The following is a 103,505-nucleotide window of genomic DNA, read 5'->3' on the forward strand; positions in this document are numbered from 1 at the left end:
TGAGAAATGAGAGTGTGTGGTTAAATGAAGCATGCCTGTCAACAGAAGACAGCAGCATATGGTCAGCTTGGGTCAGCAATGTTGTAGAAACCACCCAGCCCAACATCTCATCTCTCCCCATAGCAGAAACCATGGGGCAGCCCATACTGATGTAGAGGGGGTAGGGGAGAAGGGAGAGGAGAGGAGATGAAGGAAGAGTGCTACTCTGTGCTTTTTCTGTTCTGCTGAAGGCCTGCAAGTATGTCCAGTGCCTTCTATAGTCTGCGCCCTTGGTAAATCCCTAATCACCCAAATTCATTCAATTAAGGGTCTCTCATAAAAAAATTTTGTCAGGGCTGACCACCCCACCTTGACACCCAGCCCTTTGCCTGCACACAGCTAAGCCATGTCTAAGAAGTAAAGGACAGAAACTTCTTACGTGGAGGTGCCAGGTGGACAACACAACCATAACCCACATAAACAGCCCAATGAGAGTAGCCTCTTCGGAATATTTCAATCAGGTCTCCAGGCTTGGGCTCTTGCTGTAAAACCAAAAACAGCGCCAGGTTAAACAAGCAGCTTTGGGGAAGAAGGAAGTATAGACGTGACAAGCTAGTCCACACCCAAAGGAAAGTGGCTAAGCTGATGAGGGGACTGGATTCTAGACCATAAAGAGAGTGGTGAATAGCACTAGGAAAGAGACGTGTAGTTGAGACTCATCACTGACTTCTAGTATCTGAAGGGCTGCCATGAGAAAGAGGGGGTAGCCTTGTTCCGCTTGGCCACAGGACTGGATAGAAGACAGAGGCAGACTGAAGCTGGATGTAAAGAGAGACTTCCTAACAATGAAAACTCTCCCAAAGTGAAAGAGGCTGTCATGGAAAATAGTGAGGTCTCTGGGAGGACTTGAGTCTCAGCTAGAGTGAATTAGCTTTTAGAAAGAGTATTTACTGAGATGGTATATTAAGAGCAATTGGTGCATACAGCATTTTCCCCCAGAGCCTGGGGTATGCTCTCCCATAAGTACACATAGAGGTCCAAAGAGAATGTACTTAAACTTGGAATATGACAGTGATGAGGTGCACATGCAATATCAGCAGTGGCTGACAGAGGACCACAGGACCAAAGACTTAGAGCAGATAAGTGACCTTAGACGTTACATGCTCCAACCTCCTCATTTGCAAATGAGGAGACTCTACCAGCATATTTGCCTTTCATTCCAAAAAGAAGATGCCTACAGTGGATTCCATCTTAAACAGGACATCCAATGGGAAGTTGGTGATGTGGGTCCCATCCTGGGTCAGGCCCAGTGGTCCCTCCAGCCCTCAAGTGTCTGACAATGGCACAAAGGTATCATTTTGTGAGAAAGAATCACTATCTTCCCTGACAGTAAACTCCAAAATGGCTGGATGTAACCAGTCAGTTTCATGAGTGACCAAAGGGTCAACTCACAGCTTTGGGTTACTGGAGGTCCTTTCTTGAGTCCATCACCAGCTTTCTTTTCTGGTTCAGGGAATCATGCACCTTGCTATTTTTCTGCACTGGTCTGTCTATTTTGTCTATATTTGTTACTGTATGTCTCTGCTCCAGATTGTTCCCTTCTCTCTAGTGGCATGAACAGTGGAAGTAAGGGGAGAGAGAGAAACTCTCTTCCCCTCAAGAGCAGTTCCTTCTCAGGGGCTTGGCTCCAACTGGAATCCTCAGGGACAGAACTGAAATTTTCCACTGCTATGCTGGACCCCTCTGGTCTGAATTCACTCATAGACTGACTGCTGTACATAGGCTCAATGAGTATGGCTGATCCTCTTGGCCAGTCATACTGCTTTCTTTCCTAACCTAGTCAAAGAAACCCACAGATCACTATGTGTACTGTAAACCATCACCTTTACACACTTAAAACTTAGTCTCTTTATCAATTCGTTGAGATGGGGTTGGCCGTACTTTGAATACTTAAACATTTAAGTCCTAAGTATGTCTCAACAGGTTAACTCTTAGATATTTTGTGCATTTTAGTAGAAAAATTGAATAGAATTTATCTTTCTATCATTTCCTCCTAGTTTTTGTTAATACTATAGAAAAAAAATGATGATTTTGTAGAGTTTGTTTCCTGCTACTCTACTGAAGTAATCATCTCAGTTTCTTAACTGTTTCACAGATATTTTGTAAATAAAATATATTGCTTACAAATAAGGATAGTTTTGTGTCCTCTCTGCTAATACTCACACCTATATTTTCTCTAATCTTATTGCTACAGTAATGATGTATTATCATTGGTATTTCAGTTACTATGTCAAATAATAGTATGGAGAGGGAGGGTCATTGCTTTACTCCTTACTTACTAGAGGAAGATTTCTGGTCTTTCTCCATTGCAAATAATGCTAGCTCTTGGTTCAAGGCATAGAGTTTTATCATATTTTTAAGAAGATCTCTCCATTCCTATGTTGCTTATTAGGATTTTTAACAGAAATGGAGGTTGACCCTTTGACCCAGTAATACCATGATTAGGTCTGTTTCCCAAGGTGACTAGGGAAAAGGCGGGGGGAGGAAACTATATGCTCTAAAATATTTATGGCAGCTCTTTGTGGTAGCAAAGAATTGCTAGCAAAGGTGTGTCATTGTGATGGAATACTGCTGTGCCGTAAGAAATGATGAACAGGTTGGTTTTCGAAAAACTTCTAAAGACTTGCATGAAATAATGTGGAGTAAAATGAGTAGAACCAAGAAAACACTGTATACAGTAACAGCAACACTATTAGAAGAGAACTGTGAATGACTAAAAAAAAAAGAAAGAAAAGCTGCTCTGAGTGATATAATCATTCAAATCAATGGTGAAGGATTTATGAGGGAAAATGCTATCCACCTCCAGAGGAAGAACTGGTATGTAGAAGTATTGTATGTGGTGGCCAAGAACTAGAAATTGAGGGGATGCCCATCCATTGGGGAATGGCTGAACAAGTTGTGGTATATGAATGTAATGGAATACTACTGTACTGTAAGAAATGAGGAGCAGGCAGATTTCAGAAAAAACTGGTAAGACTTATATGAACTGATGCTGAGTGAAGTAAGCAGAACCAGGAAAACATTGTACACAGTAACAGCCATAGTGTGCAATGACTGACTTCGATAGATTTAGCTCTTCTCAGCAATGCAAGTACCCAAAACAATTGCAAAGGACTCATGATGGAAAATGCCATTCACATCCAGAAAAAGAAATATGGAGTCTGAATGCAGATCGAAGCAGACTATTTTCTTTTTTTGTTTTTGTTTTGTTTTATGTTTTTCTTTCTCATGGTTACTCCCATTCATTCTAAGTCTTCTGTACAACATGACTAATGTGAAAATATGTTTAATAGGAATGTATATGTAGAGCCTATATTGGATTGCATGCCATCTTGGGGAGGGGAAGGGAAGGAAGGGGGAGAAAATTTAAAACTTATGGAAGTGAATGTTGAGAGCTAAAAATAAAATAAATTTACTTCTTAAAAAAGCAAATGTTAAAAAAAATTTTTAAATGGTTTGGTCTTAAGAAAAAAGAAGTATTGCATGGTTCCACATATATATCTATATCAAAGGTTGGCCTTCTCTAATGTGAGATTAGGAGGGAGAGAAGAAGACAACTTGGCACTCAAAATGTAACAAAAAAATTTAAAAACATAAATGGAAGTTTTTTTCCATTTATTGACTTAATTATGTCAGTATGGTTGTGTTAATCATATTTGCAATATTGAAATATGAGATCACTTTCTTATAAAGCTTCCTAGAATCTGTTTTATTCATTTTGATGTTAGTTTCTCAAAAGCACCAAGTTAATAAGCCAAAGATGCTGCCCAGAATCCTAGGAAGGTCTTTCTAACCTGGGAGCATAGAGGAAGGCTAGTCATTGTGGAAGCCTGATACCTGGAATGTGCTGGAATGAGCTCCTACCAACCAATAGTTAAATTGTCAGTGGGATAATTTGTACCTCAGAAATCAGCAAAGCCTACCAATCAGGACTTGCTTTATGGTGTAGCTGATTGTCTAGACTTCAGAAAGTTATGGAGGATATGGTAATAACGCAGATTAAACTTAAAAATGTGTAGTGGGTTTTCAGAGACGTGGTTATTAAACATTTACCAGCATACAACTGCCCACTGCTTTCCACTGTGTTTGACCCCTCAGCTCTGACAAGTCTGCACTTGGCTCTTGGCTTCCTGAGCCAAAGACCAGAGTCAGAAAACATGGAGACACATATGGGAACAGGGGGCAAAACCCCAGCACACTGAGAGGGGAGGGAATAGAATGAATTATAAGAGCTCAAGCTAACCAAGGTAGGAGCTAGAGATAGGGAAGATGATCCAGGCTGTGGGTATGGCTAATGAGAGAAGGGGAAAAACAGGAGAAACATGAGGAAAATCCAGATCAGAGGTATCCAACTTGGAGCCAGGAGACTTCCTATGGTTCCTACGTAGCTCTTGAAAAGAAGGAGAATTTTGAAATATACATATTTATCTATCAAATTTTGTGAGTAGAAAGAATATGCCAATGAAAGCAATGACCTTTCAGAGTCTCAAAATCATATTATACCTCAGGACACGTGAAGGTGCTCTAACCAAATCCATGGTGATAAACAAATTAGAGATTTACATTTGGGGAGGTCCTATATTGTACCACACTTATGTATATAAATTGTAGGAAGTACAAAACTCATAGATTGAATCAGTCAGGCCACATGTTCATGGGCTTCTTTAACGAGGCACACAGTAGTGGTGATAGAACAGTCTTCACCTTAGGAGCTTGGTGAAAAGCTTGGCCCTAGGAAGTCACTCGAAATTATACTAAATTTGTTTCATTCAGAAAATTTATTAGAGTTTTACAAGCCTCACTTGTTCAACCCAAGAAGAGGTTTCCAAATACAAAAAAAAGTCTAAAGCAGGGCCCTGGATCAGGCTGAGAAAATGGCCAAACCGCATCTATTATGTACCTGCTCCATTCAGTTCAAACCCCTTAGAAACATTCCATAGGTCATGCCATAATCCTCCTTTGTCACTTCCTGAAATTCATTCTTTCAGGTAGCTAGGTGGTGAGGTGGATAGAGCACCAGACTTGGAGTCAGGAAGACCACCTGAGTCTAAACCCACTTCCTCCATGTGTGCAACCCCTTGGGCGAGTCACTCAACCTCTGTCTTCATCTGTTGAACAGGAACAGTAATGGTACCGATTTATGGGATTGTTTTAAGGCTCAAACGAGATAATGAAGCACTTGGTGAACCTCACAGCCCTATGTAAATGCCTGCTTTCAGCATCATTCATTGTTAAGAGCCTACTCTTATGGCCACCCACCTGATTGCCGCCAGGTATCCCGTATCTCAGGTAGGTCAGGAAGTACTCCTGGATCAGTTTGTAAAACACTTCATTGCCCACCTCCTTGAAAGCCCTTTGGACAATCTTATTGGGTGGCAGTGGCTGGTATTTGTCATCGTGTTTGTTATTGACCTGGTATTTGTCATTCCCAGCCACAACAGAGAGCCGCTCCATCTTCACCAGGGCTATATCCTTCCAGGCTGACTTCTTGGTGCCTACACCAACACCAGCATGTTGGTCTTTTAGATTTAAGGAGAAAAAAAGGATAAATGCAATGAATCCATAAGCAGTCCCTTCAGTCAGGCCCATGTTCCTGACAGATTTAGAAAGAGATCAGGGAAGGACAGTCTGGTTGTCCTGACTAACATCTAACTCAGATACATGGAAATATTCCCAAACACCTTCAGTAACCAAGTCAACTATGAAACTCTTGTTGTAGACAAACTCAGGAAATCTTGAGAGAGCCTTAACTATTTTTCTCTAGGGGAGTGCAATCAGTGACATAATAAAGAAATGCCACAAAGGCCCTCAGGCCAACTTTTTAAAGGGGGAGCTGATCAAACCAGAAGATACTTCCACTACACTCCCATAGATTGACACACAATGGTTCCAGTTCCTTCTCCCATCTGTTGCAGGCATCTGGTCAGCCAAGGTCATGGATGATGCTTTAAGCACCAGTTCCATAGCCTTTCTCCCTCAGTAGAAGACCCTTCCCCATTTCCTTTCTTCTCCTCAGCTGGGCCTCCTCCCCTATCAATGCAAAGAGGTAGAGAAGTGCTCAAAAGTTCTGATGGCTGGGTGGATTGTTAAGGGAATATTACCTTCCTTCAATAATGGTGCCATTTCTGGCCCACCAGAACTAATGGCACCAGGGCCTAGAAATGTTGCTGGGCTACAATAATCTTACTACCTTCCCTCTAGCCCCAGCCTCCATTCAGTGCTGTGGTATGGGTCTATATTTCTTGTCTCTCTTTCTGCAGTAGAGAGCAATAGACAGTAAGGGTTGATTTGGTGGGAGGGAGGCCAAATGCTAAGCTATATTTTTTTCCATACAATGCATACAGTTGAAAGTGCATACAATGCCTTCTAAATTCAGTCCCCTGTCACGTCTCCAGTTATCCTGACCCATTCAAAGATCTCTAATCAGGAAATCTTGCTGATATTGGTCATAGCTAATAGGGATCATGCACCACCCCACCTTGACACCCAGCCCCTTGCCTGCACACAGCCAAGCCATGTCTAAGAAGTAAAGGAAAGAAACTTCTTACGTGGAGGTGCCAGGTGGACAACACAACCATAACCCACATAAACAGCCCAGTAAGAATAGTTGGTTCGGAAAATCTCGAGTAAGTCTCCAGGCTTGGGTTCTTGCTGTAAAACCAAAAACAGAACTAGGTTAGTAGAAGAAGTTTAGAGGAAGAAGAGGGATACACTTGACAAGCTAGTCCACATGCAAAGGAAGGTGGCCAAGGTGATGAGGGGACTGGAGATGAGACCATAAAGAGTTGATTGAAATAATGAAAGATGTTTAGCCTAGGGAGAAGAGCTCTTAGGAGAAACATGAGAATTTACTTTTAGCTTCTGAAGAGCTGACATGAGAAAGAGTGATTAACTTTGTTCTGCTCAGCCCCAGAGGACAGAACTGGGAGCAAAGGGTAGAAGCTGTAGAGGCAGATTGAGTCTTGAAAGAAAGAAAACTTCCTAACAATGAGACTTTATCCAAAGTAGAAAGGGCTATCTTGTGGAGTAGTGAAGTTGCTGTCACTGGAAGTCTTCAAGCCAGTACTGGAGAACCATTCACTGTTAATGTTTGCAGAGGTGGTTCCTGCTCAATTACAAACTGATCTTGATTGCCTCTGAGGTCCCTTCTGTTCTGAGAATTTTTAATTCTAAGAGCCTCAGCTCAGACTTCCATCACGCACTTTAAAAATTACCAACATACAGGAAAGTATAGCCACTTATCAATTACTCAGTCCTCATCTTTATGAGAACAGTGTCCTCACTCACTCCTGACCTGGATTAGTGACTTATGTCCTCTTGGTTTCTTTCTCAAAAGCAATATCATTTTTCCCACTCATTCTGATGAATTTTTTCATTCCTTTGTTTTTAATTTATTGTTGTTTTGCAGAGACCAGTGCGTACAATCATTTTATTAAAAACAACTAAATTTCAGTAGCCCTTTTTACAGTTTACAGAGTACTTGACTTAGCATAGCACTGTCAAGACAATAGTACAAAGATGTCTTAGTGCAAAAAGATCCAATGGGGCCTCCAAGATTCAAAAGTAATAAGAAAATTTGGCTCCCAGAGGTCCAATGGATTGGCCCAATTGTTTTCTTACTCTAGTTCTGTTGATTTTTCTCATCCCTTTAAAAAATTATTAAATCATAAAGCTATTTTTTATGATCTCCTCTGTCCTTTTAGTTATAAATTTTCTACCTAGCCATAGATCCAAGAGACTTCCTTCCAAGCTCTAATTTTTTGGTAAGAACTTTTATATTTCACTAGAGTAACAGTTTGGGCATATGGAGTACAGTGTTGTCAACTTTGCACAGCTCTGCCTCACTTAAATCCAATTCACGCACAAGTCGAGATATCACCCTTGTCATTGGTCCTCTTCAACAATGAAGGACGGATATAGAAGCCAAGATGGCAGAGTAAAAGTAGGGACTCACCTGAGCTCTCCCCCAAATCCCTTTAAATATCTTTCTTTTTTTTTTCTTTTAAAAAATGTTGTTATTTGAAGGAACCAAATGGGGAGGAAAGAAAGAGGGAGAAATGAGAAGAACCCCTGAGGCAAGAATGGCTTTTTTCTTTTCTGAGTCTCCCCGGGCCCTCACACGAGCCCCGGGTCACAAGGCTCCAGCCATCTTCTGGGGCGGAAGTCCTTCCTCCATCCAGAGGGAGGCCGCCAAGCTGCTCCACAGCATGCGCCGGTGAATCCTCCGCAGGCGCAGCACATACAGCAGGATGGATAAGAGGATGACCAGGAAGCAGGCGGAGAACAGGTAGTGGTTGTAGACGAAGGAGAAGCCTCGCCAGTGAGTGTGGCTGGCCCGGAAGTTCTCCTGCTGGATGTCTCTCAAAGGTAAGAACCGGGTTCTGTAAAGGATTGCTCCCAGGGTCCACTGCACCTCCTTGTCGTACACCTGCAAGGCTGTCTTTAAATTGCTATAATTAACTGGAAATGAGAAGCCTCTGTGGAACACCTCGTACATCCAGGCCGATTTAAAGCACTGATCCTTTAAATATCTTTCAAAAGTGATTGAACAAATTCTAGAGCAGCAGAACCCACAAAGAGACAGAGTGAGGCAGATTTCCAGCCCAAGACAACCTTGAAGGTTGACAGGAAGAGTCTGTTGCACTGGGCTGAGAAAGGAGGACAGTCTAGCACAGACTGTGCCAGCATAGAACAGGTCCCCAACAAAGCTGGAGCACACCTCAAGGGTACTGAATCTCTGGCAGCAGTGGCAGTTTCCAGACTTCTCAGCCCACAGACGCCAGGGAGGGGTCTGTCAGAACTGGGTGATGGAGAAATGTAGTCCAGTGCAGTGCATGCCAATACAACCTGGGGCCCCAGCAAACCAGGAGTGTGCCTTGGGAGTTACTGAATCAGCAGCAGCAGCACAGGGACTGATCCTGGAGCTATCAACCCACAGACAGAATGTCTATCACCTATTTCCACTTCTGGGAGTCAAGATGGCAGAGGCAGTAAGTCACTCTCACCCTCCCTTATTGATGTTGAAAAACCCAGAGAATATTGCCCCAGGAAAAATCCTGAAAGAGTCAAGCCAGCAGAAGGGTGAAGAGCAGCAGTCTTTTAGCTTGGGAGGCTAAGGGGATTAAGGGAAAGGTCTATCTTGCTGTGGCTGGGAGGCTTCCTGGCAAGCCCCACCTCAACAAAATAGCAGGAGATCCTGAGCCCCAAGGTAGTGCAGCAGGCGAGCACCAACACCAGGCACAAACCAGCCACCACCACTAGCTCCAGCTCAGCTGCCCAGCACATAAAACCAGTAACCAGGTCCCTAGTCCCCAGCAGAAGAAGCCTGGGATAGTGCTCCCAGTGCCCCAGAAGCAGAAATCAACTTTAAAAGCCAGAAAAAAGGAAAACAACATGAGCAAGAAGCAGCAAAGAAAATCAATGACCATAGAGAAGTATCTCGGTGACAGGGAAGATTAAAACACAAATTCAGGAGAGGACAACGTTGTCAATATACTCACATCTGAAACCTCAAAGGGAAATACGAACTGGTCTCAAGCCCAAAAAGCCTTCTTGGAAGAGCTCGAGAAGGATTTTAAAAATGAAATGAAAGAGGTAGAAGAAAAATTGAGCAATTCCTTTAAAAATACAATTGACAAAATGGAAAAAAGTACACTGAAGAAAACAATGCCTTAAAAATTAGAATTGGCTGGGGGGCGGAGCCAAGATGGCAGCTGGAAAGCAGGGACCAGCGTGAGCTCCTGCCAAGTCCCTCCAAAAACCTGTAAAAAATGGCTCTGAACCAATTCTAGAACTGCAGAACCCACAAAACAGCAGAGGGAAGCAGGGCTCCACCCCAGGACAGCCTGGATGGTCTCTGGGTGAGGTCTATCCCACACAGAGCTGGGAGCTGGGAGCTGGGAGCAGAGCGGAGCGGAGCGGAGCGGAGCAGAGCCCACCATGAGCAGCGTGGACCAACCAGACCAGGAGCCAGGTGGAATGTGCCCTACCACCCTGAATCAGTGAGCTGCGACAGTTACCAGACTTCTCAACCCACAAACACCAAAGACAGGGAGAAGGTTAGTGGGAAAAGCTGTAGGAGTGGAAGGAGTTCGAGGTTCGGCTTCCAGCCCTGGGGGCAGCAGAGGTGGGGCAGCTACAGCTGCTGTTGCTTCTGGTGCCAGGCCCACCTGGTGGGAGGAATTAAGTGGCGGATGAGAGCAGGAGTGCACAGCCTGCTGAAGATCTAAGACCAGTCCGGGTTGGGGGTTCTTGGGGAAGGATTAGTGCTGGTGTGACAGAGCTGGCACCTCCCCCCCCCAAATGTGGAACATAGAACTCTTTAGTCTACAAGCAGTCATACCCCACTGAAAAACTCAAGGGTCAAGTTAGTTGGTTGGGAATATGGCCAGGCAGCGAAAACGCACCCAGATTCAGTCTCAGACTTTGTATTCTTTCTTTGGTGACAAAGAAGACCAAAACATACAGCCAGAACAAGTTAACAAAGTCAAAGAGCCTACAACAGAAACCTCCAGGAAAAACATGAACTGATCCCAGGCCATGGAAGAGCTCAAAAAGGATTTGGAAAAGCAAGTTAGAGAAGTAGAGGAAAAATTGGGAAGAGAAATGAGAAGGATGCGAGAAAACCATGAAAAACAAGTCAATGACGTGCTAAAGGAGACCCAAAAAAATACTGAAAAATACACTGAAGAAAACAACACCTTAAAAATAGACTAACTCAAATGGCAAAAGAGCTCCAAAAAGCCAATGAGGAGAAGAATGCCTTGAAAGGCAGAATTAGCCAAATGCAAAAGGAGGTCCAAAAGACCACTGAAGAAAATACTACTTCAAAAATTAGATTGGAGCAAGTGGAAGCTAGTGACTTTATGAGAAATCAAGATATTATAAAACAGAACCAAAGGAATGAAAAAATGGAAGACGATGTCAAATATCTCATTGGAAAAACCACTGACCTGGGATATAGATTCAGGAGAGATAATTTAAAAATTATTGGACTACCTGAAAGCCATGATCAAAAAAAGAGCCTAGATATCATCTTTCAAGAAATTATCAAGGAGAACTGCCCTGATATTCTAGAGCCACAGGGCAAAATAGAAATTGAAAGAATATATAGATCGCCTCCTCAAATAGATCCCAAAAAGAAATCTCCTAGTAATATTGTCGCCAAATTCCAGAGCTCCCAGATCAAGGAGAAAATATTGCAAGCAGCCACAAAGAAACAATTTGAGTATTGTGGAAACACAATCAGAATAATCCAAGATCTGGCAGCTTCTACATTAAGAGATTGAAGGGCTTGGAATACGATATTCCGGAGGTCGATGGAGCTAGGATTAAAACCTAGAATCACCTACCTAGCAAAACTGAGTATCATACTCCAAGGCAAAATATGGATTTTCAATAAAATAGAGGACTTTCAAACTTTCTCAGTGAAAATACCAGAACTGAATAGAAAATTTGACTTTCAAACACAAGAATCAAGAGAAGCATGAAAAGGTAAACAAGAAAGAGAAATCATAAGGGACTTACTAAAGTTGAACTGTTTTGTTTACATTCCTACATGGAAAGATGACATGTATGATTCTTGAGACCTCAGTATTAGGGTAGCTGAAGGGAATATGCTGAAGGGAATATATATGTGTGTGTGTGTGTTTATGTATATATATAAGTGAATGTGTATGTATGTATATATCTATGTGTGTGTGTGTGTGTGTATGTATGTATATGTAAGAGAGTGAGCAGACACAGGGTGAGTTGAAGATGAAGGGAAGATATCTAAAAGAAATAAAATCAAATTAAGGGATGAGAGAGGAATATATTGAGAGAGGGAGATAGGGAGAGATAGAATGGGGTGGATTATCTTGCATAAAGGTGGCAAGAGGAAGCAGTTCTGGGGGAGGAGGGGAGAGGGCAGGTGAGGGGGGAATGAGTGAACCTTGCTCTCATCAGATTTGGCCTGAGGAGGGAATACCATACATACCCAATTGGGTATCTTACCCCACAGGAAAGAAGAGGGAGGAAGATAAAAAGGGGGGGATGATGGAGGGGAGGGCGGATGGGGGTGGAGGTAATCAAAAACAAACACTTTCGAAAGGGGACAGGGTCAAGGGAGGAAATTCAATAAAGTGGGATGGGTTGGGAAGGAGCAAAATATAGTTAGTCTTTCACAACATGAGTATTGTGGAAGGGTTATACAATGATACACATGTGGCCTATGTTGAATTGCTTGACTTCTTAGGGCGGGTGGGTGAGAAGGGAAGAGGGGAGAGAATTTGGAACTCAAAGTTTTAAAAACAGATGTTCAAAAGCAAAAAAAAAAAAAGTTTTGCATGCAACTAGAAAATAAGATACACAGGCAATGGGGTGTAGAAATTTATCTTGCCCTACAAGAAAGGAAGGGAAAAGGGGATGGGAGGGGAGTGGGGTGATAGAGGGGAGGGCTGACTGGGGAACAGGGCAACCAGAATATACGCCATCTTGGAGTGGGTGGGAGGGTAGAAATGGGGAGAAAATTTGTAATTCAAACTCTTGTGAAAATCAATGCTGAAAACTAAATATGTTAAATAAATAAATTTAAATAAAAAAATTAAAATTGGCTGAATGGAAAAGGAGGTACAAAAGCTAACTGAAGAAAACAATTCGTTAAAAATTAGAATTGAGCAAGTGGAAGCTAATGACTCTATGAGACAGCAAGAATCAGTCAAACAAAATCAAAAGAATGAAAAAATAGAAGAAAATATAAAATATCTCATTGGAAAAACAACTGACCTGGAAAACAGATCCAGGAGAAATAATTTAAGAATTAAGTCTACCTAAAAACCATGATCAAAAAAAGAACCTGAACAGCATCTTTCAAGAAATCATCAAGGAAAACTGCCCTGAAGTCCCAGAGGGTAAAATAGTCATTGAAAGAATGCACTGATCACAACCCAAAATGAAAACACCAAGGAGTATTGTAGCCAAATTCTAGAATTATCAGGTCAAGGAGAAAATATTGCAAGCATCCAGAAAGAAACAATTCACATATCGTGGAACCACAATCAGAATTATGTAGGACCTTACAGATTCTACATTAAAAGATCAGAGGATTTGGAATATAATATTCCATAAGGCAAAGGAGCTTGGATTTCAACCAAGGATCAACTACCCAGCAAAACTGAACATAATCTTTCAGGAGAGGAGGTGGATATTCAATGAAATTGGGGACTTCCAGACTTTCCTGATGAAAAGACCAGAGCTCAGTTGAAAATATGATTTTCAAATACAAGACTCAAGAGAGACACAAAAAGGTAAACAGAAAAGGGAAAAAAACCATGCTGTTCAACAAAGGCAAACTGTTTACATCCCTACATGGGAAGATGATACTTATACCTCTTGAGAACTGTATCCTTATTATGACATTTAAAAGGGACATATATGTGTCTCTGTGTGTGTGTGTGTGTGTGTGTGTGTGTGTGTGTGTGTGTAGACAGAAGGGGTGAGTCTAAGGTGACTTTGATGTGATGATAAAAAACCTAATTAAGTGGTGAAAAGGGATTGTAATGGGAGAAGAGGAAGGGAGGAGGCAGAAAAGGGTAAATTGCATCACATGAAGAGTCACAAAGACATATTACAGTAGAGGGGGAAAAAAGGATGGAGAGGAGCATTTTTTGAACATTACTCTTATCAGATTTGGCTCAAGGAAGGAATAACATGCTCAGGTATAGACATCTAACTTGCTCTATAAGCAGTAAGAGGGAAAAGAGGAAAAAAAGGGAGGGGGGATAGAAGGGAGGGAGGATAGAAGGGAGTGCAGATTGAGGGAGGCAGTCCTCAAAAACAAAACTCTAGTGAGGAGGGAAAGGGAGAAGGGAAAAAGAAAAGCTTAAACAGGGTGGGGGGAGTGGAATAGGATGGAGAGAAAGACACAGATAGTGTGTCTTTGTGAGTGGGATGAACTCTCCCATAAAACAGAAGCAGATAGTTGAATGGATTAAAAACCACAATCCTACAATATGTTGTTTACAAGAAACACATTTGAAACAGAGGGATACACATAGGGTAAAGGTAAAAGGCTGGAGCAGAATATATTATGCTTCAGCTGAAGTAAAAAAAAAAAAAGCAGGGGTAGCAGTCCTGATCTCAGACAAAGCAAATGCAAAAATAGATCTAATTAAAAGAGATAAGGAAAGAAACTACATCCTGCTAAAAGGCACCATATACAATGATCAATATCATTACTAAACATATATGCACCAAGTGGTATAGCATCTAAATTCTTAGAGGAGAAGTTAAGGGAGATAAAGGAAGAAAGAGACAGCAAAACTATACTAGTGAGGGACCTCCATCTCCCCCTCTTTGAACTAGATAAATCTAACCACAAAATAAGAAAGAAGGAGGTGAATAGAATTTTAGAAAAGTTACACATGAGTGAGTAGAGCACGAGCACCAGCCCTGGAATCCAGATGACCTGAGTTCAAATCCATCCTCAAACACTTGACACACTTACTAGCTGTGTGACCTTGGGCAAGTCACTTAACCCCAATTGCCTTGCCTTGCCCCCTCAAAAAAAAGTTACATACGGTAGACCTCTGGAGAAAATTTAATAGGGATAGAAAAGAATATACCTTTTTCCCAGCAGTACGTGGCACCTACACAAAAATTGACCATGTACTAGGGCACAAAAACCTCACAGTTCAATGCAGAAAGGCAGAAGTGTTAAAGGCATTCTTTTCAGATCATGATGCAATAAAAACTACATGTAATAAAGGGCCGTGGAAAAATAGACTAAAAGTTAATTGGAAACGAAATAATCTAATCCTAGAGAATGAGCGGGTCAAACAACAAATCACAGAAACAATAACTTCATCCAAGAGAATGACAATAACGAGACAACATGCCAGAACTTACGGGTTGGAGCAAAAGCAGTTCTTAGGGGAAGTTTCATATCTCTAAATGCTTACATGAATAAAAGAGAGAAAGGAGATCAATGAATACATGCAACTAAAAAAGCTAGAGAAAGAACAAATTTTAAATCCCCAACTAAATACCAAACTAGAAATACTGAAAACCAAAGGAAAGATCAGTAAAATTGAAATTAAGAAAACTATTGAACTAATAAATAAAACTAAGCTGGTTTTATGAAAAAAACAATAAAAATAGATAAATCTTTGGTTAATTTGATTTTAAAAAAGAAAGAAAACCAAATTATCAATATCAAAAATGAAAAGGGTGAATGCACCACCAATGAAGAGGAAATTAAAATAATTAGGAACGCTCTTGCCCAACTGTATACCAATAAATTTGACAATCTTAGTGAAATGGATGAATATTTACAAAAATATAAATAGATTAACAGAAGAGGAAATAAAATACTTAAATAACCCCATTTTAGAAAAAGAAATTGAACAAACTGTCAATGAACTCCCTAGGAAAAAATCTCCAGTGCCAGATGGATTTCAAGCAAATTCTATCAAGCATTTAAAGAACAATTAATTCTAATACTATATAGACTATTTGGGAAAATAGGCGAAGAAGGAATCCTACCAAATTCTTTTTTATGACACAAATAGGGTCCTGATACCTAAGCCAGGAAGAGTCAAAACAGAGAAAGAAAATTATAGACCAATTTCGCTAATGAATATAGATGCGAAAATTTAAATAAAATATTAGCAAAAGGATTACAGCAACTTATCATGAGAATAATACACTATGACCAGGTAGGATTTATACCAGGAATGCAGGGCTGGTTCAATATTAGGAAAACTATCAGCATAATTGACCATATCAGCAATAAAACTAACAGAAACCATATAATTATTTCAGTAGATGCAGAAAAAGCTTTTGACAAAATACAACTCCCATTCCTATTAAAAACACTAGAGAGCATAGGAATAAATGGAGTCTTCCTTAAAATGATAGGTAGCATCTACCTAAAACCATCAGCAAGCATTATATGTAATAGGAATAAACTAGACGCATTTCCAATAAGATTAGAGGTTAAACGAGGATGTCCATTATCACCACTGTTATTCCATATGGTACTAGAAATGTTAGCTTTAACAAAAAGAGAAGAAAAAGAAATTGAAGGAATTAGAATGGGCAAAGAAGAAACAAAGCTATCACTCTTTGCAGGTGATATGATGATACACTCAGAGAATCCTAGAGAATCAAGTAAAAAACTACTTGAAATAATAAATAACTTTAACAAAGTTGCATGATATAAAATAAACCTACATAAATCAATGGCATTTCTATATATTACTAACAAAGACCAACAGCAAGAGATAGAAAGAGAAATTCCATTTAAAGTTACTGTAGACATTATAAAATATTTGGGAGGAACTATATGAACACAGTTACAAAGCACTTTTCACACAAAGATCTAAATAATTGGAAAAAAATCAGTTGTTTATAGATAAGCTGAGTGAATATAATAAAAATGACAATCCTACCTAAATTAATTTACTTATTCAGTGCCATACCAATCAAACTACCAAAAAATTATTTTGTAGAGCTAGAAAAAATAATAACAAAATTCATCTGGAAAAACAAAATGTTCAGAATACTAAGGGAATTAATGAAAAGAAATGCATGGGAAGGTAGCCTAGCCACGCCAGATCTTAAATTGTACTATAAAGCAGCAATCATCAAAACTACTTGGTGCTGGCTAAGAAATGGGGTGGATCAGTGGAATAGGTTAGGTACACAAGACACAGTAGTCAATGACTATAGTAATCTACTGCTTGATAAACACAAAGACTCCAGCTTCTGGGATAAGAGCTCACTATTTTAACAAAAACTGCTGGGAAAACTGGAAAATAGTATGGCAGAAACTAGGCATAGATCAACAACTTACACCACATACCAAAATAAAGTCACAATGGGTACACGGTTTTGATATAAAGGCTGATACTGAAAGCAAACTGAGAGAGCAAGGAATAGTTTACCTGTCAGATTTATAAGGAATGGAAGAATTTATGACTAAAGAAGAGATAGAGACTATTATGAAATGCAAAATGAATAATTTTGATTACATTAAGTTAAAAAGGTTTTGCACAAACAAAGTCAATGCAACCAAGACTAGGAGGAAAAGCAAAAAAAAAAAAAAACTGGGAAAGAATTTTTACAACCAGTGTCTCTGATACAGGCCTCATTTCTAAAATATATAGAGAACTGAGTCAAATTTATAAGAATACAAGTCATTCTGAAATCAATAGATAGTCAAAGGATATGAACAGGCAGTTTTCAGATGAGAAAATTAAAGTTATCTGTAGTCATATGAAAAAAAAATGCTCTAAATCACTATTGATTAGAGAAATGCAAATCAAAACAACTCTGAGGTACCACATCACACCTATCAGATTGGCTAACATGACAAAACAGGAAGATGATAAATGCTGAAGAAGATATGGAAAAATTGGAACACTAATGCATTGTTGGTGAAGCTGTGAACTGATCCAGTCATTCTGGAGAGCAATTTGGAATTTTGCCCAAAGGGCTATAAAAATGTACATACCTGGGGCAGCTAGGTGGTGCAGCGAGTAGAGCACCGGCCCTGAAGTCAGGAGGACCTGAGTTCAAATCCGGCCTCAGACATTTGACACACTAGCTGTGTGACCTTGGGCAAGTCACTTAACCCCAATTGCCCTGCCTTCCCCCTGCAAAAAAAACAAACAAACAAAAAACAACAAAAAAAAACGTACATACCCTTTGACCCAGCAATACCACTTCTTGGTCTGAATGCCAAAGAGATCACACAAATGGGAAAAGGACCCACATACAAAAATATTTATAGCAGCTCTTTTTGTGGTGGCCAAGAACTGGAAATTGAGGGGATAGGGGATACCTATCAGCTGGGTAATGGCTGAACAAGTTGTGGTGTATGAATGTAATGGAATGCTCTTGTGCTATAAGAAATGAGGAGCAGGCAGATTTCAGAAAAAACTGGAGAGGTTTGAGTGAACCGATGCTGAGTGAAGTGAGCAGAACCAGGAGAACATTGTACACAGTTAACAACAACATTGTGCTATGCCTGACTTTGATAGACTTAGCTGTTCTTAGCAATGCAAGGATCCAAGACAACTCCAAAAGACTCATGATGGAAAATGCCATCCACTTCCAGAGAAAGAATGTAGATTGAAGCCTACTATTCGCTCACTCTCTCTTTTTTCTTTTTTTGTTTGTTTCTTCTTTCTCATGATTTCTCCCATTGGTTCTAACTCTTCTTTACAACATGACTAATGTGAAAATAGTTTCAATATGAATGCATATGTAGAGCCTACATCAAATTACACACCATCTTAGGGTGAGGGGAGGGGAGAGATGGGGAGAAGATTTGGAACTCAAAATCTTATGGAAGTGAATGTTGAAAACTAAAACTAAATTAACTTTTTTTTAGAAAAGAATGAAGGATAAACAACAACAAACTCATTTCTGCCAAAATGTGCATTAAAGATCCCTCCCACCTCCCCCTCCAGTTCTAGATTTTATCAAACACTGAGTTAATGCATTCCTTTGCTTCTGGGCCTCCCTTATGTAGCTTCCATAAGCCACTTGGGCCAGGGATCTACTGTTCTAATTTTTTAACCGACACACCCAATAATTTTCATAACTTTTATAATACTGTTCCAGTGGAAAAAGCATTGACCCTGGAGTCCTCGAAGCAGGGTTCAGATACTGCCTCTGACTATCTGTGTGGCCAGTTTGTTTAGCCTCTCTGACCTCCAGTCTCTCTAGCTATAAAATGAGTGAGTCATTTTCAAAGGTCACTTCCAACTCCAAAAATAACACTGTTTGAGGTCTGATGATGATAGGCATTCTTAACTCCTTTCTAAAAATAAAAAAACTCTTGCCCTTGAGATGGTTGGTCCTCCTAACGAATTCTGTTTGCTTGGACCATCAATCAGCCACTTAATTATCATTGCTGTCGTTCCTTTGTTTCAGTCATATCTGACTCGTCACGACCCCATTTGGGGTTTGCTTGGCAGAGAGACTGGAGGGGTTTCTCCAGTGCAGTTTACAGACTAGGGAAACTGAGGCAAACAGGGTGAAGTGACTTACTCAGGGTCACACAGTTACTAAATGTCTGAGGCCAGATTTGAATTCTGACTCCAGTCCCAGCACTCTCTCCACGTGCCCCCACCTGCCCCTACTCAATTATTAAATGATCACTGTGTCCCTGTGCCTGCGGCAAAAGACAAAGCAGGGCAGTTCCTGTTTCCCTCTGTAAAGTGACCTGATGAATTAATTCAAATGTAATCACTAAAAAATGTTTTTACTCAGCCTACACAGTGACTACCACAATATAAGCGGAAAAAAACAACAAAATAGTCAAAGCTGAATGTTGTGAGATTGAAACAACCAACCTTGGTCCCAAAGAAGAAATAGGAAGCAATACCTGCCTCCGAATCTTTGTGGAAGTGGAGGGACCATGGCCCTGTGGGGGAGGTGAGACCCACTGTTCTTCAACTAAATGGTTCTTCATACTTTACTTAGAAGGGACCACTCTCTGGAGCTCAGGGCTGGGGGAGGAGTAAATTGGGAAACAAATGATGTAAAAACAAAAGATATATCGATTTATTTTGTAGAAAATATATGGCCCCATCATGAACAACGAAAAACTCTGCAATCATTTAAGAATTTATTTGTGTAAAGAATGTTTTGTAGTTGTATTTAAGTAAGTCTTTATGGTGCCTTGGTAGGTTACTATCAGAGAAACGTGCCAGACCAGCTCCCAGAGAACCAATGGTTACATTTTCAAAGTGAACATTGACACTTCAGAAATCAGCGAAGGCTACAACATCAGGCCTTAATTCGCTGTGTTGTTCATTGTCTAGATGTAAGAAAGTGATGATGAAAATGTCAACAATGCAAGGGAAACTTACAAGTGAGTGTGTTGTGGGTTTCCAGAGAGCTGCTTGTTAACACTTACCAGCACACTCTTATTTATTACCTAATGTTTTATGAATTAAATAGAATTTCTTTTTCTATGATTTCTTGTTTGTTTTTGCTAATACTATATATAAAATGGTGATTATTTTATGAATTTATTTTTGTATCTTGCTACTTTACTGAAGCTATTAATCATTTCAGTTTCTTTCTGATTCTGTGGGGTTTTATTAGTAAACCATCATGTTGCTTGCAAATAGGGATAGTTCTCCTCTGGGTCCACCCTTATGCCTCTACTTTCTCTTTTCTTATTGCTACAGTAGCATTTCTAGTAGTAGTAGCAACATTATTATTAAAGCGTCCTCATCTTTTTTTTTATTTCCTTGTGTCCATTGGTTCTGAGCATCAGGATTCAAGGACATCTCTAGAATGACTCAGGAGATAATGACTTTTGTTGGCACAGGGCTAGGATCCCAGCTCCCAACCTCCTGTTAAGAGTATCTCACTCACTGGGGGCATGATCACAAGCTATTCCTATGTTTCATAACCAAACTCCCAGAGCAGAATGAATATGAACATGGGCCTTTCTTTCAGCCCCATCACAGTAGGAGCCTAATCCTCTTGTGTGTTGCTCACTAAGGGCACCATAGCAACACCTCAAATAGCAATATGGAAATCTGATTACCAATGAGAAACGTGGCTAGGAAAATCTAGATCAGAGTTGTCCAATACACTACAATTTATGTATATAATATATAATATGCTTATATTGTCATAGAATTAATAGAATGGGTGCTCTGATTGAAAACAATGACCTTTCAGAGCCCTAAAACCATATTATGTCTTTGTGACATGAGAGTGCTCTAACCAACCAACATTCTATCCGTGGTACGGACACATTGACATTTAAGGAAGTCCTATTTGTCATACAATATAGGATGAGTTATCCTATGAGTTGTGGATGAGTTATCACAAATGCAAAACTCAAAAATTGGACTGGAGCCAGGCCAGATGTTGTTCATGAGCTCACATGAGATGGCCCTAGTAGTACTGGTGGGAGCTTGGCTTAAGCATTGCTTTTGACCAGTTTCATTCAAAGAATTCCTTGGAACTTTACAAACCTCACTCCATCCTTCAGATGGGAAAACCAAGTCTAAAATTAGGTCTGAGCCCAGGATGGGACTGAGAAAGTGGGTCAGACCTTATCTCCGGGGCACCAGTTCAATCCAGTTTCAACCCTTGTAAGCATCTTTGCCTTTTATACAGGCCCCACAAGCCTGCTCGGTCCTTTCCTAAAATCCACTCCTTTATTCTGGCCACCATTTATGCAGTGACCACCACTCTTGACCCACCTGAATGCCGTCAGGGATCCCATTTCTCAGGTAGTTCAAAAAGTAGTCTTCCATCAGCTTGTACAGAACTTCATTGCCCACCTCCTTCAAGGTCTTTAGGGCCTGCTGAACAGTAACTGGGAGTAGCTGGTACGTGTCATCATTTTTTTTATTGGTCTGTAGCTTGTCTATGCCAATCACCATGGACAGCAATTCCATCTTCACCAGCGCTTTGTCTTTTACAGCTGACATCTTGAGACAGACTCATCAGAACCAGCATATTGACCTTTTAGTCCAAAAAAGATAAAACTTAACAGTGAGTTCTTTCTTAAGTGGTCCTTTCCTGGGTCAGACATAACGGTCCCTAGGGGATGGTGTCACAAATGGGTAAATTGTAGAACCTGGTTGTCCCCTCCAACTCAAATCCGTTGGGAGACTCTGATGCAATTTCAATCACCCAGAATGAATATGTCATCCACAAACTTATCCAAATTCTTCGTGCAGATAAATTCAAGAATTCTGTGTGCCTAGGGGAGCTCAAGCAGCCTTAGGCAAAGCAGCACAAAGGCCTGGGGAGGAGGAGGCATTGCTTAAAGCAGCAAGACCGATCTAACCAAGCAGACGGCATGTGGTATACTGTTCTTTCTCCCATCTCTGGTGTGGACATAGGTGCAGATCATTTGTTTCAATACTAGGAGGGTATCCTGTCAGCACTTACTGGCCCATAATGATGCTTGATAAATGCTTTTTCCCTTCTCTCCCCCATACCTTCTCTCCTTAGTTTCTATCAGACTGATAGCATAGGATCTGTAGGGGTTGCTGTGCCCCAAGGCCTCCAAAACATTGCTACTTCTCCTTCAACCTCCATTTGCTGCTTGTTAAATACCACCTAAAAACCCTGCTCTTATGCCAGGCAATTGGAGGCAACAGTTCTATCTGAGGTCATTTTCTTTTTTCCAGTAGTTTTTCTTTAATTCTCATTGATATTTTTTTCCTCCGTTTATAGTGTGGGGATTTGTCATGCTTTGGTTAATGAAGGATAGTAATATTCTAACACATTATTCTGGCCTTCCATTTGCATCTCCCTGGGTATTCTGTGGATGCCTAAATTTCCCCTGCCCTCTACACTGATAACATTGCTTATGATAATAATTATTGTTTGTATTCTCTTGTTCTCATTTTTTATGGAATCCAACTAGAAACTGTTTTAGGATCTGTGACTGTACAATTATTTCTATATTTAATGAGCTATTAACTATTGCACAAGTCGATAGGAATAAATACATTTGTAACTGAATAAAAGTATTGGGATAGAATTCATCTTCTGTAGGTTCAATGAAAACCTCAAGACAATTTCAGTAGAAGATGGGATGTACAGACATCTATACCTCATCCTCTTCCTATGTGATTTTGATCTCTTCTGCTAAGTCTCTTTATTTTGAAATGCTTTCATATTTTGGAGTCATGGCAACAATATATTAGCTGAATTTTCAAGCAGATTTTTAGGTCTGTATTTGTATCAGGAAAACTTGTTGCATGTTAATTTATGAAATACAAAGGTTTTGATGTATAATTCTAGACACCAGGTGATATCTTGCTAGGCATTCAATAGATGCTACACATTTTCATCTTGCAGTGATGAATATTACTCCATATTTCAAACATTTCCTTGGCTAATCTATATTTAGTAGTAAATCCAAGCTCCTTGAGGATAGCCTTCTGTAATTCAAACCCGAACAAGAATTATCGTTATAAATCTCTCCTATTTCTGTAAATGCATCCATGTTTTGGATGCTTGTCCAACACTGCTTTTTTAACATACCACTGACTGAATTGATGTGGATATTGCCCATGGAGGGCCTTTTGATTCCACTGTTGGTTCCTAAATATTTCATCGGATCCACCCAGAGCTAAACCACTTTTGGTTACATTCAACAAATGTTATGCACCTATTATCAGCACGATAAAGTGTTGATTGCTTTTTCCCCAAAAAAGTATTTCTATAAGTTTTAAACCTACTTGTCATAAGCTCCGAGAATATCTACCAATCCCCTTCTTTTTGGGGGGTATCTTTCTATAGCTGCCATATATGGATGATGATTATTATCTTTTGCAGTACCAGGTCAGATGATAGGAGGAAGAGGCAAGATCCATGCTTAATCCCTTTACTTACATAGAAAGCCTACAGTCTTTCTCCATTATGAATAATGTTAGTTCTAAGTTACACACACACACACACACACACACACACAATTGATCATACCTGAAAAGAACCTGATGACTATGCTTTTGCGTAGGGATTTAAAAATAAATGACTGCTGTAGTCTATTGAAGGTCTTTTCTGCATTTATTGGAATAATCCTGTGGGTTTTGTTATTTCTATGATAATGCTAGTATTAGTGATATTGAAATATGGATCACTTTTCTTATAAAACCCCCTAGAATTCATCTTATTCATTCTCATGTTAGTTTCTTAGAAAGAAAAAAGACAGACCAATACGTACAACAGTCAAATGACCCAGAATCCTAAAAAGGCTTCTCTCTAGCCTGTGTACAGAGAGAGGAAGGCAGGTGAGTATAGAAGTTGGTGACCTTTCATTTTGTCTGAGCACTCAGCTCTGAGAAGACTACTTTGGGTTCTTGGTCCTAGAGAAAATCACCTCCCTAGGGAAAGAAAAAAGTCAACAAATAAGGTGCAAATCTAGGTGCCTGGGGTAAAAACACCATGAAGAGAGGGAATGAGTAAGAAGAACTCAGGTACACCAAATTGGGAATCAAGAGTATGAAATATGATTGATTACGATCTATCCATAGAAAGTTTTCAATTCCTGAGTGAAGAAGGTACAAGGAAGAGGAAGGAGAGGAGAGGCATTGCAAGGAGAACTTCAATCAGAGGTATCCAGCCTTGAGCTGGAGGGCTTCATATAGTTTTGTGCAGCTCTTGAAACAAAGGGGAAATTTGGGAGAAAAAAAATTATGAACAGAATGGATGCCCTGATTCAGGAGGGTGCTATAACTAGGTAGTGTTCTACTCAAAGTGTCTTGGAGGCAGGGAGGAGTGTAAAAATTGGGAGAAGTCACTTATTGCCATCCTTGTGAATTCTGGCAAGTGTCAGACTCATAATTCAGCTACTGGAAACAGGCTCACAACGGTGATCATGGAGTGTTGTCTCCCTCACGTAGGCACTGGTAGGAGCTCTGCTCTGAGGGTCACAGAATTGTGACCTGACCTGTTTGGTTCAAGAAGCCATCCCCAGGTGGGAAAGATCTGTGTCTAATGTAGGAGGGCCATGCCCAGGACTGGGTGGAGAAAAGGCAGTGATCCTAACCTCCCACACCTCCCATTCCTTTCAGTTCTAAGCCTTGGAAGCATCCTGCATGTTATTATGCCAACCATACAACCCAGCATTATGATGTGCCGAAATTCTTTCCTTCTTACATTCATTCAGCCACCACTTATGAAATGCCCATTAGAACTAACCTGCTTAGGTCCAGCAATCCTGTATCTCACATAGGACACCAAGTAGGCCTGGGTCAGCATAGAACACGCCTCATGCCCAACTACTTCGAGGCCCTCAAGGCCTTCTGGATGATCTGGCAGAGTGGGAGCAGCTGGTCTTTCCAGCCCTGTGTTTCTGAAAGTGTCACAAAGGAGTCATTATGGGAGAGTCTGGCTGTCCTCCCTGACATCAGATGTGCCCCAAACAGCCTCAGTAACCCCGTAGGAATCTATCATCCATGGGTTTATCCAGACTTCTCTTGTAGCTAAATGCAGGAACTCTCCTTAGTAGATACCTAATTAGGCAGAGCCTTAACCTATAATACTTGTGTCTAAGGAAATAAAAGCAGCCATGGGTGAGCAGCCCAGAGACCCTTCAATCATCTTTGTAATGGGGGTAGGGAGGTAAGTACTTCCAGCAGAGGCACACACTGGACACACACAGAGGGCTCCTAGTAGTTCTTTCTCCCATCTGTGGAGGGGAAATACGTGTAGACCGTTGGTTTCAGTATAGTAGGACATCTAATCAGGCCCAGACAGTAGCCTCCCTAAGTACTCATTTATGGCACCTTTGTGCTTGAATAGAGAATCCTGGTTGTCTGCTATTCTCTTTGCTGGGAGTAGGTCCTCACCCATCACTGATGCTCAAGAATGTGTGGATTCTAGTGGGTAGAAAGGAGAGGTAAGTGGGTTGGTAAATTTCCTGTTCCTTCCATTTTTTACCTCCCTGGTAGGACTAAGCACACATAGGACCTGGAGATGCTGCTGTTCCCCAAGACTCATGAAATCTTGCTCCTTCCCCAACCTTCTTATTCTGTTTAGCAGCTACCACACACAGACATCTATTAAAAACATGTCTCTTCAATTTTTTGGATCAATTTTATGTCTAGGCTGTTGTGGGCAAATGATTCCAGAGTGGTCTATAATAATACACTAGCTCCAGGGCTGTTTTAAAGAAATTCTGAAGAATATTTGAGGGTCTTGGATTTGTCATCTGTTTATGAGGCTAACACATTTCTGGTGTTGAATTCTGGCCACCTAATTGTGTCTTCCTGGGTATTTCAAAGATGTTCAATTTTCTTAACTTCCCTTCATAAGTTGCTGCTCGTTCTTCCTATCATCTTTTTCAACTTAGTTCCAATAGAAAGAATCCTGGAACAAGTTATCCTACTCTTAACTTTTTTTTATTTAATGTTCTGTATGTTTTGCACAAGGAGATAAAGTGAGTACTTTCTGTGATTGAATAAAATTTTGGGATATAATCTCATCTTTAGACTCCACAAGAACATCCGCCAGACAATTCCAGGAGGAGACAGAATGACAGGGATGTTTGGTACCTCATCTTCACACATAATTTTGATTTCTTCTGCTATTTTCTATATTGTGGATGTTTTCTGTGTGTATCTTTGAGGTTATTTGGTTTGGCAAAAATTTCTTTGTTGAATTCTCAGGAATAGTTCCAGGTCTGTTTTTGCAACATGGATGTATTTGTCATCCATTTGTATATGAAGAATATCGAGTTTCCGATGCATAATTCTAACCCCCAGGTTGTATCTTGGTAGGTATTTAGTGGGTGCTCAATTTTTGCAGCCCACCGTGATGTGCTGTTGCACAGTCTCTGTTTCCTTGCCTAATTTGCATTGATCAATAAGGATGGGTTCCTTAAGGATAAGCCTTTGTCCTTCCTGGGGTAATGCCCCACCATGAATTACCATCATAAACCCCTTCTGTTTCTACAGATCCCCATGTCACAGGCATTTGTTCCACCCTGTGATCCGTGTGTTCTTGGTTGAGTTCCTGCATGTGCAGGCCACCCTTGAAAGACCTCGGATCTGAGCCGTGTCATCGGCTCCTGCTGGAGGGGAACAATTTTCATTCACAGTGGAGAGATTCAAAGCACCAGGTCTTAGCCGGACTGTTGCCTGGTGAAATGCATGCTTTTTCCAGAAGCATTTCTGCATGTTTTTAATCCACTTATGTGCTCTGAGAACAGCTCCCAGTCTTCTTCTGAGGAAGTGTCCATCTCTCAAGTGGTTTTTGAGTGACCTAGAGGACGGCCTCTGTCTTATCTTGCTGGGGCCTCGGCCTTTTGGCTCTTCCACAGATGAAGGAGTCAACAGATATAGGGAAAATTCTGAAATATGGGGCAGACACACCTGAAGAGGGGCCGTGGGTGATGGGAAGACTAAAAAGAACTCAGGAGAAATCAAAGCTAGGAATGGAATGAGAAGGCGAAGCTCACCCAGCAAAAATAATGGTCAAGTACTTTCGCTTAGGTTTCTGTTTCCTGGAATTTCAGGAGTAGGAGGAAAGTCCAGCAAAAATTATCCTCCTCAGTGCCCTCTTAAGTTTCTGTTTCCTGGAATTCCAGGAGCGTGATGAAAGGCCTGGGTGGGGTCCTGGCCTTGGTAACTGTGCAGGAAGAGTCAGCAATATTGGATCCTGCAATAAGCATTTAGTAAGCCCTCGGCCATGCCGGGATTCGTGCCAAGAGAGGAAGAAAGGCAAAAACAGGGTCCCATCCAGGTGCAGACAGGGGAAACTGCAGGTCACCTCATCGGGAGACCTTAAGGGAACTTCCTGAAAGTGGGATAATAATGATACTAGCTGACATTTACAAAGCGTTTACAGAGGGCTAGGCACTGTCTGAAGTGCTTTGTGACTATTACCTCATTTGAGCCTCACCACAACCCTGCAGGAAGAGGCTATTGTGATGGCCCCCACTTTACAGGTGAGGAAACTAAGGCAGAGAGGTGAGTGACTTGCCCAGGGTCACAAAGCTAGGAAGTATCTAAGGTTGGTTTTGATCTGAGGTCTTCTTGACTCCAGGCCCAGAGTTCTGTGCACTGGAGCTGAGCCCTGTAAAGAAACCCAAGGAAGGGGGAGGAGGTGAGAGCCTGCCAGGCATGGGGCACCGCCAAACACAAAGGTGCGAGAGTTGGAGATGGGGTGTCTTACAGAAGTAATAAAGACTTGGATGGGCCAGCTTCCGGAAAAAAGTCCTTGGGGTATATACTCTCCTAGCTGGTCCTTTTATTAAACTAGGGCCCCCAGATGAGCTCTGAGGCCCCCTAACTTCTGGGGCCAGGCCACTGCCTTCTCTAGCAGGGCAGGAGTGAGAACCAAGCTCTGTGGTGGGAGGACCTTGAGCCTCAGTTTCCCAATGTGTACAATACTCACTGTTGACTGTGTGCCCCCCCCCCTTTTCTGAGCCTCAGTTTCCCGATCTGCAAAAGGAGGGCTTTGGACCAATTAAGTATGCTTCTCACCTGGCCACAAGCTTGTGGTCACACTAATGTGTGCGTGGCCCTTTAAGAGCCAGCTCCAGGACCCTGCGCTCCTCCCCGGAGCTTCAAGGGCCTCATTGCGGCTGCGCTGCGGAGCAGCCGCCCTCTCCCGCCTCATTCACCACCTCCCTCCACCTACCACCCCCATCCCTCCCAGAGCAGTGGTTTTCAAGCCTAGAACAGAAGCCTCCTCGGTGAACGTGGCTGGAGAGGAGTCCTGGCATCGCTACCCCACAGCACGGGGCCCGGAATGCTGTGGGTGGAAAAGTACTAAAAGACCTGCGCAGTAGATGCTGGGCGGGGTAGGGGTGTTCTGGCGCCTGCGCAGTTGCCGTCGAAGCTCCCGCGCTCTTCTGCAAGCCCAGAAGGTGGCGCTCGTGGGGCCCCTAGACCTGCCCCGGAATTTAGGCCGGGGCGTGTTAACGCGGCCCTTCGTCTTAACCGCCTTCTTTACGTTTGGCTCCTTTGACCAAATGTATCCTTTGGCTGATGCTAGGCCCCAGCACGAAGCCAACCGCAGACCCCGTCCCCACGCCATCCGCGTGCCCCTTCAGGGGACCCAAGGGTTTAGTGACGGGGCTTGAGGGTGCCCCGGCCCAGCCCTTCATTGAGTGAAAGCTCCCGGAGGGCAGGCCGCGCCTCCCTCAGCGCCGTCCTTCCGTACACCTGGAACCTGAGCTGCACCGAGGGCAAAGACCCCGGAGAGATTGGGGGGGCGGGGGACGGGCCGCACCCAACACCCAAGAGAGCCACGAGGCCTCCATGGCCTCCCTTTGCAGGGAGTGAGCGACCACGTGTTCGTTTGGGAGGCTTGCGGAGGGCGGGCTGGGCCTGCTGGGCCCGCTGCTTTCATTGTGATTAGTTCCATTGTCTTCCTAATGTCGAGCCATCCTTGCATCTCTGGTGTAAATCCCACTTGATCTTAATGAATGATTTCTTACGTCCATCACTGTAATTTGCTTGATAGGCTTTTGTGTCCAATCCCTAATGATGATGGCCAAAGTTTCTCGTGGGACAGGGAGTTTCTCCCAGGTAACTCACTGCTTTCCGCTTTATTGGGCTGTTGATTTCTGTTGTTTCCAATCTCCCGTGTCTCGCCTGCTCTGTTAAACCATCTATTTTTTAACCAATGCTGATGGTTTTGAGGACTGCTGCTTTATCATACAGCTTGAGGTCCAGAAGGGCTGTGCCCCCTCACTGCTTATTTCTTCCCTTCTTTTCCCCTTGTTAGAAATATGCTTGACACTGAAATTCAGGTATCAAGGGCAAGTTATTATTGAGGAATTGAAAGGAATTGGTAAACATTCCTGGCCAGGAGCGGACTTCACCTTTCTTTAGGAAGAGGGTGTGGAGAGTACAGGAGTGAGACCAACTTTATTGTGTTAGACTGATATAGATTGAGGCACCATCAGCTCAGTACCTCCCTTCAGAGAACCGATTGGTCTGCTCCCTTCTAGGTCACAATCTTCCCTATATGTCCCCAACATGCAATTCCTTGGCATGTTCCCCCCTCCTCAACATACATCCCATGTTCAAAAATGTGGAAAACTCCTCCCTGTGGGTGCTGTGAGGTAATATTCAATTAACCAATTAAGCATGCCTGGTAGCCATTTGACCCAGTTTTCTCTTCAACCCTGACCGTTATCTGACCAGTTTAGACCAGTTCTCCTACATCCTGGGTCTGAGGCATCCACCAAAACCACAAAGTTGATTTGGATTGGTTGAGGATTCTCATCCTGTTTAATCTTTCCTCCTTCTTTGTTCAAGCTGACACTTCATTAACTATTCTGTGGAACTCAATTAACTCTTCTGTGGAATCCTAACTTTCCCTAACTCTCACACCCTGGACGTTCTAGAGATTTTGTTTTTATGGTCCACCCCAAAGCTTGGTTAAAAGAGGCAAACAGGCAAGGTGGCATATTCATGCATACTGTTTTACTCCCTTGTTGTGTGTTTGTCCTTCGTTCTCGAAGAGGACCATGACATCAGGAGGATGAGGACGTGACTTGCAGTTGAATCGGATTTGAGTGAGGGAGGGCTGTGCAAAGTCACCAGCCTCCCCTTCACCAGAGCCAGCTGGGTCCAATGGCAGACGCCTCGTTCACTGAATGGGCCTTACCTCATTTTATTCCCCTAAAGCTAGCAGAATACATGCATCCACGGAGCCAGATAAAATCTGACTGCCTGATAAAAAAATGACAAGCCTTTTTATATGTCTTAGGACAATCCCAATTCAGGATGTCTGTGTCTCTTGGATTTTTGGTCTCCATATGTGTTTAACCGTACCATGAGAAAGGAAGTTTCTTAGTTGAATAAGTTGTAAATACAATAAGACAAGAGAGTTGACAACGTGTTGATCAAAAATACAACCCAGGATATCTGTGTTCATGCCATAAGATAAGAAAAGTCTATTATTCCAGATAGGTCTCAGGTTAAGGTCTTCCTCCTAGTGGACATAAACAGAGGAAAATGCTCTTCACTCTATCTGGCCTTGTGAACACGGGAAGAGGCATTCTCTGAGTTTACTCAGAGAATAAAGAAGGGAATATCTGTTAGGCCGCGGTGCTTCTTCTGGTTGATCAGTTCAGGTTTTGGCCCTTATTGAGGTTCAAATGATATTAAATGATCATCATTATAAATGAATGTTCTTAGTTTATCAAGCTCTGTCAAGTATCCTCTTGGTAACTTGTAAACTGATTTTGGAAGCACTGTCATTTTTCTTATATCAGCACAGCCTCACTGTGAACACTGACTGTCCTTCCTGCTGTTTAGGGCATTCTTTAATTCTTTAAGGAGAGCTTTGTAACTGAATCTATACTAGTCTTTTGTGTGCTTTGGGAGATTGAGGCCCAGATATTTTATGTACTTTGTTGTTATTTGGAATGGGATTTCCCTTTCTGTTATTGCAATTTGTGTTTTGTTATTATCATATAGAAATGCTGTTGATTTTTGAGGATTTATTTTGTAGCCTGCAACTTTACTTAAGCCATTAATTGCCTCAGTTAGCATCTTTGCAGATTCCCCAGGGTTTCACAAGTAAATCATCATGTCATAAGCGGATGGATAGTTTTATCTCCTCCTTACCTGTCTTTATTCCTTTAATTCCTTTTTCTAGTCTTCTTGCTAATATTTCCAGTACTATGTGAAATAATGGTGGGGAGAGGGGCATCCTTGCTTCACTTCCCTATTTATCAGAAAAGGTTCTAGTGTATTATCATTGCATATGATACTTACTTTTGGTTTAGATAATAGATGCTTTTTATGATATTAAAAAAGGTCCCTCTACGCCTACATTTCATAGAATGAAGGAGGATTGTGCTTTGTCAGAGACTTTTTCTACATCTGTTGAGATGATTGTGAGTTTGGAATGTTTGGGGTTTCATTATGATGAATTACATTCATTGTTTTCCTGATGTTGAACCATCCTTGCATCCCTGGTATAAATCTCACTTGATCATAATGAATGACTTCTTATGTCCATCACTGTAATTTGTTTGATAGGATTTTGTGTCAAATCAGTAATGATAATGGCCTCCAGTTTTCTTCTTGTGTTTTGTCTTTCCCCGGTTTAGGTATTAGGATTCTATTTGTCTCATAAAAGGATTCTGGTAGGGCTCTTTCTCACTTTTTCAAAAGCTTCAATTCTTAAAACTCAGAAACTTAAAAGAGAAACAGTTTTCTTTTGCTGCTTCTCTCCCCCCGCCCCACTTGCTCTTCTTCTCCCCTCTCTTCATTCCTTATTGTTCTCTATTCTTTCCTGGTCACTGCACCCTCAGATGACTGAGCCTCTAGGGAAAGGGATTTATACATTTGGGGGTCATTGTGTTAAGAAAATGCTTTAAAATTCCTTCCATTTAATATCTTTTACAGTTTACTTGGTTTCTCTATATATGTCCTTCAGTGGGTAACTTCCTTCAGCTTAAAGGGTTTGTGATTTTGCCAGCATGGGAGGAGAGAGTATCTCTCCCTCTTCCCCCACAGCTCCTCAGGTAACCACAGACAGTACCAGTGGCCACCGGAGGATGCCTACAACTTCTGGAAGTGAGCCCTTGTAGCAGGGAGAAGTGTCAGCTGCCGACTGGACAGATGGACCAATCCTCCGAGCTACTACTAAGGGGCAGTTGGGAGTACTCTATGACTGGCGAAAAGGACTCCCAGGAACCAGAAGCTGAGCTTGTCCATGAACTTTACCTGTGTGCTTCGCTCCCATTATACTCTATGTCTCAATCTCCCAACCTTCTACATTTTCTCAGATGTCCCCGGTACCCAGAGTGCTCCTCCCCCTCATCTGTGCTTCCCAGGTTTCAAGTCCCTGCTAAAATCCCACCTTGTCCAGGAAGCCTTCCCTAATTCCCCTTCATGCTAGTACCTTCCCAAAGTTGATTATCTCCAGCTTATCCTGTATATGTCGTGTTTGTCCGTAGTCATTTTCAGGTTGTCTTCCTCATTAGACTGTGAGCTCCTCGAGAGAAGGGACTTTGCCTTTATTTGTATCCCCAGCACCTAGCACAGTGCCTGGCACACAGTAGCTGCTAACTAAATGCTGACTGAACCCACTCTCCCCAGGTACCCTGTGTATGCAGGAAAAGAGCATGGTTTGGGGGTGTGAGAAGAGGGAGCATCCTACCATACCACCTTCAATATCACTTCTAAAGCCAGTTAACTCTGCCTGATAACTAATAGTAAGCACGATGGTGGGAATGCACAAGTGACAATGCTAGAAAACCTCCCTCGCTGATTGAGGGTTAATCCCAGAACCATAAAGGGAGAAATAGTCATTCCTGCCCTCCAGATAGGAGCAAGGATGGGGAGCGGCCCCAGAGAGGGTGCTTCCATTAAGGACAGAAAGGGGAATGGCGTGTACCTATAGCGCATGGCCTCCAAACTAGGGCACGTTTTCCTGAAATAATAATGACCAAAGTAAAGGGGAGACTTAGGAAGCTTTGTGTTCAAGTCCTGCCCCTGACACATGCTGATCGATCACTCAGGCACCACCTCAGTGCCTCAGGCGGCCTCCAAGCTATAGGGGAGCTGCAGACCTGCAGGAGCTCCCTACGTTGGTAGAGTCAGTGATGGTCACTTTTGTGAGGGCAGCCCTTTCCACCTGTGTCTTTGTAAAAGAGCTTACAGAGCCTGACTTGTAGGCACTATGTAAATGTTCTCCCTCCCAAGCATTGCCCGGCCTGTAGTAAGTGTTTAATAAATGCTTGGTGATTGAACGAAGAAAAACAAGGCTCAAATACCAGCTCGCACTTAAAGAGTGATGTTGCGTTCTCGGTGTTGTTCATTTGATCTTCACAATAACACTTTGAGACAGGCACCAGAGATACTGAGAGGTACCAGAGGTATCGTCATTTTGTGGAAGAGGAATCTGGCTGACCTTGTCCAAGGTCATTGGCCCAGTGAGGTGGAATTCAAACCCGGGACTTCCTGACTCCAACCCAATTCCAGAAGCCTGTGATACAGCCTTAGGCCAGGCCCTGTGACTGATAAGTATGATCAATTTGGAGACCATTCCCTTCACCAGCCCCTGACATTGTTCTCTGATTCTGGCTCTGGGGATAGAGTAACGTATGTGATGGTGTGTGCGCTCAACAGTTTATGGGCCTATTGCCACACCAGGACCCTTCCTCTGCTCCCTTTGAGAGCCATCAATGATGATTTGCTCCACCAGTGTGGAGCCCTCTTCCCTCTCCTCTCTGAAAAGAGTCTTGGAGAGTAGCGCCACCTCTCTACACCATTTTAAACGGTAACATTTGTTCCAGAACACCAATTCCTAGCCCTTCCGGAGTGGGTACATCTTGTTGCTTTAGGTAAAGCGGATAGAGTGCTGGGTCTGGACTTAGGAAGACCTGAGTTCAAATCCAGCCTCAGATACTTACTAGCTGTATGACCCTGGGCAAGTCGCTTAACCACTGTCTGCCTCAGTTTCCCAAACTGTAAAATGGTGATAATAATACACCTACTTCCCAGGGTGGTTGTGAGGATCCAGTGGAATATTTGCAAAGTACTTAGCACACAGTAGGCCCTTAAATGCTGACTTTTGACATTCCACAGATAGCAGTAGAGCGCACAGGCCATCATTTGTTGCTCTCCATGACTACTAGCCCATCTCCACTTCTAGTCAAATAGCTTTTTGGTGATATACTTTATGAAGACATCATTATCCTTAGCGATGCTTTCTGCAGTCCTGAAAGGGTCACTTGTGTTCACCTGAATCACCAGTAAATCACCAGGTGGATGAGGCTTAGGTGTGCCCAGGAGAAACCTGGGGACCCAGGCCAGAAGGATGGCCCAGCAACCAATCACCACCCCCTCCTCCTCTGAGTCTCACTGTAGGAAGACCTACAGAGCCCCTCTTCTGTGCAAAAAGCCTCATCTCCATTGCTTTGCTCCAAGAATTGAGTTCTGTCTTCCTCTTGTGTTGCGTTCCTTCTGTCTTTGCCATCCTTTATTCCTCCCCAGATGTTACTCAAACAGTAGCCTGGGAGGGCCTGCTTTTGGAGTTCGTTTGCCCTTACTATCACGATTATTATTATAGAGTCATCACTGATGAAGTCCTGCCCATGCCCAGTCCAGGCTTTGAGAATTATGCAGCTGTGAGCTGGACGATGATCTTACGTCCTCATGTATTAGGGGCTTCAGTGGTCCCCAAGCTATTCTGACCTGAGTCCCTGATATTTGGAGATTCTGGTGGCATTCCGGGACCTCCTGCCCCAAAGTGATCACTTGTTTGGCCCCAGTCCCTTCCATTTGGTCTTCCCACAATTTCCTTGAGGGGAAGATGCTCGGACAAGACATTGAAGCTCTTCATTTCTAAATAACTGGAAACTAGCAAGGTTACTTCTAAAACTCTGGAAGCTCCTCCTTGGACCCAAGCCCTAATGCCTCACCCTTTCCACTGGCTCCCTCCCTTCCTTCCAAGAGCAGTCCTTATGCCCTAATAATGCACAAATTCAACCATTTCCAACCTTCCAAATATCCCAACTTACCCACTAAATTATAGTCTGGACAGCTGAGAAGTCTTGTCCAAAACCTGTGTTTTTGCACAAACCACCTGAGACCAAACTCTTCTCCAGCCCTGCACACCTTCACTCTTTCCAAAGGCCTTGGATACCTGACATCCAAGCTCACTGACTGGTCACTAGGACAAGATCGTGGTGACTGGGCAGGAAATACTTTTTTTAATACACAAGTATCCTGACCTAAATGACTAACACATTTTGAACAACAGGCAAACGTTTTATTAAGAAATACTAAAAATCCCTTATGTTAATATGATATTTTATACTTTTCAAAGTGGTACTGCTTTGACTCTCAAATGAAAGATGAAGAAACTGAGGCACAGAGGGCAATGACTTGCCCAAGGTTACATAGTAAGTGACAAAGCTGGCTCTTCACTCCTGGCCCTGCCATTGTTCATATGCCCCAAAAGCTGCCCTTTGTAAAAGGGAGACTCCCTCTGAGGAGAGTGACTCCTCTCTCAAACCAAATGGAGTCTCACTTCGAGTAGCATCAAAGGGCCGGTTGGTTGCTCTCTTTCTTCCCCTAGGCACATTCTTCCACATGTCTCCACCAGCTACCCTTCACTCTATTCCAACCCAGGCCCATGCTCCAGACCTCTCTTTCTCCCTGCCTGGTAGGCACCACCCAGACTTTCCTCAGATCATTGGTGGTAGACTGGCCAGGCAGAATTTGAGACAAAGATGGTAAGAGCTTACCAAACAAATATCACCTGTAGCTTTACAATTTGAGGGGGGGGATAGAGGAGAATTCCTGCATTTGGTATGTTTTAACTTAAAGCAGTCAATCTCTAATGGTGGATTTCAGCCAGATTGGTCCTTTGATATACTGGAATCCTTCCCTGACACTCCTCGAATCACATGGGAGTCAAAAAAGAGATCTTTCCCATCTTCCCCCAGTCTCTAAGATTGGCTGAGTGTGGTCCTCCTGAAGTCATCCTGTGCCTGAGCCCTAAGAGCATGGGAGAATTAGAGGAAATGGTCAGGTGGAGAGAGAAACTAACCCATCCACCCACAAGTCCTCAGGATGCATTTTCACTCCATCCATTCTTAGTAACCAGCCACAGGAAGGAAGTCAATGGGTAGCTGTTACTCTGGCCATGGCTACCGGATGTGGATAGAGAGAAATTCCAGACCCCTGCCACCTAGAAGGGTCTTGTCTCAAGCTCCCATTTATGGAACTGAAAAATAAAACAGAAAAGGGCACTGGGCTTTGCTACCAGAGGACCCCAAATGAAGCCAGTTCTGAGCCTTTCCTACACTGTCACCTTGGACAAGTCACAACCTCTCTGTCCCCTCCTCTCTCAGATGAGGGATTAGGACCAGAGGATGGATCACTAAGGGCCCTTCCGGCGCCAAGTCCATGATTAAGGAGCTTGAGGCACCATCTCGGGACCAGTTATTAACATTTTTCTTCCAAGTATGGCAAAGCGTAGACTGGACCAACATTGAACCAGGAAAGATTGATGGAAGATAATTCAGTTTTCAGTCTAAACCGAGGGGGAGAGCTTGGAATAGACTCATCCTGGGCCATCTCCCAGTGGACTTTTTTTGGAAATGAAATCATCTTACTTTATTAAAAGCAATAAGGCACTGAATGCCACACTGCACAATATAACTCGTGGTGCAGCTAAGCTGCCATAATTTGAATAGCTGTCTTATTGGTTTTGCCGTCTGTTTCTTGAAACCATCACACCAATGAGGCCGGCAACAGCCAAACTGCCAGCTATCCCAGCTCCCACGAGGAAATCTCTGACCTGTGAAGAGAGACAAAGGCCGTGGTCAAGAGGGAAGCCTGCTCCCCACCATTCCAGCCAAATGCTTAGCTCTGGCAAGCTTAGTTTTGGCTCTTGGCTCCCTTGGCAAAAGTGAAGAATCAACAACTCCCAGGGCATGATGCAGGGACATTTCAGTCATACAGAGAGGGAGGAGTGAAATGTCAGCATGGGGATAAACCAAACAAAACAGGCTGTGAGGGGGCAGAAACCGTTGTCAGTTTTAACCTTGTAGCTACCTACCATAACACTGAAATTCAGCCATTTTTGTCAACCTGCCTTCCCCATCTCACCCAACCGTAACGGCAAGAAGCAGGGGATGGGCATCTGAAATTGATAGGAAATTCTTGAGGAAAAAGATGAGCAAGGGCTTCCTAGAGCAATCGAGATAAGATGACCTTGACAGCCAGGGGGCATCCCATGGGGTCTGTGAACCTATTTTTTAAAATGTTTTCTAAATTTTCATTATTTATTAGCATTCTTTTTTTTAATTTGGAGTTTTAAATTCTCTCCCTCCCTTCATCCTCTCCCCCAGTGGTGGCAAGTAACAGGATATCAATTACACATGTGAAATTAGGCAAAACATTTCTGTATTAGTCATGTTACCAAAAAAAGGCAAGAAAATAAAGTTTAAAATTATACTTTGGTTCTGTGCAGCTAGTTTTTGTGTAGCCATGATGAAGAGTATAGAGGGTCTGATGAAAATCAATGGCCTTTGCAGTTTCTCAAGGGCCTCTACAACACAGGGGACACACAAGGGAGCTCTCACCTACCAGCATTATATTCAGGGTAATAAATCCAACAAATAACATTAGGGAAATCATTCATTGCCCCACTTTGGCCATGAGTCATGTGTCAGTTCTGGTAGGTTAAGAGTCACAGACTAGACGGAAGCCAGGGCAGATGTTGGAAACATGCTCACATAGAGACTGGAACCATCTCTCCTAAAGAAATGGGGGGAACTTAACCCTAGGGATTGCTGCAGTCCTACCTTCTGCCAGATTCCTTTCCCAGCCCCTTCTGCCCAGTTGCTGGCGTCTTCCCCACTCAAAATGCCATTCATCTACTGTGAATATATCTTGTACATACCCATTTATTTACATATCATCCCCTCCATTAAAATGTGAGCTTCTTGAGGGCCAGGGAACCTGTTTTTGCCATCCTTTTAACACAATGCCTAGTATACATCAAGTGCTTAATAAATGCTTGGTGACTGACTTCACTTGTTTCAGTCAAAGAAATTCCCAGAGTTTTAAGATCAGCCTTCCCATTATGAGAGAGCAGGGAGGGTGTCCTCGGATAGGAAAATTAAACTTGAAGCAAGAAGGCCCATTCCCTGGGGGAGGCAGACAAGACTTTATCCCCTGAGTGACCTGGCCCGCATGGGTGCGAGTAGCTCAAGCCGCCCTATCAAGGGGACAATTCCTAACCTGGAAAGCAGAATTTGATTATCACTGTCAAACCATTGAAAAAAGAAACTTGAAAACTAAGGCTAATAGGGATTGGACTTTTGAAAAATTAGCAGGACGGGGTGAATATGCGTTAGAGAAAAAACAAAGAAAGTTACCTACAGGCTTGCTAGAACAGACTGCTCACGCAGCTAATCGCGCTTGGAGAGCCCTTCCTGTTACAGGCTCCCCCTTTACACCCCTTAATAAGATCACTCCACAAATCCTCCCTACGGGAGTCTTCGGCCCTCCGCCCAGAGGTTCCTTTTTCCTCATTATTGGCCGTGCCTCTACCACCCTTCAAGGAATAACAATACACCCAACTATTGTCGATAATGACTATGCAGGAGAGATTAAGATAATTGCTTCTGCTCTGAAAGATACTGTGAGAATCCAGCCCAATCAGCGCATTGCCCAAGCCCTCCCTCTTCCTATGAATACCACCTTTCCTGCTTCTAAAAACAAGAGGGGCAATTCAACACCTGGGTCCTCAGACATTTACTGGGCCCAGGCTCTGTCACAAGAGAGGCCTACACTAATGCTCAAAATACAAGGTAAACCCTTCATGGGCTTGCTCGATTCTGGGGCTGATTCAACCGTCATTTCTGAATCACACTGGCCGTCTGCCTGGCCGTTACAGCCCTCTCTAACCCACCTCCAAGGCATAGGGCAAAGTTCCAACACCATGCAATCCTCACAACTGTTACAGTGGGAAGATCGAGAGGGTAATAGAGGAACAATCCGTCCCTTTGTAGTCCCATGCCTCCCTGTTAATCTGTGGGGAAGAGATATCCTCTCACAAATGGGAGTTATCATGTGCAGCCCTAGCTCAGTTGTTACAGAGCAAATGCTAAGTCAAGGTTTTTTACCCCGCCAAGGACTAGGAAAAAATAAACAAGGCATCACTCAACCTTTACATATACAATCTCACCCTGACCGCTCCGGCCTTGGTTTCCAGACACATTTTTCATAAGGGCCACTGGTCCCCTCAGCCTACAGGCGGATAAGATTACATGGAGATCTGAGACTCCCGTCTGGATTGACCAGTGGCCCCTCCCTAAAGAAAAACTAGAGGCTGCAATAATGTTAGTTCAACAACAATTGACTGCGGGTCACATAGAACCCTCCAACTCTCCTTGGAATACTCCAATTTTTGTTATTAAAAAGAAGTCAGGTGCCTGGAGATTGCTCCATGATTTAAGGGCGGTCAATAAGACCATGATCCCCATGGGATCGCTGCAACCGGGTCTCCCTGCACCCGTAGCAATCCCGGCAGGTTTCCAAAAAATTGTAATAGACCTCAAGGACTGCTTCTTTTCCATTCCTCTCCACCCCGACGACTCCAAAAGATTCGCCTTCACTGTCCCAGTTACCAATTGCGTAGGACCCTCTCCTCGCTTTCAATGGAAAGTTCTCCCCCAAGGCATGACCAACAGCCCTACCCTTTGCCAGAAGTATGTTGCCCAGACAATCGACCCCTTTCGCTTACAATTTCCACAACTTTATATCATTCATTATATGGATGACATTCTTATTGCTGGGCCCTGCGAGCAGGAATTTCTTAGAATTGTTTGTACAAGGTTATATATCCCCTTGCTTGCCTTCTCCCCCTTGCCTCTCTGCACTACCATCCCACCCTGGTAGTGGGAGATGCCCAATTCTCGCGAGACTTGATCAAATAAAGCTTCTGTTTTGTTTCTACCTTGAGAAAACCGAGACACCTCTGTTTTTGTTTATTTTGAGCCTGTGGTTTGTCCCACACAGTTGGGGGCTCGGCCGGGACCCCCTCGATTGGGGGGGGGGGTTCTCCTCACCAGGGAGCAGGATCCAGCGCGCACCACAAAGATTTATTGGGGGTTCCTGGTCCTGGTGTGGAGCTCCACCCAGTTGGGGGAAAATCCCGAAGAGAGGGACTCGGAGGAACAGAAGCTGTGCTAGGTTCCGACATTCCAAAAAGTAAGAGTCTAAGTCTGTGCAGTCGGAGCACAAATGTGAGGTACCTTTAGGCAATCGATTGCAAAATTGGAATGAACAACAAAAGTAGAAAGGAAAATGGCCATAGACAAGAGCTCTTAAAATATTTGACCTAGGTGGGTGGAATGGATTTTTCCTGGCGTTTTGAGAAAAGCTCTCCCAGGGAAAATGAAAAACAAAAAGCTTTTGGATTTCTGTATCTTTGTGTCTGTGTCTGTCTGTATCTGTGCTTCTGTGTGTGTGTAATCTGACACCCTGTAATGTCCACTATCTGGCTTTCTCTCCCTCCCTGACTCCTCCTGGCATGCAGAGGAGCGGGAGGGCGGGGGAGAGAGAAAGAGAGAGAAAAATGTTTTCTTGTTTAAGTTATGTGATGGAAAAGGCAAGTCGGAGAGGGTAAGAGAAGTGTCAGGTCAGCACAAGAAAGAAACTAGGTATGTGCAGTTTTATAAGGGGCTTTCATCAAATTCCACCAGAAAGGAAAGGCAAGAAAGTTTAACCATGTAGGGAAGAGACGTGTGAAGGAAGTTTAAAAAAGGCATAATCTATTTGTACAAATAGTGTGAATAGAGGTTTTGAGAGTGCAAGGTGGAAACTTTTGGGAAGTTGTTTTAAAAAAATTATATATATATATATATGCTCTTTATGTCTCCCTCCATCCCAGATCTGGCCAATTTGGAATGTGGAGAGACATTTTTACACCAGTAATGCGTCTAGTCTCCTTCCTCTCCGTGATCCCGTTCCCGAGCCTCTTGGCCCTTTAGAGCCATTAGGTTCCCCTCGAGCCTAGCTCCCCCGGACCTCTCCAGCTTCGCCAACCCACGATTGTGTGACCTGCGGGCCAGGTCACCTGAGCACTGGGCTCCCAGCTGTAACCTAGTGGAAATGCCCCAAGGGGCCTTCTATATGCCCCACCAGCCTGCCCACGCACCTGGTCACTTCGAGGGACTCCATATCTCAGTTCATTCACAAAGTGCTCACAGTTTTCACTGGTCAGTTTATAGAGGACATCCTTTCCCACCTCCTCCAAAGCCCGCTGAACGATCTTGCTGGGTGGCAGCGGCTGGTACCTGTTGTCGTGTTTGTTATTCACCTGGTACTTGTCACTCCCAACCACCACACGGAGCAGCTCCTTCTTCACCGTGGCTTTATCAGTGAGGGCTGACATGATGCTGGAGGCACCAGCCCCAGCATATTCACCTTTCAGAAAGAAAGAAAAGGAAGGAAGGAAACAGAAAGGAAGAAGGAAAGAAAGAAAGACACCCCCAGGAAGGTCTTTTTAAGCAGTTCCACCCCAAGTTGAACCCAGTGGTCCCTCCAGTCCCATGCCTCTGACAGTGTTACAAAGGGGCCAGTTGTGGGATGATCTATCTCTCCCCAAAATCAAACTTGGGATCCACCCAAGTAGCTTCATCAACCAAATATGAATCTGTCATCTGTAAACAGAGATTCTCCTTGACAGTCATTTAATCAGCTAACCTTTCAGGGTCTGCCCCCTCCCCAACATATACAACCTCACAAAGCAGGGGTGCTTCTTACTTGGAGGTGCCAGGTGGACGACATAACCATCACCCACATAAACAGCCCAATGACGGTAGCATGTTCGGAAAATCTCAATCAGGTCTCCAGGTTTGGGCTCTGGCTACAAAACCACAAACCAAGGCCAGGTTAGAAGCTGTATTTGGAAATGGAGAAAGACAAGAGAGCATGTTCCAAGGGGGTTGGAACAAGCCATAAAAGGATTCATTGAAGGAACTAGAGGTGTTGAATCCATGGAAGAGAAGGCTTAGATGGGATATGATATATTGGGAGCCAAGGTGGCAGAGTGCAGGCCAGGATACAATTGAACTCTCCCAATATTCCTCTCCAAACAAGTTTAAAATAATGCCTCAAATAAAATTTTGGCATAACTAAGCCAACAAAAGGTCAGAGGGTGGGGCAGCTAGGTGGCACAGTGAGTAGAGCACCTGCCCTGGAGTCAGGAGGACCTGAGTTCAAATCTGGCCTCAGACACTTGACACATTCACCAGCTGTGTGACCTTGGGCAAGTCACTTAACCCCAACTGCCTGTCCTTCCCCCCTGCAAAAAAAAAAAACAACAACAAAAAAAAAAGGTCAGAGGGTGCTATTTTGCTAGCCTAAGACAACTTAGGAGGTCTGCAGGGGAGGTCTGTGACACAGGAGCACGAGCAGTGGGCCTTGGAGATGGCTGTGACAGCAACAGCAGTTTCAAGAGCTCTCAGTCCAAAGATGGTAAGGGAGGTCAAACAACTGGTCAGAAAGAGATTATAGGGGACCCATGGCTGGCACTGGTTGAAACTGGCACTGATTGGCAACTCTGTTACCAAGAAGCAGTTCTGGTTTGCAATTCCAAGGCAGAGAACAGTGCTTTTGATTGGTCACAAAGGAGCAGAGGCCCTGGTCACAGTTCCAGGACCAAGAGGAGCACTGGTACTTTTGGCTACACGGGAGCAGGGGTCCTTCCTGGGTAAAGACAAGAACAGACCAGGAGGGCAGTGACTATACCTCTCTCAGGATCACACCTCCTTGGAAGCACCAAAAATTTGCAGACCCCCCAGAACAAGCTCTGAAAACAGTAGCACAAAAAAGCCTAAAACTTGGTACATGCCCCTCACTCCCGGGTAAGCAGAGCCCAACTTTAACATAAAGTTCAGAGTCAAAAAATAGACTGAAAAACATGAGAAAACAACAAAAAAAGAACTTGACCATTAAAAAACTAATATGGTGGCAGGAAAGACCAAGATATAAACTTAGAAGTAGACAATAATGTGAAAACAGTTACAAACAAAACCTGGAAGAAAAATGCTAATTGGACACAGGGCCAGCAAGAATTCCTGGAAGAGTTTAAAAAAAAGATGAGTCATAGAGGAGAAATTGGAGGGGAAAATGAGAGTGATGCAAGAAAATTATGAAAAGAGAACTGGTAAAGCTTGGTAAGAGCTTGGTTTTAAAAAGGCACAAAAATTCACTAAAGAAAAGAACTCCTTAAGAATTTTTTTTCTTAAAAAGTAAAATGGGCCAAATGGAAAAGGAGGTACAGAAATTCACTGAACAAAAGAACTATTTAAAAACTAGAATTCGGCATGTGGAAGCTAAGTGACTCTATGAAACATCAAGAAACAATAAGACAAAGTCAAAAGAATGAAAAAATAAAAGAAAATGTGAAATATTTCATTGGAAAAACAATTGACCTGGAAAATAGACCAAGGAGAGATAATTTAAGAATTACTGGACTACTTGAAAGCCATGATCAAAAAAAAGAGCCTAGACATCATATTTCAGGAAAATTATAAAGGAAAATTGCCCTGATATCTTAAATCCAGAGGGTAAAATACAAATTGAAAGAATCCACCAATCACCTCCTTAAAGAGATCCCAAAATGAAAACTCCCAGGAATATTACAGCCAAATTTCAGAGCTCCCAGTCAAAGGAGAAAATATTGCAAGTAGCCAGAAAGAAACAATTCAGACATTGTGGAGTCACTCAGATTCACACAAGACTTAATGATTTCTACATTAAAGGAATGTAGGGCTTGGAATATGATATTCTAGAAGGCAAAGGAGCTAGGATTACAACCAAGAATAGCCTACCCAGCAAAACTGAGTATAATCCTTCAAGGGGGGGAATAGACATTTAATGAAATAGAGGAGTTCCAAGCATTCCTAATGAGAAGACCAGAATTGAATTGAAAGTCTGATATTCAAACAGAAGACTCAAGAGAAGCATAAAAAGGTAAAAGTGAAAGAGAAATCATAAGGGACTCAATAAAGTTAAGCTGTTTACATTCCTATATGGGAAGATGATACATGTAACTCCCAAGAATTTTATCATTATTAGTGCAGTGAGGAGTCTGCATAGACAGAGGACATGGGTGTGAGTTAGGTTGTAATGATCTCAAAAAAAAATGAAGAAGAAAGAGGGATGTTCTGGGAGAAGGGGGAAGGAGAAGGTAGAATGGGGTAAATTATCTCACTTAGAAAAGTGCAAGAAGCAGCTTTTCTAGTGGAAGGAAAAAAGGGGGGTGGGCAATATTTCAACCTCACTCAATGGAATTGGTTCGAAGAATGTGTATGTACATACGTATACACACGTATACACACACACACACACACAAAATTGGGTATAGAAATCTATCTTACCCAATAGGTAAATAGGAGGAGAAGGGGATAAGAGAAAGGGCAGAGAGAAGATCATAAAAGGGGGGGCAGATTAAGAGAGGCAGTGGCTAGAAACAAAACGGACTTTTGAGGAGGGACAGGATAAAAAGAGAGAAGGATAAACAAGAAAATAGGATGGATGGAAATATACAGTTAGTCATCATAGCTGTGAATGTCAATGGGATGAGCTAACCCATAAAATGGAAGCAGAAAACACACACAGAGTTAAAATAAGGAGCTGGAGAAGAACCTATCATGCTTTAGCTAAAGTGAAAAAGGCAGGGGTAGCAATCATGATCTCAGACAAGGCAAAGGCAAAACGAGACCTAATTAAAAGAGATAATCAGGGAAACTACATTTTGGTAAAAGATATCATAGACAATGAAGTCACATCAAAAATTTTACAGCAAGTTTCTCTGATAAAATCCTCATTTCTCCAAAATGGAGAACTGAGCTAAATTTATTTTTAAAAAAGAGCCATTCCCCAAATGATAAGTGATCAAAGGATATGAATAGGCAGTTTTCAGAAGATGAAATCAAAGCTATCTATAGTCATGAAAAATACTCTAAATCACTATTGATTGGAGAAAGGCAAATTAAAAGAACTCTCAGGTACCACCTCATCTATCAGAAATGAGAAATACTGGAGATGAGGGAAAATAGGTACACATGTACACATGGGTACTGTTGGTGGAGTAGTGAAATGGCCCAACTATTCTGAAAAACAATCTAGAAGTACCCCCAAAGGGCTATAAAACTGTGCATACCCTTTGACCCAGCAATACCATTCTAGGTCTGTACCCCAAAGAGATCAAAGAAAAAGGAAAAGGATCTATATGTACAAAAATATTGATAGAAGCTCTTTTCGTGGTGTCAAAGCATTGGACTTTAAGGGGATGCTCTACAATCGGAGAATAGCTGAACAAGTTTAGCATAGGGTTGTGGAGTATTGTGTTACAAGAAATGATGAGGGAGGTGGTGTCAGAAAATAAATGGTAAGACCTTTATGAACTGATGCTACGTGAAGTGAGAAGAACCAGGAAATCGTTGTGTACACTAACAGCCATCTTGTAATGATGACTTAGCTACTCTGATCAATATAATGATCCAAGACAGTTCCAAAGGACTCATGATGAGACAATGCTATCCACCTTCAGAGACAGGACTGATGAATTCTGAGTGCAAATCAAAGTTGATTTTTCTCACTTTTTTGCTTTTTTCCAATATAGCCAACATGCAAATGTGTTTTGTATGATTTCACATTTTTTCACATGATTTCACTGATAGCATATTGTTTGCCTTCTCAGGGAGTGGGAGAGTGATGGGAAGAAGGGAATCTGAAACTTCAAATTTAAAAAGAAAAGATAAATGATATATTTTTTAAAATAAAATTAAAATGGACAATTTCAGAGGAAATTGGGAAGGCTTGTGAGTACTGATATGGAGCAAAGTGAATAGAAGCAGGAAAAGAATTTGTACAATGATAACACTACAGAGAAAAACAACTTTAAAAGACTAAAATTCTGATCGGTGCAATGCGAAACTATGAGTCCAAAAGAAGGAAGGTAGAACAGGCTCACCAGCTGACAAAGAGGTGCCGAAATTAAAATACAGAGAGGAGGAGGAGGAGGAGGAGGACAAATGTGACAACTGTCCTCAAGAATTTTAAAGACCATGGGTAAATGGAGAGATTTCTAGACTTTAATAGGTCTGGGTTCAAATCCTGCCTCAGCTACTCCCTACCTTTGTGTGACCCTGGACAGATCACCTCCCTGGGCTACAGTTTCCCCATCTGTAAAATTAGGGGGGTTTGGCCTTGTAAAACAATTATTTTATAAAAGAATGTACATCCTTTCATATTAAGGGGGAGTGGTTTACCAAAGGCTGAGGCCTTTGGGGACCCCAGCCCTACCACAGCCCTGGCAAGCAGCCCAGCTTCCAATCCTGCCTCAGATTTTTCCTGGCTGTGTAACCCTGCAAAGTCCCATGGAGGCTCAGTTACGTTGTCTGTCATGGGAAGGGGCTGGCTCAGGAGTTTCAAGGTCCCTTCTGGCTTTTCTCATTCCAGGGGCTTATCGTTGTCCTTCTCAAGGTACAAAACTGAACACAAGGAAAACAGCTTCTCAAACCACAACACTGCTTCTTGTCCTTATTAATCAGCATAGCCTTCCTCTGGCCAACTTTGACAGAGATGGAGCCTCTCTTCTCCACCTTCTGCCAGGGGAAAGGCCCTGGAGCACTGAGGTCACGGGGTCACAGGACATGATCCGGAGGGAGCCTCAGAGGCCACAACCCCTCAACTTACAAGTGAAGAAACAGGCCTAGAGGAGTGATGAGGCCCGGGTGGTCCTGGCTGGTAGTCACCATGCCCTCACTAATAGGTTTCAACAATTAGAGATGAAACCAAGAAAGGGTTTCTGACTAATCAGTTATCCAGAAAATTGCATTAACCGGAATATGCAGGGAATACCTTCCCTCACAATTATCTCCAATTTATCCTGTCTCTGTCTACTCTGTACAAAGTTGTTTGCATACTGTCTCCCCCATTTGACGGTGAGCTCTATGAGGTCAGGGGCCCTGGGTTGGCCTTTCTTTGTTCTTTATCTTTTCCTCATTGGCACAGTGCACATCATAAGTGCTTAATAAATGCTTGTTGCCAGAATGGTGGTGCATTTCTTGAGCATTTCGGTTAAGGTGAATTAAAGTGGAAAATCTTGCTGCTCCAGGCTTCCATAAAATCACTGCCTCATTGACTTTGGAATATAAACCGGGCAATTCTTTGTTCTCACTTCTCTATTCTTACTGTGTCCAACTTTCTGTGTCTGATCATTTCAGAAGTGGGAAGAGAGTATAGACATGGGCAGTTAGAGAAGTCATAGGGTTAGAGGGTTTTTCCCCCTTTAGAGAAACTAGAGTTTAAATCAACCCATTTGGTGAGAGTAAAGCTGATAGAAAGAAGGCCATGTGCCTTGGAGCTGAACACCAGGGCAGCTGTCATCTGTTACCTCCCATTCTTCTATCAGGGCATGTGCCCAGACTTGGCACTAGGGGTGATACTGAAGCAGGCAGACAGCGGCAAGAGCCTTGTTACCCAGAATATGTCTCGCCTTGTGCTGTCCTCTCCCTCCCCTGCCATCTTGTCTCTGGTCCAAACAGAGAGTTTCCAGGGTATCACCCTTCCCCTACTGCCATGGCAGTGCAAGCACAGGCCTGAAAGGCCCTCCTTGGTGACCATGGGGAAAGAAACTAAAGGTCAGACCCGGCCAGTACTGAGCAAAACTGGGAAGCAGGCAAGGTTTCCCTTTGCCCTCACCCCCTCTCTGGGGACATGATGCAGCGCTTGCCTGATTCCTGCCAATTCCCACAAGCAGAAGATGACCTAAGTCCTCCATTGGCATCATTCTCTACTTCCCTCAATCAAAAACAAGCCCTCCACTATCCATAACTCATGCAGGGCATAAACGAATCAACAGCAGAAAGACCAACTAATTCAGCTAATTCCTAGTAAGATATCACAACTGATGGGGGCTTAAATTCTCATCCCTTTCCCTGGAATTTCCTTATCAGGGGCACACAGTCAAGTCAGAGGAATGAATCTCTAACAGTGAAATTCCTCAGGATGGTCCATCCTGAAAGGTTTGGGCGGGGAGCCCTCCTGCTTCCCTCAAATTTCCCCATGTGGGCCAAGTCTACGCCAGAAGACTCTGGCAGAACCCTTCCCAGCACCACTTATCCCTGTCCTACAGCATGCGCTGCACTTTGCCTGTGGTGGCAGTGATCAGTTTGCACTTTGTCTCCTCAATCAGACAGTAAGTTCTTGCACATGGTATCTGAGGGGGCTTACAGGACCTCGAACTCACAAATCAGGAGAATGGGAAGAGGGGATGAGAAAACACCCTCCTCTCTTTATAGCAGCGGAGGCCTGTGGACATGACAGAAATTCTGATATGCCATGCTCCGAGACCCCCCTACCTCTGACATCCCATACTCTAAGACCCTCCCAACTCTGACATCCTGTGCTCTAAGAGCCCCGCCCCCAGCTCTGACATCCTTGTTCTGATGTCCCATGCTCTAAGACATCCGCCCCCCAGCTCTAACATCTCTGTTCTGACATCCCATGCTCTAAGACCCCCCACACACATCCCACGCTCTAAGACACCCCCCCAGCTCTGACATCCCTGTTCTGACATCCCATGCTCTAAGACTCCCCCAGCCCTGACATCCCACGCTCTAAGAGCCCCCCCAGTTCTGACATCCCTATTCTGACATCCCGTGCTCTAAGACCGCCCCCTCTAACATCCCATGCTCTAAGACGTCCCGCCAATTCTGACATCCCATGCTCTAAGACAACGCTGTCCCCAGCTCTGACATTCTGTTCTCAGTTTAAGCCACACCGCCCAGCTCTCATATCCTGTGTTGTATTTATGAAAATGAAAGCCTTTTTTTTTAAGCTTAAGTTTCAAACTAAAGCAAAACTGAGACCTGAAAGGCTCTGAAGTTCTGGTCCCCAAGTGAGTTCCCAGGCCTGTCCAGAGTAGACGCTGGGCCATTTGGTCTGAGCTTGTCTGCCTCCCTGACCAGTTCCATAGAGCCCGCCCTTGTTCCGCCTGCCGCACACCCATTCTGTGTTCTTGCTAAAGGAAGGTTCTATTTCCCCGCTAGCACTGTCCTTATCCAGTTCCATTCTATGCCTCCATTGTCCTCGGAACCAGCCCGCAAATGAATTCCCGACACTTCCTTTGAATAATAGGCAGATTCTGTGTCTCGTTGGGAAGCCACCAGTGAGTGCCTGCCTGGTAAACAAAATGAAGAGAGGTTGGTCTCAAGCCGCAAATGAGGCCAAAGGACCCTAAAGAGCGTTTTGGCCTTAGGGTTCACTAAGACCCTCTCCCCTCAAGACCCCGCCTACAAGTGCCAAGCACAAATCCTTACTGTGGTTACTAATAAAAGCATTAAAAGTACCTACCTGCATCTCTCCTCCCTCCGGTTCCGGATGTCACTTCCTTGGCCGTTGGGGGATTCCTAACAAGAAATGGCAGGAATCTCGAGTGTCCATAACAGGAAGCAAGCATAAGAGGGGATGGTGGTAAAAGGTGATCGTGGGTCCCTGGGCCGGGGGAGCTCACGGCTGGACCTTGCTGCTCGGCTTTCCAGAGCACCCTATTTAGGCCACCTGTACTCCATCTCTCCCCCACCCCCACCCCAGTCCCATTTGGCAGTGAGCGGAGGGATCCTTAAGCCTTGATTGGCCCTGGCTGGACCACTGAGAAGAGAGGAGCTTGGATACCTGAAAGGCAGAGGGTCCCACCCGGCACTCTCGGGGCTCACTGCTACCAGCTGCCTGTGCCAGTGTGAGGCTGCTGACTTCGACACATTCCTCCAGAAAGCGGTCCCAGGGCAAGGACGCCTCCCCCAACGGGTGGGGAGGCGGGGGAGCTGGGCAGTGCCGGGGTGGAGGGAGGTTGGGGGGGGAACCTTCTTGTTTGAGGCAGCGATACCTCAGGTGATCTGTCCCGCCCCGCCCCTACCTGTTCCAAAGCAAAGATCAGTAACCTAAGCCGCCCCTGGAGTGTCCAGAGGACACATACAAATACACAGAGAGCGCGGGGCATCCCGTCTTGGCCATCCCACCTGTGCTTCCTGGGCCTTGACTGATGGTCCAGGACCTGCGAGAATCACTCCAGCAGGCAGGAAGTCGGGAAGAGGCTCCTGCAGCCCGAGGAGGCGCCAGCGCACAGCTGTGGCTGAGGTCAGCCTGACTCCGCCCAAACCAAAGAGCGCAGCTTAGGCAGCTAAATCGAAACTCAGTGACCGCTGGGAGCACAGGCCGCCCTTCGCGGGTAGCCTCCTGGTGCCCTGGGAGGGGGAGAAGGGAGTGCTGGGGAGCAAGGGAGACCCCAGATCTGGCCCAGGACGGGCCTCTTCGGCTTGGGAAGTTAGCTAGTGTGGAAATGTCCCAGTTGACCACAAGGCTGTGGCTCCCATCCTCCGGAGCCGGCCGTGGGCGGGGCTGGCTCTGGGCTCCTACAGCCCGATTGATGTCAGGACCACGTTGTATGCTGACCCAAGCCTCATCCTTGCAGCCCCGCGGTTCCAAAGTTGCTCTGCTCTAGACTTACCTGGGTGCCTGGGTGAATCTCAGAGCTGTACTCTAAGAGTGCGCCCCCTCCCCTTTAATCTCAGAGTTTGGGAAACCTCCTGGGTAACAGCCCTGACAAGTGGTCATCTGGCCTTAGCTTGAAGACCTCTGGGGATGGGGAGCTCACCACCTACTGAGGCAGCCCTCTCTACTCCTGGGCAGCTCTAATCGAGAGGAAGTCTTTTCCTTCTGACATGGAGCCGACATTGGGCTCCCCAAATTGTTCCCAATTCTGCCCTCTGGGGCCGAATCAAGCAAGTCTAATATTGGTCCCCTACGTTTTCTCTTTTCCAGGCTGGCAGTTCCCAGGTCCTTCAACCGCCAGTAATGGACTCACAGGCCTAGAACTGGAAAGGCCCTTCCAACCTCCACATTTTACAGATGAGGAGGTCGAGGCCCAGGCAGGGGAAGGGACTTGTCCTGACTGATGTTAAATAACAAGATTTCCAGATGGGATTTTATCAGATTACCACAACCTTGTGATGTAAGAGCTATAGGCATTATCATCTCCACTTTATAGAGGAGGAAACTGAGGCTCGGAGTGGTTGAGTAACCTGCCCAAGGTCACACAGCTTGTGTCTGAGGGAGGATTTGAACTCACATCTTCCTAACTACAAGTACAAACATCTAGCCCCTAGGTCGTGCTGTATCCCAACCTTTCTTCCTGTGCACATGTCCCAGGTCTGTCACCACCCTCACTGCCCTCTTCTGGACATTCTGCAGCTCAGTGGTCTTCCTAGAAGACAGTACTCCACATGTGCCCTGACCAGAACAGATAACACAGTGGGACTAGAACAGCCCCCTTCCTCCCAACTCCCAGACTACGCCTCACTTAAAGCAGCCTAACACAGCTTTCTTGGCTGCTCTAACTTACCTATCAAACTATGGACTCAAAATGAACTTGCAGACCACTACAACCCCTGATCTTTTTCAAGAAAACTGATGGCTAACCAGAACTCCCCCTTTTTATACTTAGGAAGTTGATTTTTTGAACCCAAGTGGAAAAATTTACATTTGCCCCGATCAATGTCATCTAACAAGATTTGGCCATTTTCCAGTCTTCTTGGGATCTTTTCAGAGTGAAGCTACTGTATTTGGAATCAGGGATCAATCCCAGCTCAGCTACTTGCTAGCTATGTGACCTTAGATGTCACACCTTCCCTGGGCCTTGGGCTTCCTCATTTGTAAAATGGAAGGGTTGGACTTCGTGACCTCAAAGGTGCAGCCTTCAGTCTCCAATCCTAAAAAATGGGGATCTAGGGATCATGAGCTTGGAGAAGAGAAGGCTGAGGGGGGGGCCACCTCAGACGTCTTCAGGTATGCATCATTCTAGCATAGAAGGCAGAGTAAGGCTGGCTGTTAGGGAAAACTTGCCAACAGTTTAAACTCCCCAATAGTGAGATGAGATGCCCCAGGAGGTGGTGGGGACCCTTCAGTTAAGGTCTTTGAGCAGAGGCTGGGAGGCAGATGGTCTGGGCTGCATGCCCAGGGACGTCCTCTGCCGCTCTGGAACTGGAATTCCTCATCTAGGCTGCTAGCTAGCTCGCCTGGCCACCTCTGCCTCCTCAGAGTATGGAGAAGATGCTAGTCTCTGAGGCCATAGGGGGTGTTGCCAGAAAGCTAGACAGACTTAGAATACTGTCTCTCAAAGACCAGCTCAGCGACATTTGGCAATGCTCACTCTAGATTAGCCTTGGGTCAATTTTCCAGGCAAAGGCTCACTCTAAGACCATCTACAAAGTGGTAAAGAGGTTAGGGGTCTGTCATAAGAAGACCCATACCAATACAATGAACATTCTTTGATGTCTACCAAATTGGGTAACCTCCTCCCGGTAGAGTTCCTCATCCTCCCCCACCAACAACCATCCTCACCTTCCTGCTAGGCTAGCTCTCAGCAAAGGTTGTCCTGGGCACTGTGCCCACCCCTGCCCCACCCCCTCCCGAGAGCTGCTCTAATCTACTACAAAGACAATAACTACCCACTCCACCACCTGACACTGAAGTCCAGTCATCGGTCAGATAGCCACGTAGTCCCGTGGATAGAGGACTGGGCTTGGAGAGAGGCCCGATCCAGCCCCCACAAAAGCATGAGGGTAGGGTAGGAAATGTCATGTACTGGGCATGGCCAATAGGCCAGTTTGGCACAAATGTAATGTCTGAGATGGGTCAGAATCAAGGCATAAAGGCTTTTAAATGCAAGGCCAGAGTTTGTATTTTGTTAGAAGCAGCAGAGAGCCAGAGAAGCTTCTTGAGCACTGAGAAAAGAGATCGGCTCTGTCCTTTAAGAAGATCACCAATCCCAACACATCAGAGCTGGAAGCAACCCAGAAATGTGGGCTTGAGAAGAGCCCGTCCTTTCACACAAGAGGAAACAGGCCAGAGAAAGGGGTGTGCTCACACCAATTGAAAGCGGGGGTCCCTGACCCTCCAGTTCCCTTTGTGGTTCACCTCACCACATTCCTCCTTCTTCCCAAGTCTCTCTAGAGCAGGTGCCTTAAAAAGAACCAATATGTGGTGGGCAGACATACCCTTGGGGCTGTTGTGTCTTTCTCAGAACGTCAGCTCTCTGTGGGCCTCTCACTACAGGCAGGCTAAGTGTTGGACGATGCAGCCGCATGCTTTCTGCCAGCCAGGGAGAAAAGATGAATGGATATCCAGCACTTTGCCCCTTTCACCGGGCACAGAAAAAGCTCTGGAGACCTCTCCCCAGCACCTTCGTCATCCACGTCTATTAGCATCCAGGGCGCTAGTCAGAGAGGTAGGGGGCCATTTTTTAGGGGACTATCCCACTCACTTCTCCCCAGCTTTGGGGATTTGGGGTGGTTTCCGTGGGTATTGCTCACCCCCCTGGAAGTACTAAGGACCCTGGGATCCTGAACCTAGCCTTAAAGTTTAGGGACCAAAAATGGAGATTTCTTGGCCCTCCAACTTTTGGGTCAAGCCCCTGAAAGTTTTGTCCAACCACCACTAAACCCACCCCCCCACCAAAGCCAACTGTAAGTTTAACCAAGAGGACAAAGTGTGGGCTTTGGTCTTCAGTACCCAGCTAGGTCTGAAGAGAGCACAACTAACCCTTTTCTAGAGGATCCTAAGGAACTTTCAAGGAAACCTCTGGTTTCCTCTTTCATAAACACCCAACAGTGGTTAGCTCCATAATGCGTCAGGTGAGGAAGGCCAGGTAGGGAGGAGGAGGGTAAGAAATCCAAGTTTCCTAGACTGAAGAGCTAGAAAGGAAATCCCCCACTCCAAGCCCTTGATTTTACAGATGAGGGCCCGCTGAGGGACCGTCACACCCGAGGGCATGCTGGTCCTCAAGCTCCAGCACCTCCTTCAGGGAGTCTCCAAGAGTGAAGAAAAGGCAGAATGCAGATGCAAACAGGTTGTGGTCTTTATTCCATTACACAATCTTACAACTCTCAGTGTATGTGATACAGAGACATGCACGCTTCTGGTTAGAGTCCAGCGTACGGATGGATGGATACACACTCATCTGATTGCACTTTTCCAGGCTAACAAACTAAAAAACAGACAAACTGCTGGGTGGGAGTCTGTGCTTGGCCAAAGGCACCTGCAGGACACATGAGAGGCTCCCCAGTACAAACACAACAGAGGGCTGAGTGGAAGCCCCTAGGTGCTGATGGGTGACCCACAGCCTGACCAGGGCCTAAATCAGGAATCTCTGGGAATTACAGGAAGCACATTCTTTGCTTTGGCACATGGAATTCCCACATGGGCAATAAAACAGTAATCTTGGTCCACAGAGGAAAGTGTTTTCCAAGTCTCGCTAGCCTCATAGCTACTTGGTCAGCAGATCCAGCTCCCAGGAGCCAAGCTTACCAAGCCAGGACACCAGGTCCCAGACCTTTCCTATCCCTGATTCTGAAAATTTCATAATTTCTATTTGGGGCCTAGAGGGACATTTTCAATATTTGAACAATTGGAATAAGAGGATCCAGCTTGTTTTCTAATTAAAAAAACAAACAGTGGCCCAAGTTGTTTTAACCAACTTCCCAGTTCTATTCCTGTCAGTCAGTAACCGGACGCAGGACGAAAGGCACCACGACCTCCTCCCAGCCCAGCCTAGGACACCTTGGGTGGGTGGGGGTCCATATCTCCTAGGCCGCCACCACCCACCAGTAGGGACAAACTAACCCTGGTCATCACCCACTTAGATTTGGCCCTAGGACACCTATTCTGATTCAATTTCTCTGCTCCTCGGACCCCACAAGAAGTCATTGGAGTATTTTACCCTACTCTCAGCTCCCAACTGCACCCATCATCTTATGTACTAGATTACTTTGAAGGTCAAACAAAAAGTTCCTATTTCAAAATATCAAACTAGGAGGTTCAGCGAATGACTTTGTGGAATGTGGGGGTGCGGTTGGGGTGAGGCAGTTATGGAGTCAGGACCTCAGGGCAGCAGCCACCACTTCATCTGGATATCACCTCAAGAACCAACCCTTGCCTCGATGCTCCTTCTGGTTGTTACTTTTCCGCCAGCAGGTAACTGAATGTCAGAGTACTACATATGCTACCAACTACGTTAATTCAAAAAGATTCTTCAAAAAACTTTTAAAATCCAAGCTTGCTTCTGCCTGAATCATCACCTTTTCGGACATGGGTGAATGTGTGTGTCCAAGAGAAAAAAACAAACCGAGCCGTGCCAGCCTCTTTTCAGGGGACCGTGCTCCTAAGTGAGCAAAAGAGCCAAGTCCTAAACACAGTCTGCCAAAGAAACACGAGGCTGCCGATACAGGGCAGCTTTTATTCTCTGCTGGTTTTTTTGTTCGCTGAAAGCATTTTATTTTCTGTGAATAGAGAGAAAGAAAAAAAGGAGACAAGAAGCAAACACATGCAGGCAATCTTACAATGTGCAAACTAGATTGTAATATCACAAGCCCCATGGCACAGACTGAAGGCCATCAACTCTTCAACCAAAAACAGGTCCCAGTTCTTAAGACACAATTGTGAGTCCCCTTTTCCCTAAACAGGAAAAGGGGTGGCCCAGGGTCCAGCACAACTTACTGTGCTCCCTCTTTTTATGCTAGAAGTGACGTCAGTATTACAGAAAACTGTCTAGGAGAGATGGACTTTTACTAAAATCCCTCCATCACCTCTCTGGGGTAATCGAGGCTCTGACACCCAGGGTTTGCCATTTGGGCTTGATCAAAGGAATGTGCTGAAGGAGGCAAATGGGCCTGAACACTGAGCATCGAGGCTTTCTGCTTTGGACCTGGCCAGGAGACCTGCAACGGCCAACCTCATTGGAAACCACTGTAGCGCTCTCCACATCCAGCGGGGAGATGCAAAAAAGATCAAATGTAGAATAATGAATCCACCTCATCCCAGGGGAGAAGAGATCATGCACTCTGCCCAAGCCGGCTGAGTTAAGACACAAAGACTCCAGCACCAAGGTGAAGCCAGAGACCCGATCGGCCTTGACTGCCTAATAAATGATGACTTCTCAGGGCTCTGCAGCGTCACACGCTGCACCAAACACCAAGGGAACTGAAGACCTCACATTTGCTTCAGGATCTTAGGACTGGGCCTAGGGATCAGGACCTCACCAATCTGATTCTGGACGACATGGAGGGGGAAAGCTTCTTTCGGATTCTAATAGACTGTAGAGGGGCAATTTACCCAAATGAAGGGCTCCTGGGAAATGCACGCACATCTCAGGAGCCACCTACTTGAAATCCCTTTATTTAAAGCGGAGGTTTGAGATCCCTGATGAGTCTGGTAGACAAATTCTGAAAACAAACCGGCAGCCTGTTTTCATGCCAACTGAATCCAAATGCACGAACCAACCTGCAAGATGGCAAGCCAGTGAGCAAGACAACAGTAGCAGCTACCATTTACAAAGCACTATACATATGTCACTACCTTTGATTTTGCAAGAAAGAAAATATTACTTGTAAGAAAATATACTTGGAATTAATCCTGGACTAAGAGGATACAAAACCCTGAGAGGCAGGACCAAGAAATCCAGATAGGAGGACTATGTGACCAGAGACTCCAGCTGCCTGAACTTTACATTTAGAAGTCACATGTGTAAAACAGTATCTTCTCTTTCCAAGGGTCCCAAAATGTAACGCTCTAATTTATGTGTAGGCACCTCAAAGAAAACAAAGTTTTAAAATCTGGCATAATGAAGTAAAGCAACGGCCAACTGATGTGATCCAAACTATTTCGCCTCATACGCATGAGACAGAACCTGCTGAGCCATGTCAGCTGTGGCCTCAGAATCTCTCTGACAGGTGACTTCCTAACCTCCAAGGGAGATGTGCCAAACAAGCCAAGTCACTGTGGTCTCACTTAATTACATTCATCCATAGGCCCAGGAGGGAAATGGGGGGATGGTGGCAGCTGCTTTTTTGGTCCCACGGACACAATGGAATGAATCCCTGCTGAGCCTCTAACCACCAAGGCACCATCGGAAGGAAGGCAGCTCTACTGGCTAAGATTTTCCCCTGGTCCTTCAGAAAGGTCTGCTCTGATGCAGCTTCTGTGAGAACGAGGTTATTTTAAAATAAAATTTAAAACTTAAAACAAAAGCTCATATTTAGAATACATGAGACACAGTGAATTTGACCAAGGCACAAGACCAAGTGACTTGTCAGGGGTCACTCAGTTTATTTCTGGATTATGAGCTTTGCTGGTCCACATTCCCTCCAACATTCTAGGCTAAAAAGAAGCCACTGGTGAAAACCAGGAAGGCAGAGAGTCATGGGCACCCAGAGCCAAGGTCCCTGTCTGCCCTGCCCCCCGGGGAGGGGCCCTACATTCTGGAGTCTGGTTGTGACCCACAGGACAGATGCACACAGGAGTCTCCAGCGTTACAAGGAGCCTACTTTCAAACTCTCTTGGAGAGAAGTCTTCGGGACCAGAGCTTCTGCAGGCTCAGGACACCTTTTACAAGCGGGGTGTGAGCTCCCAGAGGTGACATGTGGCAACACAAACTGCCCATTCCTTCCCCTGGTCCTCCATCCTCCCCACCGTGTCCATGGCTAGCATGAGTCCAGATCGAAAAGGCACTCTGTGGTACAAAAAGGACTTTCCAGGCTGCTTTGTCCTTTGACCCTCCAGCCTCCCCCCACCCCCATAAAGTGCAAAAAAGGAAAGCGAAATAACACAAGAACAACACAAGGGCTTGGACCTCTACCGGGAAGGAAAGAAAGGCTCCCAACAGTCCTGGAGGTGGGTTTAAGCCACAGGCAAACGTCTGCTCCGTTTATTACAGCATTGTATCTCGAGTCTTCCGGGGTGACGTCCCACTCCCAGGCGCACTTGGGCTGCTGCAGAAGGCCCATGCGACTGCTGTGGTGCAGCGCACTCGGGCCAGGTCCCCACTTTATTGGTACTTTTTATCCACAAAAGGTCTCCTGGACCCCGATTCCCCGACAGCCTCCTGAGTGGAATTATTTATGCAAGAGGTAGCCTGCAAAAGTCCATTGGCACAGCATGAGTTCACAAGACTGGGACCACACAGTCAGGAGAGTACAAGGCTTCTGGACCCAGCTGGTGCCACCCTCAAATTCAAGTGACATCCCAAACCACAGCCCACCCAAGGCCATCTCTGGGCTGGGAAGAATCTGTCACGCCCCCAAGTCCGGAAGAGAGCCCACCATTCCCCAAATCACCAAGGCCACAGGCACATGTGAAGACTCCCCCAGCCCCAAATGGGCTCAGGCACCAACTCTCATCGATAGCCAGATGCCCCAATGGCTACAGATGGGGGGGATGTCCCCAAGGAGTGGCAAGGGCTCCAAAGACAGCAGAGAAGAAAGCTGCCCATGGAGACAGTGCTCCATTTGTGCTTGGCTTCCCCTTCACCTGGAAGTTGGGGGGCTGGAAGCACATACGCATTCACACATACACACACCCCGCCACCCCTAGTATAAAACCTAGCCAGTGAGTGCCTAGCAGAGCCCCAGGTCAGCTGACCACCCTGTTAAGGTTCCTAGAGCTAGTGAAGCTCCAAACACTGACACAGCACCCCAGCCTCTTTTCAAAGGCCTCCTGAACCCAGGAGGAGGAGGGGGCTAGGGACCAAGGGATCCCCACTAACCCCGAAGACACTTCTTGTGGAGACAAAAATGGCCCGGTCACTGTTACTCCCTGTGTCATTAGGGAGAGGAGGGACTTCATGGGCATGGCCCAGGTGTTAGGACTCCTGTGGGGAGGGGGTCTTGGTGCAGGAGACTCCCCCTGAGGACAGGTCGAGGCCATTAGCCCTGTCCTAAAGCTGAACCCAGTGGTGACTCAAAACTAAGGGAAGCTTCTTCAATGAACATCTGATGTGGCATCCGGCCTTCCTAAAGCAATGTTCAAAGGACAAAAATGACCTACAGAAATGGTGTGCCTTTACAAAGAGCAGGTTTCCAGCCTGGGGCCACATCTGTGGGCAGCTTTTAGGGTCTCTGAATGTGGATGGGAAAACAATTACATCATGATTTGGATATCACTGGCTTCTCTGTAAGCCCCTGTATCTGACTCGACCTGCTGAAAGGTCTCATTCTGACAAAGGAGAGGGAAGGGGGCGCACTCACCTGCTCCAGGACGAAGGCCGTGCCAGAGTCGATGGCGCCACCCAGCTCCCGGTACTGGCCAGAGTAGCGGACGTAGCCCCAGGTCAGCAGGGAGATGAGCAGCAGGCCCAGCAAGCAGTTGCACAGCTGCATGACCGTCTCCAGGCCCAGGAAGCCCGCGAAGCCCGAGCTCAGGTAGAGTGCAACAATGAAGCTGAAGAGCACGGCCGGCGTGCGGAAGGAGCTGAACACATTCTTACTGCTGTTGTGCTTGACGAAGTGGCCGTACAGCTCCTGGATGTCCCGGTCCAGCTCGCTCTGGTACCGCAGGCTGAAGTCCTCACCCCCCATCTTTTTGCTCTTCTTAAACTGGTCGATGGCCTGCTTCCGGAACTCGTCATGCTTCTCCTGCAGCGTGTCGGATGCCAGGTAGGGCTTCTCCCCTCCGCAGACCTGCGAGGAAGAGGCGAGGCCCCCCACGGGATCAGCACGGGCCGGGGGGATCTTGCGCTGGGCTGCTTGGGCTGATCTGAGAGGGGTCCTAGAGAGGCAGCTTCCACCTCCACCACGAGTCAATGTCATCAGGAGAGACACCAGCGAATCGCATAAACATGGCACCAGCCTGATGAGGCCGGTAATCAATCAGCATCATATAGAGGGGATGGCTATCATGAACACTACCACACCAAATCCAGCTTATTTCTGCAAGAGCTGTAAGGATCACAACACATTTCCCCACCATGGCCCCAAGCATGATTCTCCCTGCTTTACTGATGAGGGAAACTGAGGCGCCTCTGGAGAGAGGCCACACAGCCTGTCTTAGAGCTGGGAACAGCCCCAGCAGGGCTCCTTCTCCCAAACCCCACTTACCTTTTCCATGTTGCTGTAATACATGTCCTTGGCAGATGCCACAGCAGCTAAATTGTTGGCTTCCGCAGTGGCCTTTTAAAAATGGAAAGAGAAAATGTCTAGCCTCCTTTACTCAACACCATTCCACAAATAACTGCAGGTAGTTGTCTTTTTTAATTACTTTTTTTTCAATTAGCAAGTCTTTATTTCTTCTCTCCCTCCCACATTCCCTTCCCTCCTGGAAAAAAAAAAGCAAGAAAAACAAAACCCACATCACAAATACACATAAGTCAAGTCAAACAAATCCCTACAAGGGCCTTGTTCCGAGATGGGCCGAGGTCCTCCCCAGCATCCCCTCTCACTGGTCCTCCACAATCACAGGGGAGCTTCTTCCAGAGCTGGGGTCTGACCATGGCTTCCAGGTTCAGCTCCCTTTGCAGCCCATCCTCTTTGGTCTGCATCAATGGCCAATTGGTGTCCCTACTAGCACCTCAGGCTTCTACCAAGATTTGCAGTTTGCTGAGCCACCAGGCCAATGAGCTGGTGCAAAGAGCAGCTCTTTCTATAATTAGGGCTAGAAAGGGACCTCGACTGCCACAGTAATGGAGGAGGAAACCCAAGCCCAGAGAGGGGAGGGAGTGGCAGGCCTGCGCCTCCTGGGAGCCCAAGGGCAGGGCTTTTCCCATTACATACAATCCCATATCCCATTTGATTGGAAACTGAGGCTGAGCTCTTTAAGCTTCTATATAATATACTGTTCTGATGAACAACCAACCAACCCACCTCCTTTGACTAGGAATTTTTGCAAAGAGGGCCCAGGGCCCCTCCCCAAATCAAGGGCACACTCTCTTTGGCCTCCGTTCTAGCCACCTGGCAAGGATTAGCTCAGCAGCCATGGGGAAAAATGTACATTTAACACCACTGAGGCAGTGTTGGGCTCCAGGTCCCTTGCGAAACCTTCCGTCATTGAGGAGCCCTGAATCTGATTGGCTTTCTGCTCAGTCTCTGAGCATTATCTATTTGAACAAAATCAGCTTTGCAGCTTAAATAAAAGCCTGCTTCATAAATGAAGCTAACTTTAACACATAGAGAGCTAAAGCAGATGATATTAAAGTGATCTGATAAAGCATATCAAAAACAGGAATAGCTTTCCTTTGTACAAGTGAACAGTGTTCACAAATTACAAGCAGGGGAGGGGAAGAAACATATTTTGTAGACTAGAAAAAATCAGAACAAAGATGATTAATAAGCAACTGAAATCAAAGTACAGTACGGGCCAACAGAGGCCCGAGAAGGGAGAGTCAACCCAGAAGAGGCTGAGGAGCTCCATGATGGCTCCAAGCAGAATTTGAGGCCACGTCATTCACAGGGGAGGGTCACCACGGCGATGAACTGCTCTTGTAACCCTCTGGACTGGGATATCCGAGGACACCGTCCATGTGACCTCGACTTGAATCATGATGGAGTGACAGAAAGAGCTAGAAACCCAACGCTGATGGTCTGATGTCAGCTTGGAGGCCACCTAGAGCCGAGCACTCTGGGAGTGTCTAGGATGCTGCTGAGCATTTTTATCAATGACTTAGACAGATGGCACTTAAAGTCTTCAATGTGCAGATGAGCCAAAGCTGGGAGGGATGGCAAACACGCAGAGGAAGAGTCAGGATCCAAAAAGAGGCCAGACCACGGAGGAGCATCTAGTGAGCACAAATGTATCAGGAGAAATAGAAGGTCTGACACGTGCCGTTAAGAAAGTGATCTTCACCAGGACAACTCCAAGACTCATGATGGAAAATGCTTCCACATCCAGAGAAAGAAGTATGGAGTCTGAATGCAGATCAAAGAGCGCTATTTTCTCTTTTTTCTTTTTTTGTCGTTTTTCCCTTTTGTTCTGTTTCTTTCACAACATGACTAATGTGGGAATGTTTAACATTAAAAAAAGAAAAAGGAAAATGATCCTCAAAAAGGGAGATATTAGGGTAGAAAGAAGTTCCCCTGCAGAGATCTGCAGGTCTTCGTGTTCAGCAAGCTCCCTGGGTCACCAAAGAAGGGGAAGATCCCCAGGTGTGAAGGTCCCCAAGCTCCTGCAGCCGAATGTACCAAAGAAAACAAAGGCTTTGGGAAAAGCAGCAGAGTTACACTGACCACTCAACCAACCATGGGACCATTTCTGACAGTATCCAGAGGAGGAGAAGAAACCAAAGGCAGAGGAAGGTCCTGGTCCTTACTACTTACCACCCAAAAAGGTGACCAAGAGAAAACTACTAACTGCCAATGAATGTGCTGAATTTCCCATCTATAGAAACTTTTCATGAGAATACAATATATCAAACAAGATATATTTGTAAAGACCTCCTCACGGTGCCTGGCAAATAGTAAGCACCACATAAATGCTCATTATTATTATTATTATTATTATTGAAATTAATCTGTACATGCCCTGTGGTACCCTTGGTGATAGTGTCAGGAGAGAACAGCCAGGCTTTTGCTTAACATGGTGCATACAGAAAATGCCTGCTGACTGACTAGTATCTCACAAGAAGTCCCATATTCACCATCACGTGAGAAGTCAAGAATACGAGCCCCTACTGGGCTTGGTGCTGGCTGACAACCAAAGCATTTGGTCCAGTTGGCACAATGCTCTCGGAAGGGCTCTCCACGTCACAGTCATACAAGCTTCCTCAGAAGGTCCTAGTCCAACGAACTTCTCATCATCACTCTCAGGTAAGGCTCCCCTGGGGACGAGGGTGTGCCTGCACAGGCCGATGTGCTGACTGCACCAAGCTTTGGTACGCTGCAAAGCCCTCCTATGGCCTAGGGATCCACCGAGGATAAACCAAATGGACAAAGACGACTTAACTGTCCAGGTCATGTGGTGGACAGGAAGAAGGGCACCTTCTCCCTCAAACAAAAGCCCATCTTTTTCATAGTGATTTCCCAGTGTTGTTGAGGCTGCAAGGCAAGCACCCAGGAACTTAAGAGGAACATGGCTTCCACGAGCAGTGGGCAGACTACAGCATGCCACAAACAGAGATTTAGGAAAATGACATGAGCCCATCACATGAGAAAATGATGGATAATCCACTGACCGCAGAGGAGGGGAAGCTCACCCCCAGTAACAAACTTCTGGGAGCTCCCTCCAGGTCAGCCAGGTCTCATCCCTCTCCAGCCTGCACTGGGCACGTCCACCTCACCACCTTCCCCTGCTCTTCAGCTTCCTTTTATGGGTCATCTTCCCCCATTCAAATGTAAACCCCTGGAGGCAAGGAACATCTTGCCATATGTGTTTGTACTTGATAAATGCCAGTCCACTGAGTAAGACACCACACAAGACAGAGGCACGGATGGGCGGCATCTCTGCATGATCAGAGGGAACTACCTCAGTGACATCACAGAGCCAGGAGAACCAGCACTCACTGCTCAGCTGCTTCCAAGCAGAGTGCCCAGGTGGGGGAGCCACACCTGATCCGAACACCAACAAGCTGGGAAGCATCCAGAGTGGGGGGACCGGGATGGGGCAGGACAGCCAGAGGAGGGCCAAACAGATCGAGGAACTAGGGACGCTTAGTCTGGGTGAAGGAAAAACTGAGAAGAGAAATGAGGACAGCTAAGTGTTGGAAAGCATGTCCGGAAGAAGAAAGGCTGGTCTCCGAAGGCAGAGAAGAGGAAGAGGAGAGGGGAAAGATTCTGGCTAGAGAAGAGGAACAACTCACTCCCACTGAGGGCTCCCCACAAAAGGGGCCACCTGCCCAGGGAGCGAGGGGGGCCTCTGGCTGGAGGGCCTCAGGACCGGTGTGCACAGGATTCTTTCTGGTGGGCTCAGAAGTCAGGCTAGATGCCTCCAAGGTCCCTGCAGCCCTGTGATCCCAGTGTGGAGTTGCCATTTGGCTCCAATTCCAATGTCACATATTTATAGAGACAAAGTCAGAAAATCTCAGTGGAGTATTCTGGGAAATGTGCCTCAAAACAAAGCGCACATAGCCTCCCTCTCAGGGCACAGTGAAGAAGGGTGACAGCTCCCTGGTTTTAAAAGACAATGGGACTCATGTTAGCAGAGGAATGACTTTCTTTGGGATGACAGCAAATGGCTTACCTGCAGCATTGATTTGGGGTGAGGCAGACCTTCTCCTTGGTAAATCTTAATGTAGGCCTGGAACATGAATAGTGAGGGGATTACACAAACCCACAGCCTGTGGCAGCTGGGCACAGAATAACTTTTAGACATGGGGGGGGGCACCATGGGGGCATTTCTTATGGGAGCTGCCAGCACATCGGGCATGACCTGGAGCCCATCAACAGCGTGGACGTCAGACCCTGAAGACCCCCTCACCTCTCGCTCAACTCACCCACCAGCTGGCTAACTCTCAGCAATGCCCTAAAACTGCCCATTCCAACGTCTTCCTCCAAGGGATCCAGCTTCATCATCTCTGAGCTCATCTCACAGATCATCACTGCCCCCTAATGGCTGCTTGTGGCTTAGCCCCACCTCAAACAGCCAAGCCAAGAGTGGCCCTCAAAAACCAAAGCGCTCAGGAAGGAAGGCCCACACTCACCCGAAAATACTCCAGCAGACCCCGACAGGTGACTTTGGAGCCGTTGATCTCCTTTTCCATTAACTTGCTTGCATCTAACACAAACGGTACCAGTGCCTGTAATTGTTCTTTGAATTCAGGAGCGATGTCTGTCCAGGGGACCAAAGAGAAGCAGTGTAAGCAATGGGCCTGGCTCGGGCCCCATCCAGAAGCAGCTCCACCTCCCCCCTCTCCAGCCTGACTCCTGTTGGCCTCCCCCCCACCCCCTCTCAGGTACCAGACCTAAGGATTTTTGGACACAAGTTGGGGCAATTTCAAAAAGTGACAAGCAAGCCTAAATCGCTGCAAAATCCATTAGGTGACAGCCAATGCCCCAGGGACTTCTGGGACTAGAGGAGATAGACGCTCTGCCTTTGGGGCTACAAGTTACCCACGTCCCTCTTCAGACTCTCTCCCAGCATAGGACAGGCCTCCTTCTAACTGCTCACATGGACAGCGTTTCATGGCAGAACTGATAGGACATGCAACCTCTCCACGGGGCAGAGGGGTGCTGACCTACATTGGGAGAGGGAGCTTCCTCAACTGGACATTCCCTGCACCAATGAAATCAATGATCCAGGCCCTATCCCTAAGCTTAGAGTTTCCAAACCACTGTCCCATGAGGTAGGGAAAGGAGAGAAGGAAAGAAGGGAGGGGAGGAAAGGAAGGGAGAGAAAGAGAGGAGGAAAGGAAGGAGGGAGGGAAGGGAAGAAGGGAGGGAAAGGGAGAGAAGAAAGGAAGGAGCAAGCATCTACTTACTAAGCACCAACTATGTGCCAGGCACTGTGTCAAGCACTATACAAATACTAGCTCATGTGACTGTCACAATAAGCCTCTGAGGTAGGTGCTATGATGATTCCCATTTCACAGCTGAGGAAACTGAGGCAGACAGAGCTGAAATGGCTTGCCTGGGCTCACAGAGCTAGCACTGACACAAACATTATTCTCATCCCCATTTCCCAGGGGGATTAAGCCGCCTACCCAGTCCTATAGCTGGCTAGCACAGGAGCCAGAAGGCAGACAACCTGCATCTCTTGGCTCCAGTCCCATCCAGAGCTCCATGAGGCAGCTGGACATCTGGGAGAACACCAAGGGACGTCTTTGGCTCTCTCTGCCCTCAAGAAAGGCCCCCAACGTACCTCGTGCTGGTTCCTAGCTGAGGGCCTCCCCGCCTCCAGGGTCCCTTCTTCCCAGCGAGTACAAGTCCTCATTTCCACCCAAAGACTCAGGCTCTACAAGAGGCCGCCTCCACCAGGGCCATCAGGCTGGGGAGACCCCAGCCCCTCCTCAGAATCATGCTTTCGAGATCATAAAATCCAATAGGTGGGATTACAAAGAAGGCCAATTCTGCTGGGACAGAGTGACCCCTCTGCCTCCTTCTGAAGCGCACAAGCCCCATACCAGCCTAACGCTCTCCTTTTCCAGGGCAGGCTGGTGACTTAGCCAGGCCACATAGTGAAGAGACCACAGAGCAGGAACACACCCCGGGTCTGAGGCCTCCCGACCAAGTGGGGCTGTGAGCAAACAAATGGTAAGAGCTTGAGCGGTTCTTAACTGGAGGGGGACAGTCTGTGAAATTTGGACAGGAAGTTACATCCATTCACAAGCCTCCAACTAAAATTTAGCATTTCCTTTAATTATGAATTTAAAAAACCCAACAAGCCATGATCTGAGTAGGTTCCTCAGACAGCCCAAGTGGTCTATGTCACAAAACAGGAAGATGTCTGTCTCCACGCATACACTGACATACACAGCCATAAGATGCCTCCAGCCAACACGCCATTCTTAATGCTCAGAAGATTAGATTACTGGGGGGGCGGGGGGGGAGGGGCCTTTTTTGCAAAAACCTGGGCCAACGAACTTTGATTCTAAATTACCACATCACCAGCTCTTGACCTCTCCTGAGCAGAAAAGCTGCCAACAAGGTGAAAAGCTTCCTCCAGTGGATAAATGGAGGACAAAGGTCAATATAGCAAACTCATTTTCTCTGACTATATTCAGACCACTTTGGAGGCAGTTCTTCAGAATGAGAACGCCCACTGGCCAAGGGAGCCAGGCCTGTCTCTTCTACCGAATGTCCACCTAGGAGGCAACAGCAGCCCTCTCCAGGTTGAGCTCCTATGCTAAGACATTAACATCACTCAACACTGCTAACAGGATCACAAAGAAAGTTAGAAAAACAAAGCCAGGTCAGTTTTACAGATGGACAAACTGAGGCACAATGATGCCACTGGTCCAAAACAAGATCCTAGAATCCAAGAGTCAAAACAGAAGCAGTGTCCTCCGTTGCACTCTCTCTTCTCTCCCCCAGGAATCCAATGTACTTTATGAACGTGACCTCCCCTTCCTGGGCCCTTTCTGTGTCTCATTGTTGGGAATGTCTCTGCAGTCACAGCATCCCCATTGGAAAGACCCCGAGAACACTGTCTTTACCACTTCACAGAGGGGCAGATGGTGGCCCAGATTGAGACACCACAGGCCCTAGCGGGAGGCCAGAACAAAGCCAGCAGGGGTTCCTTCCTTCAGCAACATTTACTGCTCATCTGTTCATTTCATCGGCACAAACCTCTCAACTTTCCATCAAAGGTCGGGCTCGTGGCCACCTGGAGCCCTGGATGTGGTAGGAGAAAGCAGGTGACGTTGGTAAAGCACGAGCGAATGTGATTTCGGACATTCTGAATTTCCTCATGCTGCTGCTCCTTCACCTGCCAACAAAAACCAACAAAACCAGAACTCATCTCCTGCAAGTGAGAACTGAAAAGATGGACTATATGGGACCATTTGAAACTGAAGCCTTCAGACTCCTGGGAGCCACCAGGAGAGCCCACACCAGAAGATTCTGTTGTGCTTAAAAGAACCACAAGGCAGAACCTTCAAAGTGAGGAGGCTGCTTTGGCCCCTCAGCTAATAAAAGAACCACTTACAAACAACAATAGGGCTTGCCTAATACTTGGTGAGAAGGAGAAAAAGCAGGCTTGGGGCCCAGACAAGCTGCTAAACCAGTTAACACCCGTGACAGAGGCTCTGGAAGGCTAGCTGGGCCTGTTCGTCACTATCATGACCAAATTTTTAAATGAGGATGGCAATCCACATTCTGACTAGTTTCAGTCTGGCCCAGGGAGTAAGTGCCACACAGGCGGCAGCCATGAAAGTGTCCTAAGTAATCTCCACTGTCGATAATCTGTGAAGAGGCGGGCGACCTAGGGCTAGATAGAGCCCTTCTACGAGCTGCCACTGGCATCCTCTGAGATCCCACCACCCAGGGTTACCTGTAAGCGCTTCTCCAGGAATGCCATTCCTCCCTCAAGTCCATAGCTATACTCGTAAGGAAAGCTCCAGTCTCGAATCAAAAACATCAGCATCTATTTAGGGAGAGAAGGAATAGGGTGGATCACACACAGCCTTGTATAAATAAACTTGGTGGCTCAGCAGAAAAAGGAAGACCTGAGATACTGTGTGATCCTAGGCAAGTCAGTGAACCTCTATTTGCCTCATCTGTAAAATAAGGTTCATTATAGTATCTACCTCCCTGTGCATGAGATAATATCTGTAAAGCGCATTTAGGGCTGAGCATAGTACCCAGCACATAGTAGGTGCTACAGACGTGTTAGCTATCACTATGACGCAGCTCCTCTTCAGAAGAGTACTGCCAGCACCTCTCCTCTGAAGAGAAGGCAGGCAGAGCCCTAACGTGATTCCAGGATTTCCCTACTCTGTGAATCCTGGGGAGATAATCACTGAGTTTGGGTGAATCAGACTCCACCCAGGGCAGAAGGCTCTGTGGGAACCAGGCCCTCTGGGCCACTTTGGCTCCCTGCTTAATAAAAACCCAAGGAAGGGAGCCATGAGGCAGGGCAAGGAGGAGCATCGGGGGTGAAGGGTGAAGAACCGCCCACCCAAAGCCCACAGAGTCATCTCTAGCCCCTTTCACGTCAGGCCCCACAGAGCAATGAGCTCGTTGTCAAGACTTCTGGGAACTCTCACCTCAGAATGAGACAGCAGGTGAGGCAGGGAAGTGGCTAACGGCACGTAGCATAAAGAAATAACTGGCCAAAACCAGCCGGGCAGGAATGGTGTGCAGAGGAAAGGGACGTACCTGGAAGGGCTTCTCAGAAATTTCATCCATTGCCAAACGACCATATTCTGTGAACAGCTTTAAGAAAGAAACAGACATAAATAACAACAGGTGAAAACACAGCAGGGGAAGGGGTCTCTCTGGCGGTCATCCTTCGGCCCAGCATGTAGTTCGAACTAGGCCCAGGCTGTTTGTCTCCCCTTGTGCCCCAGCATACAGAGCAGGGGCTGGCACATAATAGGGAGTTCATCACTGCTGGTTAAGTGGTGGCCAGGATCAAGAACTGCTCCCACAAAATTAAAGTCAATTTTGGGACCTGTGGTTAGCAAAATGAGAACCTGGTGCTCCCACCTTGATACAGGGGAAGGGAGAGAAACGAGAATCTACAGCCCATACAAGCCAATGGCCTTCCTCTGTGGCTACACAGGGGAGTAGGGCTGGCCTGGACCCCAAGGAAGAGGAGCTGGGAGCCCCATGTCCAGAAGCTCTGTCACCTCTAGCAGGTGGAGAAAGAATGCAAAGGAAGGACAGAAGAGGCCAGGCCCTGGGCCAGCACCAGGGACAGGCAGAAACACAACGTGGACCTCCTTTAAACGATACAAAATAAATACATGCAAGTTGGGGGACGGGGAGGGAGGTATCAGAAGAGGCTTCATGGAGAAGATTGGGCTTGAGCTAAGCCTGGAAAGAAATGAGACTTTCTGAGAGAAGGTGACGAAGAAGAACATTCCCAGTACAGGGACAGCCTAGGCAAAGTCTTGGAGACAGGAGACAGTTTGTCACATGGGAAAATGGCAAGCCAGTTGACCTGGCTGGCACAGAGAGTGCTGGAAAGTGAGTAACACACACCAAGGGCCAGCCAGGGGAGCCACAGCCATTTGGGGAAGAGGGACAGGTTTGTCCAGCTCCCCCCAGGCCCAGCCCCGACAGTGTCCCTGACCTCCCATTTCTACGTCAGCTGGTCTGTCTCAGTCTCAGGGCTGCACCACTGCCTGCCTCTTGGTCGTGTCTAGAGGGACACCTGGGGATGACACCCCTATCCACATGCTCTCCCTCCAGAGTCAGAGGCTTGACACTGGCCAGCCCTCCCTCCTCTGCTCCTCCCATGTCGCCTGTGGGACATCTCTGGCCTCACACTCACACAGCTCCCTTTCACCCAGGTGCCACCAACACCCTCCTCACATGGTTTCCTTGCCACTGGTCTTTCCCTGCTCCAGCCTATCCCACACATGCAATTTTCCTTCAGAGATCTGACAAAGGGTCTGCTTCCCTAACTCAGCCAAGCCTTCCTCTTGCCTCTAGAAAATATCACCTCTTCTACTTCGCTCTTACAGCCTTTTGCCCCATGGTCCCAACCTGTCTGTCCAGCCTCAGCAGATATTACTCTCTCCTGCCAGCATCCAGCCAATCTGGCCTCCTCTCTGTTCCTGCTTCCCATCTCCATACCTTTGCCTTGGCCATCCCTCATGCCCAGAAGTGTCCCTCTCTTGCCTTTCCTGATTTCTGACCCCCTCAGTGTCTTCCTTCCCAAACAACTCGTCTTTAACCACTTGGCAGACATTTGTATTTATTCCCTGCACGTTCAGCCATAGACATGTATATATGTACTTGTCTCCTCTGACAGAATGAGAATTCCTTGCAACAAAAGATTGTTTCCTTCTTTGTACTTCTAGCCTCAGTACCTGGCATACAGCAGGTGCTTAATAAATGGTTATGGACTGATCAAGTGGAGGAGAGACTTGAGACAGGAAGGACCTGCTCAGAAGGTGATGGAAGAAGAGACGAGAAGTCCTGTGGAGTCGGAGATGTCTATGGGCTGTCCACTCTGAAATGGCCATGAGCCTGTACTTGATTCCCATCTCCCAAACGACAATGTGACAGCCTGTGGTGACGGCTTCCTCTGGTTTGGGCTCGGGCTCCTCAAGAGCCCTGCCAGCATCCAGAGCCTCCAGCACTCCCGCAGGTCTCAGGTGCTGGCTCCCTCAGCCCAGCCCAGCACAGCCTGTGGCCTTCTGCATGGGGGCCCCTTCTCTCTTCTTTACACCCTCTCCTGGAGAGCTCAGCCAGTGCCACAGCTGCCACCATCCCTCCCTTAAAGATGCTGACCCTCAATCTCTATTCTCCAGTCCCAGCCTCTGTCATGCTTAGCATCCAAGATTTGGATGTCCCAAGGGCAACTCAAACGCAGCCTAATTTAGTCTAAAATCCAGTTAGTCATCACCTACCCCAAGCCTGATTTTCCTCCTGACTCCTCCATTTGTTACTAGGTCACCATCCTAGGAAATCTCAGCCACCTCCAGTCCAGTTCATGCCCCAAAGTAATCCCAGCTTTAGCAGATTTGACAAATGGCCAGTCACAATTATCCTGTCCCTCCCTAGTGTCGACATCTTCGGGCTTCACATACCCACTTCCTTCCACTACTGGTCACACAACAGGTACTCCAGGCCCCTGCTGTGCCCTCACCTAGGTGTTCTCCTTTAACTGTGCCCCTAAAACTCAGCACACTCATCCAGGGAAGGCTTAGGAAAGACGGAGAACAGAGAGACCTTGGCGGTCCAAACCTGACACTGAAACAGACTGAGAGCCTGGGAACCCCCAGGTCTTTTTCAGACAACGTGCTGCCTAGCCGTGTCTCCCCAACCACAGACTTGCAGAGCCTAGGGGTAAGACACAGCGACCTTTATTCCTACTGATCCCATCTTACTGGATTCAGCTCCAAATGCTAGCATGGGCTGTCACCTGGGACATTCACTCTCCCTCCCACTCTGGATCATCTGGGAATTTGGTAAACATTTCATCTGAGTCTTTATCTAAGCCATTAGTAAAAATGTTACACGGCCCAGAGGGACAAGCAGGTCCACACAGTGACCCACCCAAGATGTCATATCATGGGAAAGTTGGATCCTGAATGAAGACCCCAAGTCCATCTCTCCAACCAGCTCTGAACCCAATGACATTATCATCCAGTCCACATTTCTCCATCTTTTCCACAAGAACTATAAGAGATAATTTATCAAAAATATTGCTAAAAATCTATGGCAAACACATCCCTATCATTTGCCTTATCTGCTACTTTCACAACCCCATCAAAAAAAGAAATAAGGTTAATCTGACATAACCTGTTCTTGAGGAAGTGATCTCTGCTGGTTCTAAGGAATCTTCCACCTCCTTTCACTAGGTGTTCACCAACCGACTCTTCGTTTCCCATTCTGGAATGCTCCCAGAAGCTAAAGTCGAGCTCCTGCCCTAGTTTACATGTTCTGCTCCCCCATGCCTTGTGTGGAAGTCAGGACATGGGCAGCCCTTTGCCCCAAGGGGCAGGCAGCTCCTCTCTGACACCCCATCCTCTTTCCCATATTCCCAACAGGCCCGGTCACCACAGCTGCCAGTTTTCTCAGACCATGTGGGCCAGTGAGCTGTCATGGAGGGGAGCCTGTGGGTATGGAGTTCCAAGTTCTTCTCCAGCTTCATCTCTTCCTCCACAAGGAGCAGAGCCTCAAGGAGGGATGGACTCTGAGGTCATCCTGGGGCATCCACTCGTACCAGTGAACTATTTACTTACTCTCATACCCTAACTAGGAGCCCTGCAGACAAGGGAGCCAAGTTATCTGTATTATATGACATTTCTGGGATAGGATGCTCCCTTTACCTTGAGAAGCTCAAGGAACTTTCCAGCTAGCACTGCCACACACTTCCCAAACAACCTGGCCTGCCCTCAAAGAGCATATAACTAGGAGATGAAATGGGATGAGCCCAACAAAAGACAGACTCAGTCGAAGTCGACAAGCACTTAGGAATGACACCCAAATTCCATTAAAAACCATTTCCCACCACAGAGAATTCCACCACGAGCCTTCCTGGACATCACGTGCCCCATGTGCCAAGCAGAAGGCAAACCTCCACAAAGCAGTGCCTGAGGAACACACCAAGGCCTTTCCAGGATAGATGAGCCTTGAGACACACAAGTTTCTGCCAAGAGGAATAACATGATCCCGGAGATGATACAGATCAGACCATGGCTGGGAATTCTGAAGATGCAAGCGGCTGGAGGCAGAGGTTTGGTCCACGAAGGGGAAGAATGGGGGATGCAAAGGAGGACGAGGACAAGCCTGGTCATGGACTGGATGTAGGAGAGCAGCCTCCGAAACAATCCCAGGCATGAGGAAGCAGGAAGGGAGTGGTGTCACCAAGGACTCTAGGGACACAGGAAGGGAGCATGGGAGGGGATGAGCGCCAGGTGTTTTCTGAAGAGACTCCAGGTGAAAAAGCCCAAAATATGGGGCCTGGGTGGCACCTAAGGAGTAGTAACCTTCTTACACCCTTGAATAGAAAAACATCCTCTTAAGAGTGTTTAAAAAGAGGTTATGACGATCCCCCAGCAAAGCCTTGGTGAGCCAGTTACCTGTAACTGCTGTAGGTCGTCTTCCTGAATGTTCTGGGACAAATTATAAATCTGTAACAAAAGCAGTTTGCAGATTAACACCATCCTGACAAGAAAAGATTAACCTGAAAAAAAACCCAGTCCAAGCCTAAACCACCCCAGGGCAGCTTCCTGGAGTGGAGGTATGTCAAGAACAACAGGGCTCGCTCATTTCTTTGTGTCCAACACTGGTTGCCAACATGGTAGCTGGGCGGCCTCTCCTCAGCGTCTATCACCTAGGGAGTATGGGAGTTCCAGGGATTCTGTTGGGCATCAGCATCACAGAGTCTCTCTTTAGCCAACATCCCAAGAATGCTCCCTTTTTTTCATAAATCAAGCCAACTTACCTGAATAGAGCTTGTCATGGTACTGAGGGCAAATATGGTGGCACAATCCTTCACCGTTGACTGGCTGTCAAACGCACCTTGAGTATCCATCAAAATCACTGCCACCTGAACAAGGGAAATTACCCAGAGAACACTGAGAAATGAAAGTATGAGGTTAAAGAAGCCACTTTGAAACAACAAGGCAACTATCCTACAAAGAGACCTAGTGAACGAACCTGCCGGGCGCTTCTAGAAGAGGAAGAGCCCAAGTGCTCGTCTAGCCTGACCACAGCATTCCTGTAGAAGGTCTAGTCCTCTCTGACTCGCTGCCCAAGGGCGGCTTGAGAAAGAAAGCACTTGGAGCAACATGGAGGAAGGGGGCACCTGCCGAAACCGCCAGATCCAGCCTATCCAGCAGGGAGGCGGCAGAAGGCCTAGTGCCAAGGCCCCGAGCACAGCACACGCAGCCATTCCCATCTTCTGAGCAGACTCAGAGCCAGAACTCTTATTAGCTTGGACAGGAAACCAAGAATGTTCATTGAATTTCTCTTAATCCTACAAACTCTTTGGAGTACACAGTAATAAAACTACACACACAGAAGTGTACATGTTAAATGTAGATAATTATTTGCAGTACTATCTCCATCTTTCTCATTTCTAGGGCTTTTCAGGTAGCATTATTCCTGTCTCTAAGCACATGACATCATTTTACACAAGCATGCTTTACAAAGTGGACAGCCCACAAGGGCACCAGAAAGAAATTCCACGATGTAATGCAAAAGGCTGGGAGCAGGAGGCCTGGGCCCGATTCACTCTGGGTGACCTGGGGCCTGATAGCAGCAATTACAACTTCACAAAACTTCAGTGAAAACTAGGTTTCTTACAAGAGAAATGAACATGCAGGTGGAGCCCAAAGAGTTCACAATCCAGAGAAGTTGGCATATTTATGACAGCAGGACAAAAGAAGGAGAATTTCATAGAATTTCCACCCAAGGGGCATGGCATGGGAGGGGAAAGGTGGGGGGGTGGGTTGAGAAAGGGGAGGAGCAGGGCCAGCCAAAGCTGCATTCTTCTCCCTCCCCAAGAAGACAGGAGGGTCCCCTTCTCTACAAGGGTCCTGGCTATATAAGCACTTTCTCAGCCCAGCACAGACTGACTGGCGGTGCCTGGCTTGGCTCTCAAGGACACACAGGGAGTCCAGCCTGAGAGGCAAACAATCCATTATGTCAGCTCAGGAGGGGCTTCATCCTGGACACATTCAGGGTCTCCTGCATGCTACCTTTCTTCCAAAGCATCTGTGTGCCCCTCAAATCAGTCTCCCTCCTTTCTTCCATTTCTACCGTGAGGAGGGGCTGATCATACGTTCTCTCAGATTTGATCACTTTTCACATCCTCATTTTCAGATTCAGTATGAGGACAGTAGGTGAAAAACCAAAGAGGTTTCTGCTTGCCTTCCTAAAGTCAGTATTAACCAGGGACGACTTCTCTTGGGAATCGAAATGCAGAATAAGACATAGGAATCTGCTTTGCTGGATTATGCTTCGTTCCAATGAGGTTTTCATTTTCTTTTCATTTGTTTAATTGAGAGAGAAGGGTGGGAGAGATAGAGAGTAGAGAATGCTGATGATTAATTATATCTGAAAAACTGAATTGCTATGAATCATTAAATAAGCTATGGCACGTTGATATAACAGAATAATACAGGGCCATTTAAAATGATAAATAAGTGATATGAAGAAATCTGCAAAGACTGGCATGAAGCAATTCAAATAAAGCAAAACCAAAACAGTCTATACCAACAGGCTGGAAAAAAATAAAAACGTAAACACAAAGAGAAAAAATGTGGACAAGCAGAGAACAGAAGGGGATATGGAGGGAGTAAGAATGAGCTATGCTTTGAGGGGCATGTTAGAGGTAAAAATTCATCTTTCATGGTTGGAAAAGTTTATTTTGGTTTAAAGTTAAGAAGATAATACACGAAGTTAAAAATGTTTCAAACTTATGCCAATATAAAGAGAGATTCTGTATAACTTAGTTTTACACATGATCAAAAGGGCTAAGTTCTTCAAGTGTTTGGAGGGGCCCCTCCCCCTTTACCTTTTTCCCATTAGGCTTCTCCACAATGAAAATTTCACTCCAGATCTGAATTCCAGTGGTTTCAGGGTCAGAACCCCCTCGCCATGAAAATCCTGTTAGCGGCTCATCTTCATCACCCAACCAATGCAGATGGTTACGTTCCTTCTGCAAGATGAGAAATAAGTCTCTTTTAACTATAAAGATAGGAAAACAAGGTGCTGACCAAGGACCCAAGACATCAAGGGATTCTGGCCCACCTGGTTATACAGGTAGCGAAGCAAGAAGTCCAGAAGAAAAGACTTGCCCTTGCGGAAGGCTCCAGCTACTGACACCACTACCACATCAAGGTCTCTGACATGGTCTTGCAAGAGGACCTTGGCCAAGGCCTTCTCATCCAGCTCAAAAGAATGCTGCTCTTTGTTCACCAAGACAACCTGTACGGGGCCGGGCTTCAGGGGCTCCATGATGACACCACCTGCATGGAACAGAGAGAGCAAGTGCCATAAGGGAACCCATTCTAAATCTTCCTAGGGCAACATGACATCAGTCGCAAGGGCACAAAGCTGGACCCTCCCAGAGGGTTGAATCAGCCTCTACTCCCTGTGGCCAAATACCTGTAATGACCAGCAGTGGTGCTCAGCATTTAGACACCAAGAACTCAGGGCTCTGCTCCTGAGGGCCTAGGTCCATCAACCCACCAGTGCACACCTAGGGAACATGTGAAGATCAGGAGCACAGGCTGGGCATCCCAACCCAAGACTCAGCCAGGACTCCTGGGGATAGGACCACACCAACAAACTGGGAAGGAGATGACCTCCTAGTGCCCTCACCAGTGGCTGGAACACAGCCAAAGAGGCAGAGCAGAAAAACCAGCAGGGACGGATCATTTCCTGGGTCAGACCATCAAGAGGCACTTCTCTTTTCTCACATTGGCATCACCAGAATAGAAAAGAGGAGGCCTGCCCACATCACATGGGGCCCAACCACCTGTCCTCCCGCAGGCAGGAGATGGGAGGGCCTTGCCCTAAAATTATGGATAAGAGGAACAGACGCTGACCTTGGCAGGTGGCCACCTTCCTCCTGCAAGGGGGATACTTACATGCCTCTGCTCATCAGAGCCTTCCAACATCTCCAAGAGGGAGAGAGGTAGGCACGAAAGGCTCACTGAACAGATGAGGAAACCACAAGTAATGCCCATTGTCCTACAGCTAGCTGGTGCCACAGGTGTGCCTCCTAATGCCCTTCGTCTCATGCCCTGCTGGGACTGCTGACCAGCCCTGGGCTTAATTTAAGTGGTGTCGATGCTGCCTAAGAGGGAGCAGCATTTATGCTGACGAGGACATGTGAGTGAGTCCCTTGAGCATGCCCTACGTCTTCCTGATGGCAGTCTGTATCAGTCACTATAATCACTGCCTCACCCACCTACTTCAGCGTGGGCACTAACTTCCAGGCTTACCTAGGAAACCTCCTATGAAGTAACTGGGCCCTGCCACAGGGCACACCAGCCCCAAGAGAGCCTGGTGCAGAAGTCACATATGCCTAAGGATGAGAACATGGGCTCACAGAAGCAAGCAGCGATTTAGTCAGCCAACAGGAAGTCCCTACCGTGCTGGCCCAAGAGAGCCTGGACTCTTCTTGGAGCTCATTACGAGTGTCTGCTTAGAAGATAGCTCTTCAGCCCTCCAAAACCCTAAGTAGCAACTGCCAACTTTCTGGTGATTACTTGCAAAGTAATGATTCTGGCCACACAGGAGAGGCTTGGGATTGGAAGACCGCTGCCAGGCCTCCCAACTGCCAGCAAGGCACCAACTGGCAAACTTCCAAATCTCTGACTCCGTCAGCACCTATTAAGTGCCTGGGCCATGCCTGGCACTGACCTTGCTAACACAGGACAGCCAAAATAGGGTCATTTTAACAGGAGAGACAACATGCAAAGGTGTGTGTGCATGAGGGAGTAAAGGGGGCCACATGCAGGCACAGATGGTAATGACAGAACCAAGGCACTAGCAACGGGGAGGGCAGGGCAGGAAAGGTTTCTTGCAGAAGGTAGGATTTGATCGTAGGCTCAAAGGAAGCCAGAGACACCAGGGGCCCCAGGGGCCTCAGGGAGGAAGAAGAGCATGTGGCAGGACTGGGGTGGGGGGTATGGGGCACCACACAGAAGGGTTCATGTGCAAGGCCCGGACTGGTAGATTTTAGAGTACAGGGAGAGGAGTCAAGGAGTCAAGATTAATTTTTGAAGATTAAGAAGACCATAAAGGCAGAAAGGGGCCAGAGGATTTCTGATTTGCTCCTGAGGGGTGATAGGGAGCCACTGCAGTTTCCTGGAGCTGACCCTCTATTATCCTGATTCTCCCTCATCTTCAGGCTTGCCCTGACCACTGGCTGCTCCCCTGCTGCCCACAAACATGCCCACATCTCTGCCACCCTCACCTGATCCTCCTGCCCATTCCTGCAATTCTCCCCTTCTTGGCTGACCTCCCGTAGACAGCCCATCACAATCTCATCCTCTGCTAACTTCCTGTAGAAAGTCTATCAATCCTGGCCTCTAATTCTCCTCTCATGCTCTGAAACTTCCTCGTTCTCTCTGAAGCCACCAAGAATCTCTTTCCAAAAAAATTTAAATTTTTTTTTCAATCAGGAAAAATCTCTCTCTTCTGGCTCCCATGCCATCCCTCCCCCTAATTAAGAATGAAAAGCATAACTCATTACATGTACATGGAGCCTAACAAAACAAACTCCTGCATTGCCATGTCCCAAAAAATGTTTTATTCTGTACTTGGTCCTTCACCTCTTTAACAGAAGTTGGACAGCATGCTTCATCACTGGTCCTCTAGAATAGGGGTTGAGCAGGGTTCCCAAATCTTTCCAATCTGTTTGTCTTTACAACGTTGCTGTAGAAATTGTTCCCCTGGTTCTGCTCACTTCACTTTGCGTCATGCAGTTCTTCTTGGGTTTCCCCAAAACCATCTCCTTCATCATTTTATAGCACAGTATAGCCATCACACTTATATGCCCTAAACCTCATTCAGGCATTTCCCAATTCATGGCGCCCCTCAGATTCCCATTCTTTGTTACCTCAATGTTATAAATATTTCTGTACATTCTTGGAGTTTGTTGTGCTTAGGATTAATCCCTCCCTCTAATTTCCTTCTCTCCTTTCCCTCCTGTTTCTCTGCTGAGTGAAACCCAACTGGGTGTGTCTATTCTTCCCAGTTCATGATTCTGACCAGTTCAGAGGACAGTGAGTCCCCTCTACCTGATCCTAGTTTATATAATCCTCCCTAACCTTCCTTCCTCTTCCCAGCTCTTTCCTAACCCTAAATTCTTCTCTTAAGCTCATCAAGACATAACAGAAGCACTCCCAGGCCTCCTCTGCCTGCACTCCCTGAGGCCTGATGAAAATATGGTTCAGAGGGGACACATACATCATCTCCCAGTACTGAATAAAAGCAGTTTATCCTGGTGTAATAGTAATTAAGGTGGGACTTTTTGCTGTTGACCTTTAATGATTCTGGCCTTTGTTCGAATGCAGCAGATAAAGTGGGATGTTTTTGTATTTTTCAGCACTGAGACAATTGGGAGCCATTGATTTGTATCTGATGTGATATTGGGGGTGGGGAACTTCTCCACACCCAGCCTGGGTGAGGTCAGGGCCCTCTGGTCCCTGAACAAGATATATAAGCGCAAAAGTGAACGTTCTCGCTTGGAGCCACAGCAGGAGTGGCACATGACTCTGGATCAGCCTTTATAATGAGCTCCCCAGCTGAATACTCAGATGTTGATAACTATGAATTTTATTTGGTCTGTCTCAAGGTGCTGGTTTTTGACCCTGAACTAAGTAAATGATACTTGTATGCTGGATTAAAGTAAGAATGTTAACCCCTTAACGTTGCTTTCCTTAGTAAAGCAGATGAAAAGGACCTGGGGCTGCAGCATTCTGTGAACTGGTTGTTGGCTTTACACCCTCACAGCAGCTGCTAGCCGGATTGTTGAAACATCGGATGTAGCCCTTTACCAATGTTCCCCTTGTGTTTGAACTTCAAAGCTTCTACACAGCTTTGGTCTTTCATGAAGAATGCTTGCAAGTCCACTATTCTTTAAGGATCTAGTTTTCTCCCTAGAAGATTATCCTCACTTTTGCTGCGTAAATTATTCTTGGCTGCAAACCTATACCTCTGCCTTCTGAAACATCATATTCCAAGCTCTTTGCTGCTTTCTAGTGGTAGCTGCTAAATCTTGTGTGATCCTGACTGGATCCTCAGTACTTAAATTCTTCCTTTCTAGCAGCTGCAGTATTTCTTCCTTGGCCTGAAAGCTCTGATTTTGGCTATAATGTTTCCTGGGAGTTTTCCTTTGTGGGTTTCGTTCAGGAGGTGACTAGTAGATTCTTTTTACTTCCACTTCGGCTTACGGTTCTTAGAGATCTGGGCAGTTTTCTTTTGAGATTTCTTAAAATGTGATTTCTGAGATCTAGAACTGGTTAGTGGGCAACAAAGCTGCCGGCTGTCACCTATTCCCATTGGGTGCCCTATGATGGGCCTAGGACCTCCTTTTGCTCCAGGTCACAACCTCTCCCTTGTGCTGGAATGTTACAGGTAGCGAGCTCCTGGACAGACCCCCTTCCCCAGTGTCTACAGAGCTTTCTATCTATCTCCTTTTGCAGACCCGGCCCAGAAAAATGACATCCTGTGCCTTTTTCTTGGATTCCTCCATCAGGATTCATTCTGGTGCATTCTCCATCAGTTTTGGAGGAGTTGGGCGGGGGGCGGGGGTGGCTCACTGCACTTCCTGCTATTCTGCCGTCTTGGTTCTGCTCCCCCAGGACCCCTTAATGGCCTTTTCTCAGTCGTGAGCCTTCTCGGCCTCTTTTCAGCCTTTAACACTACTGTTCACCCTCTTTCCCTCAATTCTCTCTTCTCTCCAGGTTTTCTTGGACTTCTCTCCTGGTTCTCCTACTTGTGTGATGCCTTTTCAGTCTCCTTTACTGTATCTTCATCCAGGTCATGCCTGTTAAATGAGGGTAACTTGGGCTCTCTTCTCCCTCTCTACCGTTTCAGTGATTTCATCAGTTCCTGTGGGTTCAGCTATCATCTTTATGTTCACGATTCTCAATTTTATTTATCTAATCCTAACCTCCTTCCTATCCTCCAATCTCACATCTCCAAACACCCACTAACATCTGGAATGGGATGTCCTCTAGACAGGTCAAACTCAACGTGCCCCACACTGAATTCACTGTCTTTCTCCAATACCTGCTCCCCTTCCAAATTCACTACCGCAGCTGAGAGCACCACCAACCTCCCACTCACCCAGGCTAGCAAACTGGGGCCATCCTCAATTCTTCCCTCTCCCTCACTTCTCCCATACGTCTTCTGTTGCCCAATCTTGTTGATTTCACCTTTGCTTCTCTTCTGACACTGCCCTCAAGCACCTCACAGTCCGGACTACTGCAACACCCTCATGCTTGGTCTAACATAAGTCTTTCCCCACTCCAGGGGATCTTCCTAAAGCAAAGGTCTGACCACATCTCCCTACTCAACAAATTCCAGGAAGCCCCTGGAAGACCTCCAGGGTCAGGCTCAAGTTTGGTATTTAAAGCCTTTAATATCCAGGCCCCTTCCCACCGTTCCAATCTTCTTAGATCTCACTCTTCTCCACATATACTGTAACACAGTGACACTGGTCTCCTTGTTGTTCCTTGCACAAGACTCCCCATGTCCACACTCCATGTATTTTCACTCTCTCCCAGGCCTGGAATGTCCTCGCTCACCACCTCTGCTTCCTGGCTTTCTTCTGGTCTCAGCCAACATCCTACATTCTGCAAGAAGCCTCATCCTGTTCCCCTGAAATCCTAGGTAAACTAGATGACTTCTAGTTTACCCTGTACATATGTTGTTTGCACGTGGTCTTCCTCATTTGACTGTGAGCTCCTTAAAGCAAGGACCCTGTTCTAACCTTTCTTTGTATTCCCAGGGCTTAGTACAAGGCCTGGCATGGAGTAAGTGCAGAATAAATGCTTGGTGACTGGCTGACAAGTCATGGACTTCTCTGGCCTCAGTTTCCTCATCTCTAAAATGGGGGGGAGGGTGGATTAGACAGCTTCTGGGGTCCCTTGCTGCTGTGGAGCTGTGAATCTGAGCCCATGATGAGCCTGGGAGCCCACGTCCTCCAGCTGCTGAGTCCAACACTCTATCCACTAACCCTGCTGTCATTTAGCAAGACCAAGGAATAAGTTCTGTGTTAGGCAAGGCAGTATTTCAGCCTAATATTGTCATTAGCCTCTGGCTTTTCAGATCCTAAAAAAAAAAAAAAAAATTATTTCTAGTCCAATTTAAAAACAAGGGGGAAAGAAATTACTTCAGTATTGTGACTGTATTCAAATGAATAAATGATACAAACTGTGCTGTTGTACTGCCGCTGTTGGAAGGCCAAATACTAGGAGTGGACCCGCCTGTTGAATCCCAGCCCGTTTTTTCAGTTGGTCCTACAAGAAAGCACAATACTGAGACTTAAATTGTAAGAAATCAAGCATAGTGAAAAAGCATCTGTAAAAGTTTAAAAAATCCAAACTATCTGCAGGACCTGAGAGAACTATTTGTGTATGAGAAGAATACCAGGTGAACCATGGACAATTGAAAATGGTCATTTTTGCTGAATTCACCCAGGCTTGTAGACTGAGTCCAGGTAAGCCATTCAGGGTCACATCTCTATCTAATGTGATCAGAATTAAATCATTCACTGGCCTTTTGCAACAACTTCTGCAAAGCTTCTCATTTCAATCTCCTAAGAGTTAATGAACACAAACCAAGGGAACCCATGAGTGCACCACAGTTAGTGTGTGTGTGTGTGTGTGTGTGTGTGTGTGTGTGCGCGCGCGTGCATGCGCGCGCGAGCGTTTGTGTGTGACTCAGAAAAGTTATGACCCAAGATTTTCCATTCTTTTTAAAATACCACATTTTTTGAGAGGCAAAGGAAACACACCCAAACACACATACACACACACCACTGGCATGCCATGTTCCTGCTAACAACCTTTAAACATCATCCAAAAACAGAGTTATGGGATTCAGCCTAGGAACTGAGAGGCTAAGCCAAATTCAAACCAGTTTAAGAACTGTCTTTTGAAAGAGCATATCTGCTGTTGGCCTATGTGTTCACAGTTACACATACGTTTTTAAGTGATTCCAGTAAAAATAAAGCACTACAGGAAACCTCAAGAAACTAGACTGGTCAGGGGGAAAGCGAGTGTTTCAAAAAAATGAAGGGTCAGCAGAACATCTTTTTTCTTTCAATTCCTGTTGAAAATCTTTCTAAAAGGCAGTAGACTTTCCAGTCTTCACATTACACCCAGAACAAAACTGCTTTTTCTCTGATGATTGAGAACTGTGTAAGGTCTTCCTTAAGATCAATTATGACCATGTAAAAGAGAAAGCTGGTAGAATGTAAGCACACAGGAATCTGGATTTCTAATCTTGGGTCTGCCACAAACTTATGGAATGACCCAGGACTGACATCCCCTCCGTGGGCCTCTTGACTCTTTAGCTATAAAGTGATGGGGTCTGACTAAACGTCTGAGACCTTCCAATTCCAGAGAGAAAGGAGAATTAAACTGGAGACACAAACCCCCAGAAGTACCCTGGGGTTTTAGGAAGAAAAATGAATATCTGGCTGCTTGCTTCCATTTCATCCATTTGTTTCCTAAATGTAGAAGGGGATGGGGGTAAGGGGAGGAGAATGCCCACGAATTTAAGGCTTTGCTTAGTTAATGAAGGCTTTTACTGCAGCTTCCACAGGCTGTTTGGGCAGATTTTTTTTTTAATTCTTTCAGCCACAAAAAACTAAAGAGCCAAGATCATGGAGTCCAAATGCTTGGTTTTCAAGTCCCAGCTTTGACATTTATCAATTGTGTGGATTTGGACAAGTCATTTAGCCTGGTCAGGTCAATATAATGAGAATGACAATACTACCTAAATTAATGTACTTATCCAGTGCTTCACCAGTCAACCTCACAAAAGAATATTTTATAGGGCTAGAAAAAATAATCACAAAATTCATATGGAGGAATAACAAGTTAAGAATCTCAAAAGTAATAATGAAAAAAAGAGGAAAAGAAGGGAACCCACCAGTACCAGATCTCAAACATACTGCAAAGCAGTAATCACTAAAATGACTGGGTATAAATTAAAGGGAGAGGGGGAATCAGTGGAACAAATAAAGTACACCATGCACAGGAGAAAACAAACACGGAAACATCGTGTTTGATAAACCCAAAGATTCCAGTCACTATCTGACCAAAACCTCTGAAAAAACTGGACAGCAACCTGGCAGAAATTAGTTTTAGACCAACACTTAACACCACATACCAAGATAAGCTCCAGATGATTACATGACTTTAGATATAAAAAGTCACATCATAAACAAGTTAGAAGAGCAAGAAAAACAAAGAGCAAGAAGAAGAGGAAGGAACAGAGAAGACCGCATAAAAGAAACTTGACAGAAAATATACACATTTTTGCACAAACAAATCTAAGATCAGAAAGATTAAAAGGGAAACAAGTAACTTGGGGAAAAAAATCTGTGGCACAAGTTTCTGCTAAAGGTCTCATTGAAGATATGTGAGAAACTGATTCAAATTATTGGACTAAGAACCATTCCTCAATCAATAAATCACCAAAGAATATGAACAGGAAGTTTTCAAAGGAAGAAATTCATGTTGCCAACAATCAAATGAAAAAATGCTCTTAATCACTAATTAGAGACATACAAATTAAAGCCACTTTGAGGTTCCAGCTCACCCCTATCAGATGGGCAAAAGAGGAAATGATCCATGTTACAGGGATGCAGGAAAACAGGTAGACTAGTGTACTGCTTGTAGGGCATTCAGGAAAACAACCTGGAACTCTGCCCCAAGTTACCAAGCTGTGAAACTCTTTCATGATAGCCAAAAATTGAAACTGAGGAGTATCCTATTGAGGAATGGCTAAACAAACTGTGGTGTATGCATACAATGGAATAGTAGCATATCATAAGAAATGATGAAACGGACAATTTCAGAAGAAACTTGAAAGTTCAATATGAACTGAAGAAGAATGATGTGAACAGAACCAAAACAATGCCAACACTGTGGAAGAAGAACAACTCCGAAAAACTCCCGAACTTTTATCAGTAAAGCCAGTATTCAAGAGAATAAAGTTGAAACACACCATTCACCTCCTGCCGGAAAGTGACAAACTTAAAACGGGGAGACAGAGACAGTGAGGGAGAAAGATGGAGAGGGAGGGAGGGAGAAAGTGACACATGTCCAGACACGGGTAATGTGGGATACTTGTCTAACTTCGGAGAAGTGTTGAAGGGTTTTTTTCAGTTTTGTTATTATGTTTTATTTTTTTAATTTATTCAATGGCGGGTTACTTTTGAAAATACCTGTTACCTGAAAAGTAAAAGTAATAAGCTTATTTTTAAAAAGGAAGTCACTTAGCTGTTCTAAATCTGAATTTCCTCATCTGCGAAATGGGTAAATGCCCACACCTTCTCAGGCTGTCATACAGAAGTGCCACAGATAAGAGAACTGTCAGGACCACCCCCACCACCTCGCAGCACACTGCCCGCCTCAGCACAGATATATTCTTGGACTTCAGCAGTGAAAACCAACAAAGAAATGAAACCAGTTCTTGTCCTCAAGATGCTCCCGTTCTATCAAGGAAACACAGACATACAGAAATCCATACAGGCTCTGAGCAGCTCGGACGGTCCAGAAAGGCTTCGTGTGGATAGCAACTCTCGGGCTGTCGTACAAGAGAGGAGAGAGTCCCCAGGCAGAGCAACCAGTGACACCAAAAGCACCTTCTTTTCTTACAGGAATGTTTTAGCTCCCACAAAATGAAGGCAAAGGTCTGATGTGGGCTAGCCCAGCCAGCATCCAGGGTCTACACAAGCAAAGCAAGGAAAGGAATGGAAAAGCATTCACTGAGTGCACAGTGTGCCAGGCATTGAGGGTATAGATAAAGAACAAACTCGGCCCTCTGAGAGCTCCCATACTAGTTCCAAAAGGAAAAGGTGAGAATGAAGTAGGCTCCAGGCATCGGGGACAGCCTAACAGCCCAGGGGCAAGAAATGGAGGACCATGGGTGAAAGACAGAAGCTTGGCTGCACCATGAAGGTCATAAAGAGGAGTAACCAATAAGCAGTTTGGTCAAAGTCAGGCTGGAAAGGATTTCAGACGTCAAGCAAACAAGTTCCTGAAAATACAGAGCATCAGGGATGCAGTCAGACATGTGCTTTAAGAAAATCAGGTTGGCAGCTCTGCAGAGGATAGACTGACTAAGAGAGGAAACTGAGGCAGGGATTTGAGTTGATGAAGACCAGAACCAAAGTAGGGTCATTTTGGAGGTGGGAGCCACAAAAGCTGGCTCTGAGGAGTCAGCCGGTCTCAACGTGAAGACAGGGAAGGCCACAAAGGGAATGCATCTGGGAGAGAGAGGGAGAAGTGAGGGGTAAGGAGCTCTATTCTGGACAGTTTGGGTCTGAGGTGCCCATGGAATGTAGAGCAGGTCAGACCAGAATAGAGCTCAGGAAAGTCTTGAGCTATAGATACAGATCTGGGAACCTTCTGCAGAGACAACCAAATCCATGTCATTTCACAAGTGCCTCAGTTACAATTGCAACAAAAATAATATTCTGGAAACACTTTTCATGGAGTGGCATCATCTGTAATCACAGCTGCTGCTGAGACCAGCACGGTGCCTGGCACAGCACAGGCAGTTACTAAATACTCTAGACCTGAGCTCCAACCTTGGCTCTGCTCCAAGTTACCTAAAGGGTTACCTTGGCCAAGTCTCCAGGCCTATGTAAAAGGATGCACCAGGCACAATTTCAGTTCTCATCCTGCAATCCCTAGAATTTATCAAGTACATCACAAAATGTAGACCCTTCCAAATTTCGTACCCACTCCTGTGTGCTGACCGAAGGACCTCTGTTAATACATTAGTATCTAACAAATCAAAAAGGTCAGAAACTCTTTCCTTAATTTCTGGGAGGTGTCCTTAGATTTCAAAAAAATGCTTCCAAATGGAACCTGAGAAGCTGCCTAGTTTAGGGGCAGGAGCCTCCAGAGCAGATGGGCTGGGTTCACGAGCACGGGCTGACACGGTAACTGTGGGAGCCTGCAAAGTCCCCAAAGTGCTCTTTGCTCCCTCTTCAGATTCTAGGCAGCAGAAGAGCTACAGATCCGCACCTATGGGAAATCCCAAAATGAAATGACAGCTTGGGATTTGTTTTCAAAAGATCATTTGTTAAAATGAGGGTAGAGTGAATGCTCTAAGAATGATTTAGAACACTACGAACCTATCCCATAAAGGATACAAATCCTTTACATACACACCTGCCATCACATACGCAGTGTGAGGAGCAGCAAATCACTCCCTCTAACCCTTCGATTTCTAGGAAGTCCAGGATGAGCGTCCTGAAAGTGCAGCAAAGTTTGACTTTTTTGTATCATCCATCATCCTCTCCACCAAAGAAAAGACAAAATGCAGTAGGCTTCCGCCAGGATACAATGTTTCTAGAGGGGGCAAGGGCTCAGAAGCCACCTCAGCGAATTCCCTGAGGCCCAAGGAGGCTGCGTGATTTGTGGAGTCCTCTGATTCCACAGCTGGTGCTCTCTCTATGCTAAAAGGTATTTAAGCTACTGTTTGGCACTTTTTTTTAATCAACAGTCTCTACTTCCCCTTATTTTTAATGACTTTTTTAAAAATCGAGTACTTGCCCTGCTGTAATTCTTCTAAAATAATACTAGCTAACATTGATATAATGTGTTACAAAGCATTTTCTTTCTCAGTTTGATCTCAGAAGGCAGCTTGAGGTTACAATGTCAGATATGAAAACAATCGCGAACAGAAATGCCAAGCAAGGAAATGTTTCCTTTACTAGGGAGTCATGTTAACAACGGGAACTTTAAGATACAACCATCACAGGACAAAACTTGTTTTATAAAACAAAGTGTAAGTGTGAAAACAACCCTGGAATTAGAAGGGAGAAGGCCTGAACCTATGATCCCTTAATGAAGGGATTTGTTCTGTAAAACTTAAGACTCAGTCAAAAAGCCACACCTAAGGACCTAGAGGGCTACATATGGCCTCGAGGCCAAGGATTTCCCACTCATCTAGACCACCAAAATAAGGTCACACAGCCAGGATGTGTCAGAGTCAGGACTTGAACCCAGCACTTCATGGCTGCACTATACCTCTACCCACTACAGCAGAGGTGTCAAACAGAAGGACAAAATGTAACTGGGAAATACTTAACAAAATAAATAAAAAATACAATAAAACATAGATAATATTAATATGTGACTTGCTAAGTCAATATGCAGCCAGGCAGTCTGGTAGTCCTCTTTCTGCTGGAGTCTGACACCACTATACTATACTATGTCCTTTGGGACTTTTTTTCCCATTATCATATATTCAAAAGAAAAGGGAGTGTGGCACTTGGAGTCAGAAAGATCTGGGTTCAAATCTCACCTATGACAGACAGTGGACCTGAGACCCTGGGCAAATGACTTAACCTCTAAACTCTCTAAAATCACAGACTGGGAACATAGCTAAAATTCTGAAACAGATTTTAAAAACCTCAGTTCTTCCTTTTATTATTTCATCCATTAAAAGTGACTCCCTAAAAAAGGCCTCTCCTAGTGGAAGCAGGAGGCCTGCCCTGGGGCCCCCCCTTAGCGGTTTCTCCTCCCTTCTACTACAGTTTCAATACAACTTCTCAGACCTGAGGGATCTGAAATGTGTTGGCTTTGGAGAAGTTTTCCCACCCAGGTTTCTCACTTGTCTTTTGATTTTAGAAAATTCACAGATGGAACCTGTAGAAGCTTCCAAACATAACGCTGAATATGGGGGTGGGGGTGAGTACTTTAATGATTCCCCTTCAGCTCTCTTTTCAAAAACTTTTGAAAGTTTTCTCCAACTGAAGTTCATATTCTTTCCATCATGTAAAAAAAAAAAACAAAAACCTGATAGAACACCAAATCCCCTACCACACTTTTGGTTTCAGTCCCCTGAGGCAGAGAGATCCAGGTTAAAAATAATTTAAGTTTCACTGCTCCCAGGGCAGGTTTAATAAAAGTTGAGTAACAGCCAGCAGGCTCCCGGTGGCAGGACCACCGCTGACATGAGAGGGGGCGGCAGGTCAATCAGCACTCCTGGGGGGAAGGGGAACCTTGCCCAAGGTGATACATGGGCTGGGACCAGATGGCAGGGCCTGGATTCCAAACCCTGCCCTCTTCCCCCAGACGAGACCTGCCTGTAATGACTAGCCCAGCCTTCAGCATCTCCCCCTCTCCATCCTTCCACCCTAATATGGCCAAAAGCCTCTGCTTCAAACTTTCTAGTCCAATAGGGGTGGAAATATCTGCAAAGGAAGGAGGACCTTCAATGGGGATCACCTCATGGTGGGGTCACTCACTACTGTGCTCTTAGTGCCCAAGGGTGGGGCAAACAGGATTGGCAGAAATCAAGCTTAGACAGGAAACTCCAACTCCACCGCACCCCAAAGAGGGCTGTGGGCTGGTCACCAGGAAGAGGGCACCGGGGAAGAATGCCCCCTCTTCCAATGTTCTGGGCAGGGGGCACAGGGTAGTAGGCGGGGGGACAAAGGAGAAGAATGCCCCCTCCCCTCTGTTTCACCACCCCCCCCCCCCAACACAAGCAGGAAGAGGCAGGGAGGAGAGGGTGGAAAAAAGGAACCTGAAGGAACTCACCCAGATGGTAAAAAGACCTTCCCACCCAGCCCAACACAAGGCCAAGCCCCTCATTTTACACAGGGGGAAACTGAGGCCCAAGGAGGGTACGGGCCCCTAAAGGCCAACTAGTCTAGCCTCTTTTCAACAAATGGGTAAACTGAAGGCCGGGATGGGGAAGGAGCCCTGAAGGCCAACCAGTGTAACTCTCTTGTTGCTGATGGGGAAACTGAGGCCCAGGGGGGTAAGGAGTCTGATGGGAGCACCAGGTCTAACGGCCTCATTATACAGACCGGAAAACTGAGGCCGAGGAGAAGGAGGGCCTGGAGACCACCTGGTCTAAGCCCCGCCCTTTACAGACAGAGAAGCTGAGGGGCAGGGAGGGGCGGGGACCCCCAAGACTATTCAGTCCCGCGGCCTCGTTTTACGGGGTTGGAAACTGAGGCAAGAAGGGCCCAAGGCTCGGGGGGCTCGGGGTTACCTGTGTTCTCCCCGCTTTCTGTTGAGGCCGCCGCCGCCGCTCGCAGAAAAGAAAACATGGAGCCGCCTCCTCATCAGCCCGGGCGGCAAGGGGAGGGCGGGCCGGGGCCGGGCCGGGCCTGAGGGCGGGCTGGCAAGCGGGCGAGCAGACGGAGCTGGGCGGGAAACGGGCGGGGACTCGGCTGCGAGGAGAAACGGGCCGCGCACGCGCTCCCGGGCCGGGTCGGGGGCGGGGCCCGCGCGGCAGTCCCGCCCACCTCGGCCTCCTGGGAAACGTAGTCCCATTCTCGCGCCCACCCAGGCTCTGCGGCTCCCAAGAAACCACAGCTCCCAGCAGTCCATGCGGAAGCGCGGCTTCTGGGAGGGGAAGCTCAGCCTCCCATGGATCCATAACTCCCAACAAGCCAAGCGGCGAGGCAGGCGCTCAGCGGGTGGCCCTCTTACGGGCTTCCTGCGGGCTGGACCGCGTGTCTGGGGCCTCGTGGCCAAAGCAGCACCTACGAGGGTCCAGGCCTGTGCCAGGGAGGGGCTTCTGTCGAAAAGACCAAAAAAAAAAAACAGGCCGGGCCCTCCAGCGGAGGCCACTCTAGTGGAGATACATACACCATGTAACCAGATGCTTTCTCCTTAGTGTCGCACTGAACTACAGCTCCCAGCATGCCAAGTGGAGGGTGGGGGAGAGAGAAAGGAAAGGGGAGAAAGTGGGGGCCTAGAGCTATGCCAAGCTTGAGAAATCGGCCTATCCAGACCATCCTGTTCATTTTATAAATGCGGAAATTGAGCCCCCTAGAGGGGAATGAAAATGACACCCAAAGGCGCTAACGTTTTTACCTTTTTATAGTTGTGGCCCAAAGAGATTCTATGATTTGCCCACATCCAGTAAAAGGCAGAGAAGGTGCTTGAACCCAGGATTTCTAATGCTAAATCTGGGGGTCTTTATGGCATACTGGAACCAATCTTGGAGATCATTTCATCCAAACCCTTCATTTTACAAATGAATAAACTGAAGGCAAGGGAGGGCATATATCATGCCCAAGATCACAAGGGTGAAAGTTGGCAGAGCCAAGCTCAAGCTCAAACTGAACTTGAATTTATTGCCTTGAGCTCAACGACTTTCAGTACTTGGTCAAGGAATAAAGGAGCATTTATTAAGGGCCTGCTATGTGCCAGGAACCCAGGCCATCCATATTCACTTCCATTTTGTTTAACAAGCAGTGATGAAGCACCTAGCTTAATCAAATATGCACCTAGAACCAGCAATCAAAGAAAAACAAAAACAATCACATTCTACCTGAGAGTTTTGGTCCTAAACAGTCTGAGGCCACAGAAAAGGCAGATCCTGTCCCTCTGCACTGGTTTCTGATCTCCATGTAACCTTGGGCAAGTCCCTTCTCCTCCCCAGGCTTCTGTTCTCTGTAAAATGAGACTAGGTGATTTCTGAGGAACCTTCTCATAAGCCTACAAGTGACTCATTGATGTATTTTGAAAGTTGCATGGACCCCACAGAGGAGGAAGAGGAGGCTATTGAAATGTGATGAATAGGGGTAAACTGTCATGGTCCAGGCTGTCAAGAGGATAATTGCTGTGTCATCACCGGCCCTCAGCCACCCAAGAAAAGAGCCTTCTCTCTGGCCAGCTTTGCTTATTGATCGCCATCCATCCTCTTCATCATTCTGAAGCCTCTAGGCACTTAGGACCAGACCCGAGAGGCCCAGGCCAGGCTGCATTTGTGTTGTGGAAATAACCTTGGATCTGAAGTTGGAAAACCTAGATGAGCATCTCAGCTCTGCTACATGAGACTTTGGACTGGTCACTCACCCCTGTCTGGGGTCCAGGTTCCTCGTTAGTGACCTTCAAAAGTGCTGTGGGAGGGGAGTAGAAGAAGCCACAAGCAAAGTTCTTATCTGTGCCCCCCACCCCTACACAGACTCTGCTGACCACCTTCTTTCAGATCCTGCCCAAGCTGTTCATATTTTATTCCAGGGGCCCCAGAGCAACCAGCCCAAGGAGTTCAGTGGAAATGAAGGACCTAGGAGCAAACACAGAGCTAGAAGGCACTTCAGAGACCACCTAGTCCAACCCTTTCCTTTACATAAGGAAAAGATGAGACCCAGAGGGGAGGTGGGCTTTGAACCTCTGCCTCTAATTCCAAGGGACTGTGCCCAGCTACCTGTTCTTGTCCATCCACTCAGGGAGGACAGAGGCCCTTCCTTATCTTATCTAAACTGGATCTCAGTCAGGACTCTGCACAGGACTTTGTATGCAGTAATTGCTCAATAAATAATTGTTTACCAAGTGATTTTGTTCAGTGGATGATGACTCCGAAGGCCTCTTCAAAAGACGAGTGGTGTCATGAGACCTGGGTTTGAGTTCTAATCCTGCCACTGGGCAGCTTTGTAGTCTTGGGCAGTGGCTTCTTCCTTGTTGAAAAGGGTTCAAATAAGAGCTACAGAAGCTGCTTCAAGGGACTGTCATGAGGAAAAACACTTTGTATGCTTTATTATTGCAGATTCTCATTATGCTGCTGAGTATTGAGGTCACATAATAGCCGATGCCTAGAATTCTTTAAATATGTCATCTTGTTCAATCTTGGCAGCAGCCCTCTGGTGCAGGTGACGCCAGCATTCCTGGACCCATTTTACAGAGGTGAACACTAAAGTTCTGAGATACCGAATGACTCCGCCATTGTCATCCTGCCTTTCAGGGTCAGAGGCAGCATTTGAAGCCAGGTTTCTCCTGACTCTCTTTGCCACCCCGCCCGCCATGATGTATATATATGTACTACGTCCTATGAAGCAGTGTACAGAGCATAACACAATTAACATAAAAGACCATGGCAAGCACTTATGAGAAAAACTGGCATTTTTATAACCCTTTAAAGCTTGCAAAGAGCAGCTAGGTGGCGCCATAGTGCACAGAGAGCTGGGCCAGGCATCGTTCAAATCTGGCCTCAGGTGCTTCCTAGCTGTGGGACCCTGGGCAAGTCACCTAACCCTGTTTGCCTCAGTTTCCTCATCTGTCAAATGAGCTGGAGAAGGAAATGGCAAACCACTCCAGTATCTTCGCCAAGAAAACCCCAAATCGGGGTCACAAAGGGTTGGATACAACTGAACAACAGCGAAAGTTTGTAATATATTTTATAAATATTTATATATATTAGAATATATATAGTATAATTATACATATTTCATAGATTATATATTACCATATTATACATATTATATATAAATATTTGTATTTTATATTATATATAACAGATATAAAAATGTAAAAATAAATATTTAATAAGTATTATATATCAAATACTATAAATATGATCTCGTAGATCCTCCAAACTGCTGCTGGGATTATCATTCCCATTTTACAGATGAGGAATTTGAGACACAGAGAGGTCAGGGACCTGCCCAGGGTCTCTCAGCAAGAAACATGTCTAGCACAGAAGGTACTCCTGCTGACCATGAATCAATCTATCAACAAGCATTGATTAAGCACCTACTGTGTGCCGGGTACCACCCAAAGTCCTGGAGGAGCTTCATGCCTGTCCAGGAGGCAATGGGTCTATATTGAAGGGAATACAAAGCATAGACCAAAGAAAAACCAGGGGATTTGGAGGAGAGGAGGCCAGAGAGGAGGCTGTGGTTCTCCTTTTCTTGGCAGCAAAATCTCGTAATAAGATCCAGGGGCTGACTCCTCCTTAGACCCACAGACTTCTGACCTTGGAGCTCCTCCACCCCAGCCTCCATTGCCCAGAGAGGGAAGGGCCTAGTCCAGAGACTTAGGGGTCATAAATGGCAGGACTGGGAAGGTTCAGAGGTTGGCAGCAAGCAGAAATATCTGGGTGTGGACCCAGAAGGAGCTCCTGCTTTCCATACCACTGACACCGCCGTCTCTGCTTGGCTGTTCTGAAATGGCACACTCATACAAATACATACATATATACATGCACATACATTCACATACACACATGCCCACACATCTGCCCTCACACATTTACATGCACACGAATATATACATATATACATGCACATACACACATGCCCACACAACTGTCCTCACTCACATGCAAATGAATACATACATATATATGCATATACATTCACATACACACATGCCCACACATCTGCCCTCACACATTTACATGCACACGAATATATACATATATACATGCACATACACACATGCCCACACAACTGTCCTCATACTCTTACACATACAAATACATACGTATATACATTCACACACACATGCCCACACATCTGCCATCACACACTTGCATGCACACGAATACATACATATATACATGCACACGCACATACACACATACTCATACATCTGCTCTGACACACTTACATGCACATGAATACATACACACATATATACATGCACACGCACATACATACATGCTCACACATCTGCCCACACACTCTCTCACACACACAAATACATACATATCTTCCCATATACAATCACATATTACACACAAGACATTCTCAAATATACTCACATATACAATCTCATATACATTTATTTACACATTTACACATATGCACTCACACACAATCTCATATATGTTTACACACTCACACCCTCTCATATGCACTCCCACATAGACACACACTCAGAGGGCAGCACACAGGCCATTACAGTGGTGGTGGTGGTGGTGGTGGTGATGGTGGTGGCTGCACAACCCAGAAACAGGCCATTCAGAGACAGCTGCCTGAGCAGCTGGAATGTGCCCAGGCAGGGGTGGAGAAGGGACGGGGCACAAGTAAACATTCCTCTGACCCTGCTCCCCACCCCCACCCCCCAGCCACAAGGGAGTGTTCAGGAGCACAGGGTCCTTTACTATCCCATTAACCTTTCCTCCACTAAAAGCCTCCTCCCGTGACTCATCATGGTTTGTGGGAGACCCGGGGTTCCATAGGCACTGCCAGCAAAGCTCAAGCCATGGCAAGTCCTAGCAAACTGGAAAGACTCTAGTCTGGACCTCATGGGTATGATGGAGGAGGCCCAGCCTCCAGAACTTCACTTGCCAAGTTCAAGGTTTTGAGGGGTGACTGGGGAGGAGGGTGGGAGAACTGGGGGAGCAGGGAGCATAACAACACTGAACAACTGCCTGGAAAGTCTTGGGGGTTGGGTTTTGCCCCAGTGGGGGACAGGATGAACCATAGATCAACCAATCTCTTCAATCAGCCAGCACCTGTTAGGCAGCTAGAAGCCCAGGGGTGAGAGCACTGAGCCTGGGGTCAAGAAGTAGTTCAGCTGTTTTTTCAGTTGTATCCGATGCTTTGTGATTCCATTGGGGGTTTTCTCGGCAAAGATCCTGGACTGGTTTGTCATTTCCTTCTCCAGCTCATTTTACAGGTGAGGAAACTGAGGCAAGCAGGATAAAGTGACTTGCCCAAGGTCACACAGCTAGGGATTTGAACTCAGGTCCTCCTGGCTCCAGGCTGGATGCTCTATTGGCCTAGGGCACCACCTAGCTTTGAAGGTCAAGAAGATCTGAGTCAAAATCTGGCCTGGGCCGCTTTCTAGCTGTGTGACCCTGGGCAAGCCCGTGAAATTCTCTCAGCCCCAATTTCCCCAACCATAAAATGGGGATCATAAGAGCACCTCCTTCCCAGGCTTGCTGTAAGGATCAAAGGAGAAAATGTTTGCAAGGAGCTGGGCCCATAGTGGGTGCCATAGAAATGCTTATCATCTTCCTCCCCTGGGCCAAGCACTGTGCTCAGTTCTGGGGCTATAAAACAGAAGCAGGAGGAATTTCCATCCCAAGGCTCAGCTCTGGACCCTGACTCACTTTGCTATCTCCTTTACTCAGTAAACTGGTCACAGAATCAAAGGGTGTTTGGTTGTTTTGAGTGCGAAGGGCCCCAGAGAAAGATCTTTTGGTCCAGCTTCCCTCCCTATTTCACAAATAAAGACCCTGAGTCCTGGAGAGTTTTGGCCACACTGATAGTACTCAAATGAAACAAGATTTGAACCCAGGGCCTGTGACTCCAGATTCCATTCTACTGCACCACTGGCTCCTCAGTGCCAGAGAAAGAGAGAGAGAGAGGCGTTTTCTCCCTTCCCCACTCCTTTCTTGCAAACTGGAAAGTCAGGGTCACAGTCCAGGTGAAAAGTGTGCGGCCTGGCCACCGTCCAGGCCAATGTTTAGCAACAGCCTGGGGACAGTGGAGCGGTGGACTCTAAGCCCCAGCCCTCACCACTGTCTCCTTGGGCACCAGTTACTTCCTTCTCCACTGTAAAATGAAAATCATGGGATCTGGGTCTGTTTGTTGTCTTAAATCCAAGGCGGGGATCATTTCCAGCATCAGCCTTTTTAAGTTGGGACTGCCTTAGGAAGAAGAATGGGGTGGTAAGCTTTGCACATATTAGACGTTCAAAAGATATTCACTGAATTAATAAGTGAATGGAACTATGGCAAATCCTTCAGCAAGAAATTAAATGGAGGTAGACATTTAAGTAGCAGCAGGTGGGTAGATAGAAGAGCCTGGAGTCAGGAAGACTCATCTTCCTGAGTTCAAATCTGGCCTCAGACTCCTACTAGCTGTGTGACCTTGGACCAGTCACTTCACCCTATTGGCCTCAGTTTCCTCATCTGTCAAATGAGCTGGAGAAGGACATGGCAAACTCCTCCCCTATCTCTGCCAAGAAAACCCCAAATGGGATCAAGGAGAGCCAGATACGATTGAACGACACGTCATTGAAATAGATAGCGAGGGTTATAGAATCACAAGATTGGAAGCTGAAAGGAAACTTTGGAGCCCCTCCCCCACGTACCTCACCCCCACTCAAACTCCTATTTCACCTCAGCGCCTTTGGCCAGAGCCAGAGGTTGTCGAATTCATTGTGAGCATTTCCGCCTCAGGATTCAGCCAGATACAAATAAAGGCCTGATTTATCATTTTGTTGACTGTCCAGACTTAAGAAAGTGATGAGAAAATGTTCCTAAAGTCCTTTAAGTTTCCAAGTGTTTCTGAGTCCTTTGCCTCTAGCCCTAGAGATGGTGGTTAAACATTTCCCAGCATCCCCTTGACGACCTGCCCTGTCCCTTGCCTGGAATGTTCTTCCTTCTTACCTTTCCCTCTGGGAAACCTTTGCTCCCTCCTGGATTCAGGTCAAAAGCCACCCTTTCAGCTACCCCTCTTAGTCATTGGTATCATTGCCACCACAAACTTCAACATCACTTTGTATGCCCTTATCTACAAGTCAATAAGCATTTATTAGCTGCCTACTATGTGTTAGGCCCTGTGCTGAGTGCTAGGAATACAAAGAAAGGTGAAAACCATCCCTGCTTTTTGGGAGCTCACTACATATCAACTATGTACAAAAAAGACATAGAAAAAATAGGAAGTATTCACCAGAGGGAAGGCTCTAGCCTTAGGAGGGAGATCAGGGAAGGCTTCTCATAGAAGATAGGGCTTGAGCTGGGCTCTAAAGAAGACAGGAGGCAGACAGGAGGAGTGAGAGCATTCCAGGTTTGAGGCACAGCCAGTGCAAATGCCTGGAGTCCAGAGTTGGAGTGTGCTGTGTAAAGAACAACCAGGAGAATCATAGAGTGTGGAAGTTGGTGGGGGGGTGGGAGGGGGGAGGGAGAGGAATACAGTGTAAGAAGACTAGAAAAGTAGGAGGGGTCCAGGTTTTGAAAGGTTTTGAAGGCCCAAGAGAGGAATTTATATTTGATCCTGGAGGATCCATTGGAGTTTATTGAATGGGGAGAGGGTGGCAGTTAGTGGACAGGGAGAGATTGAAAACAAGTGAGAGGGGCAATCTGCTGGAAGAGGTGGGTTGGAATGGGATCCCTTGTGCATGTAGACACGGAATTCCCCTCTCCTCTAAGATAGGCCCTTTGAGGACAGTTTGGTGTTTGGGTCCCTAGTTGTTAGCACAGAGTATTTATTAAGTGCTTGCTAAATTAAATGAAATTGAAGTCAATTCATTTTACAGAGGTCTGGAGACAAGGAACTTGCCCAAGGATAAACAGGTAGGTAGCAGGGGCTTGAGACTGTGAACATGTCACTTAACCTCTCGGAGACTCAGTTACCCCTCCTGTAATATGAGAGTGTCTGAAAAAAGGGAAAGGATAAATGTTGGAAACCATGTAAAAACAGGCATCTTCTAGAGCACCATTCCTGGGGCTGGGAACTAGACCATGGACAGCAGCTTGGGACAAAGCCCCACCAAAGTTTCCGAACTGTGCATCCCTGTTGTACCACTGCTAGATCTAGAATGCACAAAGGCCAAAGAAAGAGGAAAAGGAGCCATGTGAATGAGAACATTTTTAGAGGCTTTTTCAGTGTCGGTAGGTGTTATGAATGTCTCTCGAATGAATGCCATAACAAATCACATAAGTCCTCTAATCAATGAATGAGCATTTATGAAGCTCCTACATTGGGCTATGGGATGGGATGGGATGGCAAAGACAAACTGTGGGATGGTCCCTGCCTTCGAGGAATGCTATTGGGGGAGATGACATATATGTGTGTATGTAAGTATGCACACAAAAAAGATAGATTAAATGCACCATAACTTTGGGGGAAGGTGCTGGTTCCCCACTGGGTCAGGAAAGGTGGTGCTTTGAAGGCCACTAGGGCTCCTAAGAGACAAAGATGGGGAGGAAAGGCCTTCCCAGCAGTGCAGAGCAAGGAGGTGCATCCCCAGAAGGGTCGTCATGCCCATAGGACTTCCCCACAGAATGGTTCTGAGGCTCACATAAGATTTTTTGCCCACTTAAATTTAAGTCCTCTAAACAGAAACCAACGGAATGGCCTTGTAGTTGGAGCTAGAAATGGAATACATGGCCATAGTGATCCAGGTTACTACACATCAGCTGGTATAATCACAAAAATGGGGGATTTGGAGCCTGAGGACCTGGGTTCAAATCCACAGCTCTGCTCCCTCATAACACTCCTACCTTTGGGACTTTGGACAAGAAAAGAGATGGCTGCCTGTTGTTCTTCCTCTGTACCTTGGGGGCTTTGGACTGCAACATCTCTCAGGTCCTTTTCAGCTCTCTAGTCTATGATCTCTTCTCATGGAGGCCTGGCAGAGGCAGGATTCAAACCCAGGGCCTGTGACATCAGATTGAGCACACTTTCCCAGCTCCCCCTGCCATTTGGCCATAATCAGGTGCTGCCTTAGGATATGCCTTGTACCTCATGATCCAGGTTGTCTCAAGACCCTGTTAGAATACAGCCTGAGGCTGATCTTTGGGACTCACCCTGAAAGGTCAGCATCTCCCTTTGGCTTGTTACGCACCAATCAGAGTTTACTCCAAACATCATGTGTAACTGGCCTCTTCAGACCATCTCTGGGAGCATATACTCAGAGGCCTTCTGGAAACGTTGGTGGGCTCCAAGGACAGTATGAGTCATCTCAGGTCTCAGAGGGATGCTATACTTCCTGGCTACTTCTGACTTTCAATGGCTGAGCCCTGCAAGGACTTTCCATTTTAATCTGGTGTGGTAAACTGGTGGTCTCTGGGTCATTCCCCTAACTCATGAGAGGCCACTCATGTGGCAGTTAAAAGCAGAGACCACTCAGGCTGGCTCTCTTTCTGATACCACTTAGCAGGTGGAACCATGTGACTGAGGGGGAGGACAGGTCTTTCTCTGGCTGGTATTATGGTGCCCTTGCCCATGGAGCAGCTAGCGTAAGGGTGTTTCAACTGGGTGACTTTCTACCATAGCCTCTGTCTGCCTTTTCCCTTTCTGTGTTTGTGTTTTCCTGGTTTTAGGTGATCTACCCAGAGGTGGAAGTATCTGAGATTAGAGGTGACCTTGTCAGTTTGAGGGGTCTGGAAGACTTAGGTTCAATAGAGAGCTAGCTGTTGGCAGAAGCTTCTGCAAAAGAGAGGTAGGTCACCAAAGAGAAGACTGACCCCCACCTAGCAATGGGGTGAGATGTAACTAGCAAAGCAAGGAGGGTGAGAAAAACCCCGAATTAGAGGCAGCCTTCCCCAGTACCACCCCCATGCAAAATTCATGACAGAACAGTGTATAGAATCAGGGTGAGGAACTTTCGACTGAATCCAAACTGAATTCCAAATCCCCTTAATAAAAAGATTCATTCTGTGAAACTTGGACTCAGTAGAAAGGCCACACCCAAGGACCTAGAGGGCCACATGTGGCCTTGAGGCCAAAGGTTCCCCACCCCTGGAATAGGGTGAAGTGCTCCAGCCATTGTGGGCCTGACAGTGGTTCTCCAAGGCTAGAAATGAATGTTTGAATTTCCACAGACGTGGGTAAAAAAAGGAGGGGTGTAACCCTTACCTTCTATATAAGCCCTGGAGGTAACCAAGGCATCTTGAGTATAGGATAATCTTTATTTTGACTCACAGAAAATACAAGAGACAAAAAACTCACAGGAGCCAGTACATAAATACAGAAAACATGTAAAGCCTTCACAAATAGTAGTTCCCTTCAGAAGGATCTGAACTTGAAGTTGCCAGTGGAACAATCCCAGTGGTGAATCTTCTTGTGAATCTCTCCCACTTCTCAGACTAGTAGTGGGCCTTGCGGTTTATATCATAGCCTCCCCTGTCCCCTGGCAAACAAACTTTGGAACAGCTGGACAGGGAATGCCTTTTGCATCAGACCTGTACTACTGAAATCACGGTAATATCAGGGAGTAAAGTGCAGGTCTGCTGCTACTCTCTCTTCTGGCCTTAGTTCTTCACTGTCCTCCAGCTTACAGGGATCACAAATGGCCCACTGATCAGCCAGTGCCCTTCTCTCTTTCGTACATAGGATGTACTCAGTAGGTGGCTGTTAATGGATTGGTTGATTGATAAAAGGTCAGCTCTCTAAACTCTCAAACACAGTATCACTTTCAGGGGAACCCCCAAGGCTGCTAAAGATATCTCTCTCCTTAGGCAGAAGCCTACTTTGACCTAGGAAATTACTTCCTCCCAGGCCTAAAAGGTAGATTGTCCATCAACTCCCCTCTTGGGCCACATGGGCAAATTCATTTCAACTTCTCCAATGTTCTACAGAAACTCTGTTCTCCACTGCTGCCCCAAATACTGCTGCCTCTTGGGTTGAGAGTGCCCGCTCTAACGAGAGAGCCGTAGGGAACTGCATGTAACTCCTGGGTGCCTTGGGTCCAAGCCAGTCATTACAGGGGTGAGTGGGAGGAGACTGCAGCCAGGAAAGGCTGCCCTGCCTAGGGCCTAGGCTCAGATGTTGGCTCACTTTTACAGATCAGTGAGAAAGATGGCTTTGTCCAGAAGAGGCACCCTTCTCCCATGGGTGAGTTCTCCTCAGAGCTTCCATCTTGAGGAAGATCTCAGAGAGGCCATCCTTTGCCCCCATCCCAGCTTTTCAGATGCCTTGTATGTGTCTTCCTCCATTAGAATGGAAGCTCCTTGAGGGCAGGGGTTGCTGTTCTTTTTGCTATTTTTTGTATCCTCACTGTACTCAGTGTAGTACTCACACTGAGCAACCAATAAACTGCCAAGAGTCCCAGCCCCCCACTCATCTCAGGGGTAGTACCAATCACGGAAAACCAATCTGGAGTCCCCCCTAACGAGCCATGCTCGTTAAATTCGTGTGTATTTGGGGGGGAAAGGGAAGAACTCCTCTAATCAACCCTCCTTTCCTTCTATGTTCTGCTTCCTTAGCACTCTCACAGCCTCTAGCACAGCTTCAATAAATATTGAGTAGATTTTAATATATATTAGTTAAAAGAATGAAAAAAAAGGAAATTCTCTGGTGGTCCATAAAGATCACAGACAATTTATTTGTCTTTAATTCTTTAAAAAGTCAGCATTTCACTACCTAGAAGTACCAGACCTCAAATCATATTACAAAGTGTAATAATGAAAACTATCTGGTACTGGTTAAGAAATAGAGTTGTAGATCAGGGGAATAGATTCACATTATATAGTAGTATATGATAGGTCCACATGACATAGTAGTAAATGACTACCGTAATACAGTGTTTGATAAACCCCCAAAAGACCCGAGCTCTTGGGGTAAGATCTCACTGCCTGACAAAAATTACTAGGAAAACTGGAAAGCAGTTTGGCTGAAAGTAGGCACAGATCAACATCTTAGGCCACAGGCCAAAATAAGGTCAAAGTTGGTAAGTGATTTCGACATGAAGGGTGATTTCATAAGTAAATTAGGGGAGTATGGAAAAAGCTACCTGTCAGATCTATGGATAAGGGAGGAGTTTATGAGCAAACAAGAGACAGAAAGGAAAATAGGAAGTAAAATGGATAATTTTGATTACATGAAAAAGTTTTGCGCAACAAAATTAATGCAGCCAAAATTAAGAGAAAAGCAGAAAACTGGGGAAAAAATTTACAGTTAAGTTTCTCTGATAAAGGCCTCATTTGTCAAATAAATAGGGAACTAAACCAAATTTATAAAAATAAGAGCCATTCTCCAGTTAAGGAAAAAAGATATAAACATGCAGTTTTCAAAAGAAGAAATCAAAGCTATCAATAGTCATATAAAATTCTCCAAATCACTATTGATTAGAGAAATGCAAATTAAAATAATTCTGAGGTACCACCTCACACCATTCAGAAATTCAGACAAATGTTAGATGAGAGAAAATAGGTACACCAATTAACTACTGGTTAATTTGAAGAACGACTCAGAACTGTGCCCAAAGGGTTACCAAACTAAGCATACCCTTTGACCCAGCAATAACACTACTAGGTCTGTATCTCAAAGAGATCAAATAAAAAGGAAAAGGACCTGTATGCACAGAAACATTTATAGCAACTCTTTTTGTGGCGGCAAAGAATTGGAAATTGAGGTGATGCCTATCCATTGGGGAATACCTGAACAAGTTGTGATATATGAATATAGTCAGAGTACTATTGTGCTATAAGAAATGATGAGGGAGATGATTGCAGAAAAACCTAAGAAGACTTTTATGAACTGATGCAAAGTGAAGTGAGCAAAACCAGACCATTCTACACAGCAACAGCAATATTATGACGATGATCAGCTGGGAAACACTTGGCTGCTCCAATCAAGACAATGATGCAAGACAATTCCAAAGGACCCAGGATGAAAAATGCTATCTACCTCCAGAGAGCCAATGGATAAATTCTAAGCACAGATTAAAGCATGTTTTTGCTTTTTCTTTTTGTGTGTGTGCGTGTACCTGTTTTCTTTTGCAACACGGCTAACATGGAAATATGTGTTGCATGATTTCACACGTATGATTGCTATCATGCTATTTGCCTTCTCAAGGGGTGAGGGAAGAGCAGGAAGAAGAGAGAATTTGGAACTCAAAACTTTAAAGAATGAATGTGAAAAATACAAATGGGAAATATTTAATGAAATACACAAAAATACATTTGAAAAATAAATATTTAAAAAAGTTAGTTTCTCTGCCCTTTACTGGCTACTCTAGGGTATGTAAAGATAATAGTAGCAATGATGGATCTATCCACAGCTCTTTAAGGTTTACCAAGTCCTTTACATCTCTTACCTCATTGGACCCTCTCAAAAATGCTTCGAGGAGGTATCCACATAGGTGCTGTTATGATCGCCATTATACAGGTGGGGAACACTGACTCTGAAAGTCAAATGACTTGCCACAGTCACATGACTAGTTAAGCTTCCTTAGGTGGGTTTGAACCCAGACCTTGTTGATGCCAAGTCCAGTGTTCCAAAAGCCTGGAAGTCAGCTCTTTCTGCCTACCTCGTGCTTGGTGGCTGGCCCTGGATGCCAGGTTCTGGAATCTCATTGTTTGAGCTGCCAGAATTGTCTTTCTTTCTCTTGTCCCACTTGTCAGGCTGCTCCAAGTTACACATTTATTTGAATGGATGATATAGGGCCTCCTGCACAATTGCCAGCAAGGCTTGTGCTGCCCTGGGTCATTTCAAGGGCTGTAGCTGTCTCAGCATGGCTTC

The 103,505-nt window shown here is 45.7% G+C and overlaps 2 protein-coding genes across 5 annotated transcripts; both read right to left on the bottom strand.

Moving 5' to 3' along the window:
* Positions 1 to 35,243: 35,243 nt before the first annotated feature.
* On the bottom strand, positions 35,244 to 50,227 carry LOC118854391 (phospholipase A and acyltransferase 3-like). Of its 2 annotated transcripts, none has more exons than XM_036764748.1 (5): positions 50,051 to 50,227; positions 49,386 to 49,441; positions 41,781 to 41,883; positions 41,173 to 41,441; positions 35,244 to 36,801 (listed from the first exon to the last, which is right to left on the bottom strand). In XM_036764748.1, exons 2-5 carry the CDS (start codon positions 49,389 to 49,391, stop codon positions 36,703 to 36,705), a joined length of 477 nt encoding a protein of 158 aa, XP_036620643.1. In that variant the 5' UTR covers positions 49,392 to 49,441; positions 50,051 to 50,227; the 3' UTR covers positions 35,244 to 36,702. The 2 variants fall into 2 exon arrangements, with proteins under 2 accessions (XP_036620643.1, XP_036620644.1); XM_036764749.1 differs by lacking the exon at positions 50,051 to 50,227 and adding an exon at positions 49,707 to 49,771.
* A 3,695-nt stretch (positions 50,228 to 53,922) lies between these two features.
* ATL3 (atlastin GTPase 3) lies at positions 53,923 to 89,847 on the bottom strand. 3 transcript variants are annotated; one of them, XM_036763202.1, is made up of 14 exons: positions 89,624 to 89,847; positions 81,804 to 81,888; positions 75,659 to 75,876; positions 75,423 to 75,566; positions 73,347 to 73,451; positions 72,982 to 73,032; positions 68,600 to 68,656; positions 67,773 to 67,865; positions 67,070 to 67,208; positions 64,486 to 64,613; positions 64,026 to 64,082; positions 59,957 to 60,028; positions 59,108 to 59,539; positions 53,923 to 57,996 (listed from the first exon to the last, which is right to left on the bottom strand). In XM_036763202.1, the coding sequence occupies exons 3-14, from the start codon at positions 75,863 to 75,865 to the stop codon at positions 57,910 to 57,912; spliced, it is 1,572 nt and encodes a 523-aa protein (XP_036619097.1). In that variant the 5' UTR covers positions 75,866 to 75,876; positions 81,804 to 81,888; positions 89,624 to 89,847; the 3' UTR covers positions 53,923 to 57,909. The 3 variants fall into 3 exon arrangements, with proteins under 3 accessions (XP_036619097.1, XP_036619096.1, XP_036619098.1); XM_036763201.1 differs by lacking the exon at positions 81,804 to 81,888 and having other exon boundaries at positions 89,624 to 89,728; XM_036763203.1 differs by lacking the exons at positions 81,804 to 81,888; positions 89,624 to 89,847 and adding an exon at positions 78,193 to 78,262.
* Between the last annotated feature and the right edge of the window lie 13,658 nt (positions 89,848 to 103,505).

This window comes from Trichosurus vulpecula, chromosome 6 (assembly GCF_011100635.1).
Source record: "Trichosurus vulpecula isolate mTriVul1 chromosome 6, mTriVul1.pri, whole genome shotgun sequence".
Classification (NCBI taxonomy): domain Eukaryota; kingdom Metazoa; phylum Chordata; class Mammalia; order Diprotodontia; family Phalangeridae; genus Trichosurus; species Trichosurus vulpecula.

Coding starts and splice junctions, on each gene's coding strand:
- LOC118854391 (XM_036764748.1), bottom strand. Junction 41,442..41,780: donor CGTCCACCTGGCACCTCCAA/GTAAGAAGCACC, acceptor TCTTTCTGAAAG/GTGAATATGCTGGGGCTGGT. Junction 36,802..41,172: donor GAGTCCCTCGAAGTGACCAG/GTGCGTGGGCAG, acceptor CTCTCTTCACAG/GTCAGAGATTTCCTCGTGGG.
- ATL3 (XM_036763201.1), bottom strand. CDS start 89,681: ATGTTTTCTTTTCTGCGAGCGGCGGCGGCGGCCTCAACAGAAAGCGGG. Junction 75,567..75,658: donor TTCGCTACCTGTATAACCAG/GTGGGCCAGAAT, acceptor CTCATCTTGCAG/AAGGAACGTAACCATCTGCA. Junction 68,657..72,981: donor ACGACCTACAGCAGTTACAG/GTAACTGGCTCA, acceptor TCTTTCTTAAAG/CTGTTCACAGAATATGGTCG.